Genomic DNA, 144179 nt, shown 5'->3' with positions numbered 1-144179 from the left:
AGTTTCACAACTTATTTTTCTGTGCATCCCTATAGGACCAAAATGTGACACACACACTCAGCCTAGAGCGGCAAATTCAAGCAAATAAGAAATGTGATTTGGTTTTTTGTTGACAGATATAGATTTTGTCATATTAAGAGTTAAAAATATTCATAAATATTAATAAAAATATATACGTTCTGATGGCGCAAGATTAGACTATGATGAATGTGTCCTCTCAGATCAGGTGATTATATAAACAAACCACTACTAGTAGCTGGTGCTGGATCAGGTGCATGTTGAAAGATTGAGAATTGTTACATTTTAGTGTCTTTATAGTTTTAAGTCTAGTTGACTAAGGAATTATTTATGTATCCTAATTCCTCATTATAATCTTCATATGGTAGCTAAAAAAGGTGACTATTTGGTCGGTTGAGCCCTAGCTTGGTAGCTTGGCCATCATCATACGCGTTCATAGTTTATAGGCCCAGATTCAAGGTGAAAATTTGTGAGGACAATCTTGTACAGTGAGTTTTGTGAGGACACATGTTTGAAATTTTTGGACATTATCCCTCTGTCTGTATCCATGTCTGTGTTTACTACAGGGGTCGGCAATCTTTCAGAAGTGGTGTGCCAAGTCTTCACTTATTCACTCTAATTTAAGTTTTCTTGTGCCAGTAATACCTGAACATTTTTAGAAGGTCTCTATCTATAATATGTAACTAAAGTATTGTTGTATGTAAAGTAAATAAGGTTTTTAAAATGGTTAAAGTTTCATTTAAAATTAAATTAAAATGTGTAGTCCCCCGGAATGATAGCCAGGACCCAGGCAGTGTGAGTGCCACTGAAAATCAGCTCACGTGCTGCCTTCGGCACGCATGCCATAGGTTGCCTACCCCTGGTTTACTATATATGTGTCATCTCTTTGTCTTCAGCTCAGCCTATTATATTATACTTCGCGTGCTTGAGTTTTGATTCAGTGATAAGGACTGTCTGACTGTTTCATTTTGTGTTCTTAATTAGTATTCCTTCGTTTTAAGTCTTTTCAGCATTTATGTGCCATTTAGTATTTGTGTACATGTTTACAGTAGAAGATTTCAAGTGTAGATAAGCTACTTATTTACATCAGAATATTTCAAGTGTGGATAGGCTACGTATTTACTTTAGAACATTTCAGGTGTAATGAGATCAGAGAGATCACTCTGAAGTGGAGATTTGAAAGTAATGCAAGCAAGAGATGGCAAAAACAATGGAGTGAAGCAGCAGCTAAGAGCTCAAAGTCAATAACTTCATTTCTCAAACCACTGGAAGACACACCTTACCCAACAAACAATGCTACAGATAATGAAAACTCCGCAACTGCAACAGGTGATATTTCAATGTCAATACCTGAACAGTAGTCAAGAAGGAGATGTGCCAACAGTAACAGATGCTGCAGAAGATCCTGTGTACAGTCGAGAAACTCGACAGCAACAGGAAGATGTAAATCTTACGCAGAAAGAACAATTCATGAGTATTACAGGTTTGACTGTGACTGACATTGGAATTATTGACCAGAGCAATGCTGCCCAAATGCAATCTTTTCTTCAAATTAGTTGTTTTTAAATTCCAAGTAACATTCCATGAGATGCTGATAATCATGCTTTCCCTACTTGTCTGACCTGCACATGAGACTGGTTATTCTGGAGTATGTAAAGATGATCTCCGTACTGTGCGCCATGCTGTACTTTGAACAAAAGTGCTGCAAATGCATCAGTTCTCTCTGATCAATCAGGATGGAGCATCAACAGAGGTTGGAGGAAATTGAAAGACCGAATACCATCACATGAGAGTTCAACATCACACAAAGAAAACTGTTGCATGGAAATCAGCCAGCAGGGCAGCATCAGCTGAAAATTCAGTTGAGAATTTACTCTTGACTGAACTCTCTACAGAAATTAATAACTGGAAGAAACGTCTTGAGCACATCTTGAATGTCATCCTTTTTCTTTCTGAGCGGGGATTAGCTTTCTTTGGTTCCCGTCAACGTATTGGTGATCTTGCAAATGGAAAGTTTCTAGGCATAGTTGAGCTCCTTAGCAAATATGACCCACTTTTATCAGAGCATGTTAAATGCATTTGAGAATCGCAAGAGAGTCAAAAGCGCATGCAAGTCCATTATCTCTCCACACACATACAAAACGAGTTTATTGAGTTATGCGGGTCATTCGTACAAACAATTCTTGATGAGATTCAAAATGCGAAGTATTTTTCAATAATTGTTCATGCCACTCCAGATTGTTCTCACAAGGAACAGACTACAATGGTTATTTGATATGTTAAGATTGTAGACAGCTCAAAATTTTCAATTGAAGAAACGGTTTATTTTGTTGGATAATTTCATGAGAAAAACTAGAAAAGAAATTGCTGCTTGAGTACTAGCAATTCTAGAAGGTTTTAAGTTAGATTTTCAAGTCTGCATTGTTCACGCCTAGGACAGTGAATCTAATATGACTGGGAAATACAAAAGTGTACAAGCAGTTCCGCTTGAGCATAATTCAAACTATTTTTTCCAGCGGTGGAAACCATATACTAAACCTTGTAGGTGTTAACTGTGCTGAATGATGCAAGGAGGCAATTACTTACTTTGGAGCTCTTCGGCAAATGTACAATCTCTTTACTAGCAGTCCAATAAGGTGGGAAATTCTGAAGCAATATCTTCCTGTTTCACTGCATGGGATGTCCAAAATTAGATGGTCTGCATGGATTGATGGTGTTCAACTAGTTGCGCAGTATTTGAATTCAGTGAGACAGGCTTTAAATGATCTTGAATTTCTCAATCTCACTGCACATCTCTAAATTTGAATGCATTCTGATGTCATCTTTGTGGATGAAGCTACCTACTTTGATCCACCAAACTAATCTGGTAATTGAAGCACTCAATGCTACACTTGATGTTGAGAGGGATAACATTGAAAGACTTATCAATGACATTCAGCAGATTCATGAACAATGGGATGCAATCCTGACTGAGTCCAAATTAGTAGCACAGAATATTGGCATTTTATCTAAGTTCTCCACCAATTGCAATTTACCTACTGAATCCGATGCCAAGCAGCACTATAGGATCAATGTCTTCCTTGTCATCATTGCCTCTATTCAATCAGGTCTTACACGTCGATTTGAGTCACTATGACTAATTTGTACCCTTTTGGAGTTTCTTTGGGAATTCAGCAGACTGAGTAATGAAGATCTACTTTCTGCAGCTGAATAATTTCAGCAACAGTACAACGAAGAAATCTCAAAAGACTCAGTGACGAGGTCATCTTCCTCAAACTAATATATTCCACAAACTTTAAATTGGATTGCAAGCCAAACGAATTGCTTCAAGAAATACTCGAACTTGGACTCCCTGGGGTGTTTCCTAATATCACAATTGCAGTGCGTATTTTTGTCAGTTTGCCCACATCAGTGGCTTCAGGTGAAAGCACCTTCAACGTATTGAAGCAGGTAAAGAACTGTCACCGTTCAACTATGGGACAAGAGCATTTGAATGGGCTCGCCATGCTTAATATCAGCTGTGACATTGCATGAAAGCTAGATTTTTCCTCAATAATTAGTACATTTACACAGAAAAAGCATTTGTTAAATAAAAAAAATTCATATTCAAATTATGTCTCACTCTTTTTTTGGTGCCTTATTTTTGTCATCATTTTTTATTTTTATTATGGCCAGGGGCCTCAAAAGTTGGAAGTGGCGCAGGCCTCTATGGACCTCTGAGAGGGCCTGACTGCACCCATTGCTTTAGAATCTTGACACAGAGCCAGCCGCACCAAACAGACAGAGCAGGCCTCTGGCTAGGATGGCAAAAATATAATCCACCAGGTCTTTTCTCCCTTTCTAGGCAGCCCTATTACCATCTCCATCCCTTTCCTCTCGCATCAGGGGGTAATTTCCTTTGTAACTGTAGCAAAATGATTCAGGAGGTTTTTGCCTCCCACTCTCAGATTAAGGTGGGGTACTTCTGGAAGCATGAGTCATGGCTGATGGGGTCTCTAAGTGGCTTAGACCAGTTATTGGGTCCAACAGTATTGGTACCTCATGGTTCCAGCAATAGCCGAGTTGAATAATAGAGACTGGGGAACAAAATCATTCCGATTCAGTATTTCTGCACTGTATTAAGGAATTGAATCCTATGCCATAACTGGAGGTGGGAAAGGTTGATGGTTGGTGGTGGCTAGGGCTAAAGAAAAAGCTGCTAGATTGTGGCCTTTATACACCAGAGGAAGGGAGAATGTCACTCTCTTACCAGACAGAACTCCCACATTGGGGCTGGAGGGGGCGGATAACCAACATGCTATATCTGTTGTATATTTTTAACAGATAAAACTTAGTTTTTCATGTTTTAAATTTTTTAATCTTAAGATATAGAACAATTGTTACTTGAGTAGAAATACACCATTTTTAAATCAGAAATAATTATTGTGTTTAATTACTTTTTTCCTCTGTGCCATTTTATAATCACAGCAGGACAGGACAGTCCATCAAGCTTGGATAGTGGTACTTTTGAGCTGGTTGAGACCTGTAACCTTCAGATTTATGTCCAGCAACCCACCCAATATTTGGCAACATATTTATTCACTGGCTGATTGGATAATAAAGATGGAGCAGAGTAGGGCACACATATTCTAGGTCATCTGTAGTAGCAGAATGCCTATGGGCTGGCCTGGCTGCGTACATCACTTACATTAAAACAAGCCGAACATTGATTTGAACTGTCCAGACATTGAATGGGATTGTCCATATTAGAACAAGCAGCTCCCTCTTTTTATCGATCCAATCCATCATAAGAAACCCCCACCTCCTCAGTCACTACCCATAACCAATAAATGCTTGACGAAAAATACATCCCTTTTACCACAAGTAAATATAGGCTCTGGCAGACTAACAAAGACAGTGAGTTTCCACAGCTAGAGATCCTCCACCAAAAATGCCTTTCAGATTTCTTTTCCATGAACACTCATAAAGCATGATTTTTATGTTGGTGGAAAGAAGTCTGGCACAAATATAAACTCATGCTGAAAATGTTCATGCCATCATCCTGAAATCTCTCTGAGCCTTTCTCAAGTTTCAATCATCCAGTCAGTGAGGGGAACCATCACCATGTGACTTGCGTAGCCAATTACACACCACAAATAGTAAATAGTCAAAGACAATGAAGCAAACAGTTCCTGAGCAACTCACAACTATATTGACGTAAGGTTTTTGAATGACAAATTAATCAATAAAAAGAAATCTGTCTGCAGATAATTCACAAATTGAAATAAAGGCTAAATTCATCAGATAAGTCATTTGCTATTAATAGTTTGTAACCATAACCGTGAGGTAGATGTGAGGCCAATGCAGTTCGGAGCAGAGGAGTGATACGATTCACTAAGTCAGCAGATCACCACAGTCTCTGCCAGTTAGGAAGACACTGTGGCCTAGTGGATAAAGCACTGGAATGGGGCTCGAGATCTTGATTCTGTTCCAGACTTGACCACTGACCTACTAGGTAACCTTAGACAAGTCACTTCACCTATATGCCTCAGTTTTTCCACCTCTAGAATAGAGACAGTGATGCTTACCTCCTTTGTAAAGTGGTTTGAGAGCTCCTGATGAAAAGCACTGTAGATGTTGTTGTTATGAAAGCTTTCAAGCTCTACAGCAGCAAAGAAAGGCCTTAACCTCCTAGCTAACTGCAGGGGTACAAGCTACCACAGTAAGCTGGAAATCCAAACAAGGCTTTTTCTGTTTCCATCTGTTTTTTCACGTTTTTCTTTCTGTTTTCTCCCTTTGCCTTCCTAACTCCCATCTCCCTTCACATCATGTCTCCCCCACTCTGCCTCCTGGCCCAAACATTATATGTTTTCAGTGATTATAAAGTGTTCTTAGTGCATTTACTGCTAGTCCTTGGGTCCCTAACTCAATCCCACACGGCTCTCTAGAGGCTATCTCTCCTTGGAGTGATGGACATGAGGTATTCTGGCCAGGCTAGTGGCTCAGAGGAGGAAACTAACAGAAGGATCAGTAACTGGGGTAGATAAATTTTAAAATAGTGTCACCCTATGAATCTTCCACACAATAGTGGTGGGAAAATATCCAAGCACTGTACTGGAAAATTTGGTAGGGTTCACCTTCTGTCCCCTTACCTGCCTTGCCAGCAGAGCACTGGGAGCAGCTTGCAGCAGCCATCTACCTCCTCCTCTTCATTGTGCCATGCTGGCTTGGATCCAGCTTTGAGACCAAAGAGCAGAAGCTTGCTTCTGCCACCACATCTCCTAGCAGGAGGAGGAGAAACTGGAATACCTGTTGCCCTGTTGGAAGTGTGATAGCCCAGCATGGCCATGAGGAGTCATAGTAGGAATGCTAAATACATGATATCCAAGATACTTGACAGCTGAATATTATTTGCAGTAGAACCTCAGAGTTATGAACACCTTGGGAATGGAGGTTGTTCATAACTCTGAACAAAGCATTATGGTCATTCTTTCAAAAGTTTACAACTGAATATTGACTTAATACAGCTCTGAAACTTTCCTGCAGAAGAAAAATGATGTTTTAATTTACTTTAAATGAAACAAGCACAGAAACAGTTTCCTTGCCTTGCCAAGTCTTTTGTTAAAACCTTCTCTTTATATTTTTAGTAGTTTACATAACACCGTACTGTACAGATTCACTTTTTTGTTTTTGTTTTTTCGTCTCTGCTGCCTGATTGCATACTTCTGGTTTCAAATGAGCTGTGCGATTCACTGGTCAGCTCATGACTGTGATGTTTGTAACTCTGAAGTTCTACTGCAACTAGGAAACGTACATGTCAATAGTGCATTTGAGTTATTGGTGCTTTTTCCTTATAGGTAGCACACAAGACCACCTCCTTCCTCTGTGCACAAGAACAGAGTTCTCAGTATTAGAAAACATCTGTCAACAATTTTTCACAACTCTTCTAAGTTTCTAAATTTTGTTGCCAACAGAGAGCTCATAAAAGTAAGTACCAGGTAATAGGCATGAACATGAAAAGAGACTGACACAACCATCACTGGGATTTGCTGATGAAGGATAATTTATGCACAAGCATCTCTGTTATTTGTTTACATATGCATCTTAGAATGCCTGGTCTCTGACATCTGTTAAGCACTGCTGCACAAGGTATATCAAAGCAAAGCTCAGCAGACCATCCAGTTATAGGTCATGTAGGGTATATGGTTCTCAGTGGTATTGTCTGGTTTCAACTGTAAGTGCTGGCAGTGGCTTGCAGCAGCCATCTACATCCTCCTCTTCATTGCCCCATGCTGGCTTGGATCCAGCTTTGAGACCATATCTTCCTCTGAGTTTGAACAAATACACAAATTTGGTAAGTGTTCTTTCTCCATTCTCAGCACATGTCCCAGCCACTGAGGTCTTCTTTTGTAGATTTGTGAGAGGGTGCCTTGTCCAGTCATTTTTCTTACTTCTTCATTTGTCTTCCTATCTCTATATGTTATTCCCAATATTGTTCTCAGACATTTGTGATGAAATGCATCCAGCTTGTGTGTATCTTTCTTGGTAAGTTGCCATGTCTCACTGCTATATGTTTTGATGGTGATAATTGCTTTGTACACGTTCAGTTTTGTCTTGAGGGAGATGTTTTTGAGTTGCCAGATGTTTTTGAGTCTTCCAAATGCAGTGTTTGCCTTCCCAATTCTTCTTATTTCCTCAGAATAGTACCATCTTGGCTGATGGTATTTCCAAGATACGTCAAATTGTCCACCTTCTCTAGTTTCTCTTCTTCAATTTTGATTTCTGTCTCTGTAGTCCCCGTTAACATGGCTTTACATTTCTTTGCATTGTATCTCAAACCTATCTTCTCCATTACTTCTTTTACTTGGCTTGTGCATTTTTGTAGTCCACTGGCATCTTCACTGATAAGAGCGATGTCATCAGCAAAGTCTAGATGAAATAGCCTTGAATTATTCCATTTTAGGCCATATGTATCACTGTCGCATTGTTTTAATCCATAGTCGATGACTAGCATAAACAAAAAAGGAGACAGGATGCACCCCTGCCTTACACCTATCTTGATGCTCAATGGCTTAATCAATTTTCATGCAGCATTTTGAGTTGGCATAGAATGCCTTCATAATGTTGATTAATTTTGTTGGACTTCCATATTGTTCCACAATTTTCCACTTTGTTTCTCTGTTTACACTATCAAATGCCTTTTGAAAGTCCACAACATTAATGGCAAGGCTGCCTTGGAATTCAATTGTGTTCTCAATAGTCCATCTCAGGGTGAAAATAGCATCTGTGCATGATCTCCCTTGTCTAAATCCAGATTGTTGTTCACGTAGGATGGTATCCATCTTTCCTTTCATTCTGTTCAGAAAGACTGCTTCTAGTACTTTTCCTGTGACAGACAGAAGTGTTACTCCCCTCCAATTTGAACAATTGCTTAGGTCACTTTTCTTTGGTAATTTTGATTATGATACGAAGGGTCCATTCTTCCAGCACTTTCTCCTCTATCCCTATTTTGTTGCACAGTGAACAGACGACTGATTCCATGTCTTTGCCTCCATATTTAAGCATCTCAATATGAATGCCATCCAACGCAGGTGTCTTGTTGTGCCAGAGTAGACAAAGCCTGACATAAAACACTACCAGCTGGTAAATCCTCAGTTGTTGTACTGAGATTTGGCTACACCAGGTCCACTGATGTTAATGGGAGGCTAAAAACCACACTGGATGTCCCTATAGTGTGATAATGCCACCAAAGGGAATACGAGTCACATATGGTTATATATGTGTATAGTCATAAGTAAAAATTTCAGAAATGTTTAAGAAACTTAGGAGCATAAGTCCCATTTTCAAAATGTCTTAGGAACCTATGTGTGTGAGGCTATGTCTACACTATGCAGCTTTAAGTGACACAGCTGTGCCACTACAGCCGTGTGCTAAAAGGCGCACAGTGTGGCTGCTGTTTTGTTGGCTGGCAAGAGCTCGCCTGCCGACAAAAAACTTCCACCTCCAATAAGCACCATTTGTTTTGTTAGCAGGAGAGCATTCCTGCCGAGAAAACACTGTTCGCAACGGTGCTTGTCATTGGCAAAACTTTTGTTTTCCAGGGGTTTGTTTTTTTTAACACCCCTGAAAGACAAAAGTTTTGTCGTTCAGTTGCCAGTGTAGACAAAGGCAGACTTTCCCTGAAGGTTAGGCTCCTGAGTGCTTTTGAAAATGACACTTCAGTGTTTTTGAAAGTTTTACCCATAGTTCTTATAGATCCCTTCAACACACAAACACAATAGAGGCAACATCAAAGTAGCTAAGAAATGAGGTGTATCAAGGCTTCAGTGGCTTTTGTTTTCTTGGCAACAGTTGCCGAGCCTTTAACCTTTTTAAACAATGGTCAGCATGTAAGTTGTTATTAGAGAGTCTCGAAAAGATTTAAACATGGCAATTTGTGAAATCCACAGCAGACAGCATTCTCTACCCTTTCTTCCTGGTTTCTTGCTACCTCTCCTGGTTGGGTTGTCTGGGTCTTCCTCCTCTTGCAGCCGCAGCTTTCAGTAGTGGGTGAAAGATTAAAAACTCCTGTGTTCCAGTTCAAGTTTTTCTGTCTCTTCCTGTCTTTTTGCTGGCAATTTTGGCAGAGTTAGCCTTGACCAGAACACCCAAGATGTACTGTAGCCTTGCAAGTAGTGAGTGTAATTGACCACAAGGAAGCAAGCATATTTTGGGATTTGTGGATAGTTTGGGAGAGTAGATACTTTAACACTGACACAATAAAAATCTGGGTTTAGACATGAGTGCGGGTGCACGTGTGCAAGACTCTCTCTCCCTCCCTCCCTTTAGTGTAATTTCCCTTCTCTTTTCTGAAAACATTAATGTCTCCTTTTGGAAACCTTAGGAGTCAGAGAGAGAGAGAGATCCTGATTCGAGAGTGTGTTTGAGTCTGGTGTGCCTGTAGGAGGATGGGCAGGGGGCAGAAATGTGGCTTTATGCCACCTTTACACTTCCTAGATTCTGACACTTCCATGGGCTAGTTTAGGCTCCCAATGTAAGCTTGAGCAGCCCTGAGACTAGTCTAATTTATGCCCAGGCTGTAACTGTCCCCAAAGGAATATATGGCAGTGAAGAATAGCCCAAGCACAGGGCAGTCTAGCTTCATGCTCTTGTTCTCCAGTATCACTCTGCTCCAGGGTCTGCTTTTTCCCCTAGCACACTCCTGCTCCATGGTCTGCAAGGGCAGAGCATATGATCATTCTGTCAGTCCTACACTACTGAGGGATCCTCCTTATGTCAGGGGTGTTTCTCAGTGGAGAGATCCAGCTGGTTTCCAGTCCTGCTCAGCAGAGCATCATGAAGGTTCTGAGGAGTAGCCCAGAATTGGGTCCAGCATATGAATTACCGTCTGTTTTTTTTCCTACTAAACTATTCAGTGTGATAAGTTTCTTCAGGACATGGTTAGGAGGAGGGGCATCACTATTATTAATAATGCACACCTAAGAGCGAAGTGACTGTTAAATAGCATTCCCATTTAGGTGGACTACTGCTGGGATAGCATTCCTGCTTTCCCTCCCTAAAGATTCGTGTTGCTCATGAGACTTTTCTGCCAATGAGACAAAGCTGTTCAAAATGACATACAGGTATGTATCAAACCTGAAACGTGGGCCAAGGCTGCCAAATTTCTGGCCAGTGTGGGCCAATTTGTGGCCAACTAAGTGGTTTTGACCTGAAATCAGGTAAATCTTGATGATTTGTGCTGATTTTTATAGTGGCAAAAATGTCACCCTTCTCCGGATCTTTTCTATTTTTGTCCATGTGTTCTTCCTTTTTCAGATGCACGTGAACATCTTTATACAGCTTCCATGCCGTCAGCTGAATAATTATTATAAGTTATTTCTTTGTCAGAACATGTTTTTTTGTTCTCAGTGCTACAGTGAAACTTATGAAGCATTCTGAAAGTGTTTGCAGCTAAGCATTTCCCTCTTCCCTATGCTAATTATTCAATAAACAGATATTAACTGATGGTACCAGGTTAGGCAGTTATGGAATTTGTCCTGAAGTGCTATTGATTTTAAACAGTGAGACACTTTGGAACTAGTGAATGGCTTCAACAGAGGACTGGATTTTACATAACATACTGAAACACCAACACAAATTCCTGCTCTCTATGAAATTAACTTACAAGGATTTGGGGACCAGCTGTTTGCACTGCAGAGGGTATGTATGCAACCTTTCCCTGTAGGCAATTATTTTTTCAGAACAGAGCATTCATTCATCACAAAAAGAATTCAGGAAAAGTTGATTTACACTGAACATTCGGTCTCTTACACAACACTACTGTAAGCCATTTAGCTTCAGAAGTTAGGCATTATATAAGGCCAACTAGCAGTGAAGGGTTTTTTTGTTCAGTCCATGTAACCTACAATGACACTTGGATTTTCTGCAATAACACAAGGCTCATACTGTAAATAAAGATGTTAATTCAGAATTGGTATAATGAACAGTAAGTTATCTGCAACCATAGGAGACTTGAGATACTTTTTAAAGCTGCTGTATGAAACCCAGAACACACTTACATGCTGAGTGAGCAATTTTTTTAAATTAACTGAGTAACTCACTAACAGTGATACTCCTGTGTCACTTCCATTAAGTGAGTATTCAGCAGCTGGGGTTATTTTGCCTGACGTTCAAGAGGACGTTTGGCTGGGTGATATGAAGGAGTCCAAAACTTGACAGAGTCATGGAAAGGGGGGAGGAGCCATTCTGAAGGAGGCGTGAACACAAAATGTTTGAACTTAGGTGCACAAATTAAAGCTGCTCAGAATAGCTTAAACTTGCAGTGCCATCAGCTACATGGACGACATAAAGATGACACTGACCATGACAGCTTAATGAAGGTATGGTAACTTTCCCTGTAGGAATGAACTATGATTATTTCTCCAGTATATTAGTTACAAATCCACACTTCTTCAAAACCAGACCAGGATGCCTTCTTGTTTTAATTCCTTTTTTTCCTTGAACAAAATAAAAATGTTCACCTTAATAATTTGTGTTTCAGGCATAAAAAGGGAGCAGCATGACAGTTAATAATAAGCCTGCACTCATCTAGCTCCCATCATCCCACAGAATCCCAATGTGATAAACCATTGGTAACCAAATAAAAATTAAATCTTGTTTGCATCCCTATTCAATGACCAAAACTATGTAATGCCTGCAGGCTTCAGATGGGCAGAGAACACAAGACTTTAGCCAGGTAAATCTGTTTCCCCCAAAAGATTAAGAACATTGTCCAATTTGGCCAACTTCTTGGTTCCATTGTCCGATTAACTCAGAGAATCAACTGAAAACAGCATCCCTCCTCACCCTCCAATCCCAAAGCTGCAGGGTTTTGAAGGAAGTGAATCCTCTCAGTAAAGAATCAAACTGAAATATGTTCCAGCTCAAATGACTACAACCGCAATACAGTGTAATCATCTTCTATAAAAACACACGCATACAGGGACTGTGGCAAATTGCACAGAGTAGAATAAATGTCCATGCAAGCTCTTTAGGGCTGAGACAGTAATTTATGACATGTTTGTACATGGGATACTGGGATTCAGTCTAGTTGCAGCCTTTCAGCACTACCTCAACAGAAATGTTAAATAAATAATAATGGTAGTATCAACCTGAGATAACTATAGTACAGCTGGGCAAGAGAATCTCTTGTACTGCTTGGAGCCCAGGATCAGTTTTAAAAGAGGTATGAGCAGGGCTGCTCAGGAGGCAATTTTGTCATATTTTGACCCAAAGGCTGTTGCCAAATCTGAGTAGTTTTAACCCTTTAGAACAGAGTAGTTCCTAGTGGTTTCTTGGGGATGACAGGAGTCACTCTGCCAAGGAGGAAACAGACTGTAATAACCTGAGCATTAAAATCAGCTGCTGCACCAGACGCATTAAGAAGCATTGTGCCTATCTTTACAAGAGGTGCTAGAAGTGAACCTGGGAATTACAGATTAGTGAACCTTACCTCAGTACTAAGCAAATGAGTTGAAACAGGAATTAAAGACATAGATATAAAATTGCCTACATGAATGCAATATGATAGGGAGAAACCAGCATAGCTCATAGCACTTTATGGCCTAAATGGACCATTTATGATCATCTAGTCTGACTTCTTGCATAACACAGGCCATAGAATTTCATCCAGTAATTCCTGCAACAAGCTCTGTTCAGGCTCAAACATATCTTTTCTAAAGTCACTTATTCTTGATTTCATGACTTCAAGCGATGGAGAATCCACCACATCCTTAGGTAAGTTGTTCCAATGGTTAATTATCCTAATTGTTACAAATTTGGACCATATTTCTAATCTGAATTTGTCAAGATTCACCCTCCAGCCACTGGAACTTTTATTTTTTTTCTGCTAAATTAAAGAGATCTCTGCTATCAGAAATCTCCCCATATAGGTACTTACAGACTGGGATCAAGTTACTTCTTAACCTGCTTATGTATAAAATAGACTGAGTTTCTTTAATCTTTCATGGCAAGGCATGCTTTCCAAACCTCACATAATTCTGAACCCTTTCCAATTTTTTTTGAAGTGAACTGGATACAGTATGATCTAACTAATGCCTTGTAGCGTGATAATGACACTTCCCTAGTTCTACACGATATTCTCCTGCTTATAAAAACACCCATCCCTCTGCTTGTACATTTAAAAGAAAGTTGTGCCTCTCCAGTTTACTGGAGTTCTTTGAATGAGTCAACAGAATAGTGGCGAAAGAATTCTACCTACTGGTTCTTCTATTTGCACTTTCTAAAAGCCTTTGATAAAGTTCTTCACGAGAGACAGTTTAGGGAACAAAGTTACCATAGGGTGAGATAACTATAGATTAGAAAATGGTTAAGAATTAGAAAACAGTGAGTATGGCTATACAGTCATTTACAAAATGGAAGTGTATTAATAAGGGGATGCCCCAAAGATCTGTACTAGGATTGGGGTTATTTAATGTGTTCACCAGTTATCTGGAATGTGCGCCTGTAAGTGTGAGTGTTGGGGGGCGGGAGGTAGTCAAGGGGAAACAGTCAGACAGCAACATTTCTAGACAATCGATAATTGTTTTGGAAAGGCAAACTTAGAAAAGTCTTAAAGGGACGGATTGGGCAACAAGATGGCAGTTGAAATTCAATGTAGGTAGGCATGAGGTAATGCATATTGGGAGAAATGATTTGAACTACTTATATACACTGACGGTTTCTAAATTAACCACTCAAGAAAAAGACTTAGGCGTTACTGTGGACAGCTTAATGGAAACTTCTGCTCAGTGCACAGCAGTGGTCAAAAAAAAGCAAATGAGATGTTAGGCTGTTTTAAAAACTGGATAGAGAAAAATACTGAAAACAGAAGAACACCATAAAATAAATCAATAGTACGTTCTCCTTTTTAAAAAAAAAAAAAAAAAAAAAAGAGTTCAATTCTGGTCATATTATCTATGAAAAGATATAGGAATGGCCTGGAAAAGGGCAATGAAAATTATTAAAGGCATGGACAAACTTCTATAAAGGGCCAGGTTTTAAAAAGATGCCAAAATCTGAGTCACTCAAAATTTAAGTATTTTTGTAAATATGGCTCGTAATCTCTTTATACCTCTAGTTACCAATTTTTAAAATGGGAATAATAGTATTTACTCACCTTTGTGAAGCACTTTCAGATCTATGGATGAAGTGAATTGTCATTATTATTAATTATTATTAATGGTAAGTTAGAAAAACTGAAAGCAGAGACTGTTTTGCCTGGGGAAAAATGAAAAGCTTGGGGCTTCAGTTTGTGTCTATGTATAAGGCCTTATGTTAATATTAGGTGTTAATTTAAGTAGTCAACTTCTAGGTAATGACCACACCATGCCTGGCTGAAAAATTGTCCTGTGGCTTATAGCCAGCAATATCCACTCACCTCCTTGTTGCTACAGTAGATACGTTTGCTATACAGTAAATAGCTGTCAGATTTGTAAATTTAAGATTGTTTAGTCTGAGCATAAGTGAAGAAAATGGGAAATCTGTCCGGCAGTGGGGGAGGTGTGGTTTGAGACAGCATTGTTTTCTGCCGAGGATTTTTATTTTTATTACCAAGCCCTGGAGTGCCTGGAGGATGGTCCTTCAGCCACCCCAGGCTATGAAACTGGGAGGGGAAAATATGAATCAACACAGTTTTATATAACTTACAAATGTGTTTAGCATTTTCTGTGACAGAGGGAAACCAGTCAGAATGTTTAACTGTTTCTTTTGTGAACTTTATTTTGTTGATCCGGAGATTTGCTGTATTCCAGGCTTGTTTCAGATCAGGGACAGGCTGTGTCCTTGCCACATGACTAATACATCCTAAACCCAATAAAATGGAAAAGAAAAAAATTAAAGTTATGCAGTGAAATGGAATTATTGCCCCTCTCTTGAGAAGCATATGGAATAGTGGTTTGAGCATAGGACTGAGCACCAGGAATGACTTAATTCTAGTCCAGATACACTGAATTTGTCTGTGGTCTTAAACAAGTCAATCAAGGCTAGATTTTGACTAGTTTAATGTGACTACATAGGGGAGTAGGGTAGAGAAAAGGGCCTCTCCATGCAGCTGCTTTAGAATTAACTGGATTGAGGCTGGGACACGGGGAGGAAAGGAGGTGGATGGGAAGAGGGCATGTTGTGGGTGGAGCCATAGCTGGCACAAGAGGGTGAAATATCTTGCTGGCCCATCTCCCCAGAGCCAGAAGAGCAGGGCAGGAATTGTGACTCAGTCCTATATACCACTCCTTACTCAGGGCTGAGCATAAAGGCCCTTTGTCTCTCTGTCTTGCTTTCCCCTTGGTAGTTATGATGAGGATTGATTAGTTAATTGTGAAGTGCTCTAAAGATGAAAAGCCCCAAGTATTATCTATTTGGGGGAATAATTATTTTCCCCTCACACAAAAGTGCATCTGAATAAAAACTGACCAACTGTGTAACCATTAAAAGGACAGGAGAATTTGCAGGTGGTGCAAATGTCATTGTTGTCATGATCAGTTCTGCTCTCTTCTCACAAAGAGGAAAGTCTCAGCTCCTTTTGTTTGCTTTCGGCTGATGTCCGCCTCCCCTTGAGCCAAACTCTGCTATCCACTATTCAGACTTTATTTCCCAAAGAACAGCCTCCTGAAGCCCTTTCAGACCTTATGAAAGGAGTTCTCACTCAGGTTAAAAGAGAACTGTGTGTTCTCCCTCTGTCTCTCTTTCTCTGTATGTGTGTTTTGTAAAAAGAGTAATAAATTAGTCATTTCAACGTTGGGCAAGGGGGCTAGGTGTTGTATTTGTACCGTGCACTTAACATAAACACAGCAAGGGTCAGTTAACTAATGAGTGGCTGGAGTGCGAAGCTGAAACTCTAAGATGATCTAAAACATTTTACCACATTTTCCATATAGGAGACCTTGAAGTAGTTGCATTTGCTTTCTTACAACGGAGACAAGTCAGTTAAAGTCCAAAGGAAAGACTGAGGTTTTACATTTCTGTTTGTGGTACAGGAAAAGGGTTACGATCTCAGTGGTTGATTCAGTGAAATAACATCTCCTTTATACACATCTGCCTAGCAAGTAGGGCGGTAGTTGGAAATACCGTCTAAAGCATTAAAGATTTGCTGGCAAATAGCAAAGGCATTTTCTGCTGGGGAAAAATTGTTATATTGAGTAGTCACTTTGCATGCTTAGGACTTACAAATACTCAAACACCCTGGATTTACATTGTATTTTTTATTTTGTAAAGTATTTAACATACTATGAAGTGACTCAGCTGCATATTTCACATCCAAGGTGTTACAATAATGATCCTAAATAAGAAGATATGTTTGATATTTGACAATGGTAAGTGATATATTTATACCAAACTGTCTGGGTCTCAGTAGTGTTTATTCTGCTGTTTGAAGATGCAAATATGTTTCATTTTCAAAGTGTTTTTCTTTGACAGTTTAAATGAGAAGAGTAAATAGATAAAATGTAAAGCCAGAAGCAATTTTTCCTGTATGAATTTGTGCTTTTGCTTTTCTGTTCACTATAATGAATATCTCATTTTAAAGTGATAGGGGGAATTTGGAGTGATATAGCTGCTCATCTTTGCTTGTTGTTTGATTAATAATCTCATGATAAAAAGGAACATTTATATTTAGCCAGTCAGTACCTGCAAAATAGGATATTCTTTGTTGGACAATATTTTCCCAGGTAAGCATATTTAAAAGTAGAGACTTTCCCGCAACAGCAGCTTTCGTTAGCTGTCAAGGCCTCTTCAAGTTTATAATACTATGAGAAATAGAATAGAAACAAAATAAAAAATTATATCATCCACTATGTAAATGGGTTTGTAAATCTATAAATCATCTCTCTCACTGGTAATCAACCCTAGTGAGCAGAATTTAGAGGAAAGGTTAGGGGGTTTTCTGTTAAGCTTTTGTTAAGACCCAGTGCCTTTTTCTGAATCATTTCTGAATCTTATTTCATTTTAACTGTCTAGTCTACATTTTAAAAGATTTTATTTTCCTTTAGAGAAACTATGCTGAAAAATATAAGCATATTTTAGCCTCAGTGAGAACTGGACAAAGCTAATATCTGATCCTGTCTAAAACTGCCACATATTTGCAACCCTTTTAAAATAAAACGTTAATGTAATCACCTATCACACTCTCAGAGAATATTTCCAAGCAAGAAGTCAAAATGTACCATTTATTTGAATCAGAGTGCAATGCTATCTGATGCAGGAAATCGGTAAATTGGTCCAGAATCTCAGCCTCAAATCGGAGACATATTTGTTTAGCCATATGCTATAAATAAAATCCCTAGACTTGGAACCTTGCCAATATTATTAATACAGTGTTCACTTGATAGTTCCATTTATTATGAGTCTTCTTAGTGACTGCTTCATACACTATGAATCTAGAGAAGCAGCATACAGAATAGTATATTAACTATATACTGGCGGAACTGCCAGTGGAGTCTGGCTGCAGAGCTGGTATATCCAGTGCCAGGAGGATCACCCTCGTGTAAAGGAAACCCGCTGGTGGTGCAGAGTCAATGTAGAGGCTTCTCTGGTATCTCTCCCTGCTGCCAGGGAAGAGGTTATGGCTGTTGGAAAAGACAGCTGAGGGCTGCTGCTTTGGACTTGTGAGGCTGTAGCACCCAACACAGGTTTGCACAGCTGCTCTAATTTACACGAGGGCGCTGTCACTGCACACCATGGTCTCTTTACAACAGTTTTGCACCTGCTCCCTCACCTCTAGCCAGGGATCTGAACCAATGTTTTTACTCCTGCTGCATTTTGCATCATTCTACCCCATGCATATATTGCAGTATATACGCTCGCTACTTTTTGGAATGATACTGTGTGTCCATTTATAAGAAGATATTTTTAGAATATGGTTGGTAATCTTGGGCTGTCACTTAGTATCAATTTGTCAAAATGGACCTCTGTTTTGAATGTCCAGCTTGAGATAATGTTACTAGTTCCTGATTTTACAGAGATGCCAAGCACCTATAGCTCCCTTTGACTTCCCCTGAAGTTATGGGTGCTCCCTAACTCAGACCCTAGGTGTCTCTTAGAATCATACAATGTCAGGGTTGGAAGGGACCTCAGGAGGTCATCTAGTCCAACCCCCTGCTCAAAGCAAGACCAAGCCCCAGATCTCTAAATAGCCCCCTCAAGGATTGAACTCGCACTCTTTGGTTTAGCAGGCCAATGTTCAAACCACTGAGTTATGCCTCCCCTCCCCCCCAAATTAATGGAGATATCCTATCTCCTAGAACTGAAAGGGACCTTGAAAGGTCATCAAGTCCAGCCCCCTGCCTTCACTAGCAGGACCAAGTACTGATTTTTGCCCCAGAACGCTAGGTGGCCCTATCAAGGATTGAACTCAAAACCCTGGGTTTAGCAGGCCAATGCTCAAGTGGACACCCAAAAATTAGTCACACAGAATTAGAGGACACGTTGGTAAAGTTTGGCCTTAAATTCTCTGTGCCCTGTCTGTTAAAAGGGATTTATCAGACCTACTTTGTTTTTGATCCTCAGATGAAAGATGCTGTAGAAGTACATGGTATTATTATTTAGTTTTCAATGTTTAAGCTGCTGTCATCACAGCAATACAAAATTACTAAAATATTTACCATGTAGGCTCCTGCAGTAAAGGAAGTATAATGATACCACTTCCCACTCTCCAAGTCTGTGTAAACTGATGATGGGCTTTCTACTGTGCCCCAAAATTTATGCTCAGGATCTGTTCGATCAATGGGAAAAACAATTCCCAAGGTCAAGAACCCTCAACTCAGAACTCCTTGCCAACAGATTTGATATATTTAAATCTCAGTATTGCTAGCACAAATGCATCAGCTGATCTCAAATGTCATGGTGGCGCATGGGAGAGAACCAGTCATTCGAAGGCTAGGACATGAAGTATGTAGGGCTTCAAAGATTAACATCAACATAATCAGCTGCAATCAGGAGCAGACTGAAAGCCAATGGAATCTCAGGAGCACTATTGTAATGTGCTCCCTGTTGCCAGCACTACCACTAAACAATCGCATCATGACATTCTGTACCTTATTATGCAGTTGTTTATTTGATAGCCAATATTGTTAACTTTAATGTAAGTGTGGTATGTATGTGTTATGTATTATGATACTGGTTGGTGTTAGAGGTCACCAGATTGAATAAATTAGCTGGTAAGAAAACCAGCCACTGAAATCTTTGACACCACAAATAAAAATCATACACTTCACATCTCTTTATGGCTATCCTGGTGTTGGAGAGAAAGGAAAGCAATGTAAATGTGAGGGGGTTTCAAGACTCATTTAATGAAGAGAAGGAGCAGCTAAATTAAATAGCTTTACCTTTGCCAAGCACACAGGATGACAGAGACTCAAAAGGTGACTGCTGCTAAGCCCTTGCAGCTGAAATAACAACTGCTCCCACAGATGAAGTAAATTCATTTTACCTAGTCCCAGACACTTAAGGGGCAGGGGATTGCCTAATTCTTCACCAATGGGGAGAAATAACTGACAGTGTTAATTTTTTTTTGTACCCCTCCATTCAAAATACAGTACGTATTACCTGTGCTTGGGTCTGATCCAAGCCTATTGAAGTCAATGGAAATCTTTCCACTGATATCTGTGAGCTCTGGAGCAGAGCAGATTCTGGAGCCTTCTCTCATGTGGAGTAGTCCTTCACTTCTTGAGTACTCCCAGACATTCCAGTGGGGCTGCTTGAGGAGTAAGGGACTAACTCTACATCAGCAAAGGTGCCAGAAGCCAGGCAGAACCTACAATAAAATGTAAAAATAGCTGGCCCTAAATGCAACTTTTATAGTGAAGCCTTAACAAATACTGAGACCATTTTCATGTGATTTTGCAGATAGAGAAAGTTCATTTTTCTTTCACACTATAATTTTTCCTGATAAATCACATTTGTTGGCAACTGCTAATCCCCCTTTCATTCCACCTCAAGGGCCCTTTATTTTGGTATGCCGTTCAGGGGCATATAAATCAAAAAGAAAGCAAGGTCAGATGAAAAAGCAACATTATGTGATTGGAAATGTGGAATAAAGAGGCAAGGTCATAAAAAATGAAATTAAAAAAGTCTGAAAATCCCCAAACAAGAGAGCTCACATAAATTATTACTATTCTGCAATTGCAGTAATTTATATACTCTATGATGCTAGCCAATTACTTGCAAAATAGGTGAACACTACATTCAGCATCCGGAATCCTAACCCTAGCTCCAAGTGCCCTACACATAGGAACCCTAATCCGAGGGCGGGGAGCCATACCCATAGGAATTCTGACCCTAGCTCCAAGTGCCCTACCCATAGGAACCCTAACCCTAGCTCCAAGTGCCCTACACTTAGGAACCCTAACCCTAGGGGGGAAGTCCTACTCATAGGAACCTTAACCCTAGCTCCAAGTGCCCTACCAATAGGAATCCTAACACTAGGGCAGGGTGCCATACCCATAGGAACCCTAACCCTAGCTCCAAGTGACGTTACCTTAGGAACCCTAACCCTAGGACGGGAAACCCTACCCATAGGAACCATAAACCTAGCTCCAAGTGCCTTACCCATAAGAACCGTAACCCTAGGGTGGGAAGCCCAACCAATAGGAACCCTAAACCTAGCTACAAGTGCCCTAACCAAAGGAACCCTAAGCCTAGCTCCAAGTGCCCTACCCATAGGAACCTTAACCCCAGGGTGGGGCACCCTACACATAGGAACCCTAACCCTAGCTCCAAGTACCTTATCCTTACGAACCCTAACCCTAGGGCGGAAAAACCTAACCATAGGAACCCTAACCTTAGCTCCAAGTGCCCTACCCATAGGAACCCTAACCCTAGGGCAGAAAGACCTACCCATAGGAACCCTAACCCTAGCTCCAAGTTCCTTACATTTAAGAACCCTAATCCTAGCTCCATGTGCCATAGATTTAGGAAACCTAACCCTAGGGCGGGAAGCCGTACCCATACAAAAACTAACCCTAGCTCCAAGTGCCCTACCGTTAGGAACCCTAACCCCAGGGCGGGAACCCCTAACCTTAGAAACCCTAAACCTAGCTCCATTTGCTTTACCCTTAGGAACCCTAACCCTACTTCCAAATGCCCCACAGAAAGGAACCCTAAGCCTACAGCAAAGCACCATACCCAAAGGGACCCTAAATCTAGCTCCAAGAACCATAGCCATAGGAACCCTAACCCTAGCTCCATGTGCTCTACCCTTAGGAGCCCTAACCCTAGGAGGCGAAGCCCTACCCATGGGAACCCTAACCCTAGCTCCAAGAGCCCTACCCTTAGGAACCCTAACCCTAGTTTGGGAAGCCCTATCCATGGGATCCCTAACTCTAGCTCCAAGTGCCCTACCCATTGGAACCCTAACCCTAGATTCAAGTGCCCTACATATAGGAACACTAACCCTAGGGCTGGAATAACTACCCATAGCAACCCTAACCCTAGCTCCAAAAGCCCTACCCTTGGGAAACCTCATCATAGGTCGGGAAGCACACCCATAGGAATTAAAATCATAGCTCAAAATACCCTAGCCATAGAAACCCTAACCCTAGGGCAGGAAGCCCTACCCTTAGGAACCCTGACCCTAGCTCCAAGTGCCCTACCAATAGGAACCCAAACCCTAGTTCCAAGTGCCCTACGCTTAGGAACTCTAACCCTAGGAGGCGAAGCCCTACCCATAGGAACCCTAACCCTAGCTCCAAGCGCCCTACCCATAGGAACCATAACCCTAGCTCCATGTGCCCTACCCTTATGAACCCTGACCCTAGGGCAGGAAGCCCTACCCACAGGAACCCTAACCTTAGCTCCATGTGCCCTACCCATAGGAACCCTAACCCTAGGGCGAGAATCCCTTCCCGGAGAAACCCTAACCCCAGATCCAAGTGCCCCATCAGTAGGAACCCTAACCCTAGATCAGAAAGCCCTACCCACAGGAACCCTAACCCTAAGGCAGGAAGTTCTATCCTTAGGAACCCTAACCCTAGCTACAAGAGCTCTAGCCAAAGGATCTCTAAACCTAGGGATGGGTGCCCTACCCATAGGAACCCTAACCCTACCTCCAAGTACCCAACACATAGGAACCCTAAACCAAGGGTGGGGAGCCCTACCCAGAGGAACCCTAAACCTAGCTCCAAGTGATCTACCCATAGGAACCCTAACCCTAGCTCCATGTGCCCTACCCTTAGGAACCCTAACCCTAGGGATGGAAGTCCTACTCACAGGAACCCTAACACTAACTCCAAGTACCTTATTTTTAGGAACCCTAACCCTAGGTGGGAAGCCCTACCCATAGAAACCCTAACCGTAGCTCGAAGTGCCCTAATGTTAGGAATCCTAACGCTAGGGCAGGAAACCCTACCCATACAAATCCTCACCCTAGTTCCAAGTGCCCAAAACTTACTAACCCTAACCCTAGTGCAGGAAGCCCTACCCATAGAAATCCTAACCCTAGCTCCAAGTGCCCTACCCAGAGGTACCCTAAGCCTAGGACAGTGCACCCTACCTGTAGGAACACTAACCCTAACTCCAAGTGCCCCATCCATAGGAATCCTAAACCTAGGCAGAAAGCCCTGCCCGTAGAAACCCTAACCCTAGCTCCAAGTTCCCTACTGATAGGAACCCAAACCATAGCTCCAAGTGCCCTATCCACAGGAACCCCAGCCCTAGATCTAAGTGTCCTACCCATAGGATCTAAGTGTCCTACCCACAGGAACCCTAACCCTAGATCCAAGAGCCTACCCATAGGAACCTTAACCCTAGGGCAGGGCATCTTACCCATAAGAACCCGAACCATAACTTCAAGTGCCCTACCTTTAGGATCTCTAACCCTAGTGATGGAAGCCCTACCCATAGGAACGCTAACGCTAGGCGGGAAGCCCTACTGATAGGAACCCTAACCCTAGCTCCAAGTGCCCTACCCATAGGAAACCTAACCCTAGCTCCATGTGCCCTACCCTTAGCAAACCAAACCCTGGGGTGGGTAGCCCTACCCATAGGAACCCTAACCCTAGATCCAAGGGCCTACCCATAGGAACCTTAACGTGGCGTCCTACTCACTGGAACCCTAACTGTAACTTCAAGTGCCCTACCCTTAGGAACCCTAACTCTAGGGCAGAAAGTCCTAGCCATAGAAACCCTAACCCTAGCTCCAAGAGCCCTATCCATATGAACCCTAACCCTCAGGTGGGAAGCCCTACCTATAGGAACCTTAACCCTAGCTCCAAGTGACCTACCCATGGAAACCGTTATCATAGCTCCAACTGCCCTAACATTATGAATCCTAACCCTAAGGTGGGAAACGCTACCCATAGGAATCCTAACCCTAGCTCCAAGTGCCCTACCCTTAGTAACCCTAACCCTAAGGCAGAAATCCCTATCCATAGGAACCGTAACCTTACCTCCAAGTGCCCTACCCATAGGAAGCCTAACCCTAGGGTGGGAAGCCCTAGTTATTGGAACTCTAACCCTAGCTCCAAGTGCCCAACCCTTAGGAACCCTTACCCTAAGGCAGAAATCCCTATCCATAGGAACCGTAACCTTACCTCCAAGTGCCCTACCCATAGGAAGCCTAACCCTAGGGTGGGAAGCCCTAGTTATTGGAACTCTAACCCCAGCTCCAAGTGCCCAACCCTTAGGAACCCTTACCCTAGTGCGGGAAGCCCTACCCACAGGAACCCTAACCCTAGCTCCAAGTGCCCAACCCCTAGGAACCCTAGGCCTAGGATGGGGCGCCCTACCTGTAGGAACCCTAACCCTAACTCCAAGTGCCCCATGCGTAGGAACCCTAATCCTAGGCGGGAAGCCCTACCATAGAAACTCTAACCCTAGCTCAAAGTGCCCTACCGATAAGAACGCAAACCCTAGCTCCAAATGTCCTAACTATAGGAACCCTAACACTAGGAGATGCGCCCTACTCATAGTAACCCTAACCCTAGCTCCAAGTTCCCTACCCATAGGAACTCTAACCCTTGGGTGAGAAGCCCTACATATAGGAACCCTAACCCTAGCTCCAAGTGCCCAACCCTTAGGAATCCTAACCCTAGGGCAGGAAGCGCTACCCATAGAAACTCTAACCCTATCTCCAAATGTCCTATCCTTAGAAACCCTAACCCTAGGGCGGGAAGCCCTATCCATAGGAACCCTAATCATAGCTTGAAGTGCCCAACCCTTAGGAACTCTATCCCTAGGGGGGAAGCGCTACCCATAGAAACTCTAACCCTATCTCCAAATGCCCTATCCTTAGGAATCCTAACCATAGGGAGGGAAGCCCTACCCATAGGAACCCTAACCTTAGCTCGAAGTGCCCTACCCTTAGGAACCCTGTCCCTAGGGGGGGGATGCCCTACCTATAGGAACGCTAACCCTAAGCCCAAGTGCCCTACTGTTAGGAATCATAACCCTAGGGCGGGATGCCCTACCCATAGGAACCCTAACTCTAGCTCCAAGAGCCCTACCATTAGGAACCCTAACCCTAGCTTCAAGTGCCCCATCCATAGGAACCCTAATCCTAGCTCCAAGTGCCCTACTTATCGAAATCATACCCGTAGCTGCAAGTGCCCTACGCATAGCAACCCTAACGCTAGTGTCAAAGTTAGATTCAGGACTCACAATTTGTCAGACCACTCTGTTTATTAGGGTGGGGCCCCCTATCCGTAGGAACCCTAACCCTTGTCGGGGAACCCTATTCATAGGAACCCTAACCCTAGCTCCAAATGCCCTACCCGTAGGAACCCTAACCCTAGGGTGGGAAGCCCTACCCATAGTAACCCGAACCTTAGCTCCAAGTCCCCCACCCATAGGAACCTTAACCCTAGCTCCAAGTGCCCTACCCTTAGGGACCCTAACCCTAGCTCCAAGTGCCCTATCCTTTGGAACCCGAACCCTGGGCAGAGAAGCCCTATCCATTGGAACCCTAACCCTAGCTCCAAGTGCCCCATCCATAGGAACTGTAACCCTAGGTGTGAAACCGTACCCATAGGAACTCTAACTCTAGCTCCAAGTGCCCTACCCATAGGAACCCTAACCCTAGCTCCAAGTGTCCTACCCTTGGGAACCCTAACCCTAGCTCCAAATGCCCTACCCTTAGGAACGCTAACCCCAGTGAGGGAAGCCCTACCCATAGGAACACCAACCCTAGCTCCAAGTGGGCTACCCATTGGAACCCTAACCCTAGCTCAATGTGCCCTACCCTTGGGAACCCTAATCTTTGGGCGGGAAGCCCTACCCATAGGAAACCTATCCCTAGCTAGAAGTGCCCTACCCTTAGGTACGCTAACCCTAGGGTGGTAAGCCCTACCCATAGAAACCCTAACTCTAGCTCCAAGTGCCATACCCATAGCTGCTAGTGCCCTAGCCATAGCAACCGTAATCCTAGGGTGGGGCCCCCTATCCGTAGGAACCCTAACCCTTGTCGGGGAACCCTATTCATAGGAACCCTAACCCTAGCTCCAAATGCCCTACCCGTAGGAACCCTAACCCTAGGGTGGGAAGCCCTACCCATAGTAACCCGAACCTTAGCTCCAAGTCCCCCACCCATAGGAACCTTAACCCTAGCTCCAAGTGCCCTACCCTTAGGGACCCTAACCCTAGCTCCAAGTGCCCTATCCATCAGAACTCTAACCCTAGCTCCAAGTGCTCTACCCATAGGAACCTGAACCTTAGCTCCAAGTGCCCTATCCATCAGAACTCTAACCCTAGCTCCAAGTGCCCTACCCGTAGGAACCCTAACTCTAGGGCGCAAAGTCCTACCCATTGGAACACTAACCCTAGCTCTAAGTGTCCTACCCGTGGGAACCATATCCCTAGCTCCAAGTGCCCTACCCCCAAACTCTTTACTAGTGACTAGAACTGTGTTATATAAGAGGCCAGACCAGTTGATCACAATGCTCTCTTCTGGCCTGGAAATCAATGAATCTAAATGAAATGAATGACTTCCAGTGATTTCAAGCACTAAGCCATACTATACATGCAAGCATTCTTTTGTCCACCTCCAAACTCTTACACGTGATCTATAAATAAATACAAATAATCCTTTAAACAACACCCCTCACTTTGTTAAAAGGATAACATTCCTGCCATGCCCCACATGCCATAGTTCTCAGCATCCCACCTAGTCGATGGTCTCCAAACAGTCATTGCTGTATTTCTCAGTCACATGCACAGCCAGTGCATCATTTATGTAGTTTATATTCATCATGTGTGTGTTATTTTTTTTAAAACCAGCCCATTTTGCCTACACAATAATTAACCCATTCACCCAGGGCTGCATAATCCGGCCTGGAGGTGGGGCAGATGCATTCTGTGTGGGATGAGCTCTTTTGGTAGCAACTGTCTTCTCCAGTGAAAATGTTATGCTCCATAAAAACATTGTAGATAATACATCTAAAACACAAGTAACAGTGTCCACTACAGAAAGACCTAACAATTAGATACAGTACCGTTAAGTATACATGGTGCATTGCACAAACACACAGAAAGACAAGGTCCATACGCCAAGTATCTTATAACCTAATTCAGACAAAGACAACACGTGGTCAACACTGAGCAACAGTTCAATAACAAGAGGCCTGGATGCAACTGGTAAGGCTCAAGGTAGCATGGTTTCACAAAAGAGGTGGGTTTCAAGGATCTGAAAAAGAGGGAGGGTTCTCCAACCATACAAGATGGTCTGGAAGGAAGGGTGAAGCTCAGGGTAAGAGAAGGAGGGGAAAGGAGAAAGGTAAAGGAGCAAGTGGGGATACAGGGTGAAATGAGTACAAAGATAAGTGGAAGCAAAATTCCACAAAGACTTGGAGGTGAGAACAATACTTTTGACAATACAAGAACTGAATGAGCCCAAAAGGCAGAAAATTTAAAACTACTACAGGGAAATACATTTCTACACAATGCATTATTACCTTGTAGAACTCATTTTCACTGCATCTCATTGATGTCAAGACCTTAGCAGGATTGAAAAAGAAGGGCAAATTATAGTTCTAGCACACAGGATTGATTGTGTGTTTGGAAGAGATAGCTCTCCTCATACTTCACCGCATAAGCAAACCACCAAGTGACAGTGTGATGGGTTGGGTCACAGAAACCCCCTTGGGAACTGCCACCCGATGTGCTGGGACTACCTCTGAGCCCGTTTTCCCTGGCAGCTTGGGACTCCAGTGACTTGCCTAGTTGTGCCAGATATGCTAGCCTGCTACAAACACAGACCCAGGTGTGAACCAAGTCCCCCAAAAGCTGCAGGCTTAACTGAAAACAGCTTAAGAAGTGCTCCTGTTTCCAACACCTAGCTACCCAGTTCCCAATGGGATCCAAACTCCAAATACACCCATTTTACTCTGTATAAAGCTTATACAGGGTAAACTCATAAATTGCCTTCTATAACACTGATTGGAGAGAGATGCACAGCTGTTTGCTCCTCCATGAATTAATTATTTGCTCTGGGTTAATTAATAAGTAAACAGTGATTGTATTAAATATAAAAAGTAGGATTTAAGTGGTTCCAAGTAATAACAGACAGAACAAAGTAAATTACCTAGCAAAATAAAATAAAACATGCAAGTCTAAACCTAATACAGTAAGAAACTAAATGCAGGTAAATCTAGGGTGACCAGATGTCCTGATTTTATAGAGACAGTCACAATTTTAGGGTCTTTTTCTTATATAGGCTCCTATTACCCCCCACCCTATCCCAATTTTTCACATTTGCTGTCTGGTCACCCTAGGTAAATCTCACCCTCAGAGATGTTCCAGTAAGCTTCTGTTACAGACTAGACTTCCTCCTAGTCTGGATCCAGCAATCACTCACCACCCCCCTGCAGTTACTGTTCTTTGTTCCAGTTTCTTTCAGGCAACTCTTTGGTGTGGAGAAGTTCTCTCTTGAGCCGGCTGAAGACAAATGGAGGGATTTACAGGGGCTTATATAGTCTCTTTCATGGGTGGAAACCCCTCTCTCCCCCTGTGTAGAATCACAGGTACAAGACGGAGCTTTGGAGTCACATGGGCAAGTCACATGTCCATGCATGACTCAGTTCTCTACAAGCCAAGCCATTGCCCACATGTTAGCCTAAACGTTCCCAGGAAAGCTCAGCTGTGGATTGGCATCTATCAAGGTCCATTGTTAGCCAAGTACTTCCCTTTACTTGCATAACCCCCCTCACACTATGTTGATCAAATCTGCCTTAGGTGCTTTCTACAGCAAACACTGTAAATACAAGCATAGAGCCAACGCTCATAACTTCAGATATAATAATGATCCATGCATACGAATAGGATGACTACATTCAGTAGAGCATTACCTTTGCAAAGATATGTTACATGGCCTATCTAGCATAAAACATATTCCAGTTATGTCATATTTACACTCAAGCATATTTCTATAAAGCATTATGGAGTGCAACATCACAACAGGTATTAGGAAGGAATTTGCCTGATGGGCAGGCGATACAGTAATTGTTCACCCATGAGGGTTTTGCACTTTTCTCTGATAAAAAGAGTATCCAGTCACAATAATAAATGTTAAAAACAAAGAAGCGCTTTGGAAGGGAGATATGTCCTCATATTTCAGCCAGCCTCTAACTAATGAGGGACTAGGAAACTTCCTGGAGGCATGTGATCCCAGAATTGCTTACTGCAGCTTATTTGTTCTGATGCTAGAGACGGTCAGCAACAGGCTATTGGACTGGTCTGATCCAGGCTGGCAATTTTTATATTGCTACATTTTTGATGGACTGAGGGGCAGCAGTGGGATATGGGAAGGCTAGCGCAGAAGAGACTGCAACAGTCAAGGCAAAAGTGACTAATTTAGGCCTGGACCAATAGCAATGAAAAGGAAATTGCTTTTTGTCATTTAAAAGTTGTTTGGGAGAAAGGCACACGTTCCAGATACTCCACAGAAAGGTGGCTAATCTCCATAACGAGACAATTATAAAATAACATGCCCGGGGGGAAAGTCTTCCCACCTTGGCAGAAAAGGTTTGCTTTTGCTCCAAGGCAAGGGGGTAGTTATTCCTTTTAGCCCTTACATATTTTATACCACTGTAACTGACTAGTTCTGATCATATGAACAGCTAACTAAAAAAAATCTACTAAACTCATAGGGTGTTATCCTGGCCCTATTGAAATCAATTGCAAAACTCCTCACTGACTTCAAAGGGGCTAAATTTTCACCCTTGGTATTGACATATTAACTATGCTTTGTATAAAAAAATCCTGTTTCCTTTTATTGGTTTTAAAATTTGTCACCTTTTCATTCCGTTTCTCTTGTTTTCCAAGAAAGGGTAAATAGGATCCACTGAGCGGTCTTTTTCTATGCTTAATTATTTTATATACCGCTTATCATGTCACTTCTTTACACCTTCTCTGTACAGAAAGATTTCTCATCATTTCCCGTCATACAGAATTCATGACTCTGATCATTTTTCAGTGCCATTCTCCCACTATAATCCTTTCTACGATGGTGTAATGAGACCCAAGCACAGGATTCAGTATCAGGAAATACCCATCAAGATATACAATGGCATTAGAACTCTGGTATTATTTTCTATCCTTATCCTTGTACATTCTAACAGCTCACTTTTCCGATCACCACTGTGCACTGAAAAAATGTTATATTAAAAAAGGATGGAAAGAAATAGCATGAACAACAGACTCTCTCATGATATTTATGTTTCTGCTGCCCAGCAGTAGGCCAAATTCTGCCTTTCTTAACTGAGCAAAATTCCAATTGTCTTAGGGACCCCAGAATTTGGCCTATGGTCAGGAAGCGCACTGGTGTGTGAAAATGAAAAATGAAGGAAAAAAAGATTTCTGGTGTTTTGGAGCCTCAGAAAAGATTCCAGTTTGGTCTGTGTTTGTAGAAAAATGTTGAGACTGTTCAGATTTTGTATGAATGAGTTCTACATTCCTAAATAATAGCATGTGTGCGCCATGCTGTAAAAATGCATGAGAAACTCTGTGTAACTTGTTAGTTTCTTCACTGATTTTTCATATCTATAGTACTGCATGCTGAGCTTGACTACTGACAAAGCTGCTGCTAGCCCTCTATTTAAGCCCACTATGCTCACGCCGCAGCAAGGATTTAGGTATTACAGGGCATCGTGGTTTTTGGTTAAATAATAGGAAAGATAAGTTCCCTAATTCTACTTTTTTACAGGAGAGAAATTTGATGTCCAGTGTCCACTAGTCAGCATGAGTCTTCTCCAAAATGAGACTTTAAAGTAGTGTTGTGGCATTCCATATTTGTTGCCCTTCAGTGACTCCAGATCAAATTTGCTCCGTTTACACGTGAATGGATGTTTTATCTAGCTGGTGCACTGCAACCTTACTCTGGTACATGAAAGCAAAAGCTGGGTTCTTTTCTTCTCATGATGAACACCTCAACTATGAATTAGCACCACCTATAAACAGAGGTGGCTCTAGGCACCAGCATGCCAGGCGCGTGCTTGGGGCAGCAAGCTACAGGAGGTGCTCTGCCAGTCGCAGCGAGGGCGGGAGGCAGGCTGTCTTCGGCGGCACGCCTGCGGAGGGTCTGCTGGTCCGCCGGCTTTGATGAACCTCCCGCAGATGTGCCGCTGAATCCATGGGACCAGGGACCTCCTGCAGGCAAGCCACCGAAGGCAGCCTGCCTGCCGTGCTTGGGGCGGCAAAATACCTAGAGCTGCTTCTGCCTATAAAGTTGGACCTGGGTTATTTGGGCTGTTGCACAGATAGGAGAGACCTCAGCTTGACTTCCACATTCCACTGTGTGAGCCCAGCAGGGTTGAAAGTTGAAGAAACCCTTTTTCCTACCGACATGGAGCAGCTTTGATCTAAAAGTCGTTGACAGACAATAAACATGGTACCATTTCATAGTAGCTTTTTAAACTCAAATCACAACTCAAATCAGAGAAGACATTTAAGTGTTGGACTGATAGCAGTGGAGTCCTTGCCAGTATTTATCCACAGAATAAATCCTGGGCAGTGATAGTGTGAGCTTGAGGGACCACACTGAGGGTGAGAGGGTAATTCAGGCTTCTATTTTTCTGGATCTGATATTATGTACATTTTATAGGGTCTAAAAGAAAAATGAGACCTCTAAATAAGCTTTGCTATTTAAAATCTGTATCAAATAAACAATCACTGACTGAAAATCAGCTCTCTTGGGCATTGGGTATTTTTACTGGTACAGCATGTACAGGGAAAGCTAGCTCAGGTGGGCAAGGACTTGTCTTCTCCCCCAGCACTGGCCAATGCAGCTGAGCCAGCATGAAGGCAAAAGTAACTTTCTAGTCGTATGGACCATTCAGTTTACATCCCCTTTGGAGTAAGAGGAGAATTAAGAGTGGGAACTGGGACTCAGCCTCACAGTGGCTCCTGTTAATCAATATTTGGAGGATCCCATATTGTTTTTGCTTCTGGAAAGGAAGTGACCTCTAAAATTCCTATTGACTTAACATGTAACATAACTGTTGGAAATTACAAGAAGCATGTTGGCTGAGCTGGCCAGCAACAGGAAATCCTGCACTCGATTAGCTTGGTTCCCCTCCTCCTCAAGAGGTGTAACTTGTTCAAAGCCCCAGTACAACCAGGGGCTATTCAAAAGAAAGGGTAGCGGGAATGACAAAATCCTGGAAAGCTGATCTTCATTGAACAGCTGCAAGAGAGTCAGGAACAGTCTTCCTGAATGTGTATCTCATTGGCTTTGTTTATCTATCTCTGCTGACATTTTGGTCAATTAGGAAACAATAGTCTCATTCCAATATACTGAATTGAATTACTAAAACTAAGTCATGTGACAGTGAGGGTGTGTTTTCAATTATTGACTGGTTTTTTGCCAGGCCTATGAAGAAAAACAGCCTTCTGCAGGAGTCAGGTTCTTCTGCCTCTCTGTTGTAAGTTCTCTTTATGATTTTTTTATTTTATAATTACTACAGGCGTTGCCCAGTAAATCCACTACTCCAAAATGCTTTTGCTCTTTACCAAAACAAAAAGGGAGCAGTTCTCCTTCTTGGCTGGAAGCCCTAGACTTTTGTGATCGTTCAATGTTTATGGTAAAGCTCAGTAACAAAACTGATAAAGCTCACAGGATCGAGATTTAAAATAGGATGCAAGAGTTTATGCTGTTAGTACTAAGTAACATAAAGCCTTTGTGTTCTTGCTATTTAAGAATAGATCTAACTTTTCCATTGTTTCATTAACAGCAGAGGATTCCCATTCAGTCCGGGAACGACTCCAAATTATTTACGTTTGTAAATGCTTGGTTTAATATCCAACCAAAAATGTGAACCAAATGAATGCTACTCAAAAATTATGCATATTGTTTACAGATGACAGACAGAGAGCTTTTTAACATAAAGCTGGAAGGAGGGGGGACCCTTGAAAAAAGAAGTAACATTTGGTTTGAGTTACAAACCACAGACAGCTTCCATCAGGAGGGCTGGAGGTACAGGAATGGCCAGAGAATCTGACAAGCAGCAAGCGCACCAGGGGAAAGATAAATGGTTTGAGGAGTTGGCTTTGAAATAATTGGCCTTTCCTACAATATACTGAATTAAATTTGGTGGAAGATGGCGATGATTCATGAAGATCTTCTGGCACTTGTATTGCTGCTTTCTGGACATTTGTATTAGAGAGTGTATAGAGTGTGTTTTTGGTGCCTCCTACCGTTGTTGTATCACTTATGCAGCAGTTTTACAGACAACATTGCCTTGGTAAAAGCTGGGAGTAGGGGTATGATCTCGTGCTTAGAGCAAGGGACTGGAAGTCATCAGGCCTCCTGGGTTTTAGCCTCAGCTCAGCTGCTGACTTGCTGTGTGATCTTGGGTAAGTCTTGTAGGGTTCAGTTTGGTCTCGAGACACAAAGGAGCACTGGGGATGGAGGGGCTTGTGGTTGTACTGTCCATGCAGTGAAGAGGGGAGGCATTATCTCTGCATAAGGCAGAAGCAGGCATAACGCCTTAAGAAGTGTTGGGGGGAGTGGGACTTATGCAACATGTCCTTCCCCTTTCAGTGGGTGTCCTATACACTTCCCCCCAGGCCCAGCTTCGTAGAGAGAGGCCCCTTCCAAGGCATTTAGTATGGCACGTGCTTCCCTTTGTGCTCAGGGGCTGCAGGGGTACGGCTGCTTGCTGTCTTGGTATGCTTGAGCAGGGAAGGGGCTTCTGCTGCTTCTCTCCATCCTCACTCATGGTGGGCTCTCCTCTGGTGCACCAGAGTTTGGCCATTAATCTTGCTATGACTCAGTTTACCCAGTTGTAGAAAGGTTCGGTTTAATTAACTACTTCCTGGGGGGGAAATATTTGTGAAACACTGAAACTGCTCAACAATAGATGCCATCTGCCTCTGAACTGTCCTCTAGCATGGAGCAGTTTAGACCTCACTTTTTGGTTCAGATCTACCTCTAATATTATTGTTGTTACTATACCGTAGGAATTCCTGGAAGCACCGATTCCACGTTGTGAGGGCAACCAATCTTACGTGAAAGGCCTTGAACGTCCAGAGGTAAGTTGTGATGCATATTCCATGGTCTCATTCTAAAAATACAGCAGGTTCAGTGGTACAAGTAGAGAGCATTTCTTGCTGGTATTGCACTCATGGGAGGGACGAAAGGGGGGGACACTGGGACCTCCCACATGACCCTCCATGTGACTCCCCCCTCCCCGCCCCCTGCCTGGGACCCCCATGCTCTCCCTGCCCCCTCCGACACCCTTCTTACCTGTCTAAAATTTTACAACTGCATCTGTTAAACAGATGCAGTTGTAAGATGATGCTTTGGTCCCCTGGTGCCATCTGTATTTCCAGATGTCACTGAGGATCCAGCAGCAACCCAAATTGAAAACCTTCTTAAATGAAGGGTAGGAAGGACAATCACCCCACTTTCCCTTAACACACTATCAGTGCCTCCCTTATATCCAAACTAAGCTTTTTCCAGCTTACCTGCAGTGCTTTAACGTGGTTATGTAGTCAAGAGCTCTTCCAGCACTGTAAAAAACCTACCCCCATGAGGGGAGTAGCTACCAGAGCTGGGAGCATGGCTCCCAGCGCTGGTGCACTGTCTACACTGGCACTTTACAGCACTGAAACTTGCATCGCTCGTGGGGGAGGCATTTCACACCCCTGAGTGAGAAAGTTTCAGTGCTGTAAAGTGCCAGTGTAGCCAAGGCCTAAGTATTGCTCTCTGCCAGGCACTAGGAGAGCAAAGATGCTGATCACCTGGGTTTGATGGAAAAGAGGCATAGAACTGTGTGTGCCATGTGAATCTTGATAGAACTGCAGCCCAAATTGTTTTATTATTTTCCTCAGCATGACATACAGGAGGGGCACTCAAAATCAGCCTGGCAGAACATGCATGAGCACTATCTCTGGACAGAGACGCAATTGATCAAATCACATTCTCTGACCTCTTGCGGCCAGACCTTGTTCCCATTGAAATTAAAAGAAGTTTTGCTATTGAGTTCAGTGGGAACAGGCTTTGACATTTGGAGAGGAAAGAACAAAACCACTCAAGCAAGGGCTGTGTTGCTTATATCACAGGAATCAAAGGCTGCTGACTCATGTGAGAAAGTCAGCAGACATCTGATCTTTGTCCACTGCAAGGGAAAAATCAGCAATCAATGAGGCTAGAACAGTCTTTGTGCCATATCCAACTCAGAAATCCATCTGCAAAGGATCAAGGAAATATGAAGGCTCCAGATTACCTTAAAATTCCCAGTCCCTTGGCCAGAATGCTCCCATCAATATATGTTCCTAGTCCAGAGGCTGGAGCAGGAATCAAAAACAAATGTTTAAACAACTTCCTTCCCCCTTACCACTCACTCCCTGAGGACTCCTGACCAACTTAACAGCACAATACATATGCTAACAACCTTAAACAAAGCCTTTTGTTTAAGGTTGTTAGCATATGTATTGTACTGTTGGACCCATATAAAGAATGAATGCCCTCTGTAACCATGTTCTGCTCCTTTAAGGAGCAGAGTGCAATTTTACCCCCCACGCCGAGGGGGATTCTAGCCCCCACAAGTCTTTCCGGTACCCTGTACCCACTAAAAATCTCTTGCCGGTGCTGCATACTGGAGCGTACCACCCTACTTGCACTCCTGAGCAGGTTAGACACAGTGCTTCCTATGCCGATGTTATAGGGATGCTCTTGGACTAGCTGTATCTCTACTTGAGTAGGATTTGAGATTCCCGTAGCCCTATCAATCATACTGTTCATCTAACCCCACTTTCTGTCTTTCATCTGTGCTAAAAGGTCCCGCCTTCCACACCCTCAAGCATACAGGAAATGTAACCTTTATCATGAACTTTTCCAGATTCATTTCTCAACATATTGAGGTTCTAATGGGGATTTGTTATGTCAAAAAGTAGCAGCTGGACTGATTTCTACACCAGAGGCTGATATAAATTGCAGCAGCAACAAAAAAAAATCTTATTTAACCCAAAAGCAACAAAACTAAAACAACCCCCCAAAGACGTTATGCAATAATATGGGTGGGTGTCATTTAGCGTTAACTAATGCAAATTATTCCATGTAAAAAGTGTAATACAAACTGCAGATGTGATACTTAATTAGATCAATGTGCACATTTGCTTGTTATTTGAATATGCATTAGGCTGTTAAAGTTGTGACTAACAATAGTACATTGCACTTTAAATCCATATATCTCAAAGTGCTTCACAAATAGAGGATTCTGGTGAGTATTATTACCCTCATTTTACTGATGGGGAAACAGGCACAGAGAGGTGAAGTGACTCGCCCAATGTTACCGAACAAGTCAGCGTCACAGCTGAGAACAGAACACAGGTTACTGATTAATTCAACCATGCTGCCTCTCCATGCCTATCTAGCTGTGCCTAAATACCCTCTTCTATTCTGACGTGGGTGGATTAACTGAGTTCCACATGTTTTACTGTTTGTGGGATTTTTAGGCAGGAAAGCATTCCATTAACAAAACAAAACAATTACATATGTACTTAACTTTAAGCATGTGTTTGGGACTTGTGCACATGCTTACGTGCTTTCCTAAATCAAGGCCTTTTTTTTCTTTGTCATAGGTTGTAAGAGTCAGGGCTTGTTCTGGAGCTTTTTTGCTTTAAAAAAAAAAAAATCTATGAATTTTTTCACAGCAAAAAGAAATCCATGTTGGAAGAACAGAAATGGAATTTTTCAAAGATTTCCAGGGCCAGCTCCCATACTCCTTGTAACTCAGAGCCTGGGGAAGTCTTCTCTATGAATAACCCCAGTACCTCTCTCTGCCTGGCTTCTAGTTTTCCCAAGCAGCTGCTAACTGAAATGATCATGATTCTTGTCAGTTTCATTAACTTACACCTCTGAATAGCATCCCTGAAACTGACCAGACCCTTGTTAACTTCACTCAGCTTTTTGATAAAACTATGAGCAATAAGAGGAGATAGGTACTGGGATTTTTCAGAGAGAAGGATTCCATTCAACAAAAATGGGAAACTAGAGGAGGTACAGCATTGTATGATTACAGAGCTGGGAGGTACAGCCCTGCATTAGGATTAGATGTTGAAAGATTCCTTCAAAACTGAAACCAGAGAGCTTGGAAGCCCAAGGAGCCCAGTCTCTGTGCCAGAACACCAGGAGAACTGCCAAGGAGCTGGCAGGAAACCAGGCAGGTTTCCATAAAAATTTTCATTGAAATCGACACGTTCCAATACAACATTCTGATTTCAATGAATCGGCATTTTCTGATGGAAGAACATTCTTTTGGAAAAAATCTCTCACCTAGTGCTAGTATGTAATTTGCGAAGTATTCTGGGATCCAGTTGGATGAAAGACACTATGAAGCAGAAAGATATTATTATTACTATGATAGAAAATAAATTATCCTAAACTCTTATAAAAGAGTATCACCTATCAAAATGCCTGAACCTCTTCAAGGCACCATATGTATTAGCATACTTCTCAATGATGGATAAAGGGATCTCTTTGCTTCTCATGAAAAGGCTATGTGCAATGTTTGTTTTTCTTTTACAAAATTAAACACACTTTGAGGCAGATTGGGTCTTGTACTCCTCTAGCAGCTACATATTTCCCATCATATAGCTCTTTTGCTCAGGTTCTCTATTACACATTACCATATTCATTTTTCCTTCTTTTCCTCAGTGTTTGGTTTGGTTTCTATGGGTATTTGCTGGAGAGGTAGAGGACAGGAATATAATTCTGAGGCTGTCTTGTAGGGTTCTATTATACAGTGGAGCTGGCTTGGTGTAAAATCTACAAGCCTATAATTTTCAGATGGCTGGTCTCCCTTTTGCGGCTGCAATTTGCCTGTGCAAAATTTGCACCCACATTTTTGCATCGCCAACAGAGCTGTGGGTAGAAATCTCAGTTGTAACATGCAACTTATGACTTACACCCACAATTCATTTGCTGACACAAAAGACATAGGTGCAAATTTTGCAACTTTTTTCAAGGGCAATTTGTGCTTGTAAACCGTGAAGCTGAGCCCTCTGAGAAGCGTTCCCACAGTATCATCTCCCTGTGCATATATTTTCTGTGCTTTATTGCACTGTCTGTGATCTTTGTGCTATTAAACATTCATAATAATAAGATTTAATTAATTTCAAAAATATCCAACAAAATCCTCAACTCATCACATCATAATTAGTATTACCTGGCACCTTTGCTAGCACTTTCAGAGATACTAAGGACTGAATGGAACATAGAGATTGAATCATTCTCTCAGCACTTTTCTTCCTGGTCAGGCCCGAAGCAGATATTCCAGCCAGGTTTACAACTTTAACCAGCACTAGAGTCACTAAAAGAGAGAGAAAGAAATCCCAGTTTAAAGCATATTGTGCAAATTGCATGGGCCAAAGCTACAGACTTGAAAAGAATTATTTTAAATATGCTTTTCAATTTAATGTAAACTACATTCCATAACTTTCCCGGACCTGTGAATTTTAATAAACAGATCAAGAGGAAGATAAAAACAGGAGGAATAAACCCTATACAATTGCATAACTTTCTTACTAGAGCTGGCCAGAAAACAGAATTTCTGTTCTGTAGGAAATTCCTACATTTCAAAATTTGTTTTCATTCAGAATTGGAATGAAAAGTCAAAATTTTCTGTGAAATGGGAAATGCCAAAAAATTTAGGCTCAGCAACATTTTATTTCAATAATGTAAAATCGTTTAGTTTCAGTAGGGTAAACACATTTCATTTAGATACTGTCAAAACATAATAATATATAACAATAAATATATACTATTCAAATTAATACTGTGATATACTATAAAAGCATAAATGAAATTACTTGAGATGATAAAAGTTAAAACAAAATGTTTCAATGTTATCAAAAAGAAATGAGAATGTCAGAATGATTCATTTAAACTTTCACCCACCAAAAATCAATACGCTTCTGAAAACCATTTCGATTTCAACTAACTTGCATTTTATGATGGAAAATGGTTATGCTGAAAATTTGACTAGTTTTTCTTAATTTTTCTAATATGCTTATTCCTTTACTTAATATTCATTTTATAAAGTACCAATTTTTTATGTCATATTGCTACTCTGTGGCATTTCTGCTGTTTTATTTTGATTTGGTATGCGGAAACATACAGTGGAAAAAATAATTCCTTTAATGGGTTATTTTTGCATTAATACGGTGGAGTTGTATTCTTTTCTGAGGTTCAATCCTTAATCAGGTATTCACATCTAAATGGCTTCAATGGATCTCCTGCAATTAAACACAGTCTTTTAAGTGAGCTTAGCTGTCCAAAGGTATGTGTTTCCACTCCAGCCTGACATTCCTTCCTTATTCACGGCTAAGATCTACTTTAGCTAAACCACTTACAAGTCAGATGTGCCAGGCAGAGAATTTAACCTTAACAATTTGATTAATCCTATTTGAATTACAATACAATCCTATGTGAGTTTGAAGGATAGAATAGTGCTTTTGTGTATCTTCTTTTTAATTTGGGATTTCATCCTGCAAATTCAGCAGAAACCAGGAAGAAGCAACGCAAGGGAAGCCTCAAAAACATTTGTTAAAAGCACTCCTCTGTGGTTGGAGAGCATGGGAAGAGAATGAAAAGGTGAAGGAGAATTTAGTACAGCACTTCTCAGAAATAAACGCTGCAAGTCATAAGACATCACATGGTTGTTAGCAGACTGAAAGGCTCTGTTGACTCAGTTTGTTCATCCCAACTTTTCAGTAGTGTAGGTTATTGGGAGGGGAAAAAAAGGACGAGGCAAATTATAACTCACTTTTTATATTTCTCTTCCAGGAAGATATTTAGCTGCTGAGGACTAGAGAAAGTTATTGGCACTGTCATGCCACATAAATGGGAACACGAGAGGAAAAAGGGCAGCATCACCAGCTCACTGAAGATGGATGGACAGAGCAGCATTGGGAGTAGAAAATCAAAAAAGTTTCGCTCCATTTCAAGATCACTTATACTCTGTAATGCCAAGAATACTGATGATGGATCGAGTCCAGATGAGAAATGCCCTGACCCCATTGAGATTTCTACCAATTGGGATCAAGAGGAAACTGACAGTTGCCCTGGACTACAAGTGCTGTGCACTTCAGAATCGGATAACAGCACTCCTTATCCTCTTGTGATCACCAATGTGATTGAGTCCAAAGATGATGCAAGTGAGAGCTGCAAGAATATGAGAAGAAAGTTCTTCATCCAGGTAGGCAATTCACTGACTCTTTTTTTTATTTGATGTTATGGTTTCATGAATCTCAGGGCCCAGAAGACACCCCACTGATTCTCAGCGATCATGAGGCAGCAGTTTTCTAACTCTGTATAAATAGCACACAAAATGTATTATACTCCCTCTTGGACTACAAGGTCTCTCCACTGTACTCTGCTGACTGACATGCCATTGAAGTCACTGGAATGTTAAACCCTACTCAGTGCATTCAGCAGCACAGCAGGTGCACTCTATCGGAAATGCAGCAGATCAGCTGTCATTACAGCGAGGTGCAGCTGGGTTAGCACTATAGGAAACTCAGATGATCCAGTAAGCAAATGATCTGTCTGAGTTTGAAGTGTGCTAGAGACTATGTTGCTAGAGATGTCACCTTCTTAATAGATATAAAAGTGAGACCCTAAGTATCTCTGGTCATTAAAAAACTAATGCTGCTTTTATGAAGACGAAATGTAGTAACCCCACCATTCTGGCCATTTTTCAAATTGAGTGATTACGTTCTGGACACCTATAATAAATTCCCTCTACAATTTCAGTTGGATGCTGCATATTTCATCACTTTCTGTCCTGAAGTATTGTATATTGTTGCTGTGTGCTGTTAAGCAGCTACATTGTTTTCATCCCAGAGGTGGCTGCATTACAGACGTAAGTGAAGCATCTCCTAATATACAGTACTTAGTCTGTCACTCATCTAGTAAAGACTAAAGCACTTATGTTCTTATGAGAACCTTCTTGGTGACAGGAACTCAATAGACATATATTGTGACAAAGTTCCTCCTCTACCTTGGTGGGTCTTGCGCTTATTGGTGGATTTGCTCACCTCAGTGACCTTCCCCTGTGATGGAACCCACAGTCTGGGTCAACTCCTCCTGTGTCTGATCAGGAGTTGCGAGGTTTGGGGGGAAACCGGGCCCGCCCTCTACTCTGGGTTCCAGCCCAGGGCCCTGTGGATTGCAGCTGTCTATAGTGCCTCCTGTACAGGGGCGGCTCTAGACATTTCGCCGCCCCAAGCATGGAGGCGTGCTGCAGGGGGTGCTCTGCCGGTTGCCGGTCGTGCGGCTCCGGTGGACCTCCCGCAGGCGTGTCGCTGAAGGCACTCTGCCTGCCGCCCTTCCGGCGACTAGTGCAGCGCTCCCCACGGTATGCCGCCCCAAGCACACGCCTGGCTTGCTGGGGCCTGGAGCCACCTCTGCTACTGTAACAGCTGCATGACAGCTCCAACTCCCTGGGCTATTTCCCCATGGCCTCCTCTTAACACCTTCTTTATCCTCACCACAGGACCTTCCTCCTGGTGTCTGATACTGCTTGTACTCCTTAGTTCCCCAGTCCCAGTCCCTTGCACCTCTTGCTCCCAGCTCTTCACTTGCACACCTCAGTGAGTAACTGGAAGTCTTTTAACTAGTTCCAGCCAGCCCTTGATTGGCTTCAGGTGTCCCAATCAATGTAGCTATCTCCACTGCCTTCTAGAAGGATCTTAATTGGCCCCAGGTGTCTTGATTAACCTGGAGCAACTGCCATTTGGTTACCGTGGTACCAGGGATTTGTTTTGCCTGGGGCTAACATACCTGTTCCTCACTACTTTACTGCAGCCATCACAATACCTAGGTAATTTATAGCTGGTGACCTCCATGGTATCCTAATACCTATTACATCATATTCATATTAGCAATGCAAATATTGTCCTGTATGAGGGAACTGATTCCTTCGTATTAAATATTCCTTCCATTCATTTTTGCATATCTTCTTTAGCAATGGGCTCAAATCAAAACTTCATATCCAAACATCAACTAATATTTATGGTGTTTAAACTCTGAAACCAAATCTACATCATGCTGCTTGAGCTTCTCTCTAATAATCACAGCACATAGCCCAAACTTGACAAAAAGGGAATCAGGAGACTATAGTATGCAACATTTCAGTCTCAAAATGGAGGCCCTCCCCCCTGCATTCTACTGAATTTCAACGGAAAGAAAAAAAAATGACTTAAATTGAGTCAGCCCCAAAAGACACACAATCACAATGGAGCTCTGCAAAACCACACCCTTTCTCCAGCATGGAAACATTCCACATTCTGGCTGGTGATCTCACTCTGCAAATGAAAGGAGGCTGCTGACCTCTGCCAGCCAAACGATTCCTCTCTATCTTCCTTGCACAGTGCATTCTAATAATAATAAGAGACATACCTATCTCCTAGAACTGGAAGGGACCTTGAAAGGTCATTGAGTCCAGCCCCCTGCCTTCACTAGCAGGACCACGTACTGATTTTTGCCCCAGACCCCTAAGTGGCCCCCTTGAGGACTGAACTCACAACCCTGGATTTAGCAGGCCAATGCTCAAACCACTGAGCTATCCCTCCCACCTCATGTACTTGTCAGAGATTGCAACTTGTCCATCCACAAACCCAAAGCACTCCAAGTTCCAATAACTGCTACCAGGTTCACCAGCATATGACTTCTCACCGTTTTACCAAAGATAGTTAAGTCAGAGAATCCAGGTGCCTTGAATTTACAGTAGTCAGGTTAGCTACTGCCGCTGGAGAACAGTTACACATTAATTCATCTTTAACAATGTAAGTGTCCCCTAGTGGCACTTGTTAACCTTCTGTATACAGGGTGGAATCATGGTGATGCCATCAAGTCTTCATTTCTCCTCCTATGAGAGCAGAGATGCCGGCATCATGTACTTTGATCTCCCTTCTCTGTCATTTTGCTGAGGCTCTGCAATATGCAATGAAGTGATTGGTACATCCCCTCTATGCCACACGAGTCTGTCATAACTGGCTCCTTCATGCAGCATGTATTAGAGAGCCCCTGGCCCTCTCTTAAAACCTCTCTCCTCAAACATCCAGAAAAGTTGGTGATTTTCTTCAGGTCCCAGTGTGTCAGGCTCTCTATTCCTCTCTATAACCAGCTGCAGAAATTCACTGGTCAATGCACGGCCCATTCTCATTTCAGGGAATCAGAATCCATTTTTTTGTGACATTACTGGGGCACACAGCTGTGCCAGCCTATTGGGTTAGTCCATCATTTTTTTGCCTGGCAATACCTTCAGCCCTATGCGTAGTGCCCATGACACTGAAGGTGTGAACATCTTCCACAAAGACCTACTGAGGGTGTTTGCTGGAGGGGAGAAGTTGTTAAAATAATATTAAATGATTTACTGTGCATTGCGTACGGATGCGCCAGATGTAGATGGAAATCCAGAGCACTGAACTCTCAAAAAGCAGTTCCTTCCATGCCCAGCAGATGAATTCATGCTCCTGTCTGAGCCTTACCCTGTTAATTGTGTATGATTCACTAGTGTTCATACTGTGATTAAATTACACAGTGTTTCCAGCATCACTTTATTTCAGCCAACCAGTTTCAGGTACTCTTGTTGCAAATACTTGGCAAGTTCTATGTATCGACACAATAGATATCATAGGAAGTGCCATGATCTGACTGTAGCTATCATTTACATATTACATAGAAATAATTTTGATAACCAGTGATTGTAACAAGAATAATAGAAGTACTACAAGGGTCTTTGTCGCTGTCAAAACAGAGCAGCTGTGAATAGATGGAAGTGTGGAAACTAAGGCAACACTTCTGATCTCTGGAAGACGTGGCTTGTTTTGTTTGTTGTGCTCTGGAGGGCCACACTGACAGCTTACAAAGACGCTGAGAATTGTACGTGACTTGCACCATAATCATAGGACTGGAAGGGACCTTGAGAGGTCATCTAGTCCAGTCCCCTGTACTCATGGTAGGACTAAGGGCTTGTCTTCACTACTGGGTAAGTCGACCTAAGTTACACTACGCCAGCTACGTGAATAATTTAGCTGGAGTTGACGTAGCTTAGGTCAACTTACCCCGGTGTCTTCACTGCTTCGATGGGAGGCGCCCTTAGCCTTCTTGAAGAACTGGAGTACCGGGGTTGACCAGAGAGCGCTCTGCGGTCGATTTAGCGGGTCTTCACTTGACCCACTAAATTGATCCCTGCTGCATCGATTGCAGCAGCATCCATCTTCCCGTAGTGAAGACCAGCCCTAAGTATTATCCAAACCATCCTTACAGGTGTTTGTTTAATATGCTCTTTAAAATCTCTAATGATGGAGATTCTACAGCATCCCTAGGCAATTTCGTCCAGTGCTTAACCACCCTGACCGGAAGTTTTGCCTAATGTCCAACCTAAAGTGCCCTTGCTGCAATTTAAGCCCATTGCTTCTCGTCCTATCCTCAGAGTTTAAGGAGAATACTACTACTACTTTGCTCTTATTTAACAAACAGAAATTGAGCACAATGCAACTAAAGACATTTTTTTGTTCCAGTGCGGCTATACTGATGTAGCCACATCAGTGCAACCCCTGGGGCAGACTCTGGTTCTAGTATAACAAGTGACTTGTGCCAACGTAGATTCTCCCAGTTCCACCTTAGTGATTTGTACCATTAAAGCAACAATCGTGTGAGGTTGCATACAGTCTTCACCACACTGACGTGTATTATTATAAAGTAGCAGAGTGTGCTGTGTACTAGGTTTGACTCATAACTGATTTCTAGGCAAAGTCACAACATTTTTGGTCTACTGTGACAATCCTGATAACTGATACTGTGGCTGAGTTTCAAATGAATCCTGGGAACTATAACTTGTGTAACAGTCTCACTATGGGACACTTATTCTGCTTATGAAAATAAACAAATACTTTGATGTGAATTCAAACTGAAAAGATCATGGAAAGGTTCTTCTGACATTCTGATTACATTATTGTTCTAAATCATTTGCCTTTGCTTTCAAGGAGGAACATTCAAAGCATGGTTAGTCCCCAGTATGCATTTTGGGGATTATTTTAACCCAGCAAATAAAGTGTTGCTAATTTCAGAATGCATGCTCAGTGATTAAACTGGGGAGTATGCAATTCTATGTTCCCAATGGGTAGATGGACCTAGGGTGAAACAAAAGGTCCCTTACTGATTACTCCAAGGGTTCTCAAAATGGGGGTCGGGACCCCTCAGGGGGTCACGAGGTTATTACCTGGGGGTTGCGAGCTGTCAGCCTCCACCCCAAACCTCGCTTTGCCACCAGCATTTATAATGGTGTTAAATATATAAAAAAGTGTTTTTAATTTATTGGGGGGTCGCACTCAGAGGCTTGCTATGTGAAAGCAGTCACCAGTACCAAAGTTTGAGAACCACTGGATTACTCTGTAGTTGGCATGAAGCTATATTCTAAGTGAGTTTGATATTGTCTGAGACAAACTTCCCAATATCACTATAAAAATATACAACCATACAAAAAGTTGTCTGGAAAATGAAAATTGGTCCATTTGGAAAAGCCATGGAATGAAAATGCTTTCCAAATCTTCTAGATGCCTACATAATCTTTTTTATTTTTGATCGATTCTCATGGCAAGAATAGTCTGGCAGTATTCAGAGTATTCTTAACAGTATTCACCAAGAAAGGAAGGCATCTCAATCTTCATCTGGATGGGTCCTATGAGAAATCCCATGGCCTGTGTTATGCAGGAAGTCAGACTAGACTATCGCAAGGGGCCCTTCTGGCCTTAAAGTCTAGCATTGGTGAATCTCTGATATCAGACTACAGAATCCTAACAGCATAAAATATTATTGTGCTGGTCGGTATCTGTCTGAAAATGCAGCTTTGGGAGGCTAGTGATAGGGGCTATTTTGACCTCTCTCAATCATTGGAATTCTCTTTCTATGTGTCACAAAAGTTAAGGATTTTGTTAAGTAAGTTCTACTGGGTGTGCTATGATCTTTCAACACATCCAATACTAAGAAGTGCAGATGACTCAAGCTACTGTGACCTTGATTAAAAAAACAACGAAGAAAATAGAATGTCAAGCCAAAGGCTGGTAGCCTATAATAAGTTACCCGAGCAGGATGATCACTGGGAAAGAATGCTCCAATCTGAATGCGTTCGCTTGTCATGTGCTGCTCAAAGTAACTTCCTGGCTTTTCATGTGTGCACCAAACAGTAAGGATGCTGGTGTGTAAATTAGAAGATCTGCTTTATTGCCTCTCTGCTCTTGATGACACTTGGTGCACTGACACTGAGGCAAAAGTTGTGGAAGGAGGGTATATCTGATAGGGCTACTGAGAAATCAGAGACAAAGTCAGTCATGGGGAGGAATGGGTGAGACGAGGGACACCCACTGTAGCAAGCAATTTCAAGCAGTAGTCCCCATCTAGTCTATTCCTGCTTGTGGCTGCACTACATTATATGTGGCTTCTCCTGCACATCTCACTCTCACTCATGTTGGGCAGTGGCATGTAACATCCAATCTCTGTAATAATAGCCATGTCAATAAGGCTACTCAGGGAGAGAGGGTATCTAGTTCAGCGTACAATGTTGAGGGGCAGCTTTTCTGCCCAACCACCAAAAGACTGGAATCAGGATTGTCAGTGGATCATAGAGCTCTGTGTGGTTCCAGAACCATACCCCTGGCCTCTTCCATGTGGCCTTCAATTTCTTATGCCTGAGAGAAAAAATAAGTCACTTTTTCTGCATCATCATCATCATCATCCTGGTATATTTTTTGTTAACTTCCCATTTTCCAGAAGAGGATGATTTGACCCATTCTTTGTGACAGGACGATTTCCATGGCAGAAGACTGTGATGTCTCAGAAACAGGGTTATGGCATGACAGCCGGACAAGGTTGGTTGGGAGGGAGGCTGTATTTATTCCTTCACTTTCTTCATGGGTGCTCTCCCTCTGTCTTTCCATCCTCTCCCTTGTGCCTTTCCCAGAAATGGGACTGTGAGATCAGAGACAGGTTCTCTCTTAAACTTGCTGAGAGAGATGTGACATGTAGGAAGTGGGTGATACAACAGGTGGGGCAGGTTCCCAGAAAAAAAACATGGCTAAGGATAGTTGATGAATAGACTGATTATTTATACTGCATGATCTGTTTACCTGTCTCTCTATCCATCAACTAGCTATAGCCAGGGTTTTGTGGGAACCTGAATCCCATGCCCCACCTGTTGCATCATCCTATTAATTCATGTACCACTGATCTCATAATCTCACTACCGAGAAGGAGGACAATTGGCAAGAAGGTGGTAAAACAGAGAGGGAAGGAGTAGGGCGGCCACCTCCAATGACACAGTTCCACTAGCCCATGGATTTTTCATAGGTACCAGCTGGTACCTTTATTAACTGCAAAGGGAATTTGCAGACGGATGCTAGGACAATAAATGGAATTTTGGGTAAAAGTTTTTAAAGGGCCAGTTCTTCAACTGAACATATCAAAATCAATGGAGCTCTGCTGATTTACACCAGTGAGGCCTCTGGTCCTATTTTTCAAAACTGACACAATACAATTTCTCTGCAAGAAAATTCAGAAAGGCTCTATTCTCCTAATCGGTCATTGACTCAGAAATCACAGCTCTTTAGCATTCAGCAGGATACAGAAGCCTAATAGTTGCACTCTGTGTTATATTGTTATTACTGTTTTTTAAACAGAGTCAATCAGGTTATCATCATATGCCTGGTTAAGTGATTACCAGACCTTCCTTGAACCATCCATGTGCAGCCATGTATTTCATTTCAGACAATCTAACTATTGTGAGTTACATTTGGAGTGCACAAAAGAGTTTCAGTTTTCCAGTGAAGTCGTGGTTACTCTTATTTCAAAACAGCATCTGGAAGGAGATGTTTCAAGACAGGACTCTCAGCTAGAAATGTCTAATGAGAAAATGACAGAAAAGGAAATCTCCGAAATGGCAGAGAGAAAAATATCCTGAGATTTGGCCTTTGACATGACAAGAATGAAGAAAATTGGTTGCAAAATGAAAAGCATGAAAAATCAGCTGAATCTAGACACAAAAGCTTCCAAAAGGTTCTTGCAATATTCCTTTGATTCAGATTTTTCTTCCAGACTGAGATTTTTTGCTTAAATCTAATCTTACTAACAGTGCACTATTGAAAGGCCTTCATTTTATTTGCATGCTTGGGGTCAATAAAATGTGAACAGATGTGAAATACATGTTTCACCAGCTTCATTAAGCTCTGTATGGCAAAGCTGCCTATAAGTGAAAGATTTTTTTTATTCACTGGCAACCAATATGCATTAAACATATGTTCCAGTAACAACTAGGTCTGGTGCCCTAGGAGGAACCCCCTGCCCACCCAGCAAACCTGCCAACTTGATTTTAACAAGTTCTCTACATTTGCCAGGCCTGGAACTATGAGTCACCCAACAAAACCAACAGGACACATTAAAGAAAGAGGCAAAACTAATAACTGCTCTGCTCTTGGAAGCACTAGCAGAGCATTTTTATATATAAAATAATAAATGAGACAGGAAATAAGACATTAAAGTGCAAAGCCCAAACAAATTGGCTGCTGTAACATTGGCCAGTCTAATATTTATTTTTTAAAGGTCAGCTTTTATGTCATGTTGCTATAACTTGGATATTAATATAATGATCTATATCCGGAACTAAAAACTGAAAATGATGACAACACATACAAATTGCTATACATCCCTCCAACAAAAACTAATTTCTAATGTGTTTGACAGATAGAGCTAAACTGAAAATTAACCAAGCCTGATGGGGTTAAAAAAGGGGATTTAAAACAAAAAATATAGCTAGCCGTTCTCTAGTATTTGTGAGACACACAACAGAACTAGCTTCCATTTTTGCATTCTCACTAATTTAATGCATACAAATGATTGTGCTCAGAAAAATATCCAAACCACCTCTTATTATTATTATTTGGCATTTAAATAACAGTAGCGCCTGCCTTGAAATCTGAGTCAGGATAGTGTCCCCACTGCATATGTGGACAACACGTATTGAGATAATTCCTGCCCCCAAAGAATCTACAATCTAAGCTTCTGATCTTGCAAAGAAAACCATGAAGCCGCCTGCATGGAGCTCCACTAACTCAACTGGGAATCAAGCAGTTCTTCTTGTGGGATGGGGATCTAAGACCTGTACACAAGTCGGGGAACCCATATGTGGGTTTCAATGGGAGGAGGTGTCTCTGAATAGAGTGGAGCTTGAGACTGGCTGAAAATTTGCCCCAACATGTCAAAAAATAAGTATAAATAAAGTCAAGTATAAATGTGTCCCAGCGTATTTAACTTATTATTTCTGTCTCTCCCTTTCCTTCCAGTTGGCATGGGCAAAAAACTCACACATCCCTATTGTCAAAAATCTGTCAACTGCTCTCTTGCCTCTTCATGGCAAAACACATCGTACTATAATCTTTTCCTATGGTAATCAGAAGCCATTGCAGTCCCATGGAGAAGAATTGTTTGACATGTTTGTCTCACACAACAGCATCTACTCACAAGTGAGCTGCATTCAGCTTCTACTTTTCTTGTGCTTAGACATAATCTGGATCTAGGACCAAGAAAATTGAATTTTTTTTTTTAAAAAAAATCAAACTGTAAATAATTTAAACATTCTCTACATATTTACTTTGACTTAATAAAGAGTTTTTGTCTTCATCTTCCTGAACCAGGATGGCTGCATCTGGAGGCTTTGTATAGCCACTGGAAATGATGGCCTGGGGATCCGAGTCTCGAGAACCCCCAACTGCACTTCTGTTGGGAAAGGGTTCACAGTCAGCCAGGTGATCAATGGGGGTGCTGCCCACAGGTACTTGGTTTATAATTATTTTTATGGACTAACATGATGGTTTGTGCAGGATCCATCTTCTGACACTAACTGCACTTTAAGATCTTAAATCCAAAGGAATGCAGTGATGCACAGGAAACATCTTATATTGCACTGAGCTGAAGAAATGGTTACACATATTAGAAATAACAAGATGCAGCCATGGTCAGCTCTAACTCTTCTCAATGTTAATCGCAAATAAGGATTATAGAATCATAGAGGTGTAGGTCTGGAAGGGACCTCGAGAGATCATCTAGTCCAATCCCCTGAACTCAAGGCAGGACTATGTAATAGCTAGACAATCCCTGACACACGTTTCTCTACCCTTTCTTAAAACCTCCAATGACAGAGATTCCACAACCTTCCTAGGCAATTTGTTCCAGTGCTTTGTTCCAGTTTTTCCTAATGTCCAATCTAAACCACCCTTGCTGCAATTTAAGCCCATTGTCTCTTGTCCTGTCCACGGAGATTAACAAGAACAATGTCTCTTCCTCCTCCTTGTAACAACCTTTTATGTCCTTGAAAACTGTTATCTTCTGCCCGACCCCTGCCTTCTCTTCTCCAGACTAAACAAACCCAATGTTTTCAATCTTTTCTCATAGGTCATGTTTTCTATACCTTTAAATCATCTTTGTTGTTGTCCTCTGGACTTTTTCCAGTTTGTCCACATTTTTCCTGAAATGTGGCACCTAGAATTGGTCACAGTGCTGAGTAGAGTGGAGAAATTACTTCTTGTGTCTTGCTTACAACATGACAGAATAGTGTTCACTTGTTTTGCAACAGCATTACACTCTTCACTCATATTTAGCTTGCAATCCACTATGGGCCCCAGATCCCTTTCTGCAGTACTTCTTCCTAGGCAGTCATTTCCCATTTTGTATGTGTGCAACTGATTGTTCCTTCCTAAATGGAGTACTTTGCATTTGTCTTTATTGAATTTCATCCAATTTACTTCAGACCATTTTTCCAGTTTGTCCAGATCATTTTGAATTTTAATCCTATCCTCCAAAGCCCTTGCAACCCCTCCCAGCTTGGTATAATCCGCAAACTTTTTAAGTGCACTCTTTATGCACTATCTAAATAATTGATTAGAAAGATGCTATCTTGTGCATTGTACAAGATTTATGGTATCCTCTTTTGAATAGCCCTTGGTAAGGGCCACCATGCTACCAGAAGTACTGGAAGGCATTATGGCCCTGAGTTCTCTTAAGAGAGCGCAGTACACAGTGCTCTGCACAGCTTAGACTGGTGAGGGAAGAGGGAGCTCTTTGGGATGTCTTGTGTACTAAGCGGCAAAAAGTCCTGTGGCACCTTATAGACTAACAGATGTATTAGAGCATGAACTTTTGTGGGTGAATACCCACTTCGTTGGATGCATGGATTTACAGATCCAGACTAACACAGCTACCCCTCTGATACTTGTGCACTAAGGAGTGCTAGCAGGGAGTCATCTGTGATTGTAGCCAGCCCCTGCATCAGCGTGTTCAAAGTGGCAGAGGAAAGGAGAGATTTCATGTGGCTCCTTTGCGGACGAGACACCAAGAACAATCTCAATATATGCTGTATTGTTCTTGGCTCTGTAATACTGTGTGTGTGTGTTTTTTTAAAGGGATGGTCGTCTAAGCCCAGGGGATGAATTGTTAACACTAAATGGACAATCACTTAAAGAGCTCACCAGCAAAGAGGCTGAATCTCTCATTCGGTCAGCAACAGGTCTGGTGAATTTGGTGATTGCTAGCAAGGTAAGTGTGAGGGCTGTGCCCCACCCCACATCTCCATGGCTGTCCAACAGCATTTACCTGAAAGACGAGGAATCCGTGCACTGAACATCTGGAACATCTGTTTTTTCTCTTCTTGACAAACCCCAAAACCTCATGTGGTCTAAGTCTGCTAACCTTCAGTGTAACTCTTCCAGAACAAATAGAGACTATGGGGAGCCATCAGCCCTTGGAAATTCTAACTGGGAGTATACAATCACTCCTTTCATAAGCACATATCCCACCACTGTGTGTTTTCTATGTACAAACTGACCAAAGCTGGAGTGGATGAAGGGAAGATCCATGAACCCAGGACCTGGGCTGGGAAAGGGCCAAGGACCCATCAAGTTTGGATCCAAGGCTCTATAGCTGAGGGACCCACTGCTACAGAGTGCTAGGGTTTGCCGTGGGGATTGGAGAGCACGAGATAGCACTCATAGGACAGTGAGGAAGAAGTATTACAAACAAGCCCTTTTTCAGTGGAAACCCTTTGATTTTTTTTGTGGATGGGCCATTTGGATCCAGATCTCAGGGTTTTAATCTACTCTAAAGCACACATCTGAGTGATGCCGGTTGTATTTCCCTAATTTAGTCCTTACTGCTCACCCAGTAATCTGCCATATAGTGTAAAGGCATTAAAAAATAATAATGAAGCCAGAGCTTTATTACATTTTACATAAATGCATTCATTTAAATTAAAACCCTACTTCCATAATTTGTAGGAGAGACTCAGAATAAATGATTGGACAGGACATTCACTTTTTGATAAAAGCAAATGGCATGTTAGCAAAAATGACATGAAGACAGCGGGTACTGGACACAGTCTAGTGCACATTAAGGTAGTAGTGTTTGAAACGGGACTACATTAATGCAGACTAGGGAGCTTTTACTGTGCGCCACCAGGGTGCACCTGGGCCAATTAGTGTGCAACACACTAGGGCACACTAGAACAGTGGTTCTCAAACTAGGGCCGCCACTTGTTCAGGGAAAGCCCCTGGTGGGCCAGGCCAGTTTGTTTACCTGCCACGTCCGCAGGTCCAGCCGATCATCGCTCCCACTAGCCGCGGTTCACTGTTCCAGGCCAATGGAGGCTGCAGGAAGGGCGGCCAACACGTCCCTCGGCCTACGCCGCTTTCTGCATCCCCCATTGGCCTCAGACAGTAAACTCCAGCCAGCAGGAGCTGTGATATGCCGAACCTGCGGACACAGCAGGTAAACAAACCAGCCCAACCTGCCAAGGGCTTTCGCTGAACAAGCGGTGGCCCTAGTTTGAGAACCACTGCACTAGAATTTATACCCAGCTAGTAGAGACTGAAGCACTGTGTAGACAAGCCCTAAGGCACCATTCCTGCAGTGAGTTCCATGGGGTACTTCCCTGCCTTGCATCTGCATGGAGCCCCTTTGAAGTCAATGGTGTCTGCATAGGTGTTCATTGCAGGACTGGGACCTAAATGTTGATGGGAAAAAAAAAGTTCAGTTATCTAGAGCCCGGGAAACTCACATAGCCAGTACAGGATTAGTTAGAGAAATGAGAACTGAAGCCTGCAGTCCTGCCTAGAGTGTGCCTCTTTTTAGCATCTTCAAACTGTACATTGTCCCTCACCCTGAGGGCTGTTAGACTTTAACCAGGAGTTTATTTATTTTTCCTTTCAAAATCAAAGAGGACTTCTGATTTATAAAGGCAGACTATATTTAACATTTATATTGTGGTAGCACCCAACAGCCTCAGCCAGGGTAGGCCCCACCGTGCACTTTAAAACATACATTACGTTGGCCGAAAAACAAAACTACAAGTGAATAGAAAACATTTTTGAAATGAGATTCTGGAACTGGCTGCTTAGCCAAAAGCTATAAAATCAGTTTCGCAACACACCCTTCAGACTCTTCTTTGGGCTTCTTATTCTAAAGAATTCACTAGGGGAAGCAAGCCAGAAGCAAGACGTATTTCTTTATGATTTGGCAGTGCCGCCACCTGCTGCTGAAGAGGAAAGTTATCATTCATTGGCTCACTGTGATAGGATACCTTCAAACAGCTCTACTAAAACTAGACTTCGGGTAGTAGGTTACATCTTTTTGTTGGCTCTCAACATCTTATGACATATAGGCCCTGCTCCTATACCATTTGTGGCCTTCTCAACCCCTGCAAGATTCCCTTGAGTAAAATTGACTTGGCTTTTTATGCAAGTGATAGTTTGTCACATACACTTGATTATATCATCGCTATTTTCCCAACGATTTAACAGCGAGAGAGAGAGAGAGAGGGGTTTTTCCATGCAATTAATACTGTTTTATAGTATGATTACACTGCCAACAGTTATCATTCTTTTAGAATTGACAGGGCTCAATACAGCCTATTAATTGCAATAAATTGCATTGCCTAGATCCATAGATGGATGGAACTCGTTATTTTTAAAGTATGCTTAGAGTGGGGTTCCTAGTTTGATGGGAAAAGTAAATGATTACACCCAACTCTCTAACCCAAAAGTGATTTTGGGTGCCTGTCTTGGAACTCCTTGAAAGGACCTGATTCTCAGAAAGTGCTAATCATCCACCCTCCAAAAAATCAGGCCCCTTTAAAACCAAACCACTAGTCACATCTGATATTTACACCAGCGTATCTAGAGTTTACCAAGAAATGAAAATATGCTTGTAAATTTGTTGGGAGTGGAGGAAGAAGAGGGAGATGGACTCATTTTTTACCTAGCATCCTGAATGTAACTTCTAAACTGCATGTATTTCCATACTAGTTCTCAGGTAAGTTACAATTACTTCTGATGTTTTGCAAGAAACATTATCAAACAAATCATTTGGAACCACCATCCCTCATCATTCCATTTATGCCAGATAAACTGCTTTTCTCCCCAAGTTCTGGGATAGAAGTTAAAATCCAGGCTGAAGTTTGTGCAAACTAAATTGTGATACTTTTTTTAAAAAATGGAGATTAATTTATATGTTTTTTGTTGCTGCACTTAGTGAAGGGATTAGCACTCTCAGTAAAAACATAACTGGTCAGATCTGTATTTAAAATATTCTGGGTCTCTTTTCAGGAAACCTCAACAGGTGTCTGTAATGAAAGGCCTGTGAAATTGGAAATACAAACTAATTGTTTTCTGCACACTAAAGCCAGCTGCCAAAGGACTCGCAGTAATTCAACCAGTAAGTTTCTAAGAGGAAATATATTCTCTTGGGAAATTTAAATGTATGAAACTTTCTCAGGTTACGATATCATGATGTTGAAAGAAAAAGCTTTTTTTTTTTTTTATTTGCCAAGCCTTACTCTGGAGAGTTTTAGCCAAAGTTTCTTCTGTAAGACTCATGGTGCATGAAAAGCTAGTATTAAAGAATGGATTCAGATATCCATGCATACTTATCAGTCATGATCCCTGTACATAAAAATTGTGTATATACATACACATGCACACCATTTTGCATATTTTAAAGGTACCCTGAACTAGTTCAGACTATTTTTTGCGGGGGGGGAAAGCTTTGGTTGATTTTTACTAAAATTAACATTAACAAAAATAGTTTTGTAATTTAAAAAAATCATTTTAGATTTAAAGATTCCTCTTAAGTGTTATAATTCCCAATGGCAATGTATACCAATACTTGAGAAATGAGTAGTGCAACTGACTATAAACAAGTTTTTAATACGGGTAAAATTTACAAGTGTGCCTCCCTGATCTATAGTCACAAATATGGGCACACCTATTTCATTGTGTAGCTATTTACGCATACACATACATGGTGTGTGTGTCTGACGTTTTGATGTATGCTAGTAAACAACAAATGAAATCCTGGCTCTGCTGAAGACAGGGCCAAAACTCTCAAACTTCTGTAGGACCGGGATTTCACCCACTGTGTTTGTGTGCAAAGATGCATATGAGCTTGATTTGTAGGTTCAATTTTGAAGGTCCCTTCAAGAGATTGAGTGAAAATGCAAAAAGGAAACAAGCAGCATAAATGCTGAGAAATAAATTAGATATTAAAAATTATTTATATTTCCATACTCTTGAGTGTTGTTAGTAATAGGGGCAGTGACATTTTTAAATGTATCAGTTTTATGTTGGGAATGTCACTTTAACTTAATGTTAACTCCTGTGCTGTAGTTTTAGTGTTAGGCTATGTTAAACGTTTGCATTAAATGAGACATCTGGACATAGAATTTATGAACTACGTTATGATGTTCTCTCCCTTTCTTTCTCTGTACACAGACAGACATCACACATGGTTACTTCTTTGACAGTGTAGTCTGAGTTTATCATTTTCCATAAAGTTTTAAAACTGAGCCCTTACTTCCAAAAATGAAAGATTTTCTGCATTTTAATGTCTTTTAGGAGAAGCGAGAGGACTGTGTACTGTACTGCAATAACTGTATACAAGTTCTGGTTGTCATAGGCGGCGGGTTATATACATTTGCGGTGCTCAGGCTCCAGGAATATTCAGCCCCCGCCTGCCACCCCTCCCCCTGCGTGTCCCCCCACCACCACGCTGCGTCCCTGCCCGACAAAAAGCAGCGGGCGCCTCTCCCCTGCCTGCTCGTGCTGTGGGAGTAGAGCAATTCCCAGCAGAACTGCTGTCTGCTACCCCAGGGTCCTAGTGCCTGCCCCCCACTAATGGCAAGGCAGGCTGCCCTTACCCTGCCCTAGCCCTGAGCCTCTCCAATGCCCCAAAATCCTCCTCCCCAGCCAGAGCCCTCATCCCCCCGCACCCTGATCCTCCTCCCCAGCCAGAGCCCTCATCCCCCTGCACCCTAATCCTCAGCCCCAGCCCTGAGTGCCCTTGCATCATGAACCCCTCATCCCCCTGCACCCTAATCCGCATCCTCAGCCAGAGCCCTCATCCCCAGCCAAAGCCCTCATCCTCCCGCAGCCTGATCCTCATCCCCAGCCAGAGCCCTCATCCCCCTGCACCCTAATCCTCAGCCCCAGCCCTGAGTGCCCTCGCATCATGAACCCATGATCCCCCTGCACCCTAATCCTCATCCTCAGCCAGAGCCCTCATCCCCCCGCACCCTAATCCTCATCCCCAGCCAGAGCCCTCATCCCCCCGCACCTTAATCCTCAGATCAAGCCCTGAGCCCCCCCCGCAGCATGAACCCCTCATCCTCAGTCCCACAGCCCTCACCTCACACCTCAACCCTCTGCCCTAGCCCTGAGCCCCCTCCTGCATCACGAACCCCTCATCCCCAGCCAGAACCCTCATCCCCCGCACCCTAATCCTCAGCCCCAGCCCTGAGCCCCCTCCTGCATCATGAACCCCTCATCCCCAGCCAGAACCCTCATCCCCAGCACCCTAATCCTCAACCCCAGCCCTGAGCCCCCTCCTGCATCATGAATCCCTCATCCTCAGTCCCACAGCCCTCACCCCTGCACTCCCTCCTATCCCCAAACTCCCTCTCAGAGGGTGCACCCCCTCCCTCTTCCCACACATCCCTTCCCACCCCCAAACTCCCTCCCAGAGCCTGCACCTCTCACCCCTTCCTATGCCCCCACCCCCAGCCCAAAGCCTGCACCACTCACCCCCTCCTGCACACCCACCCCCTGCCCCAGTCCGGAGCCTGCACCCAGCATCCAAACTCCATCCTAAAGCCTGCACCCTGCACTCCTCCTGCACCCTAATCCCCAGCCCAGATCTGCATCCCAGACCTCCTCCTCCAAGGCCCCTCCCAGAGCCTTAGGCAGGTGGGGGCAGAGTTTGGGGGGCGGGTTCTGGGCACCACCAAAATTTCTACAAACTTGCCATCCATGCTGGTTGTAATTCCTGGAAACAAAATAATTGTGCTCCGGGGTACTCAGATGGGCTGTATCTATTCTCTAATCAAATGCACAGACTAGTGATAACATGTTCCCCATGTGCTTCATTAGTAAAATATTTTGTCATATGGAGATGATTATTCACAATGCTGTTGTCTGTTTTCCATTGAGTGTAATCAGCATGGCCTTTCGAGTGAAATAGTTAAAACTAACAATTTAGCTGAGTCTCAAGGAGACGGTTCACTTCTGCCCAGAGACCGTGGCAATGGGCACACTGGAAATGCAAAGATAGATATAAACAGCCAGAAAAGAAACTTTATGAGGAGGTGCAGTAGCTGAAATAGCTTGTAATAAAATGAAATCCTTATGAGATGTGCCTGTACACAGCATAGGTGAAAGCATAGAAACAATATAGCAAGGGTAGCAGTAGTGAAACAGGACACAGCCAGAAAACCCAATCCTATACGCTGTATGTCAGCATGTTAAAGTTTTAAACAGGTGAATTACCTGCCCAGTCCCCCAGCACTGCCTATTCCTTCTAGTAGACATGGCATAGGCCAGAGGGTGGTCATTGATGCAGCAGTTTATTATAGTCAGAAAGCCTGGATCAGGTTCCGGCCTCCTATGATTGTTTGGCATAGGTGACATGAACAGAAGTATACTCCAGTGATTAAAACTGTGGATGTCTGTAACAGCTAGAAATGCCATCCTTATCCGGGTACAAGCTGCCTGATCTTCCTCCTCATGGCTTATGCCAGCAGAACCCCTTTGTGGACACATAGTCTAGCATTAGGTGATTGGGCCTGATTACCCCCTTCTAAGACAACTGGGGTTGCTGTGTCCTAGAGGGTCTCGCTCCTGGGGAAGTGTAGGTAGTGTCTGCACCACTGTCCTTCTCAGCTGTTTCTCCCAAAGATGGAGCTTGAATTTGGAGTTAGGGTTTCACAGGATCTTACGCTGGCAGAGGCTGCCCTGGGGATATGCTGAGTCAGCACATCCCCTCCTTTCTCTCCCTCCCCCAACAACTTGGTCAGCACCACTGTGGTAGCACAGGCTGGGTGCAAGTCCCTTAGTGGAGCAGAGTGGTGTAGACATGGTGCATCAGTGGGCAGATTTTCCACAACCAGTGGCCTTGCGCTCAGGGTTTTGCTGTGGAAAAAAGTACACATCCAGCCAACTGTCTTTTGAAAACCTGTAACAAGTAAAAAAAAAAATCTACCCAACAGTGAAGTCTGTTAGGTTGTGGAATAATCTTTCAATGAAAGTGGGGAAATATGTGTAATAGTCTCACCTTGCATTGGCAGGAGGAGGAATTGGCTGAGCTAACAGGTCTTTTCATCTGTATCTCCTTTGATTCTGTGATAACTGTCTCTATGTCTTCTTTACTTTGGGGTAATGTGATTTTGCTCTCAGTGCATCATGTGATGCAATTAAGATGCTCCCTTGTAACGAGCCCCTGATATGGAGAGAGAGGGCTATGGATGCAGAAGCTTGTGCATAAAAGTGAATGGAATGTGTGTGCAGCAGGCAGTCTTTGAACAAGGCCCTGTGTGTCCGCCATGCACAACTCTCTCTATTAGCTGCGTGTGCCCAGCAGCTGATTATATGAAGTCATTGGGTGCAACTGAAGCTTGTGAGGTGTGGTTCCTAATGGTTGCTCAGGGAATCCCATCGCTACCTGGAACAGTTACATTTACAACTTGAAAAATCTTTCTAAACAGAATTTATTGAGCGCCTGGTCAAGTGTTTGATGCAGAAGTATTTGAAGCTAATGCTCATGAAAAATAGGGTGTCATGCCTTCTGTCTCCTGTAGGTGTAAATCCTTACTGGATAGGGGAAATTGACTACCCAGCGACAAAGAAATCAGCAGCATATAGAGACAGACAGCCCCATTCTCTTTACAGTAACCGGAAGTCACTCTCTCAGCAGCTAGACTGTTTGGTAGGAAGAGGTCCGGTAAGTGCAACAGGAAATCACACACCACTAGAAAGTTACATTCATCAGGCTCAACAAACAAGAACACTCCAGCCAAGTTGCACTTTTCTTGCCAAAGCTTTCCCACCTTAGGGGCGCTGCCACTGGAGACTGCGCTACAGATACAATGAATCAGTGCATCTCTCAGTCACTCCGCCGTGCTCCCTGCCAACGGGCCATCCCAAGCAAAAGGGTTTGTGCTGCCTCAATCTCCCTATGGTGAATTTTCTGCCTACTCCCCCCGTGCCCCTGTCCCCACACTTGCACAAAGCCACACTGAACTGACCGTGTGATGTGCAGGTCCAGAAAAGGAGGAAAGGTTCTATGACAGCACAGCCCCTCCATTGTCCTTTCTCTAGCAGCTGCCGCCCTGATCATCCCCGATACATGTTTTCCATCTACAATGGATCCACAGGAGAATGGATGCTGTTGCTCCTTTCCTTGTTCACCCCCATAGCCCTCGCGTCTATTTGGAGTTAGCAGAGAGCACTGCCACTATGACAGCAGAAGAGGCCCTGAATGGCTGATCCACTCTGCTGGCGACAGATAGAAATTGCAATGCTTCTGCACCTTGAAGAGCCTTACAAAGGCCCTTCCTTAAGGGCATGGATTTCAACAAACTCTGTATAAACTTGCACATATCTCAGGTCCCCAGGGTTTTGACAGAGATGTACCTTTAACTGAGTATATTTTTGGCACTGCACAGCTATCTCCCAGATATTCACATTTTTAACTCTCTCTGTGGCACTGCACGAATAAGCTTCTTCTCATGTACTAATCAAGCCTCATTTCCTGACATACACAGAAGCTGAACACTTGACGGGTGTTCCATACATTAGAGCCTCATGCAGCTGTTAGTTTCACATCTCTGCATAAACAAATTTGTAGAAAATCAGAACTCTCAGCTTCCCTGCACATGCTTCTGGCCCTGCTGAACTTCATGCATACTTAGCATTAGATAATAACTTGATTCAGTGCTTAAATGAGCTTCGTGCTAATGTTCATCTAGGGAGTCTTCATTATGTATGTAACCTTTCTGCCAGCTGGAGTCGGCAGCAACGAGGTTCAATATCTAGGGGTTCCTCTGAACAATACAAAACAGAAGTGGCTTGAGTCCCCATGCAGTAATCTGGGAAAACTAAACACCACCCCTGGGCACCTCTAAGAGGCAATATCTCCCCAGTTGCAAGCATTGAGTCTGTGTATAACAAAAGACAAACTTGTATTAAAAAGGAAAGTGAACCAAACATTCATTTGAGAAAACACTACAACCACCACTCAAAGCATGTAGCCATAAACAAACACCCACCCCCAGTACTTTGGGCGGTGTCCTTTGCCTCAGTTTCCCACTGCGCGGTGTGAAACTCCGACGAATGAACATCCCTTCAGCATGCCCATCCCCTTTCTCTCCACTGCTCCCCACTCACAGTTGGTTGTCCTTAGCCAGCAAAGACCTGGAATTCAGAGGTGCATTCACATGGGTCCATCCATCACTCTTGGTGAGGGGTGGCGGGGTGGGGCATCAAGCCATGCCCTAGTTGCTGCTATCTCTGCCACTGCTCACCGCTTGCTGCTGTTGTTATCTCTGCCATTGCTGGCCGCTTGCTGCCACCACTCATCTCTGCCACTTATCACTGCCACTGCTGCTTGCCGTGTTCTGGGGTTCCCCAACTTAGTCCAGCTCTTAATGATTTCACTGGGTAGCAGGGAACGTCGGGTGCTGCTCCCTCTCCATGTCTTTCACTGCAACACTGTCCCCACAGCACGTCCAAAGCTTAGCTCCTAGACCTGCTCATCAGTGGTTCCAGCTCTAGTAATCACTGAACAGAAACAAGGCCTCTCAATTGAGACTAATCAGCTCTGTCTTTAAACACTGGAGAGGGGAGGGTCAAACGGTAGCTAGGACTCTTTAGGCAGAGTGCACACCGTCGAGCAGGAACACCAGTCCCCATCTGCTCTCATCGTTAGTGGCATTTGGCATCCTTGCCCCCTGCTTAGCAAGTTAGTACTGTATGCCTTGACTGAACCTAGGTTCTGCTTTCCTTTACTCATACAATAAGGATACTCCTGCATTCAAAGTGGGTTGTAACCAAAACCGGCCAAAACTGATCACTTTGGCAAAGCAGCTCTGTCTGCTGAACACCTAGGCAGAATAGGTGTGTCTGTGCAAATATGGTCTGCCCCGTTGTCTTTCTCCCCAGTTCATCACTGGATGTCAGAGTAGAGCTCATTCAGACCCTGCTTACATGTATATCACTACAGATACAGACTCATATTAAAACTGGTCATGCCTGATGGGCTGGAAACAAATTAAGAAATCTACCATCTATTAAACTGAAGGAAGCAGACTACTTGCAAATTGGTTATCAGCTTCTCACTGAATATATCCAAGCAAAACGGAACTACTTCCTTCACTGTTTGGAAGAATGTTGTACTACTGCTTAATCACAGGACATAGCTGTTTACATCCTTGAAGCACTTATATTGGCATTAACTAATAGTTGTACAACAGCAAGATGCTATAAGAAAGTTTATATTATTTTCACCATTTGATGGCAAAGGAAACAGGCAGAAAAATGGTGACAAAGATACAGAGCTAGTCAATGGCAAAGTCAGGACTGCATAGCGAGGGCCTGGTCTGTGACTAGACTGAACCTTGAGGTGCTACAGTAATAGCAATAAATAATAAGAATAGAAATCCGGAGATGATCTGGATTCACAGTGCTGTACTCAGGCCTTTACACAACAGTGCTTGTCATGACCCAAATGCCCAAACATAGAGTCATAGACTTTGTGGTCAGAAGGGACAATTATGATCGTCTAGTCTGACCTCACGCACAATGCAGGCCACACAATCTCATCCACCCACTCCTGTATCAAACCCCTAACCTACGTCTGAGCTATTGAACTCTTCAAATCGTGGTTTAAAGATTTCTAACACATAATTCTGGCATGGGAATATCAAATGCCAACACAAATAATATGACTCAAATAATAGACACTATTAGAGAGTATTTCTAGGGTCTAGATTCTAAATCTGGTTGGATCACTGTAGCTAGACAAGCATAGAAATGATTTAAGCAAGTTCAAAATCAAGCCCATAGTCTATAAGGACCTCAGGGTTTTAGTGGGATATCCTATGCATCTGAAAAAAGGCTAAAGTACCAGGCAATTCTGTAGACCATTGGTTCCTGGATAAACGAGCTATCTGACTCATGCAAACAAATATTTTAAAACCCAGCACTTTCTGCTTGTGGGATCTCTGTTGTTCCATTAAGACTATACTCTCTCAGAGCAATTGCACACATTCATCTGGTACGTACAACAAATGCCTGGCACTGCATTAAAACTATTTTTCTTTTTGCAGGCAGTTTCAAGACCTTCTAGATCGCTGAGCACTGCTCAGTTAACGCACACGTCTTGTGGTTCACAGGCTTCTGTAATATCAAACATTGTTTTGATGAAAGGCCAAGGGAAGGTGAGATGCTCATAAACAGAATACTAATCATCTTCCCAGGTGTACAAATCAAATGGGGAGCGAATGGTGCAGGGAGACTGGTAACGGGACAGCGAGCCTTTCACCTCTGAGTTGCCGGCTCCAATCTGGGCCTGAGCAGCCAGTGACTAAAAATCACCATCCTCTGCTGACTGTTTGGTGGTCTGTGTCATGTGTTGCTGGTCACAGGCCAGTTCCTAATGGACATATGTCCATATCACACAATCACCACCAACAGCTGATATTCACTGGCATCCTTCTTGGCAATGAGGGGCACTGACTGACTGGGGTGTGGCGACTGAATTAGCCTCTCCCTTCTAGAGATGCTCCCTCCAAGTCAGAGCTGAGCGATAGTGGTGGACTGGCAGTGTGGGGAAGAATGCACTGCCTGTGCCGTATCTGACCTCCAGGTAAATAAAGGACTGCAGCCTCCAGAACCTTTTGATTTGTCACCTTTCACAAACACCAAACATTCACACAGCAAGATTAAAGCTGAACTCTATCCTGTTAGGTGCTGACTGCTCTCAACTCCCAACTGATTTAATAAGAATTGAGGGAATTCAGCACCTTGCAGGATTGTCTCTTTAGTGCAATTTATCTTCAGTTCAATTCGGATTTTGCAGTAATTCATAGCACACCTCCTGTACTCTATGCAAGGGCTCACTCTCCATGCACATACATATCTGCGACTAATGGGAATTGCATGTGTGCACAGTAGCTAGAGCATGTTCTCCATGGCAACATATTACCAGCTTTGTTTATACCATCTAGTTAAACTCTGCCTTGCAGCTTGCATCATCCTGATTTGTTAAGCCAGGAAACTCTACAAGATGCAGTTGGTGATAAAGCATAGTTACATAAGCAAGACCCTCAGTAAAATCATGTACACGTGCACAAAAACAAAACTTAGATTTACAAAGACCATATCTAGCAAGACAGAGAGAAAGCAATTGCTATCACACTTCCAGATAAAAATGCCAAAGGGGTCTTCTTGCTCTCTGTCTGGCCACACATTTGTATTAGCATGTGTGATTATTTTTTGACTGACTTTCATCTGTAGCTTGGGATGCATAAAATATGGAAGCTAGAACTTAAACACAGGCCTTTTAGGCCTGTAAATTCTCTAATAAAGATCTCTTTCTAAATAACGTCTAGTACAGATGTAGCGACAGCTATCAGAAAGTCCTTCTGTGGAGTTCAATAAAATAAATCATCATCTGTATTACGGTAGCACCTAAGGGCCCTAGTCATGTATCAGGGCCCCACTGTGTGTAGCACTTTTCATCCAAGGATTTCCAGTTGATTTACAAATATTAATTAAGTATAGTCTCTACTTGGGGAATTCTGTGCCAAAAAATTAAAAATTCTGCACATTATATTTTAAAATTCTGCATATTTTTTGTCAAAATAACACAATATAATCACACCAATTTCAAAATATCTGTTAGCAAGTATGTCTGTAACAACAGAGACAACAAAAAAGATTCAGGAATTTTTTTTTGACAAATAGTTTCCTTACTAGCATGTTAATACAGAACATTGAGTAATAATTCATTTACAGTACAATACAGAAACATATTTCCCGCCATCCTCAGAAGCAGTGCATAGGGTTTGGGGGAGTCAGGGGTAATGGAGGAGTTGAAGGAGAGGGAAGTAATTGCTGGGAAGAAGCCTGGAGGGTTTTTGGAGGCGAGTGGGAAAAGTAGGGATCAGGGTTTTTTTTTGTTTGTTTGTTTTTTGGGAGGTGGAGGGAGTGAGAGGGAGGAGATTGTTAGGGACTTGAGGATCTTCCCCCATGCAGATCCTGGCTGACCTCTAGCCTCTCCCATTGAGTCAGGCACATCTGAACCTGTCCCCATGTGTCCCTGCACCCCAACTCAGCCACCCCTTCTCTGCATCTCAGTGTGGCCCTCCATCCTCCTTTCCCTGTCTCCACATGTCTCTGCACCCTCACTTAGTCACCCTCTGCTCCTATACAACCCCTGCCCCTCACTATCCCATCTCCATGTGTCCCTGCACCCCCTCCCCATCCCCATGCACACCTCCCCATCTTCATGTGTCCCTACACCCTCACTCAACCAGCCTCAGGCACCTCCCACTTCCATTGGCCCTGCACCCACAGTCAGCTACTCCCATCCTCTTGTGGCCTTGCAGCCCCATTCCCATTCAGCTCCTTTACAGTCTGTCCCCCACAACTAGCCCTTCAGAATCCCAGCAGCCCCATCTGCCCTGCTCTGTCTGTCCCCACCATATCCTGTGCCTCCTCACCTGGCAGGACTCTGTGAGGAAGGCAGCCTCTTGTCGTCCCTATTGGCAGCCTCCCTATGGCTGGTGAACCGACATCCCTCTGTTCTGGTGCCACAGCAACCCCTGGCAGAATGTATTTTCTGTGGAGAAAAAAAATCTGTGGGGGACATGAATTCTGCAGCTGAGGAGTGTTGTAGACTTCCCCCAGAAGTAAGTCTCAGAACATCCCTCTGAGGAGAATATCAGTTCCATTTTATGGGTGGGGAAATTGAGGCAAAAGAAGTTAAATGATTTGCCCAAGGCCACACATTATGTTAGTAGCAGAGTCAAGAGTATGGCACTTAATCCTATGCTCTAATCATTAAACGTTACTAGTGCAGCACATATATAGTCTCAAATTAATTGTTTGTGACTTTTATAAAGAACTTCTTAGAAGGTATTTAACTGAAATTTTAAGTTGGAGATCACTATATCCACCTTTGTTTTAAATCTTGTAATGAATATATTAATGTTCATCATGTAATTTTGCTTATTGTTATTGCCCATGTAGCATTTTAGTACAGATGGGAAAACACTGCAACCTTTATGAGAAATAAACGGTCTCTCTCTCTCATAATTTAGGGGTTGGGCTTCAGTATTGTTGGAGGGAAGGACAGCATTTACGGGCCCATTGGTATCTATGTAAAGACCATCTTTCCAGGTGGAGCTGCTGCTGCTGATGGAAGGTTACAAGAAGGTAGGAAGTTCCTATGAAAAATATTTAGCATGATTGTTTGGGGTGTTACAAAATTTCTAGGACACAAGCAATACAGACATTTAAAATGTAGAATAAAAGAGGATCGGATTGCTTGTGGGATTGGTGACATAAAGGTCAAAGCCAGCTCAGGCTGGCTGTGAATGAAAGTTGTTTTCCCCTGAAGCTTGTTTGGCGACTGCTGTGAAATGAGATGGCAGTTTAATTTCATCGGCTGCATGACAAATATCCACATTCTAAGTGGCATGGCTCCTCTGTTTATAATCTCAGAAGAGAGGCTAGTGACTCAGCTACATTTTTAGCCACTGTAAATAGAGGTAGGCAGAAAACTGGAGTGGGGAAATCAAATATTTTTGCTATTTCCCCCAACCCCCATTTTTCAGTGAAATTTCAAGGTTTTTAGTCATTCACCTGCAGTATTTCCAACCTCAAGAGATCAAAAATCATCAGCAAGACTCCCCAAAATCAGGAAGGTGTTTGTTTTTTTTAATTAGATCATGTTGTTTAGTGCGTCTTTCAACTTTTTAACTCCCCTCTACTCCTCTTCCAGTGTAGATATGTGATCATTTCAAGCTGAAAAAAGCAAGCTTTAATGACCACAGAAATGCATTCCTCTCCCAGGCTGTTCAGATGGAGACACCACTTTCCCAATCCTCACCCCTAAGACAGGGGAACTGCCATCCATTTCCTCTTCCTGCCCTGACCCCAGAGCAACATGTCTGTGCCTGGGACTCAGCGACATCACTTCCTCAGCTCCCCTCCCCTAGGACTGTACGTGAAGGCAGGGCTGGTCTGTGTCCTCAGCTCCAAGGCTCTTGCTTAGAGCTCTGCCCATGTGCTGAAAATTATGAATTTCCCTACCTGCTCTGGCTCCATGCTACTTCCTGAAGTGGCTGACACATCCCTGCAGCCCCTGAGGGAGGAAGGGGGCTGGGGTCTCCGCGCACTGCCCACACCCCAAGCGCTGACTTCACTGTTCCCATTGGACGCAGTTCCTGGCCAATGGGAGCTGCAGGGGTGGTGCCTGTAGGCAGGGGCAGCATGCAGAACCCCCTGCCTCCCCAGGGACATGCTGATCACTTCCAGGAGCAGTACATGGAGGAGGCAGGGCGCGGAGCCCTGCTAGCCCCGCTTATCTCAGGTGGCTCCCATCCCAGTCAGTGGTGCAGCGGGGCTAAGGCAGGATCTGCTCCCACATCGCCCATTGGCCACAGTTCCTCGCCAATGGGATTTGCGGAGTCAGCACTTAGGGAGCATGCAGAGATTTCTGCCCATCCCAGGGGCTGCAGGGACGTGCTGGTCGCTTCCAGGACTGGCATGGGGCCAGGGCAGGTATGGAGCCTGCCTTAGCCCCTCTGTGCCGCCGAGGTAAGCACCACCCAAACCAGAGCCTGCACCCCTCACCCCCTCCCACACCCCAACCCCCTGCCCGAGCCCTGAGCCCCCTCCTGAACCCAAACTCCCTTCCAGAACCCACGTCCTCTCCTGCACCCCAACTTCCTGCCCCAGTCTGGAGCCCCTTCTTGCACCCAAACTCCCTCCAAAAGCCTGCACCCCCACCTCCTCCCATACCCCAGTCCCCTGCCCTAGCCCTGACCCCACACCCTAATCCTCTGCCCCAGCCCGGTGAAGGTGAGTGAGGGTGAGGGAAAGCAAGCGATGGAGGGAGGAGGGATGGAGTGAGTGGGGTGGGGCCTCGGAGAAGGGGTTGGGGCAAGGATTTTTGGGTTTGTGTGATTAGACAGTTGGTAACCTTATCTTTTCATGAAGCAGGGAAAAAAGTCCCAACCCAAAATATTCAGTCAGAATAAAATTGTGACAGTTGGCAATACTGAAAATGTAAAAATTCTAATAATTTCCTGTATTGGGGAGGAATCTAACTAACTTAATTTTTACACATTTGATTTAGAGCACATAATATTTATAGCAGCATTTTAATTTCACTAAAGGGCTCTGTCTGGTCCCACTGAAATCAGTGCTGTAGGTGGTATATCTTCATCTCCATGCATTACGGCAGTGTTTCCCAAACTTGGGATGCCGCGTGTGTAGGGAAAGCCCCTGGTGAGCCGGACTGGTTTGTTTACCTGCCGAGTCCACAGATTCAGCCGATCGTGGCTCCCATTGGTCGTAGTTCGCTGCTCCAGGCCAATGGGAGCTGCAGGAAGTAGCCCAGGCCGAGGGGCGTACTGGCCGCCAGTTCCAGCAGCTTCCATTGGCCTGGAGCAGCGAACCGCAGCCAGTGGGAGCCGCGATCGGCCGGACCTGCAGACGCAGCAGGTAAACAAATCGGCTCGGCCCACCAGGGGTTTTCCCTACATGAACAGCATCCCAAGTTTGGGAAACACTGTATTACTACATTCAAGGCATGCTCATTCTTGGTTATTTGTCTCTCACACAATTCAGTAATAACAATTAGTAACACAATTTAAATTATTCCTTTTTAAAACAGGTGATGAAATTCTGGAACTGAACGGAGAATCAATGTATGGATTAACGCATTATGAAGCTTTACAAAAATTCAAGGTTATGCACTCTCCTCACAACACAATTTCTATCTTTATACAAAAAGGTGCCTGTGAGCTCAGCCCACTCAGTGTTTTTTCTTTCTAGCAGGCCAAAAAGGGTCTCCTCACTCTTACGGTCAGGACAAGCCTTAGCACCCCTTATTCTGCCTCTAGCTACCTATCGTCACACTTATGTCAGTCTCTGAGCTCCAGCACTCGGATAACCAAGGAAAACAGCTCTTTCAGTTCTGATGGTGCTGCCGTTTCATTACGCACCACAAAGCCCAATGACAGGGTCATAATGGAAGTTTCCTTAAACAAAGGTAAGTGCTAAAATAAACTGAACAAGGAATACATGGAACAAGACATTGATTCCCAAACTGATGGCTCATTTACTTTCTGCATGTTTGTCGTCACTCTGTCTTAATTCCTCCCCTGCTTGCACAGATTTGTTTTCCAACTCACCTAATACAGACTCAGTGCCTGCTATGATATCCTGCCAAGCTATCTATCAGTTGTTGTCTTTCACCTACCATATTTCCACCCATTGTTCCACTCAGGCAATAGATTGACACTTTCAGTTCTCCTCACACCCTTACAAGGCAAATCCCTCTGAGACACCACTCACTGAGCGTTCAAACTCAGTTAATGAAGCACATTACACAACTCTCATTCTTAAGTATACAAAGTCTCTATTTCAGTGTGAACATTCACGGCTTTATAAAACAGCCATTTCTTTTGTCTCTTCCCTGTGTTTGTCCAGACACAAAAAACAATCACATACATTGAAAGAATGACTTAGCTTAGAATACAGGATGCACCAAAACAGAGAACAAAAGTAAATAAGTGTGACTCATTTCTTGAATAGGTTGCATCAACACAATGGCTGCTGTCTCTGTAAAGAGGAAGAGGTCTTACAAATCTAAAGGTGTTTTGCACAGAAAACAAAAAGAGAACAATTTCAGGCTACACACAACCACATTTCCTTCTTCATTTTTCTCCCTCTCTCTGTTATTTCTCATTGTAAAATGATTTGGGATACAGTTTGCATGACAGAGCCTTTGCAAAATAAAGCTGCATTGTACTGTATCTGCAACATGCTAACAATGAATGTGTGAACTAAATTTTCAAATGTGGCTAGTAACATTTGTGTGCATCCTCCTTACATGTGCAAAAAACGTGCATTTGCATGTGGAAAATGCATAACCATAAGGATATGTCTCTGTTTTCAACAAGCGTGTTTTGAGGCCACCATTTAGAAACAGTATCAGGGGGTAGCCGTGTTATCCACAAAACAACAAGGAATCTGGTGGCACCTTAAAGCCTAACAGATTTATTTCATAAGCTTTCGTGGGTAAAAACCCACTTCTTCAGATGCAACAGATGTTTCTCGTTTAGAAACAGTGCTCCCAAATTATTTTGGTGTTCACATTTCTTATGCATTTTTCTGATGGATCCTTTCAGAAGCTGGCGTTGGCCTAGGAATTGGTTTGTGCAGTGTCCCTTATGCCCAATGCATTTCCGGGATATTTATCCATACCCTCTCACCAGGCTCCGTGGCTCATATGGATGGGAGGCTCAGGTATGTTGAATGTTTTTTTTTTTTATCAAAGAACCATTCAGAATGAAAGTTTTGCATTCCCCTGTCAGATAAGCTCTGTCTGAGGATCAGACTAAGACTGACCTAAATATTGACAATGTCTGTCATGGGGCCAAACGCTGCCCTCTCTCCCACACAAAGTTCAAGTAAACGGGCTTTGCAGCACATGGGCATTTAGATGGGGTTGATGGAAGGAATCATTTCTGGGGCCAGTTTATTCCCCTGCTACAGGAGAAATGACTAGAGGATCCGAATAGTCACTGATCCACTGGCCCTGCCCCTTTCTTTCCCTCCCCTCCCCAATACTTGTGTGCACCCATAGTATTCCTGGGTGCAGATGACATTGCAGAGGTCTTGCACACGTTCCCCAAATTCTATTCCCTACTGTATGATAGAAATACAGCTTTGCTGCGTCTGGGACCTTCCACACCAACACAAATTTATCCCATTGGATCTGAGAGTTTCATTGCCAGAGGATAACGTTAGGAGGACCTGGTACATTGTGGGTATTTAGAGTTGTGCAGAACTCAAAGGATTTTTGTTTTAACACCGGTTCTGCACCCTGAATGTACCTGGAAACTCAGCTGAAAACGCCACAAATTCTGCAACATTTGGATTGAAACTTTGAAACCCTCAGCACCCGTGTGTGTTTGGGATGGAGGGGAGAGAGGGCACGATAGTACCCAGCTGTGCCATGCTGGAATTTCATTAGGAAAGACTCAGAGTTCAACCGTGAACAGAGCTTCTAATAATTAGTATCTAAAAGCTGATCATTAATAAGTTGTTCTTCGGCATTTAATATAAAGGACAGACACTGTATTATGGAGCAGTGTTGCTGGTCCCAGGATATTAGAGAGACAAAGTAATAGGTAATATCATTCATTGGAAGCAGGTCCAATAAAAGATATTACCTCAGCCAGCTTGTCTCTCAAGCACTGTTACTGTCCTTTCTGCCCTTTCAGTGCAAGTAGTAGACTTTTCACAAACAAGAAGTGAAATGCTACATTATAGGCAGGAAGGAAGTTGTGGGTGTAAACAGCACGCAGCAGGACAGCCTTCTGTGTCATTTTCTGTCTGTCTTGCCATTATAATACAAAACGTGCACTGTGGGAAGTGCAGAGAATTCAGATTTATGGAGAATGCACCATTGAGGAAACATCATACCTCAGTGCTGATTCCCCTCCCATTTTCTGGGAAGGAACCCAGTGAAACACACTAATTTAATCTGTGACCATAACAAAGCTCAACCACATGAATGTATGTTTCTTGCACAGTCACAGTCATGATAGAAAAATAAGCTAGAAATAACAATGTAAAGTCTGCTCTTCTTGCTGGATTATTTTTCTTTTTATCCCTTCGTAGGTGTGGAGATGAAATCATAGAAATTAATGAAGCACCAGTCCAAAATATGACACTTAATGAAGTTTATGCTGTTCTAAGCCACTGCAATCCTGGTGCTGTGCAGATTATTATTAGCAGACACCCTGATCCACAGGTAGCATTCCACATTTTTCTGATTTTGAATAAAGCAAATATTGACAAACTAACACTAATACTGGTAGCAGAATTGGTATAAATCAGTTTGGCAAATAACATGCCGATGTACATGCAGGACCTCTGGTTTTACCTAAAATATAGGGTAAGGTACAAACCCAAGATATTTAAATTCAAAATAGTGTGCTGTCTTATGTATAGAGATATATGTGGTGCAAGGATCAGTGGAGACAGCATCTGACATGAGAGTTCACATGCTTTGAATAAACAAGGTAAAGAAACAGGTTTTCAGGAACAATGATATACAACATATGCTTCTTAGAAAACAAGAGTATCTGAAACTCATTCAAATGAAACTTCTCACTGAGGTGTAAGAACCGGGAAAGATTAAATATACACCAAGAATAGAATGTGAAACTCAACAGTATTGATTTTAAGCCTCTCTCCCAGAATGTAATTAAAAGTCAGCGTTTTGATTTGATTGAATTTTACCCAGCCAATTCTTGTTATTATATTGAGTGATAAGAAAGAAATATTTTGTCCTTATGGGAATTTTTTTTCAGAAATGTTTTTAATAGTCTGTCGGACCTATTAATTGGGTTAACCTGTGCACCAAAAAAATACACCATCCAGATACCTTATAATGGCAACCCCAGAACTGTGCATCTTGTACAACGGATAAGCTACCCTTTATTCTTGAAAAATGTCCCATTTATCTAGATTGTCAATACAGATGCTTCAGCTGTACTGAATATATGTTACTGACTAAAGGCCCCAAAACCCTTCCTCATGCATGTAATCCATGCTCACATGTTTAGGCCTATTAGGTTCATTGAGACCACTTGCCTGAGTAAGGACTATTTTTGTGAGAAAGGGTTTGCAGGAATGGAGAGTTGTGTGGTGAACCAATCTTTTGGTGAACTTTGCAAGAATGACACGATATTTTATAGGTATCCGAACAGCAGCTAAAGGAAGCAGTTTCACAAGCTGTGGAAAACAACAGATTTGGAAGGGAGAGGCAACAATGGAATACTGAAGGTAAGGGAATTCATTCAGCTGGCTGAGACATTATGACTTAGTGTTGACAGAGATATCAGACTAGTTAAGTAACCTGGCTGGAGCAGAAGGGAAAGGTGGAAAGAGCATAGAACTATACTATTGAAGTCCATCCTGAGAGATACTGCCAGAGAATGGTGTAAAAAGCTCAAGACACCTGTTTGACCTCCAACGGTATGTCTACAATGCAGCTCAGGTAGACAGGCTTGTATTGTGGGGGCTTGAGCTAGCACACTAAAACCAGCGGAGTGGATGGTGCAGCTTGGGCAGAGACTGGGCTTGGTATGATGGTGATAAGCATGGGCTGTTAGTCGGAGTCTCTGTCCAAGCCACAATATCTGCACTGCCATTTTTAGCATGCTAGCTTAAGCCCTGCTAACATGAGTTTGTCTGCCCAGACTGGGAGGCTTGTTCCCAGCCGCAGTGTAGACATACCCCAAACATTCTGAGACTCAGCTCCAGTGAAGCTGATGCTTTGTGGCACCCCCGCCCCGCTTTCTGCCCTTGCTGTACTCAGTATTTCACACCCTGTCCTCTGTTCTCTCACAACTAAAACCAGCCTTTAACGCGCTTCACCAGAATGTTCTGTTTTTCTGGTAAGAACAGCCAGAGCAATACGCTGCCATTTGGGAGGACTGAATTTGGGTTTGATCTTCACACTGGGAGTGCCGCAGAGGTAGCAGGCTTGGCTCTAGGGGTGGACAGTGCCCAGCCCTATCATCCTCATGCTGAGTAACACACTCTGTTCGATTGATGGAGCAACATTGGTGGGCTCCTGGTAGAGCTGCATCCTTGACTTAAAGGGATAGACTCAGATGCTGGGCACGAGGTACAGCATGGGTGACAAGGGGTAAAATTTTCAAAAAGGTGGCATGGTTGCAAACTTTAGTGGGATTGCACCACTGAAACTTTTTCATTGTGATTTCACTTTCCATTTCTGACTTACTTCCTGTCAGAAACAGACTTGATAATGTTCCCTTCACACTTTTTTTAACCATTACATTTTCTTGTGCTCACTTCCTCTGGAGCTTGTTCAGACTTTCTACCCGCCCCCTCCCCCGGCTGAAGGTATCTGACCCAACGTCAGCAGATCAATAATGCGGTGTTAGTGTAACATGCAGCCTATCCATGGATGGGATGAGCATCCCATTTCCCTTGTTGCCAAAGGCACACTAGGTTCCCCTTAGGGCTACTTGCCAAGTCCCGGAATGGAGTGCTATTATTGCAATGCTTTATAATACGAGATACATTTCGCCTTCCCTTTCTTTACAAACAGGGTTAATAGATTGAACCAACAGCAAACTATACAGGAGAACAGTATATCTGGGCAGTACTGTTTGTGTCCAATAATTAAATGATTCCTTGATCTAAAATGCCTCCACAAATGCTTCCCCTCCTTTTCGCTGTGGTACACTGATCAGATTGCTATACTCAGCTGGTTTAGTTTTACAGTGGATTTGATTAACAATCCTAGAAGAAAATGCTTTGAATGTATCTGAGTGTTTTCATCAATGTATAGGCTGCATTTTATATATTTTAATCATGTTGCTGATACAGGTGTTAAAAGACTGGAAACTAGCTGGCATGGCAGATACCAGCATGAAAAACACATTGAGAAGAACACTGCTTATTGCAGCCGCAGATCTCAGAAGCTAATGACCCGTTCCAGCAGTGACAGTAGTTATAACCCCAGGTCATCTTGCAGTAATGGCACCCCATACCAACGTGCTGACTTGAAGGCAAAAGTACACAGCCTTGATGTACCAATTACCAGACAGCCTGGCTTGCTGGATTCATTGTCCAGAACCAGTTTGGAGAACCATTCCCCTCCCACTGGCAATGAAGCAGGCCATCTCTCTCAGAACATAAAAAAATCTACGGAGATTCTTGTTCGAAAACCTAAATCGTCAAAGCCCAAACCTCCACCAAGGAAGTATTTTAAACAAGACTGCACAGACACTGACCAGTGTAACACAGATGTGAAAGGGAAACCTATGCTACAAGACGATGGGAGCCCATCTTCTGCCAATGTTCAGGTGAGGTAAATCCTGCATAGTTCTCAGGGTTTTTAGGAGAAACAGCAGGATTTTTTTCTTTTAGAATTGTCTTATATTTGGAAGGTAAAGTGATATGTTATCTGTTTAGTGAAATTTGAACCTTAGTTCTAAATAAGACCCCCCCAAATGAGGCATGCTAGGCAGAGGAATGCTGTAATGCATTTGTACTTCACTTCTGGAAAACTGTATTCAAGTCCAAACGCAGACAGGAGTGAGAATAAATGTGAAGTTCTCCCAGGAGTCCCCTAGTGAACATCCTTCATCGGTACAAAACCATCTTGAGCATTTGGCAGTCTCTGGTCAAACTGGACTGGAAGACCAGTGGGCTGCAGACTAGAATTGGGAGAGTTTGCACCACTTCTACTGTCAAGTCAGTGTAGTTACTCCTTAACTCCACAACATCAAATTCAGAGCCAACCCATTCAATAAACAGTGAGATCAGTAAACTACAAGAACAATTATGTGAAACAGTTACCACACTAGCATGCTCACTGGAGGAAATAAACTGGTATTAGTAACAGTGGGAACAGTTTGCCCAAAATCCCTAAAGTAGACAAGGCCTAGATGCTTTAGCTATATAGTTAAACTAACCATGGGCTCTCTCCTCTATTTGTTGATTAATTTAGCTCTTTTGAAATCTTTTAAAATTAGATGAATTACCCTACACAATCAGATGTACATCTCTCCTACCCCCAAAAGAATTAACAGAAACAGAGAAACAAATTTGCATAAATGAGTACAGTTCAGTGATGTGTGTGTGGAAACTGAGTTGTGGTTTGTTAAAAAAAGGAACTCATTTACACAAAGTTTAGTAATAGGCTAGTAGAAATTAATAGAATTTAGTGCCAAGTGAAACAAGCAAAACTGAGCAACCATGGAAATAAACCCACACAACAGCAAAGGCCTTGGTTAAAGTATAGCATAAAGCTAACTAATAAGGACATTGCCGCTTAGAATCTAAAATAAGGAGATTTCTTTCCTATCATCTAAGATGGAGTGCAGTAAAAATATATGCATGCACACCAACAGCTACTATACAATCAGCTTTGTTGGAGAAAACAGCTCAGACAAGGAGAAACAGCTTCTCGAGGTCCCATTTAAAGCAAGTAATTATTTGAGCTGAGAAACAATGCAATTCTTGGTTATTAAGCTGCAAGTGTGATTCTGCAGTGATAAGGGGAACAAAAGAAATCCTGAGATCAATATACACTAAGCAAAATTTAGTGCAGTCAAAGAAAGATTCCCTGGAAAGACTTTTGATGTCTCTTAAGTAGGTGGCTGCATAGAAAACAAGGTTCCTACTTTTCAAAATGTATTTCAGATAATTAAGTGAAAGATTTATTAGTGCCCTTCTCTATTTTCCTTTATTCTCAAACGTGTCGTATTACTCAATTTGAGAAGTACTGGCCCTGATTGTGTGTGCGGTGTCTGCAGATTGTGAGCTTACTTTTTTCAAGCCAAAATTATTTGATTTAAAATGTTGTGCTTTAAACTGTAATATTTTACGGATCACAACTATTATTTACAAAGCACTGGTGGTGTTCTTAGCACTGTGTCAATATGCAAGTAGATACAGTCCCTACCAGCCAGGAGCACACAGTCAGTTGGATCCAGTCATCTGTTCCAGAATCCCCATTTCGTTACAATTGAAGATCTGGGTGCGCAGTGTTACACAAGATCAGGCTCCTAATTGGAAGAAAGATGCAAAGCTGGTTGCATTAGAATGCTTAAAATGAATTTGAATCAGGATAATTTACTTTCTGTCCCTATGAAAATCATTCATTATTACTCTAACCATTTGCACTATTATCATGTGGTCTGAGGCGAGGGATAAGCACACACTAAGATGCGAGTTTAGGTAACGCCATATTAAAAAGACAGAAGTTGCTCTTGGTGACTGAACAGGAAGTGCTGCCCTCCAGAAGGTGATTAGAAAGTGAACCCAGACTGAGACTACCAAAGCCAGTGATGATCAGGGTCTTGACAGAGGTAAACTCTTCACTGGACTAGTGAGGAGTAAGTGCTAACCCATCACTGTCAGAATGCTCAGGAGTTGCCAGGTAGTCTGATGGTTACAGGATAATCTCACTTTTGTTTCAGAATTTCTCCTTCTTGTTCATGGTTCTGTGAGTCACACTGGAGCTCTGGCAGATGGTAACTTTGTGACGTTAGTTACATAGTAATCTGGTAATTGTAGAGCATCTGCAAATGGCTGCCTCCAGTGGCATCTACTAAAACCTCAAACAAAACCTCTCATTCTGCATTTCCAACCAAGAACAAAAGGGGAACACTCTTGACGTTCCAGCCATGAATTGGGCTCATTACAATTTTGTGTTTGGGGGTAAAGGCCCCACACAGAAAAGCACTGTGTAAAATAAAGACAGACGCTAGATAGTTCATTTTCTGTCTTTGCTTAACTGATTTGCAAGAGATTACTGGGTGGCTGGTTTTAGAAGTCTAAAGTTGTAGCAGCCAATATCTTGCTTCATTGTGGTACACAACACAACATCTCAAATTTTGATGGATTGTTTAACAAAAAAAAAATTCCAACGTGTTTACATGCACACATAAAATATTTTGCTCCCTTTCCTGGAGCACAGAACAAATCAGTTTTTCTGCTGTTTAATATTTGTTCTCAGATTAAACACAAGAACATGAAGAACATTTTTCTACATCTCATATATAATGTGGTTTGTGTGATTACGTTTTGACATAGTTCTATTTCCTGTTTATTCCACAGGAAGCAGGAGACCTGCTGCTACAGGGAAATAAAACAGTTATAACACACAGTCTCTCTGCAACTTCTGTAACACCAAGAGGTACTGAACACTCAGCTGCAGTGTCAGCAGACGGAGACCAAGAGAGGAAAGCAAACCTAGGTAGGTGTTTCATTCCATTTGCTTCAAAAGCAACCTCTGTGAGAGCATAAAATATTTAGCAGGGTTAATGAGTTTTGCATTCATTTGAATTCCATCTTTAAAAAACAGACTAAATTACTGGGTGAACAGACACATTTCTACACAATTGTGCATTAACTACCTCTGACTCAAAGTGTGAATGACACCAAAAGATGAATAGATTGTCTGTTATTAAAGAGAATAAGTGGTAATAGGCGTACAAGAATCACTAGTTGTTTTCAGACGATACTTTATTTGTTTATATTAAAAACTGAGTGCTACTGAATTTTATTTTTAGCATGTACCACAAGACATTTTTGATTTATAGTTTCAAAACTGAACTGCATGTATTCTAGATAATTGACATGAAGTTGATGCTCTGTTGATTCTGTTAGTGAAATGGTAGCTAGTAGTATTTAAAATGGCAACCGTTCCTGAGCAGTTATTCTTTTCATTGTACTGAAATAAATTTTCATAAAAAACCCCAAAACCTTCACCACTGTCCTGTCTGCACCAATAGTCAGTAAGAGGTTTAATAACTCCATGATATATAAAACATCCTACATCAAAGAGAAAATAGTATACACTAGGAAAGTGCATGGATCCATTTGGAGAGACATGTAGACACATCAATCAAAGATAGGTCTCAGAGACAATGTTTAAAGAACCTGCTTTAAATGCAGAAAGGGAAGAATAACTTTTTTTATCTGCTGCAATACCAGCTAGTTCAATCTGCTGTAGTTGAGATGAAATAAATTTAGTCTTATATTTTAACATGACAGTGCTGTAGCATGTACAATGATTTCAGTGTCCCAGGATGTCAGGAGAGAGGCTTACCTGCAGAGGTTACATGTCCCTTGAGAGAAGTGACCAGCACTGAAGAGCCTGGGTTTGCAGCTAAATCCAGTATCAGCACAAGACGGCTTCTGCCACAAAGAAACAGAACTTTAGATTAAGAGTTGTAACCTTAAATAACCTGTTGGAGGCTTGAGTGTACAGTAGCCCACAGGCAGTGAAGTAGCAGCAATACATGCAAAGGGATATATGGAGGGAATGAAAAGAAAGCTTATGTATAATAATTATTTCTACAACACAGGGAATCCTATCTCATCAATACAAAGGCCTGTACTTAGAAGACAACCACGGGTAGATTACAGTCTTCATACTACAGGAGAAGACCCTTGGGTTAGAATTTCTGATTGCATCAAAAGCTTGTTTAATCCTACTATGAGTGAAGAAAACAGTCACTTAGATTTAGACCCCAACACCACCACAAATGAAGAAAATCGAAGTCCCAGCTGTCCAGAGGCAGTGCTGCTGAAATCAGAAGCAGAAGGAGATGGTTCAAAAGGACACAACTCAGATGAAAGTGACACTGGGAAAAAGGGCCCTCCAGTAGCACCTAAACCAGCCTGGTTTCGCCAAAGTCTAAAAGGTTTGAAGAAAGGAAATTCACATATCAACACACGGGCAGATCAAAGTTCCATTGACCTCCAGGGTGTTTCTGGCAAAGAATGGGGCTCCAGTATATCCCGGGCCTCACCCAGAGGATCATCAGTAAAGCAGAGAATAAACTCCTTTGAAACTTTCAGTGCTCCTCAGTCACCTGAAAAAGGAAACAGAAAACCCAGCCCAAAGCCATCAGTCCGGAAAGAAAATTCTCCCAGCCCAAAGCCATCAGTCCGGAAAGAAAATTCTCCCAGCCCAAAGCCAGCAGTCTGGAAAGAAAACTCTCCCAGTCCAAAGCCAGCAGTCTGGAAAGAAAACTCTCCCAGTCCAAAAGAGCCAGAATCACCTGCAGTTCATTTAAACCAAGGCCCTTACAATGAAGGTTCTGATAACAGCCAACTACAATCAACTCCATCTGTGGTTACAGTCGAGACTCTGAGCCTAAATAGGTCCTGCTCTCCCAAAGAGGCACTCGCTCCTAGTCCAAAGAGAAGCAACAGCACAAGTACTGAAATTTCCTTGGATTTACTACCTTCACAAGCCACTGAACTTCACTGTTCAGTAGCAAAAGCACAGACCCAAAGAACACGAAGCTTCCCCCTTACTGCTAACCAGTCTTGTGAGATGATGAAGACAAATGATGAAAAATTCAGCAAAATCTATTCCATCAGCAATCAAGTGTCATCTGCTTTAATGAAATCTTTGCTTTGCCTTCCTCAGTCTCCGCTCTTTTCTGGGAACAATCCATGGAGCACTTTGGAAACCTCATCTCAGCACGCCATGGAAGAGAATGGGACCCCTCCCTCATCTACGAGCGAGAGTCATCATTCAGACACTGGATTTTCCCTGAAGTAAGATACCATATTAAAGTTCCCCACACACTGCACAAAGCAATTTGCATCTCAGGCAATTTGGATAGGAGTATAGGTTGCTTAGAGTGTAGACAGAGTTGTTAAATCCTCAGAGGAATGTAAAGGATCAGCTGAATGCATGCTGCCATCAATAAGATTTTTAAGCTTTTATGCTGCCAGCTTCTTTGAGCGATAGAACAATATCCCTAGGTTCTCCGTAGTTTGGAGCCAGAAGAATGGACCCAAAACTGCTAATCCCAATATTGGGACAGTTTCAAGAGTAAGTCCATATAGCTGCTCCTACCCCTTTATTTCAATGCTACCAATTTGCTAACATTTGAGGCCAAGTTCTGCTGTTATATTAGCGCACTGATGGTCTTTTGGGATCAGTAAAGGAGAAGGTCTGACTCCTGCTGCACCAGAAAAAGTAGCCAGCATGGGTTCCATAACTTCCCCAAAACAATGCATTGCACGTCCCCAGAGAGGTCTTGCCTCTTATAAGGATTTGCCCTACTCAGGTTGTTAACATTAGATTTTTTTTAATAACCATTTTTTCATATCTTATAAATATCTAACCAGGTGAGGAATCTAGAAAAGAATAGCTAAATAAACTAGAATTAAAACGTTGGGGAAGTTATTTTAAAAGCAGGATGTGAACCTCTCAAACCTTGCCTCATGTTCTTCAAGGGTGTCCCAGTATGTAATTCAAATATATTGTACCGAAAATTTTTTAGTCTAGACATGCCCTCTGTGCTGCTAGTTTGATATGACAGTGTCATTAAATAAAGAGGGGGAAGCTATGTGCTTAACAGCTTTTGCAAAGGTTACAGTTTGTGATGCATTAATATCATGGGCCTTGGGGTTATGGTTTGGATAAGCATCTGCACTCTCAGGTATGCATCTGAATCTTTTGTAACTGTAAAAGTGGGATGGGTATTTCCAAACTCAGATTTGAAACACAGTCAAAACAACCTCTCTCACAAGAGTCTGAAATATTTATATTTATATTTGCTACCCCTGTTTCCAATAGAAGATATAACTAGGAAGTCTGGAGTCATGTTAAAAAAGAAAAAAAAGTTATCTGGACTTTTTTTCAATGCCCAGGAAAGGTTCAATTTGAGTTGGGGCAAAGTTGCAAGAGGACATTTATTCCTTCATGTAAACGCTCACACAAGTTTGTCACCACTGAAGCACAGGGTGACCAGACTGCAAGTGTGAAAAATCGGGACAGGCAGTGGGGGGTAAAAGATGCCTATATAAGACAAAGTCCCGAATATCAGGACTGGCTCTATAAAATCAGGACATCTGGTCACCCTACTGAGGCAGCAACCCTGCCATCTCTTGGTATGTTACATAGTAGGCATTACTGGGAACAAATAAATAGAGATCTGAACCGCTTGGCCCATTACCAGTTAAACTCTAGTATGATCAAAAGATGAAGATTCCAGAATTGCCTCTTCTGTGCCACAGTGTAGAAGCTGCAATCACAAATTAATGTTGCTTTTTTCCCTTTTCAAAATGGGAAAGCCTCTCTGAACTGAGAGACTATACTGTGAGTTTAACAGACACAGGGAAAGAGGAAGAGAAACAGGAACACTGTTCATCTCAAGCATCTAGTGTGTCCGGGCAGTCAGTCATCTCTCTGCTTTCCCCTGAAGAATTAAAGAAGCTTATAGAAGAAGTAAAATCACTAGATGAGGCTACCTTAAAGGTAAGTCCACTTTTCTGTGCACTCTATTCTGAAAGAATAGTGTTTAATTTTTGCTATGTGAAATTCTTACAAACACAACATCAATATCAATATGTAACAGTAACGCTCAGTTTTCAGCCATGAATCTCAAATCATTTCACAAAGATGGCTAAGAATTATCAGCCCGATTTTACAGACGGGATAACTGAGATGCAGAGAGGGCAAAGCCAATGTTTTCAAAAGTTTGCATCAATTTTAGGTACCCAACTAGGAGTACCTTAAAGAGGCCTGATTTTCAGAGGCAGCGAACAGCCAGTTGACTCAACAGGAGTTGCGGGAGCTCAGAAAAGCTGCAAAAAATCAGGCCTTAATTGTCTCTCGTTTGGGCAATCAATAGCAATGGACATTTCTGAAGACTTTGGTCTAAATGGCTTGGTCAAGATTATATAATCAGAGGAAGCACAAGGAATAAAATCCAGGCATTCTCACGCTTAGTTCAGTGGCCTGTCCACCAACCTATGCATCCAGCTACAGAAAAGCACATTGTTATGAGACAAGTGAAGATAAATCAATCAGTTTCTCTTAAGAAAAAGTGTTATACTTGAATCCTTAAAAACACTGTAGTATGTGCTACTAAAAAAAAAAAAAGAAAAAAAAAGCAATTTTCCCTCATATTAACTGTAATCTAAAAGGGTAACAGACTGAAACAGCTCATTCCAGGCTATTGTTACAATTAAAACTTTAACAAAATGCACATTAAAATAGCAACCCGGCTTAGAAGTAAATTTTGAGCCCCAGACCATTATTCATGGAGTAGGATGAGTTGTAGATAACAAAAGTGTTTTCCTCTCACAGTTAGAAGACCACGTACCTAGTCTCACCATTGAGCCAATACTATTTTCTATATCTATTTCAGTAGTGATCAGTGATCGTTAATATATTGTAATTTACAGCACATTCACTGAAGCAGCAAAACTTTTAGACACAAACTCATTCACAAGATATGATACCCAGGCGAAGTTAACCCATTAAATAAAAACAAATACAGAGTTTGTCTTAGCCATCTAAGTGCCACTGCAGAATACACAGTGGATACAGGAGAAAATATACAGATCTTCTGGTAATCTTGAATTATAGTAAGATGCATCTGAAATTATTTTTTTCCTGTGTTTAGCAATTTGATGATATTCAGGTTACAATTTTGCATAAAGAAGAAGATGCTGGTCTTGGATTCAGCCTGGCAGGAGGAATCGATCTAGAAAACAAAGTTGTTACTGTAAGTAGTATCACTCTCATAAAATACTCCCAAAATAAACATTCAGTCTAAAAAGAGGTGGCAGAAAAAATGGAATGGGTTGAAAAGAGAACGTCAAAAATGGAAAAGGTTTGGAAGCTAAAACCTATGAGGACAGATTAAAGAAACTGGGCAAGATCAAGGCTAGAGAAAAGAAGAATATGATGGGAATGACAACAGGCTATACATAAGGAAATATTAAAAAATTAGAGCTGGCCAATGCAGTTTCAACTGGAAAATGTTTTCTCTCTCTCTCTCTCTCAAAAAAAGGGGGGTTCATCAAAAATGAAAACTTTCTGCAGAAAAATATTTCAAATGGAAAATTTTGAAAGAAAATTTCAATTTTGAATTGAGGTTAATGTCATTTCATTTCGGTTTTCCATTTTTTTTTCAGATTTTTGAGTTTTCCCCTTTTTGTCACCTTACGCAAACAAACAAACAAACAAACAAACATCTAGGTTTCCCCACATCTTTTCCTTTTCCTACTCTGTAACTTTTCGAACTTTGAAAAAGTTTGAGTGACAAAGAAAAATGGAATTAATTTTGCCATTCCATTTTTTCAGAACGACATTTTAAAAAAAATGTAGCTCCTTAACAGTACCCAGCAACCCTATGTAAGCAGCATAGGGCATGAAATGGAAAAGAATTTATGGTGCCAGAAGATAATTAGCAAATTGGAACGAAATGTTGCCAGAAAACTGGGATTACCATGCCTATTTTAAGTGCAATGGGATATTTAATCATCAGTAGTGATGAAGGCCTTCTGGAGCACAATACCTACTGCAGCATAGATTCAGCATGGACTCAGTGGAAGATGGTCATCTACTAAATAACCAATGCATCTTTTCAGACTCCTGACTCTCTCTCTCTCTCTTTTTAAGTCACTGGTGCAGGTTCAGGACAAGATGACTGACCTGGTTAAACTCTGTGAAATCTGATGGCTGATAGCATAAGGTGGTACCAGCCACAAGCCACCCAGTATCCCCTGTATCTTAATAAGCTTCTACCACAACAATTACAATCCATGAGCCTTAAAAATCAGCTCTCTTTCTTGCTAAGAAATGAAAATGTGTCACATTTCAACTTTACTAACTGTGAGACTTAGTCACGTCTTCTCTTTTTTTGTGACGGCTGGGGTCTCTAATAGGTTCACAGAGTATTTCCTAATGGACTAGCATCTCAGGAAGGAACTATCCAGAAAGGAGATGAAGTCTTATCCATTAATGGGAAGTCTCTTAAAGGTGCCACTCACAACGATGCCTTGGCGATCATGCGCCAGGCTCGACTGCCAAGGCAAGCCGTCGTAGTGACTAAAAAAGCTAAAGAGGAAGAAAGAAGTCTTAATGTTTCAGTTGACTCTACTACGTATTCTACAGAAAGTGAAACCTCAACAGAAGCTAGTGAGTACTTTATACCTGCATAAACCACATTTATATACCTCTCTGTATATACCACCACAGAATCCTTGCCCTTTACAAAGGGTTGTATGGGATTTAGCTAGACAAATCTTGGAGCTGTGATTAAAAGTTGGACAACTGTTTAAAAATCCAGGAAGTAGGCTTTAAACAACCTGTTACTCAGTTGATACTACTCTCTGCTGTCCAAAGTCCCAGTCCTGCAAAATCTATCAGCTGAATCAAGATTCTAGGTGTATATATAAATAATCATTATGAAATTACAGATTGAAATCTATGCAGTCTTCATTATAAATCAGAGTTGCCATTTTGTAACAAAATATTGACAATTTCATGCAAAACAACATATGCTATTTTATTCTGTATAATTATGTGGTAAATGCTGATTTGGGGCTCAGCTGTGTACGAACAAAAAAATCAATTAACATTGGTGGGGGAAGGTATGCTGGGAAAATGCAATAAATAAAGTTATATATACACACATTACATAAATCACTAAACTGTACCAAAAAGCAAGATTCCTCAAAATGGAGCTCTAAAAAGATTCAGATAATGTCAAGCATAGTTAACAGGATTAACTGCATGTATAATGGCTACTCATGTGAGTAGTAGTAATGAACTTTCATTTTAAGCCCCTAAAAGTTCCTGTGTTGTGAAAATATTTTATTTGAAAGGATACTTTCTCCAGATTATCTAAATCATACTCTGGACTCCAATACAGCAGCTGGCTATATTCAAAACATATGGAGGACATACAGTTTTGTAGAATCATCTTCATTCTTAAGATTTTTGTTCAGAAGTCAGAGCTTTGTAATCATATTTACATACCCCAAATAAACATTATTGGCTGTTTAGATAATATTACTTTTAATATTACCATCAGGTCACTTGTACTGAACACTTAATTTTGGAATATATACAGTGAATGGAAATGTTAATGTGTCTCTAGCATGTTTATGTAATTCAAGCAAATGCCATTTACATTAAATCCAACCTATTCATTTGGCTCAGATTTCAATACACTAAAAATACATCCCCCCCGACCATAACCTTCTCTAGGAGCAATTAACAACTTTACAATGAGCAAAAAGATGAAGAAAATTGTCATTTTCTGCCTTGTTTTGCTCTATCATTTACTTGCCTACAAAAAATTAAACAAACAAAAACTCATTTCTTTGTTCAGATCTTTTCACTTTTCAGAATATTTTGTACCCCTCCTGATACCATTCTATTCCTTTCCAGCAACTGAAGACACAATCTGCACTGTAACTCTGGAAAAGACACCTGCTGGCTTAGGATTCAGTCTGGAAGGAGGGAAAGGCTCCATCCATGGAGATAAACCCATCATCATCAACAGGATTTTTAAAGGTAGAGGTGTTTAAACACTCTGTCTCTATTTATTATTATTATTATATACACACACACACACGGTCAAATCCTCAGCTGTGGTAAACTGGAGTAATTCCATTGAGTTACACCAGATGAGGATCCCGTCCATGATAATTTTTATTTAAACTGCAGCATTACATTTCATTGTGCGGGATGAACTCCTTGCTTTGTGATTAGACCACACGCATTTTATACCATTTATACAGAAACACACTTCTTTTGCATGGAAATGGCAACATTTACAAGTTAGCAGAAAGGTTTGAAATCCATTTGAGGGCTTGAGAAGATGCAGCGTGCACTTTTGCTATACCTCCTGAAAATGAAAAGGGGCGGGGGCAATTGTTCACAATGTGTTCAGTGATTTGGAGGTCTCTGCATTTGCACTGTGGCAAATACTTGATTCTTTATTTGTGCATCAGATGTGCACATCTTCCATGTAACATCCTACTACAGCGATCCATAATTACAACAAAAAAGATTTCCCCACACAAAAGAACTGAAGTAAATTCATTCTCTCCCCCACAGGAGTTGCATCAGAACAAAGCAGCACTGTTCAGCCTGGTGATGAGCTACTGCAAGTGCACACAACTGTTATGCAAGGACTCACCCGTTTTGAAGCCTGGAGTATTATCAAGGCATTACCTGATGGGCCCATCACTGCTATCATCAAGAGGAAAAATCCAAGTTCTGTTACCACCAAATCATCTGAAACTTTGCAAGGAGAAGAATGAAACTGCTGCCAGTATTCAAACAAAACAAACAAACAAACCCATAACATTTCATTACTTAAAGCTATTTACCAACACAGCAGAGATATTGTGGAAGTGCAGATGATCATATTGCAAGTTTTACAGATATCTTTGCAACCTCCAAGCAAGTTGTCCGGAATAAGAGACTGATATAAAATGCTCACAATTCTGTTTACAATATTCATAAGAAGCTGTTGAAAATTGTAGAAGGCTAAAAAAAAGTCTTAATATAATGAGTGTAATAAAATGTGTGAAAATTGCAGTACTCTTTATCCCATGTAAATCAATTTGATGGCATCACAGACTAGCATGCAAAGTTAATTTAACCACCAAATCTAACGAAAATTAGAAACAGGCCAGAAGCCTAAGGCAGATTCTCAGTCCTGCTCCAGAGACTGACCAAACCCTAGTTGGGGACTCTGTAACATAGGGTAGCTCTCAGTGGGTGTAGAATAGAAATGGCTGGCTCCTAAATCTCCCTCCCCACAGCTTCCAGCACATGCGGAAGGGAGGAAGAGAGGGCAAGCAGCCAAAGAAGGATGGGCTCTATCCAGCACAAAGGAGCCAGGGCCGTCCCGTGGAGAAGGGGAATTCTTTGCTAGCATAAAGCTGGCTCTGCTGCCTTCTACGCCAGTTGCCCTACACCCCCATTGTAAGGGGAAAAAGAGGATGTTTGGGGTACTCTGGGGTCAGGAGAGGGAGAGAAGATGGGACAGGACATAGCAGAGCTCCATCTTATCTTCCCCTGGTGTAACAGTCGGATAGTAAGTTAGAGCTGCACTGGACAGCAATCATTTGCTCAGTGGCCAAGCAGCCCTGAATCAAGGAGTGACTAGTTCCCTGCAGCGCCCCCACCCCTAAATCGGACAAAGTAGAGAATCAAGCTAATATAGATGAAAATCTCGTTTGTCTGAGTGAGAATTAAGCACATGCATCTGAAGAACATTGTACCGCAGCACATTATTTACTGTGAAACAAGAATTTGAAAAGCCTTGCAATACCCAGGCATTGCATTGTGAATTAAAAATATCCTAAGTACAGGGTTGAGAATTTTGAAAGGCATTCAGGGATTGCTCTGCTCAGCGCTGCAATGCCTAAATGATTCAGGAGCCTAAGTCATCAAAAGTCACTTAGCAGCCTACATTTCATTGAAAGTCAATGGGTTCCTAAGTGTCAAAGTCACTTTTGAAAATGAGACATAGGCCTTGCAACACTGAGCAAAGCAATACCTAAATACTTTAAAAAATCTGGGCCAGAGTAACAAGGACATTTAGAACTGAACCTGGTTATCTGAATACATAGTTTGTGTAATTTTTAACATCACTGCAGCAGTATTTAAAATGAAAATATCAGTGATTGATTATGGGATTTAAGGCTCGGTGAGCCAGTTGATGACTGGAAATACTAAATACCTTGGGGACAGATCTGGCATTGATGGTTACACAAGGCATGCCATTGCTTCAAATGGAGAGTTCTCTGTAAACGCTGATAGTGTATTACAGCATCTTTGTCAAGGTTTGTAAGTACCCCCAAGATTTGACCAGTCTTCAGGACCTACTAGTACAGTACCCTGGATGATATTACTGCCTTGATCGCCATGTATTTCTATCACTTAAAACAGAATTTAAATTAACAGAAAGTTAATGCAACTGTAACTTATTTGCTTAATTTATTATTGTGCTAAAACTAAAAGACAAGGGGGAACAAATTCTATGATTCATGCTAGTTCAGATACAGTAAATGAATGTATCATCAATATGAATGACAAAAAAAATAGCCCTAAGAGCACCGGAATCCATAGTTCAAAAGTCTAATTATTTCCCTCCCCCTCACTTTATTTAAAGAGATGTTGTTGAAGGCAGCACCAATCATGGATTGTTCCACTGTTATCACTATTAGAATTTAAAGGTTTTGTTATTTTTAAAATATACAGTGGTCTTAAACACTGAGACAAGTTTTTGCACATTTTTATTAGCCCCACATTTTCAAAATAAGTATCTTATTGTGTACATGCACCTAGCATTGCATTATCATTATGATTTGTATTATCAGATTCACCCAGGAGCCCCAGTCATGGACCAGAGTCTTATCATACAAGATGCTATACAAACAGAACAAAAAGACAGTCCCTGCTCCAAAGAGCTACCTTATGACAGATGAAAGTTGCTGCTTAGTTTGGTCAAGACAATACCTCTTTGCCCTGTGGTCCTTTTGGTCTCCTCAGACCTGCTTTGTTAATATAGGGGCATGACATATTAAGATAACTGATTATTCCATACCACAGTGTTAATCCTAGAGAGCAGATTCCTGCAAAGCACAAAAGCAATTGTTATTCTTTAATCAACAATCAAAAGAAATATTGTAGCAATAGGCAATGTGAAGACAAGCAATACAAGAGTCTAGTCAAACCATGACTACCCTTTTTTGCACAGTATATATTTTACAATTTCCTGTTTAGCACCCTCTCTCTCTCTCCATATGAAATCTCATCTGGTTAGCCACTTCTAAGTAAATATCATTTCAGCAGTGTGTATACAGGAAGATCAACATTTTTAAAGCAGCTATCCATACAGATCAGTGGTTCTCAACGAGTATGTGTATTCCTAGGGATATGCAGGTCTTCTCCGGGGGACATCAGCTTATCTAGATATTTGCCTAATTTTACACCAGGCTACATAAAAAGCACTAGCAAAATCAGCACAGACTAAAATTTCATACGACTTGTTTATACTGCTCTATATACTATACACTGAAATGTAGGTACAATATTTATATTCTAATTATTTTACAATTCTGTGGTAAAAATGAAAAAGTAAGCAGTTTTTCAGTAATAGTGAGCTGTGACACTTTTGTATTTTTATGTTTGTTTTGTAAACAAGTAATTTTTAAGTGAGGTGAAATGCGGTATGCAAGAGAAACCAGACTACTATACAGGAGTCTGGAAAGGTTGAGAGCCACTGATACAGATAACATGAAAAATCTGAATCAATGGTCACTTTAGCAGCTGTACAGTGAAGCAGGCCCTGAGTTCTTTAGTTCTGTTGTGGCTCAAGTCTGCAAAAGCCAGGTCAAACTCTTTTTGTGGGTTTTCACAGCCTTGCTGAGAAAGGCTGAGAGATTGTATTAGATAACAGTCCTTGTACAGGGTGGCCTGCACTAGCATCAGCTTTAGTCATTAACAAAAAAAATCATCCAAAAATTTGAACCAAGCTTTTCAAAGGTTGTAATAATTTCAGATCACCTGTCTGCTCTTCCCTCTCCTGGCTACCAGTCTTTTAGGTTTCTGAACCTCTGCATTTTCTGGTTCTGGCTGAGACCAAAAGCAGAAATGTCAATGTACCATGTAAAACAGAAGTCTCCCCCAGTATTCCAGTCTCCCCCAAAGCAGGAAGTTCCAGAAATCTTACAAGACAGCTTGTACTTACAAATTTCCAGCCTACTTTGGCAGAGTAGAGGGCTCATAGAGCAGTCCTGTGATGGGCTGAACACCCTCTGATCCTGTTGAACTGAGCACCTCACAGGACTGATCCTTTATTCAGATTCTGGCTCTGCACCTCTGACCCTCCTGAATAATATTTACTCATGAGTAATGCCATTGACCTCAAAAGGACTACAGGCATGAGTGAAGGTGGTTGGATCAGGCCTAAGGTTTAGATAAACCCTTGATCTTTTGAGCGCTTAAACAACATAAGGCCCTCATCAGGCAAAGACTTTACACACGTGCTTAACTTTATACACCTTGAGTTGTCCTACTGACCACTCACTGTGCATAAAGTTAAGCATGAACCTAAGCCTTTGCAAGACAGGCGCCCAAACCACTCTCTTACAAAATTACTTGCCATTCTTCATAGTTGCAGTATGCAGCAGTCTAAGTCAAAAACAAAAAAATCCAAAAAACTAGGACTAGACAAAAGCTGAAGGGTTCAATCCTGCAAGATGCTGAGTACCCTGCCCCCTCACTAAAATATCTACCTAAGTACTCATCCTGCAGCCACCTCCATAGTGTCTGAGCAGCTAAGGGCACTCCCAACCTCACAGGATTGGCCTTAAGCCCCAAGAGAGTGCGGAACAATCGTGAAAGGTGCAGAGCTCCTTTAAGTCTCATTGGCAATGGGAGTTGAGGGGACACTATGAAAGAGTTAAAGGATAATTCAGAAGAACAAAAACGCGAAACAGAAAATATTTTATTTAATTTGCGACACACACTGGCAAGTATTAAAAACCCCAGTCACAAAAAAGAATAAATTTAACCCCTCTTCCCTTAAATTCTTTCATATACATTAAAAACTACAGTGGAAATAGTCGTACATAAATGTCCCACAAATCACACCACATATGCAACAAATACAAGAACAGAAATTTCAATGTATTAACACAAATAAATACTTAATAAAGTAAAAGCATGAAAATTACAACCTGATTTACATGTTTGCAACTCAACAATCATAAATTATCATTTTTTTCTTTTGTAAAAGGATAAATGAATAGTATGCTGTTTATAACAACTTCTCACATTACCTAAGTAACCAGCTACATAAATATTTTCGATGGCTGCATACATCACTGCATATTACATCAATAACTGATTTCCTAAGATATGCCATGAGGTGTGTCAGTCTTGGAGACATAAACAAGAACATCCTACTTTTATGAACAAGCAAGTCAAGATTAGTCCACAACATTTTACAGAAAGGACTATTCACAAGTTCACAACACTTTCAACAACATATTAGAAAATTGTTCAAATGCATGATCATTTCAAATGTCATTTTTCTAACTGCAAGTAAAGTGCTTCAATACATCTGTTTATTTATTGCCATTATGTCAGTGCAGTTCGGTTTATGACAATTTGTAAATCAGAATTTTTTGGTAGACAGGGGATGATGGGAGAGGACAAGGCCCAGGGATCTGTGAATTGGTTGAGGATATTAGGCTCTGATTCAGCAAAACACTTAAGTATATGCTTAACATTAGCACTGAAGTCAGTTCGACGTCAGCACATGCTGAATCAGGCCCTTATAGTCTAGAATGAGTGGGACCATATGTTCTCACCTACCCAGTTCATTGTGGTCTACCCCATTTTTGGGGTTGGTCCCAATGTAATATCTCAAATTATACTGATGTCAGCAGCAAAAGAGCTCCCCCTTCAAGAAAGAAACATTGTTTCATATAGGTCATTAGGTAGAATCTGAGATATAACAGGGCTCCCTTGAATCTGACTTATACTGGTGGAACTACATTGACTTCAGCAGAGCTGCTCCTGGTTTTACTCCTGGGGGAATTCTGTGCCATTGCACACATGCATAATTCATGGTTTCCGCAAATGTCTTTGCTTCCCAGCAGAAAATGATTTTCTGATAGCGAAGCAAAGGGAAGCTGCAAGAGCAGTCACGCACTCTTCCCTAGCAGCGCAGGCACATTGTTTCAGGCATCCGGAGCAGTCGTGGAGAGGTAAAGAACCATGGTGGCTCCTACCCTGCACCAAAATCAGCTGCTAGACCCACCCCAGACACCTCCTCTGGCTGTAGAAAGCTCAACTTCCTCCCCGGTTTCCTGCCCCCATTGCTCCTCAGCCGTGGGGGAGGGGTTGCTGTATGGGGAACTGCTCCCCCGTTCGCCCAGCCCCCTGCATCGGACCCCGCATACTCAGACCCCCCCCGCCAACCCTCACCCCATACACCCAGACGCCCCCCCAGCCCTCCATACCTGAACCTCACCCTGCTGAACCTAAACCCCTGAATCTAGAGCCTCCCTGTATCCAGACCTGCAACTGAATCACCCTGACAAGCCCCCAACCCCACTGAACCCAAGCTAGCTGTACCTGGATCCCCACTACCCCAGCACCTAGACCCCCCACTAAGTCCCAACCACCTTCATCTGGAACCCCCTGCAGAGTCCCATTGCCCCTGCACCTGGAATCCTCCCCCCCCCCCCACCCAAGGTCCTCTGTGCATCCAGATTCCATCCCTCAGACCTCCCACTGATCAGTCTGCACCCAGACTGCTCAAGACAGAACCCTCTCACCCCACACCAAGCCTGTCCACACTTGGATCCTGCCTGGTTGAGCCTGCCTGCCCCACACCTGGTGCATCTGACACAGAGGATCAGAGCCCTGTGGTGTTTCTGAGGCAGGCCCAGCCCTGGTGCTGTGTCAGGGTTGGGTGCAACCTCATCACCGAGTCAGTGTCCTGAGAGGGGGGAGGGAGGCTGTGCAGCCAGTGGTCTGTGCTCCCCACTGCCATGCTGGAGCCTCCACATTTATTTAACAAATAAAACTTGAAGAATTTTGCAGAATTTTAAAATATTGTGTGCAGAAATGTTTAGAATTTTTAATTTTGGGGTGCAGAATTCTCTCAGGAGTAACCTAGTTTACACTGATATAGTATGATCATAAACGGGCCTGAAGTGTGGCTTCTCCTTCAGGAGAGGGCAGCAGAACTTCCTCTAGAATCCTACTAGTTGCTGAAATAATGTCACATTTTAATAGTTACAAAAATACAGTATCACCAGGTAGTGCATTTTTAAACAGAAATGCAAGTACAAAAATAATAAATCCTATATTAAAAATGGACTTTGAGACTTTGTTCCCACTCCAACTTTCCTACATATCTAGATTGTTAGAAAGGCATTGGAGGTCAGTTGCTGATCCCATCATTTATTCCATTTTTATCTTCATCTGATCTGTTATGCCACAAATAATAGCTTTTTTCACCCTCCCTTTTAAGTCTCAGCAATGAGACTCTGATTTCCTTTTAGTAAATGCCTCTCAAGTTTTCACTGTCTTTACCGCTTTGGTCAGATTGCTGTAAAATCCAGCCATGCTGCTTGGAAAGAATGAGTCCACTACAGTCTGGGGAAGATAGCCACCAAGATCAGTCTGAAAGAAAGTGAGGACTTGGGTCTTGCCTGGTTCCCTGAGAAAACAACACATCAGTGCAAGTTATCTTACAACCAGAATTGTAAAATATTAAGGACTTTATAAGATTTTTTATATTTGAGATGTGTTATCTATGGATAAATATTTCTATGCCTTTTCCATAGAATGGGCACAAAGCAAACTTCCCAATTACTCTCCCATCAATGTGCCTTTATCTACCCCTACAAGGAAAGGATAGTAAATTTCCCAATTAATTTAGGCCCTGATTCAGCAGAGCACCTAAGCATGTGCTGAACTGTAAGTATGTGAATTGCCTCTAAAGTCAGTGGGACTACTCATATACTTAAAGTTAAGCACATGTTTATGTGCTCTACTGAATCAGATTCTTAATCCTTGGCTTTTCAGCTAAGAAGCCAACGAGGAGACCCACTGTGATGATAGTTTCTGTAATGTTAACACATGTCCGCTAGGAAATGGAAAAAAAGAGACTAACTCATTTCACCTAGGGCACTGAACATCACTCAGTTTTAATGACAATGTCTACTAGCCACAACCAGATATAAAGCAGTAACCGCCAGAGGGTTCTCTGTTGAATGGTGCACATTAATACATACACACGATCGCTATGGATAGGACTTTCAAGTACAGCATATGTAATATTCAAATAGACTTCTTACCCTGGAATAGGTATACAGAAACAGCCACAAGGATAATTAAACCCTCTTACATATGTGGGTTGGGGAGGACAGAGTGCATGTTCCACATTGGTTGCTACAAGAAAAAAATCACTTTAAAAGAAAACATTTTCTACCACAGTAAACACCACCAGCTGAGAAGAATGAAAGCTAGTCAAAGATTCTTGAGGTTGATGTTCTTTGGCATGTGTTATGCATGGTGATCATAATATTCCCTTCTGGCCATCAAATCTATGAATCAAAGTACTGCATGCATTATAGGAATGATTTCTGCTGGTATGGACTGTATACCAAGGCACTTCAAAAGACATGTATTGGGCTTGTACAGTATTATGGCACCACACTGTTTTAATAGTAACTTAAGTTGCTTGCACTCTAATCTAAAAGTAAGATAAATGCATTTCACAAAGATGTTTCTCTCTTGGTCTTTTGAGAAGGCACAGGCTCACTGCACATATCTATATAGAGAGAGTGATTCCTGCCTGGTGATCCAAAGAGGGCATTGTGGGGCACTGAAACTCTTGACTTAAGACTTAGTGAAAGATGTAAATGAACGTGAAGAAAGAAAGATGAATATATGCATATTGAAATAGTTGCTCTCTGCAGGAAAACTAATCACTGTTGGGGTGCTGTGTGGGCACATCTCTTCACTGTCTTTAGTTAAGCAAAATTTAACAGCCTTCAGTACATCCTATGAAGTGTTCAGAGGCAATGCTTCCGAAGGGACTTTCTTAAGACACTTCTACAAGTTCTAAAAAATATGTACCCAGCTGAATATTAACTGAAATATCTATTCCTTCTCAGAAGAACAATATGAAAAGGAATAATAGGCAAATAGTATAATCTTTCACTGAAGAGTGTAAATATTGATGATATCCTATATGATGATAATGATGTAATGAAGCACTAATACTTGCTAATAACTATTGATTAAGCATCTTCTGACCAAGATTTTTACTGTATATCCAACGTATATATATTTTGAAAAACAAAAAGAATATATCCTGAAAGATTTTCAGTTATATTCACTAACTTACTGTTAATGTAAAATATAATACAATACAATATAACACAAATGGATTGGAAATTTAAATATTTTACCAGCAGATGCTATAGTCCCGTCTTCATACTGCTTAATTAGCACCACATCTACAAAATCTCTTGGAGAAATAATCTTCATGAAGGCTGATGGGGTAATGGTTCTGCATATAGAGATAGTCTACAAAATACAAAACAGCATTAAATCACTGTATATGTACATATAGATGCAGTGATGTGCTTCTAACATAGTGAGAGATTGTGATATCTTTTATCAAGCTTACTTGGCAAGCAGTGCCATTTATTTCAGTTACACAAATTTGTGGAATAACTTGCTATTCAGGGTGAGTAAATATACCAGCTGGAGTCTTGACTCAAGAGCATTTTTGATGGGGAAAATACAGTGATGAGAAGTGGATCCAATGCCATAAGAACAAGCAACACAATGCTCTTTAAGAAGAAAGTCACCCACAGATGTCGTTATCTACAAGCTCCAATTTCAGGTAATAACTTTGTTACATGAAACTTGGTGCATAACTTGTTATCCCACAGGAAATTTAACACAGTTCTCTTGTATCTAAACATCTGCTCCACCACATTGGTGAACGTTATATAAGCGGGACAAATCTCTAAATACAGAATGGAAGACTATCGTATGTGATTTACAAATGTATCTTTTCGTATTTAATTCTAAATAACTTGCAGATTCTTACAAGCTGATAAAAATAAAGAGCTCTGAAATTAAATTGAATGTTCCCTGCACTCATGCTGGTGTGCTTTAGGTACTGAAGAAAGTCGGGATGAGTTCAATGTAGTATGTGCTGTGATGGCAAAATTCCTGAACTAAAGGCTGAGAGTTAAATATATAAATGGCTTTACATTTGTTGGGTCATGATAAACCTCTTTGTTAGTTAAACACAGATTTGTGTACTATTTTTTTTTTAAGATTACCTTCTTTTACCAATAAGAATTGTTAAAATATTATGAACGCTTATCAGAGTTAGCATGATAAAACAATATAACTTTGGAGTCAGTTCTGAAATTAGAATGGTTATAAAATGTGTATTGTTTAGCCAACAGGCTATAGCTACTCATTCAAAGGGGTTATAGTGTATTGTGTAAATACATGCAAACATTTTAGAACATGAGATTTACATTGTCAAAATAAAACAGTTTTGTACAGCTTGTTCAGAACAAAAGAATTCCTGGTGACCAATTTCTAACAATGATTTAAGACTGTGGGTGAGATACACATATCAGGCTGCAATACCTTCTTTAGGATCTTGTAAATATCTGTTTATGTATACACGGTAAGATACAGTATAAGGCACTAAAAATGTAACTGAAAATATAAAGGTCCGTTTCCGCTCTCACTGAAACTTCACCTGATATATTTTTGCATGGGTTTAATTATTCCTGGTGCCCCAAGTACATATTTTATTTTTTCAATACATTTTATAGTAATGAGCAATAATGCAGAAATAATTTTCTCTTCAGATTTTTGTAACAGACCTGTAATGTGACGAGAATTTAACCACAATGCTCCTTATCATTTTCATGGAACTTACATCACTAATAGTTTCAATCAGCTCAAAGTCCTTCACATTCTGGTCCCACTTTGTTCTAAGTCCACCAGCTTCTGGTTTTAAGCACTTCCAGACAGCCTCAGGACTCGCAGAGACTATTCCATCTCCTTTGTATCTGTAGGAAAACAAACATGAAACTAAAATTACCTTTGAATTTTTCTCCTGAACAACAGACAAGTGTTATTCACTCACACACAGACATCCCCTCTCCCCCTTGTAATTTTGGAATACCTTACTTACATGTTGCCAGAAAACTCAGTTGATGGTCTCCAATAAATTGAAACTTCATTCTATCAAAAGTGAAATAAGTGAAGACAGCCTTCAGATCTGATGTAGCAATTAATAGGCTAATCTCTTTGCCACAGCTAGCTAGCAGACATTCCAAACCCACGAAAAAACTGCAGAAATTGGGCTTGTTTTTGGCTTAATTGGCTTGTGAGTTGTTTGTTGGCTAGTTTTTGGCTTATAGCTTGTTTGGCTTGTAGCTTATTCCTTCTCTTTATTGATCGGTTCCTGGCAAGCAGGGGCAAGGGGGGGATGGGAAGCAGTGGTGCACAGTGGACCCCCACCACTATCCCAGACTGCACGCCAGGGGAATCTAGTCACCTAGAGTGTTGGGGTTCTTAGGGATTGGCTTAGAATCATAGAATATTAGGGTATGGCTACACTTGCAACTTTAAAGCGCTGCCGTGCGAGTGTGGTCACAGCGCCAGTGCTGGGAGAGAGGTCTCCCAGCGCTGCACGTACTCCACATCCTCTACGGGTGTAGCTTGCAGTGCTGGGAGCCGTGCTCCTAGTGCTGCGGCACTGTTTACACTGAGGCTTTACAGCGCTGTATCTTGCAGTGCTCAGGGGGGTGTTTTTTTCACACCCCTGAGCGCGAAAGTTGCAGCGCTGTCAAGCGCCAGTGTAGCCATGGCCTCAGGGTTGGAAGGGACCTCAGGAAATCTTCTAGTCCAACCCCCTGCTCAAAGCAGGACCAATTCCCAACTAAATCATCCCAGCCAGGGCTTTGTCAAGCCTGACCTTAAAAACCTCTAAGGAAGGGATTTCACAATGCCTACCCTAAGGTAACCATTTACAGTGCCTCACACTGCTTTTGCCTGGTCTACATATGTGTTAACCGAATTTAGTAGCGTTAACCGATCTTAACCCCTGCACCCGTCCACACGGGCCCTCCTTAGTATCTGATATCAGAAGGGCTTCTTTAAACCGGTTTCTGTTACCTCTACCGACAGTGCGTGGATATCATCGGCTTTGCCATGTCGGCATTAGGGTTAGTGTGGCTGCAAATCGACAGGATTGGCCTCAGGTGGTATCCACAGTGCACGCATTTTTTCGTGCACCGCCTCTGGAAGCATACTGAGACTTTGGATGTCATGCCAGGTAGATAGAAAACCACCGCAAACTTTTGAATTTTCCATTCCCGTTGTTGTTTCCGCAGATGGAGATTGATACAAGCACGGTGGCGATGCAGTCCAATCCTAGAGCTCCACACAGGACCGTACGGGAGATATGTATCTGATCGCTGTATGGGAGACAAAGTTTCTATCAGAGCTCTGTTACAGAAGACTAGAATGACAAAGGATTTGAGAAAAATTCATGCTTATGAAGACAAAATGTCCAAGCACAGTGCTGTGTAGACAGCGAACGAGAAACCAAACGAATCAAATGGACGCTCATGGAAGGAGGAAGGGTACTAGAGGAACCCACAGCTATCACCAACAGTCCCAAAAGGCATATTGCAATAGTCTTGAGACTGAAGCTCCAGTGCACTAGAGGGTCACAAACATTGTTCCCGGAGTGTGTCAAGGTAATATGTCGTCAATTTACCCCTTCCCTCCACGCCCCCAAAAGGGAAAGGAGAAAAAAAGATTTCTCGCATATTTTTTCAGATCACTCTAATATCTACTGGCATGACATGGCGGGTAGACCGGGTGCAGGCACAGCTGAACAACCAACATGCCCTTCCGGTAGGATAGGCAGTCTATTGTACCACTCTGCGCAGTGTAACACTCAGCCGTGAGTGTGCTCCTGGCTGGCCCGGTGAGGCTCGGACCGGGGGCACTGGGGAAAATTGGAATGACTCGGCTTTCTGGCAGATGGTACAGAATGGTGGTAAACGTTTCTCTCATCGTAGCGATATGGAGCGTGGGAGGCTCGTCAGCCGCCTTTCATGTGTGTAAGAAAAGATTCTGTACTGTCAGCAATCACAGCAGCTGGAAGGCTGTCCTCCTCCATCATTTTAGTCTACTAAAAGTCGTGGTTCTTATTCGTGCATTCTTATATTATTCAATACACAAATGGGGGGACACTGGCACGACGGTAGCCCAGGAGGGATTGGGGAGGAGGAAGTTGCCACAAGGGGGTTGTGCAGGAGGTCCTCTAGAATGGCATGCACTTCATCATTTGCTGGGATCTCTGGGGCCCTGACACGAAGCAGCTGTGCTCCTCTGCTCTCTAGTCACTTGCCCATATTCTAGTGCAGGATGACTCCTTTAGACAAAACATAAGAAGGGAATGACCGGGGATCATTCCCTTTTGTCTACTGCGTTCTGGCCCCTCGTGAGGCCAGCCAGGAGGCAACCCATGACAGCAGCAGCTGTACAGAACGACTGGTACCGTCATCTCATGTCCAATTTTTAATGGGCACGGTGCAGAGCGGTGCCATAAGTATGATGGTAACGCGTTCTGTGCTTACCTTGCAAAGGCAGAATTCGCTCTGGCTGGTACAACGCGTACCTCCGTCTGTCAGCAGGCATCCAGTACCCATTCAGTGACACACAGCTGCAAAACGGGTTCCATGCTGCCGCCCTATGGCGTTTGACAGGGGCAATCCAGGGGAAAAGGGGTGTGAAATGTTGTCTGCAATTCGTGCACGAAGGATTGAGAGTGACGACATTTACCCAGAGTCACAATCATGTATATTAAGGCGGTTTTGCACCATCTGCACTGGGGATCAATCAAACCAGAATTCCAATGGGGGAGACACTGGGAACTATGGATAGCTACGTAGCTACCAGGCAAATGCTCCGGAAATCGACGACTAGCTCGGTACAGATGGCACACGCCGGAATAATGTGCTTAGTGTGGCGCGTGCACTCGACTTATTACAATCGTTTTTACAAAACGGCTGTATGTAAAATCGAAATAATCCCGTAGCGCAGACACTACGGGCCCTGAGTGTGAAAGTATTTCTAAGTATCCAACCTAAACCTCCCCCACTGCAACTTGAGACCATTACTTCTTGTTCTGTCATCGGGTACCACTGAGAACTTGTTTTGGCCTTGTTTTGAAATGGGACTAGCTTGATTTTTGGCTTATTGTGAAAATTGGGTGCTTATTTACCACGTGAAAGTTGGCAACTGTGCTAGCTAGTTTTCTTTGTCAGTGGTTACTGAGTCAGCCAAAGGACTGACAAATACAATAACTTCCAAAGATTTTAATTACAAATCCTACCTCAGTGTCTCTAACCAGAGAGCTAACAGTTAACAGCAGAACTGTATAAAGGCCTGAACTGTCATGACAAAGCTGTGATCATTGTTAGCTGCTAATATTTTGCCAGTAGAGTCAGAAATCTGGAAACATAACTCCGGGCCTTACTCTGCAGGGGGCTGAGCGCCTCCTCCTAATTCCCCATCGACCCTTGTTTATCACTGGCGCCTAGACACGAGGGTGATGGGCACTCCAGGAAGACCGCAGACAGAGCACCCCGCAGGACCGGCCCTGGTTTGAACGGGCACCCAGGGCTGGCAAGGGCCCAGATGCACCAGTGACCGGGTTTGCCCTCCCCCGGGGGAGGAACAGGAACCGGGGCAGCCTAGCTGCCATGTCCCCCCTGCGGAGCCCGGGCCCAGCCTGCTCACCGTGCGCTTGCAGCTCCGCCAGCCGCTCGCGTCCTGCCGGTAGAGCTGCACGGTGTCCGCCAGCGAGCGCACCCGCTCCTCGTAAGCCATGGCTGGCAACGGGCCCTGGACCGGCTGGAAGAGGAGCCGCCGCCCACAGGGGGCCGGGCTGGCGCCGATAGGAGCTCCCAGGCTAGGCCGAGCCCGGCGCCTCCCACTCACCTGACGGAGCTGCCCAGGCCTTGGGCGGGACACAGGGCTCCCGGGCGGGCCAGGCCTCGCCAGCGCACTGGCTGTGCTGCCTGCTGAGCCCGCTGCGCTTCCCAGGCCGCCAGCGCCAGCCTCCGCTCCCGGCGGCTGGGGGTTAGCAGCGCCTCAGCTGGGCGGTGCCTGCGGGCTGCTCCATCCGCCCACCGCGCGGCCCCGGCTGCTCTGCCTGCCCCCAGCACAGCGTCCTACCCTCTCTTCCCGAGCTCGCCCGTGGGGGAGGAAGAGAGGGTGTGTGGGAGACAGACAGAGAGGGGGGTGTGAGAGGAAAGGAGGGATAAGTGTGTGTGTGAGAGAGAGGGAGGGGTAAGTGTGTGGGGAGGGGTGTGTGTGTGTGTGTGTGTGAGAGAGAGGTGTGTGAGACAGGGAGAAGTGTGGGTGTGTGAGAGTGAGCATAAAACAGGCCATGGAACCTCACCCAGGTTCTGAATCAAGCTCCTAACTTCTGTTCCAGCTACAGTGTAGCTTTCTTCTGCTAGACTGCACACAACTATAAAATGTACAGAAGCAAGAACCCTTTATTTTCAGGGAGATGGACGGGATAGCCTTTTTCTAGGATAACATAGACTTCTTCAAACTATGGCATCTTCAGTTGGGACGGGAAGATTATGCACATATTTAAAAGCTAGAGGAAGGTAAAATAAACCTCCCTGCTGTACTTTTGCCTGCGTTTAATTATTCCTGGTGCTCCGTACACATATTTTATTTTTACAATATATTTTTACTGTATAGTAATGAGCAATAATGCAAAAATACTTCTTCAGATTTTTGTAATGCATCTGTGATGTGATACTAGGGTACAATTAAAATTAAACACAAAGCTAAAGTATGCTTTATCCACTTCAAAAACAGTTGTATGTACTGTAGTTCAGAAGACTATATTTCAATGGTCCTCTGTGGTTCAAATGGCAGCTGAAAGGTCTCTACAAATACATATGTTCATAACACAAAACAGATGGAGCATTTTCCTAGACATTTGAACATATCAGTTCATTAGATTCAGACATGTTTTGGTCAACAGTAGTCTTTGGTTTCTTTCTGGTAAACTTCGCCCCAGATTTCAGATATTTTTCCTTGCTATGAATGACTTGGATGTATTGATCATTGCTGCTGGTTTGCTGATCGCTGCTAGATCCAATGGAAATGGAATCAGACTCTGTTAGAGATTGTTCGAGGTTATGCTTGGATTTAGGTTTCACATGATGCTCTGGAAAGGGCTGATCAAGAGCCACATGTTTCATGTGTGACTTTTTGTGGGAATGTGGAGGTCTATCTCGTTCTAGCTCAAAGCCATCATCCCAGGATTTGTAGTGCATTTTGACTAGATCCTTGCCCCTAAGGATTTGACTGTCCACACGTTCACCAATGTAAAATCGGGGACCTGGGCGAAGATCTGAGAGTGAGTGTGGTCGGTAGGATCTGTTTATCAAGTCTCTCCTTAATTCCTCCTCCTCTTCCTCTTCACTGAAGTGAGGGGAGTATGTCCTGTGTGGTGTTCGAACAACATATCTTCTGACGTTCCTTGGATATAATTCAACTATGTCTCCTGACTCCTCCATTCTGAAATGCCTTGGGAGCCGGGAAGTGGAACGGAGAAGCTTTTTGCGGGATTCATGTTCGTTAACAATAAAATACCTTGTGGTGGGCACTTTGCGTCCCACAAAAGCTGGAGCTCCTGCCCCAAAAGTGTCTGGATTTACTTGTTGGATACCTTTCCTAAGGAGAGGTTCAGAATGAACATCTTCAACATGCTTTTTGAAAGTCAGAGGAGTGTAGGGCTTTGTTTTACAGAGCTCACTTGTACTTCCATGTACAATACTTGAGTACCTTTAAAAAAAAAAAAGGAAATAACATATATCCCCAAAATAATCCTGCAATGAAGGTAAATGGTCAACCTATTTTTGAAAACAGCGGGGCAAACTGAGGCATAGAGGTTTAGGGACAGATTGTGAATCCCTTACTTACACAAAGAAGTCCTTCTGGAATCAAAGAGGCTATTCATGTTAGCAAGTGATCTACATTGTGAGTTTCATTCATAATCTGGCCCTAACTGACTTGTCCAAGATCCAAGATCACAGAAGAAGTTTGTGGCAGAGCAAGAAATCCAGCTCAGATATCCTAAGCAACAAGCGAGTGCCTTAACCATAAAGCCATCCAAAATATATAACTCACTGAATGTTCGTTAAGGCTTCGAAAATCCTCTGACATGTTGCTTCACCTTTACTATATTTGTCAATTTTGTGAAAAGACGATCCTATTTGAATTGCTTTTTAATGTAGTGTAATTTGGAGGGTTTTATCTTTACTTTAAACAAGTGTAGGAACTTTATAAACTATATCTGCACAAAAATACTATAATCCACTCTAGCAATCAAAGGTGATTGCTACCATTCCACAGTAGCCAAGTGCCTGTGAGCAAAGCTGCTTTTAAAAACTATTCTGCCAATGTTCTGTTCATGACAGAGTTAATGTGGATACACAAATTTTGTAAATAAAAACAAGTATTTCATGGAAATATTGAAATCTAGTTCTGAAATGAAATGTGAGACAGCCTCACCTGTGTGCAACCTGCTCAGTTCTATGCTTCTGTATGCTAGGAACAGACGGAGTTGGTGTTAAAGGGGTTGGAGTCATTGGAGTTATATTTGCTGGCCTAGCAACATCAGCTTGGGGTACAGATTGTGAGATTGTTTGTATTCTGCTGCCTTTAGTCACTGGAGATTCAAAATTCAAGACGCTGCCATTCTTTCGGGGTGTCGATGACCGAGCTGAGGATTCCTGATTGGTGAGGTCATTCTCCTGCTCTGGTCTTTTGTCATTTCCCTCTAGATTCTGGATACTGGCTAGAAAAAGCAGAGAGTGATTGTAACTTGAGCTGCCAGACCTTTTAAGAAGGAAAAGACATTGACTCAACTTCAGCCTGCAGTAAATGGATGGCACTCCCACGGAATCCTCTGGGCCAATTCAGTGGAGATAAGCACTGAGCACTGAGATGGTGTGGTGATCAGAGTCAGTATAAGAACCTGGGTGGATAGATGGTACCTAATGCATGTCAGGTGCATGTTGATCGTTGCAAATGTATTGTAAATTGCACTGATTTGTCATTTAGTAGATATGTAAAATTAGTGTAATGTACACACCAAATTCATGAAATGAGGATTACAGGAAAAGAAACCAACTGGAGGATGTAAGATAAGGCAGTCTCTTCCCAAGAGCATCAGTTGCGCTTATATTGCACCATTACTAACAGCAGCTGGGCCAAATTCAGCTCTAATGTAAGTGGCCAAAGCTTCCATGGACTTCAGCGGCAGTTGCACCCATCAGTGCCAGGAGCTGAATTTGTCTCCTCACCATATTGGTGTAATTTACTGTATACTACCAATTGTAAACTATTACTGTAGAGTATACATTCTCTATTACAAATAGTATACTATTGCTGCATATTACATTCCTTTACTTCTGACCCAACGAATAGCATATACCACCATTTATGTTGCTGTTGGATTTGGCCCAGTAAAAATTATTATTTTTAATGAGGAATTTCATGAATGTATAGGTTTGAACACTATCAGCACTGTTACACAGTAATTAGTAGATAAAGGGGAAACTGAACATTCCATCTAGATCCAGATTCTGCTCTCATTACATCAATATCAATTCACAGAAATCCCATTTAAATCAATGAGTTACTACAGATTGACACTATTGTAAATGAGAGCAGAATCTGGCCCCATGATTTTAATTTGATTAGGCAACCTAAAGCCTTTAGAAGGTCTTTAGAGAGATCCATATTTCAATTATTATCAGTTGTAAAATGTATAATAATTTCCTCATAGCATAATCACCTTATAGGATAAAAACAATTACAGTGAATGCTAGGCTAATGCTAAAACTGACAAGAAAAGTAGTAGGTTTATACAGCACACAATATCTTTTTTTATTTGTACCTACTATGTATATGAGAGATCAAAATGGCCAAATGCTTTATTTATAGATGTATTTACAAAAGCTCCCAGCTTACCTACTGCTATGTGAACCACCTTTTTCTTGTCTTCGGTTCTTTCCTAAAATATATATAGATATAGGGATGATTAACTAGTAGTTTGTATGTTAGAAAGCAAATAAGAGGTATAAATACAGGATTAGTTTTATTTTGCAAAACACTTAAATCAACTTTAGAATTTTAATCAAGGTTAATGCTTTGTGAAAAGCCACCAAGGAGTGTGCAATAAATGCTTTCAATCAGTACTTACTGTTTGGATCTGCATTCTCAGTTGCCTGTTGGTGAATTTTAATGACCTTGCAATACTCTGCAGGTAATAAATTAGCATGCTAGAAGAGAGGAACACAGGGCTATCTGTGAATCACATCTGAAACGTTCCTAGCAATTTTTTTTCAGAAAGGTTCACATGTCACAGAAATGGAATATGATTTCAGTTCCTCTCCTACCTTTTCCTTTGCATTGGGACAGGGATGCAACAGACAAACAAACTTTTTGAAGGCCGAATGGTTAATTCTTTGGGAGATAAGTGACATTAAAAACTAAATTTTCAACAGACATTCCCAATTCTGCATGCGTTATTTGCACGTGCAAAAATCCACTCTCTTGTTTAACATTTTTAGGACCAGATGGATCTGCTCTTATTCACACCAGCTGAGAATCTGAACCTTCGTTCTGAGTACTGCACACAGAAACAAAATAATACACACATTGTGGCATTCACTCCCTCCCCCCTTCTCTTTTAACTTTCAAAACTAAGTTCTTTTTGGGGAGATGGGCAGACTATAGCAGCAGCTTTGAGGACAACATACAAAACATAGGAGGTTTGCATATTCGATCCACAATGCAACTAAGTATAATATAATGATTCTGCACCTTGTGAAGTGTTTGCTATGCAATGGCCATTTCTCTTCTCAACATCTATCTCACCCTCTGTGGAGAATGTGTGTATGAGGGTTTTTTTTATGAATATCATATACACCTCAGTTTACCTACTTGTTGTTATCCTGCCTGACTGCATAGAGTTAAATCAAACAAGGATGTTAGGTGGAAACTAATAAAAAACAAAACGTAACAGAGATAAGGTACAAAGGATCATTAAGGGAACAGTGGAGGAGTTAATTAGGAAATGCCCATCTGCCTGGCTCAAATGAAGTGAACAGGTTAATTTTTTCCAGGCCTGATCATAGGAAATGAACATATCCAATGAATATAAAGGAGAAAATATGGACTGAATGATATTTTGTGAAAGTGATATCTTTCAAACAGCTCAAAATAAATATCAACTCCCAGATGTGATTATTTAAGGAGTGGGGTGGAAAGGACTGGAGAGACTGCAGAAAGCTATATTAAATTAACATTTGAGAGCAGGCCTTGATAATTAATTTATCCTGTCATTAATCAGGATGATTGAGTAGCTTCTATAGATGACAGATTGAGCCCTGTGTGCAGTCATATACTGAACTACTGACCAATAATAAACAGAAGATTGGTTTCTGAGACACTCCTGAAAGAGAAACAGGTCTGGAAAGCTCATAGAACTACTATTAGGCCAAGACTTGACAGCAAGCAATAACCTTACTGAACACTGGGAGAGCAAACCCAATATTTCGGGTGGCTGGCAAGGGTTGTCAGCTGCATTTCAACACTTAATTATCCCTAGTGGCCTTTGCTGGACCCATAAAGGGCTGTTGTGCCAGGTCTTGTTGCTTAAATTAAAGACTACCATAGATTGGCTCATATAAATCTGAAAAACAAATGGCCATATCATGCCATCAGATATTTAACAGGACTCACTCCAGTGAAACTAATGAAGGAGGAAGTGTTTATCTTAAACATTTGATCCCTAATCCATAAATTCTAATCTGATCCCTAATCCATAAATTCAACAAGGCTTCTCCAATTGGCTTTATAAAATTACTGTCACTCAATATTTTTCTCCCACTATTAAGATTTAATTATTTACAGATAGATATCGTACTGATACAGAGTAATATCACTATGAAATGTAAAATACTTACAATAGAAGTAATAATGCAGGGAGGACAACTACAGGGCTGCTGATATAATTAATCACCGTGTTGAACCATACAGGAAAATCTGCTTTAATTGTTTCAGACACGATATCATATATTTTCTCTTGTCCACTAAGGGGGAAAAAGTTAAATTGAACTCTACTTTCAAATGATAAATGCTGACAATCTTCTTAATATTTGATTGAATAAAGCATATTTTTGTGCAAGACCATTATGACTAATCCAGCTCCCATTGAAATCAATGGAAAAATTGAACAGGATCAATCTATTTTTAAAATATGGCCAGAATTTTCATGTGTTCACCAATTTTGAATGCTTCAGTTTGAGTGTGTCTGACTTGAGATACCTTGTTCTTGATGTTCAGAAATGCTGTGACTTGTAGTATATTGCATTATATCATGCAAACATGACAACTGAACAATGCAGAGAATGACAAAATGTCTGCAGTTGATAAAACAGATGAAAAGACTTGGGTCAGATACTACTGTATATATTCAGGTAGTTTAATACCATTTTAATCTGAACTAGACATTTTTAGCATAAGTAGGAGACAATATATACCCTAGTCCCAAATTAACTTTTATTTATCAGTAATCCAGCAATATTTCCATTGAAAACTGTTTAATTTATTGAGACAAGGGAACTAACAACTCTCCACCGTTATTATTTCAGTACAACTTACCTAAATGGACCACAGCTTAAAGATGGTTTATATCGGGCAATAGCAAAAATTGTTGGTAACATGCACAAGAACAACATAAACAGCAACATAGCCAAGTAGAAGTTATTAGATCTGCAAGAAAGCAACGTTTTTCATGTTGTATTAATACAAACAACCAGAGCCAATGTGCAAGATACAAATCCACATCAACCTGACAAGTGCAAGAGCTACACTTCTGAATCATCAATATTGTTTTCTGTTATGATCAGGAAATAAATCTGGGCAGTCCGTATACACTGGCCTTGTGCAGATTGTTAATGATCAAAATTCTATTTGCTCCGCTCTCCAGATAACTATTTATAGTAGCCACACTGCAAAAACAGGTTGCTTCAAAGTTTTGTTTAAAAAAGAATTATGAAGGTTTGAGTATTCATTTATTTTTCAATCTTAAGAACGTGTTATTTTTGACATGTTTTAAAGATTTGAAAAAATCCTTATTTACCTTTTGGCAAGAAATTGAGGTATTCTTGAGAAAAAATGTAACAGTGTAACACTGTTGTATAACAAATTACAGTAGTTGATACTTCATAGTATATAAATAGGGCCCTAACAAATTCATAGCCATGAAAAATGGTGCCACGGACCATGAAATCTGTATAGTATAGAGTAAAAGCACACAAAAGACCAGATTTCACAGGGGAGACCAGCATTTCTCACATTGTGGGTCCTGACCCAAAAGGGAGTTGGAATGGTGTCGCTGTATTTCCACCCTTACTTCTGCACTGCCTTCAGAGCTGGGTGGCGGGAGAGCGGCGGCTGTTGGCCGGATGCCCAGCTCTAAAGGCAGTGCCTTGCCTGCAGCAGCACAGAAGTAAGAGTGGCAGTACCTTACCATGCCATCCTTACTTCTGCGCTGCTGCTAGTGGCAGCTCTGATTTCAGTCGCTCTCCAGCTGCCCAGCTCTGAAGGCAGGGCTGCTGCCAGCAGCAGCACAGAAGTAAGGGTAGAAGTACCACAACTCCCCCGACAATAACCTTGTGATCTCCCCCCATCCAAACTCCCTTTTGGGTCAAGACCCCTACAATTACAACACTGTGAAATTTCAGATTTAAATAGCTGAAATCATGAAATTTACTATTTTTAAAATCCTATGACCATGAAATTGACCAAAATGAACCCTGAATTTGGTAGGGCCCTGTACATAAAGAAACACCAAGGCACCAATCTTGCAAACACTTACTTGGATGATTGAATTCAATGACAGTTTGGAGTGTGATTTTTTTTTTTTTTTTGCAATGTTTCTATTCCCTGTGGCAAATTGCTGGCACTAATATGATGGATCTCTTGCTTTCTCTCTTTTTTTGGGTGGGGGGGTGTTCAGGGTGCCGTTTCTTGTCCCTGAACTGGGATATTAACTGCCCCTCTAGTATCCTAGAGGAGGGGAGTGGAGAGGGAGAGACCCGGGCCTGCCCTCTACTCCGGGTCCCAGCCCAGGGGCCCTAGGGATAGCGGCACACCACTTGAACTAGCAGTTCCTTCCCTTGGGCTACTTCCCTCTCCTGCTCTTCAGCTTCTGGGGTTTCCTGCCCTCCCTCTGCACAAGCCAGGTGTCCCTTTACCTAGGGTCTTGGTCTTCTTAGCCCACCACAACACTTCTCCAAACTTTCCTCTGCTTCCCTCCAAACTGCTCTCTGCTCCAACACCAATCCTCTCTGCTTTACCTCCTCCAATCTGCTCCAACACCAATCTACTCTGCTTCAACTCCTTCCCCTGTCTGATTGAAGCAGGGGGGGTTTATCAGGTGACTGGCTTCAGGTGCTTTAATTAATCTATAGCATTCTTTCTTCCCTCTACAGGGAATGAGGCTCCCTTCTAACCCTCTCCTGCTGCCCTCTGGCCAGGCTGTATCATAACTCATAAAAACTCTAGTGTGTAGACCGAGTTATATTGGTGTAAAAATGCTTTTGTTTGTATAGCTTATTTTACTCTGGAAACCAGTATAGGCTATTCAGCAAAAGCATTATTGCTGATAGTATAAGCTGAATCTACTCTATTCTATAAACTGGATACTTCATATGATTTACTCTTACAGGGCCTGATTCAAACCCCAACAGGCATCCAGTAATAACTTATGGTCACTACTGACTTTGACCCTGTGACGCAGAAGTGAAAGGTTCTGTGTGGAATCCCAAATCCGAAGCCACACAGCTCCCTTTATGCCCTTGTGATGCACTTTCATATGCTAATTCTCTCCAGTACAACGCTGCTTTCTACCTCCCTCTCTTCACTAACTATATTTTCCTTTACAGATTTTTGCTGAAGGCCTCAAAGTTAATATAGTAAATCTAGTTTTATTTTTTATTTCCAGCATTCAAGGCTACTCATTTCATTTACAGTCGGATAATACATTTCTTCTCCTTACATTGAGTATCGTCTTTATTTTAACTAACCTTGAAGCTCTGAAAACCTGCTGATGTGGTACGTTACATGTTAACACAGCCCAGCTCCTCAGGTACATAAGCCCAATCAACTTCAGAACATTGAATGCTGGGAGGCAGGGTGAAAAGAAGGCTCCCATCCTAGAAAGAAATATGTAACTTCAAAGTAGTCAACATGCCTCCGATTAATTTTAGTTATGTTACAATAAGGTATATGAGTATTCTAAATAACCTGTCATGTTGTATCAGTGTAATAATGTTAATAATCATGCAATGCTCCTTTACTAAACTCCTATTTGGATATATGGTGAGTTTGAGGTTTAGGTGATAAATTAACTTGGTAACCAACCAAGGACAAGAAAAATGCTTATATTTATTACATACCAAATCATTCCTTGGTTGTAGACCAAATGTAGCACATTCTCTGCAATTTTGAATTCTCCATATTCTGGCTACAAGAAATACAATGAATGGTGAACAACTTGTTTCAATATTTTTAATATCTACTATCTAAAATATGAGCCTGTATAAATTCATGGAATAAATGGCACTCTGAAATCTCCAGGGCAAGTATCGCTCTTCAACATGCAGTAAGAACATAGTCAAACCTGCACCTGCAGGTGGGGACACTCAAGCTAATTGCACTCCGCTCTTTAAATTAGCTGCTAAAGACGAGACTGTATATCAGGATTTCATAGCAACAGCTGCTCCCTAGCCAAGCATTACTTACTGTGATCTTTATTTTTCAGGATTGTGTGCTTATAATTATTGTGTCCTACATCACTTGATATCTCATGGGGCATGGTCAGAGCTGGAGAGGAAGTTAGAAGCCACCCACTCTCTCCATTTTCAAAAGGTCCATTGATTAGTCATCTTTGACTATGGGACTGATCCATGATATCATTATGAGAAAGATGTGGGAGTCTGTGTCTTGGCCACAGCTGGCAGTGAGCTTGAAGTAATCTCACTGTTTGCTCTGTGCCCTCCAATTTAAATTCAGCCTCCCTTACGCCCTTAGAGTAGGTCTACACTTTGAGCTCAGGGTGTGATTCCCAGCTCAAGAGACATACTCGAACTAGCTCAGGGTGTAGCCATGGCAGCGTAAGTGGCTAGCCTCCCTGAGTACCTAACCTAGCATCTCTGATAGGCACACAGCCAGAGTGGCTAGCTCCTCCCACTGCTCGTGCTGCCACAGCAATGTTCTATTTTTAGTGCACTAGCTTGAGCAGTGCTAGTGCAAGTATCACACCCCCAGCTTGATGTGTAAATATATCCATAGGCTTGCTGTGCCCATATGGATAACCTAATTGTTGCCAAAGAAGCTACTGATCAACACAAGGGCTTAAGTCTGTCCAATTTTCATTAGAATGATTTTACTAAAATAAAAGTTTATACTTACAAACTTGCTTTCCAGATCCCAGCACCAGCAATCACTTAAGTATCGGACAAATAGTCCACGGAAAAAGTCTATTAGCAGAATGCTTGCCACTGTGAAAATCATGTCGATAATTGACAGCTTCAACATCTCCTGAAACACAGTTTGTACCAAGCTATTGACTCATGTTCAAAGCAAAGGATTTGCAGAAAGTTCTAGACGTATTTGCACTTGACTCATGCTTACAATCCTGATGTACCATACCCTGAATGTATAATGTACCCTTCAATTAGTTTTTCCTACTTTAATGTTTCTTTGCATGTTTCTGTTCCAGGAAGGGTAATCATCTGGTGCCAGTGTTCATTATGATGCTTATTGCTTGCATCAGATAAAGTACCAGTCATAGTGAATTAATGTTCTTTTTAACGACTCAATCTGTTTGTTTTGAAAAGTTATCTTTATTAACTAACAAAGTTTTTCACTTCTGCTATGGCAATCATGCTTCTGGATTTACTGTACATGGTTGTTTTTAATGCATTTTTGATGAGTGCTGAGAAATACTGCCTCTTAACACCAAGAGCATAACCACTTAAGGATAAGATCACAGTGCTCTGAAAGAGACACACTGGATCTATTTATTATTATAACTTGTATTTGCGAGTGGCTATCCAAGGTTCATGGGACTTTAACAGAGTCTTAAAAAATACACAATTCAAACAGATAATTAAACAAGAAAATTCCAGCCCCAAACAATTCTAGCCTATACATATATATATATTTTTAAAAGTCAACCAGTTATAAATAATTACCTCATTCCTCTAGGAACTCCAATCATCCAAATCTTTCAGCTGCCCCCAAAAACAAGATAATAAATAGAACCTATAGGATATAGTTACACTAAACTGGCTGGGTGATGCACTATGACATGAATATTCTCCTCACCTTACAAGAGTGCAGGTCCTAATGATTTCAGTGGGAGCTGCATACATATAGGGCAAGGAGAATATCAGAACAGAGATCTGCAGACAAATCCAGAGGGAGAATTTTATCCCAGAGGATTAAACCAGGCTAAAGAGCCCAATAATTTTTGTTGTTGTTTTTTAAATAAAGTGTTCTTGCTTGATGAACATGATTTGTTGGAGAAAAATCAACATGGCTTTTGTGAAGGGAAATCATGCCTCACTGATATATTAGAATCCTTTGAGGGGGTCAACAAACACATGGACAAGGGTGATCCAGTGAATATAGTGTACTTGGACTTTCAGAAAGCCTTTGACAAGGTCCCTCGCCAAAAGGCCCTTATCCCATGACTGCTTTGTTTGCATAAGAGGGAAGGTCCTCAGATGGATCAGTAACTGGTTAAAGAATAGGAAACAAAGGGTAGGAATAAATAGTCAGTTTTCAGAATGGAGAGAGGTAAATAGCCACATCCCCCAGGGGAACTGTACTGGGACCACTGCTATTCAACATATTCATAAATGATCTGGAAAAAGGGTTGAACAGTGAGGTGGCAAAGATTGCAAATTTACTCAAGTTAATTAAGTTCAAGCAGACTGTGAAGAGTAACAAAGGGATCTCACAAAACTGGGTGACTGGACAAGAAAATGGCAGATGAAATTCAGTATTGTTAAATGCATATTAATACACACTGGAAAACATAATCCCAACTATAAATACAAAATGATGGGGTCTAATTAGCTGTTACCACTCAAGAAAGAGATCTTGGAGTCATTGTGGATAATTCTCTGAAAACGACTGCTCAATGTGCAGCAGCAGTCAAAAAACTAACAGAATGTTAAGAACCATTAGGAAAGTGAGAGATAATAAGACAGAAAATATCATAATGTCACTATATAAATTCATAGTATGCTCAAATCCTGAATACTCTGTGCAGTTCTGGTCACCCCATCTCAAAAAAAGATACATTAGAATAGGAAAAAGTACAGAGAAGGACAACAAAAATGATTAAGGGTATGGAACAGCTTTCATATGCAGAGAAATTAAGAAGACTGGGATTGGTCAGTTTAGAAAAGAGATGACTAAGGGAGATATGATAGAGGTCTATAAAATCATGACTGGTGTGGAGAAAGTGAATAGGGAGGTGTTATTTACCCCCTCAGATAACACAAGAACCAGGGGTCACCCAATGAAATTAATAGCAGCAGGTTTAAAACAACAAACATAAGGTAATACTTCTTCACACAACACACAGTCAACCTGTGGAACTCATTACCAGGGGATGTTGTGAAGGACAAAACTGTACCTGGGTTCAAAAAATAATTTGATAAGTTCATAGAGGATAGGTCCATCAATGGCTATTAGCCAAGATGGTCAGGGATGCAACCTGGTGCTCTGGGTGTTCCTAAGCCTCTAACTGCCAGAAGCTGGGACTGGATGACAGGGAATGGATCACCTGATAATTGCCCTGTTCTGTTCATTCCCTTTGAAGCATCTGGCACTGGCCACTGCCAGAAGACAGGATACTGGGCTAGATGAACCATTGCTCTGATCCAGTATGGCCTTTCTTATGTTGTTTTTGAACAAGGGGCTAAACAACGCAGAGGCCCATTAACCCAGTGAGGTTCAGGCCACTAGACTGGAAGTGTGGCACTGATAAATGAAGCCCTTTAAGACCAAAACACATTGAGACATAATGGAGTTAAATTACCTGTCTTGGACTTGATTGGTGGGTGCAGTGTAGTTCCAATTTCCCCTTAGTATTTTTGTTCCATCATCAACAATCCAAAATAAAGGCTACAAACAATGCTCAAATCCCAACTCTCATAGGGGCAATCTACCTACAACCATTATCCCAGGAGAGATCCCCTAACCAACCAGGGACGGACTTTCACAGCACTGCCACTGATATGTGGAACTCCACCCCTCCCCAAATTTGAAAATATGCAAATTTTTCCCATAGGGCAATTTATTGCAAAATTTTCACACAGTTCTAGTTGCAATATGCTCTCAGTATCCTGAGTATGTGCTGGTTGGTTGCTCAGTCTAAGGCATTGTCTACACTACAGGGGAAATTCGATCTAAGCTACACAATTTGAGTTACGTTAATAGCGTAACTTGAATTGAGGTAGCTTAGATCTAATTACCACAGGGTCCGCACTATGCGATGTCAACAGGAGATGCTGTCCCTCACCTCCCCCTACTCTTCCCGATCTGGTGGAGTACAGGAGTCGACGGGATAGCGATCTGCGGTAGATTTAGTGGGTCTTCACTAAACCCTCTAAATCGACTGCCAATGCATCAATCACCTCTCGTCGATCCCCTGGTAAGTGTAGACAAGCACTAAGAGACAAGATGTGAACAGTAGTATACCCCTATGAGCTTGATGCACTAGGTCTAGCCGAGTTGGGTTCAATGCAGGATCTGGGACTGGAGCAGGAAGAAGGGCTCCAAGCCATCTTTCCATTGATTTGACCCTCAGTCTGACTAGAGACCAACCCCTGTCAAATTTAGAGTCTCCTAATGTCTGAAACAGCTGCAGAGGTTCCCTAGGGACTGTTCCTCTGGCTGGCCATCACCAGATCAGTGTGCTGTGCTGTGCTGTGCCTCTTCCCAGTCCTGGACTGTCCAAAAATGCCCTCTATGCCACCCAAGGATTCCTTTTGCCCCAGGGGAATGCCAGTTGCCCAAGTAGGGTAGGCACTTATGAACTATGAGGCCTGAATAAGGATTGGTGGAGTCTGACATTCGTTTTACTTTCAAGATTTTAAATAAAAAAAGTAAGTGGCAATGGTTACCCGGGGTTTTCTACGAGATTTTCTTACTCATTCCAGCTCCCACTAATGTCTCTCTGTCAGGCACCCAGCAAGGCTGCAAGTACCAGAGGGGAATTCCCTGCAGGGACTCCATCACTCCTGGCACTGCTGTGGTGGTGACTCTGAGTACAGCGGGATTCATGCTCCTCTGCATTTTCAGAGATGCCCTGCTTGGATGAGAGAGCCCTCATTCTGTGCCTCCACACTTGTGCACACTAACTGATTGACAGCAAGTCAAGTCTGATTCAACAGCTGGATTTGCTGTCTTTGAATCTGGCATATAAATAGTAAATCAGGTGGGCCGTCACTGTATAAGGGCAGAAGTTCTACCAGGTGAACTGAATGGAAGGGTTGGTCAGAGAGAAAGAGGTACTACTTATTTTAGATCCATGTCACTCTGTGTATTCTTAGTTCTGGCCTTGATAAGGTCTCTGGAAAGGAATATAACATTACCATGTGATTTTTAATTTGTTAGTAAAGCAAAGCAGCGTATTTGGTCTATTTTTCTTAACAGGAAAAAAGGAACTTACCTGACCAACGTATGTTTCCCAGCACTGATTCTTCTGACTTTGCATGTTGTAGGGATAGGAAGTTGTCTTGTTAACCAGCACAACAGGTATTGTATAGTTCTGAGTATGACTCTTTTCCAGAGTCAATGTGCTGTTTCCCTTAATTCTTATATCAGGGACAGTTGTAGATAAGTTGTCTTCTTCGGGAAGGGTTCTGGTGGCTAAGAAAGTGGTGGAATCTATCCAGTTACTTGCACTGCTGTTAGCTTCAGCTTCCTGAAAGAATGGAATAGAAGTTTAATCTAATCTAAATATCTAAGTGTTACATTTTCAGCTGTGGTCTCCATCGGCCTGCAAAACTGTGCAGATGTCCATGCATCCAAAATTGCAAAGGCACCCACTTATGTGCTCAGCCATATAACTTCATGGATGAGTTAGGTGGCTAGGCACCCAATTTTCTGATTTATATGTGCAAATGATCTACTAGTTTTGTAGGGAAAAAACAGGAAGTTGATTTTAGACCAGGTTGAAATATTTGGCCTAAAATGGTGACCTATTTTACTGAAGTAGTTAAATGATGCACAGAATGGCAATCTGTTTGTGTTATTTATCAGCATCCCTATGGATCTGAATTTCTAGCTGACCGAAAAGATTTATAAATGAATACCACAACTGATCTTCTAATCAGAGTTCCACTATATTTTAACAGGTATATTTTGGTTTCAAAACAAATTTATTTTGGACTTTAAATATGCTACAATAAGAGTTCCACACGTAAAAGTAGCTATTTTAAGACTCATAATAATACCAGCAATACTTACAGCGATACTCATGCTGTCCACTTTATCCAACAGAGCAATAATTAAACTGTAGAGGTTTCCCAGATATAAAACCAGAACCCTGAAAACAACAAGCATAGTCTATGGGACACAGTCATCCAGCAGGGTTATTCTGAAGACTTCTATTCATGTTCTACATTGGCTGAAGTAAAATGTGTCATCAATACGTTTCTTTCCTCCCACCAAACAAACAAACCAAAAACTGCTTTGATACTGAATATGCCCTGTACCTGGCAAGCTGAAAGCGAAGAGTGGTTCTAGGGTGATACATCTCTAGTGCTGCCACAAGTTCAAATGCAGAGGGTGCAATCATAGTAATTAGTGAAACAACAACACTCACCTACAGAATAGAAACACAATCTTTATGATGCTTTTTCGTAGCCTTTTTTGGGACTTGAAGAATTCCTTGCTTGCTGATTGAACTCTTGACGATGCACTAGAAATACTTAGTGGTGATTGTGATAACTCAGCAAATTCTACTTTTAAATGCATCATTGACAAGAGTAAGGATATTTGTGACCCAGAATTCTTGATCTGGAATATTGCTAAGAATCCTCCCACCTTAGTAACTACGTTATAGTTTATGTTATTATAGAAGTATTACTTTTATATTAACAACAAGAAATCTGAAGATAGTGTTCTTCTCTGATCTCACTTGTCAGTTGCTATCCTCAAGCTAATGCTTTTTGAATAGTTGTTATTGCCCATGGACCAGTGTTTGCTTGGCTCTTATGTGGGTGCACAGAAAGTTGCCTCCGTCTACAGCCCATGTAAGGCCCAAGGAGAACTGCAGGCCCTGTGCCCTGAGGAACTGCTGCACTCCCACTAAGTAGCCACTAAGAACCCCTCGCTATGCAGTGGAAGTGGTAATTGTGTATGGCATCCATGTAGCTGAAGCTCCATCCCCATGTTTCCCTTATTTATTCCCGCAGCCCTAAAACTCCAGTGCAATTGAAGCTTGCAGAATTGAGCTCAGTGACGCATAGAAAGCACACTCTTCCTGCGTGGGTCTCCTCTACGGCCCTGACTTCGAAAACAATTATGCATGTGTTTAACTTTACTACCAGGAGTAATCCCATGGCTTATCTAAACCCATTGAGGGGCTGCTGGGCAGAGTTTGGCCCCATACTATGGACAGATATCAGCAAAATCAACAGTAATTTATAACCAGCCAAGAGGCTTGACTTTGCAGAACGCAGAACTTTAACCAGAATGCACAATTACAGACTAACGAAGAGGTCAAATACAGCTAACATACTGTACCTCATTTTTCTCCCAAAGCGTCAGTTCCTTTTTGGTATGCTCTAATTTTTGGGATCGATCCACAACAAAGTAAATGATGTAAATACTTCCAGCAAGTGAGAGAAGCACAAGGATGTTTGCAATAATCCTTAAGCATATTGTCACAGCCCTGGAAAAGAGTCACACAGCAAATGCTATAGATGGGCCATCTTGGACAAGTAGATGTTTCCTGTATTTTTTTTTAGGTCATAAAACAAACAAGTCAACATTGTGTTATCTGCATTTAAACAGTAGTTTTGAAAACAGCCTCAGCCATGTATACCTACAGGTTTTTGCTTTTCTTCTTTTCCTGCTCTTCCAAAATAGCTTCCTTGAAAGAAACACAGAATTACCATGTTAGTAGCATTCAGTAAAACCAATAAACATTTCCTCTACCTGTTACAAACCATAAAAGTTAAAATGATCAGATCCTGCACTGCACTGGGGAGCAGATGAGATACGGCTTTGTGCTTCTTTACTTAATAAGCAAACTGCGTGCTGTGGGTTTAAGCAGTGAAAGGGGTTTGGGGGGAGCAAAGACATTAAGAACTTTATCACCCTCTCTTTCCCGGTGTATGCTATATTCACTCCTTTCTAACACGTTCATTGTTTAGATCCCAGTCCTGTTCTAGGATTCATTAATGTGGACCTGTGGGTTGTGTTGTCTCATTTGCTTGAATAGGACTGCACCTGAGGTCCCCACTAGCAGATATTAATGCAGGATAGGACCTTTAGATTATGAGTTGTTCAGAGAAAGGACACATCACCTGTGTGAGACAAGGTGGCTGAGGTAATATCTTTTATTGGGCCAACTTTTGTTGGTGAGAGTGACAAGCTTTTGAGGTTGCATTTCAGAACAGCTCAGTGTAATTCAAAAGCTTGTCTCTCACACCAACAGAAATTGGTCCATTAAAAGATACTACCTTACCCACCCTGGTCTCTAATATTCTGGGACCAACACAGCTACAACAACATTGCATATATCACATGCCTGTTTCCCCTGAGGCACGTAACACCCACATGTAGATGTTACAAAATACTATCAGCATAAGTCATCCCAGCGTTTGAGATACAAATCAAACTGTTTATTGGTTTGTCCTAGACAATTTGGAGTCATTTGGACAAAGGGCTTTTAGTGATGATGTGCCAAGGTTATGGAATCAATTACTTCTGGATATTAGGAAAGCTGTGTCTATTTTTAAAAATCTAAATGGAAAAGATTCATGTTTAATACAGGTTTTAATGTTGATCTAGTTATAAAATGCCCCTGAACTATTTTGGTGAAAGTACAATCTAAATGCATATTATCAGGTTATTAAAAGGATCCTGATTCAAAGATTCGATAGAGTTGCACCAAGGATGCATTTGTCTCAAGGTTTTAAACTCCAAACAACACATGTAATAATGGGGATTAAGATGCTGTTGTTGGAACATCGCACAATAAATGAAATAGAATGACATTGCTGAAAAAAGTGTCATGTGACAAAGTGATGAGAACCCTCTGATTTATATATCATGCCTGTTAACCATAACTCATGTCATCAGTGAAAGGTGGGTGCGAGGATCAAGTGCATGAAGCAGCAGTAAGATATTTGATACTAGCCCTCTGCTAGGTAATCAGAGTCAGAAACAAACACAATGCACAACAGGAAAGAAACAGTATGGAATGGAATGGATGAAAAATCACTCTATTTATAAAGTAACAGACCTAAACCAGAGGTGGGCAAACGTTTTGGCCTGAGGGCCACATCAAGGTTCCAAAACTGTATGGAGGGCTGGGTAGGGAAGGCTGTGTCTCCCCAAACAGCCTTGCCCCTGCCCCCATCCAGCCCCGACCCATCCAACCCGCCCTGCTCCATGTCCCCTGACCCCCCCATCCCGAGACGCCCCCCGGGACCTCACCCCCTATCCAACTGCTACCTGTCCCCTGACTGCCCCAACCCCCGCCCCAACAGGGCCCCCGAGACTCCCACACCTATTCAAATGCCCCCTGCTCCCTGTTCCCTGACTGCCCCCCAGGATCTCCTGCCCCTTACCCAACCCCCCTGTTCCCCACCCCCTTACCATGCTGCTCAGAGCACCAGGACTGGCCGCCACACTGCCCTGCAGCCCAGAGCACTGGTGGTACAGCGAGCTGAGGCTGCGGGGGAGGGGGAACAGCAGGGGAGGGGCTGGGGATTAGCCTCCCTGGCTGGGAGCTCAAGGGCTGGGCAGGATGGTCCTGTGGGTCATATGTGGCCTGTGGGCTGTAGTTTGCCCTCCTCTGACCTAAACCACGCTTTTGCTCAGAGTTTCGTTGCTTACCCTGATACTATTAACTATTGCAGCAGCTTTGCTTTCTGCAGCCTCTAGATTTCCTATTAAATAGTCCCAAGCACAGAACACTCTCCAGCAGAAAGTATAATTTTCATCAGAGGCACTTGCTAGACTCATTCTTGAGTTCTTTGCCATTCTGGAAAAGAATAATAATAATAAATGTTAATTGTTGTAAATGTGTGATGGTTTATGTGATGTGAATTGGCTCAGAGGTGTCTATACCACAAAGAATAATCAACATTGGAATTAACTGGTATCTTTGTTGGCAATCTCCATAGAGAACCCAAGAACAGAGAAAGATACAGAGACTGAACTACTCCTTGTCCCTAGGAACGCATACTCCAATTCAGAGTTGAAGCACATTGGTTGGATAGTATGGGAAAATGTCCACTGCTGCCTATTTCTGATAGAAGACTTCAGTCTCAAGGGCTGTCCATCGTATACCTTTTACCAGACTAAATTCACTTTTAAAACCTCTGTGTAGGATCTGATTGGAGAAAAGGTGTCATGGCAAGGTAAGAACATTGTCACTATGATCAAGAGATAGCTTGGCAAAAATGTGATGATCTTACACAGGCTTGATGGCTATCCTTTATTATGAATGCAGATAACAATAACGATGGCACAGTAAAAAGACAACTGATAGTCACATGAAAAATCTAATGATACTTTACTCAGCTATTGTTTTAAAAAATAGCCCTCCCGTCTCTGGTGAGTAGACCTTCGTAAGGATGTAATAAATCAATTTCAGGTCTTTAAAGGAGCTAGGTGATCATTACAAAAAAAACTACCTTGACAATATGAAAATAAATTATCTTGTTTTAATCAAAGATATTTGTGCTGTTTTTTTCAGAATATTAAATATGAGTTTGTGCTCTACAATACATTAAATGAGACCATGTTTCTTTCTGAGTATCTTAGAAAATAATTAAATAGGTAGAATTGTACTGTACAGCAAATAGTTGGTTCAATTATCTTCATTGGATCAGCGTCACAGTCAGAAATTCAGCCACCTCCTCCTTTTCTCTGGACATTTGGCCCATCTGTGTATGTAGTAGCCATATGGGCCTACCAGCGTATGCCATTGCCATATGACTATATATTATTCCACAAATGCTTCACATAACACAATACAATGTGCATCTGGTGTGGCTTAACAGAGGCTAATAAGAACTGTTTCACCTCAGATAGGAAATGGTAGAAGGGTCACAATAGATGGGCAAACAGAGAGTCAATGACCTAAGGCGGCATCCTTTGTAGATAGAGAAAAGCAGACCTCATCCAGAACCTGAATGTGTAATCAGTGTGTGAACCAGTGTCCAAAACAATGACCACCTTGACCTAAAATAACAGATCTAATGAAAAAGGAGTGATAGTTTTTGTGGCTGACACAGCTATTACAGCTCATATTAAAAATCCTCCTGGACCGCAACTTATCAGACAATTAGTTACCCTGAGAGGAAGGGAAACTGTAGGGAGAGACGATAAAGTGACCTTGCCCCATTAAGTACTGCACGTTTCTAGATTTATGATCAGCACTGGCAGGCTCTCTTGCCTATGTTACTTCCAGTCCTTCTACCTAAATAGCAAAGGAAACAAATAGGCCTACATTTGAGTACTTGTGCACTGTACCAGTTCAAGCAATACAATAGTTTTATGGCAGCATTCTTATATTAGTATTTAACTGGATAGGAATCGTAGTACGGCGAATGTACAGGTAGCAATTTAAGTTTCTTGTCATAATACTTGTTCTGGAAGAATGGAGGCCTGATAAAGTCCTCAGTGAAAATCAGGCCCTATATCTTCAGTGCACTATACAGATGCTCACAACACCCCTAGAGGCTGCTAAACATTACCCTCATCTTATAGACAGGGAAGCTGAAGGAGAGAGGGTAAGTGACAGTAAAAGAACAAGCTATGATTAGAGCTCAGCAGTTCCTGGATTCTGGTCCTGTCCTTAACCTACCAGTAAAGGTGCCTCTCTGATATTAGCAGGCTTGAATATGATACAGAAATTACAGAATTAAATCCAGGAGGAGCTCTTTGAGGGAAGGGGAAAGAATATATCACTCAGACAGCCTGACTCTATATCTCTGGGCAAACACCAATAGAAGGGAAACATTACTTCTTTAAGAGGATGAAGAAGCTATAAGCAAACACTGCCATTCCAACAAGGAAGTAAGCCAGAGGCAGCCGATACCCAGCTTTCCCAATCTTCCGATCTCGGCCATAGTAGCCATAGAACAAAACAGAGTACTGGAGATAACCCTGCAAAGACAACATACAGTCAACATCAGCACCCACACCTGACTAAATTAACACCTGAAGAATTCATGCAACAAAGCAATGAAGTGTGTTTTTAAGCCTTGCCCCCAGTGACCAGATGGTGTCCAGGTCCTGTGCTGATGCAAACTGCTCCTTTGGGATGGTCTTGCTGATGGTGCTTCCAAATGGCGCTCCTGCCAGGAGCTGATAAGAGAGAAAATGTCTTAAAAACTGTGTAAGGCAGACAGTGCTACCACATGGTCTGTTGAGCACAGCCCGAAACAAGCCGCAACAAACTGCTTACCTGAGGGGAAGTATCAGAAGTACTATTATTGTCATTCATTCTCCTAAAGTAAAAGCGTAGTGATAAATTCTGCACTCAACTCCTGCTGAGGTCAATGGGTGTTGGCCATGTATATCTGATAGCAGAATTTAGCCCCTGAAGTCTAATTTTTAGATAAGATATTACTGTATAGACATAAGAGCTATTAAAGCACAGTATAATGTATGGGGAAGATAAATTTTTAGATCATGTATCACATCAATGTACATTAAAACCTGCTTCCTACTATATTAGATTGGTGTGGCTAGACTTTTTCTTTTTATACATAAGACAAGACGTAAGGGCCAAAAATTGAGAGACGCTGAGCACCGATTTCTCCAGATAAAGGGAAGAGAAGCTTCAACACATGCTCTGCACCTTGCAGGATTGGGTCCCTAATATCAGCAATCAGAAACATCTACATTACATTGGTATGTTGGTAAAAAGTCACCTGAGACATTAATGGCAAGTTTCTCTCCTCCTTTGGCAGAAATAATGCTCAACAGAGGAAAGTATTCTAAATCATTTAAATTGTAACTTGAAAAAAATCATGTATGCCTTTGAGCAGAACATTTATTTAATTCAGGAAGGGAAATGCTACAGTCAATGTTTTTCCATAGATATTGGAGATATGTCCTAACCTCTGGTAAGACCACAAACGCTCCTGTCATTATGGTAAGCACAATATTGATTCCAAATAGCCATCTCAAAAAGATGAAATAAGAGGCAACTCCGGATCCAAAATGACCTGAAACCACAGGAAATACTTATATCAGCTGTGAAGCCTGTCAGAAGCTGTATCACTTATTAATGAAGTATTATTTGATCATTAAAAAAAAAACCCAACAAAACCTTTCCTTCTCTGCAATGCACAGATCAAGACAGAGAAAATGCTATAACATCAATAATACAGAATTGTAATATAAACTGCTATTCATAGGTTTAAAAATCACAATATTTACAAGTGAAGTAGTTATGATCACAGGAATCTTCTTGGGTCAGGTTATATATAGCTTCTTATTTGCTGTTTATGGAGAAACTTACATCAAAATGCATCTGCAGCTATTAGTAGTAGTTAATCTCACCTGTTTAATTCAGCATCTAAGAACCAGGCTGGAAATTTAATAAGATCAGTCCTTTTTTAAATGTGATATTTCCAGTATCTCCTGATCTCGTCTGGACTGAAAATAGTTCCAATTCTGATTTTCACAGTGCATCTTCATTGGCTACAGCAGAACTACTCATAATTCATAACACCATTAAGGAGTAGAGAATCAGGCCCTCCTTGTTTACAATTTTATTACTCAAAAATTCTGATTTGCATCACTGTCCACATGATCACAGTTGGTCCTAAGTATTGCAAACTTTGTGCAAAGCAAGTCACGTGGGGCCTCAGACTGACATCCACAATCTCCGTTACATAAGTGGGAGTATGGACCCTGGCACACGACTGGTTGGGTCAGAAATGTTGGTCATTAAGGTGATGCAGAAGCGGATAAATGGGCAGTCTGGGTGCTTGTAATTTCAAGAAGGTCAGAAGGGTTTTAACAACTAGGTGTTTGGGGTGCAGGCAGATTGTATTAGGCCCTCATTGCATGTTGGGAAGGAATACTACACCGTGTAGACAGGGAGAACGTTTGCCTGTCATCTGGGAGGAGCAGGAAGAGCCCACTGGTACAAACACTGCTGGCTCCCTTAGTTGATACAAACAAGGAGCAGTGTAAAAAGTCTGAATGGTCTGGTCTGAACATTCATTTTACAGCTAAATAAATACAGTAGTTGCCAATAAATTGCCAAAATTATGAAGCAGTTTTATCCACGTGAAAATATCTGCAATACAGAAAAATCCCTTCCACTTAGAACAAGATTAGAGCTAGATGTGAATATTGTAAGGAAAATATATTTTCCAGTTTTGACCACTTTTAATATAGCTATTAAAAGTGGTCAATCACTATACTTAGCTCTTAATGGTGCTTTTCATCCACAGATCTCAAAGCACTTTACACTGGAGGGAAAGTTTAGTTTTTAAATATAGACTATATGTGAGGTCTTGGCTCTCGGCTCCATTCCCTTTGCTTCTAACAGGGTAAGTGGAGATTCTCTGCTTTAGGAGAATTTCCCTTACATAGCTGGCTCTGTGATATCTGCTCCCAGCTTGCTGATGTAAGAGGCAGGTCAGGGATGGACAAGAGTCAAAAGGAAATATGGCCTGAACTGCCACTGTCTAAATTATATCAGGTTTCAGAGTATTATATCAGAGGCCAAATGGCTGGATAGATAGCCTTGATCCAGCTTTCCCACTCCATGTCCTGTGCAGAGCAAATCTTGGGCCAGACCCAATACAGACAGCTGGGCCTATGTCTGTATTGCAAAAATACTTCAGCAGTTTATAGCGCTTCAGGGCCTTTTAAACTACAGCTGCCACACTGTAGTAACATTATACTAGTATCACTAAAGACTATCGTTGACAAACAAATGTGATATTTAACACACCAAAAGTAATAAATGTGTTGACTTTTGAATGACAACCACACTACTTTGATGAAACTTTGAATGTTTTTATATTATTATTATATATTTCACTAATTCAGTGAGTTCAAATATAACCCTTAAGCCTAGTATTTTAGCATGGTTTGCATTGCACAATCCCACTATATCTTCATACTTACTTTCTATTTTCTTTATTCTCATTTCCCAAGGAATGAAGATTACCATAAAGTTATATGCAAGCCGAACAAACTTCTTCCAGAGCTAAGAAAAGGGCACAGAAATAAGAGATTTGTAACTTTTATACATAAAGCAATAATTGTCAAAGTATTTTGTCCATGTAAAGCGTCTTTCCTCTAGTATCAGAAAGCATGTTATAAAAAACAACTAAGAAGTTTCACAGCACTCCTGCGAGGTACGCAAGATGCATAAACTGAGTCAAGGTAGGGGCACAAGACAGTTGTGAAACTTTCCAGAAGTCAGAGAGCCAGGTATAGAACCCAGGAATCCCAATGCCCAAGTGAACACTCTAACCACTAAACCACATATGCATATATAAGAGAGAAGTTTTAAAGATCTTAAGAGAATACATACAAAGAAGAGCATTTTCTTCCTCTCTTTTTATATCTGGAACAACCACTGAGGGTACCCACACAAAAATACAATATATTTTAAATTTAGACCCATTTGAAATATATCTGAGATATATTTTAATATATCAGCACATTATTTGTCTGAAGCTGTATATATTAACAGCAGCACAGAACCTTCAATGCTTTGCATAAGAGTTACATTCTTAGTTGAAAGGAATTCCTCATGTAGCATACCTCTAAAGTCTTTGCCCACACTGAGGATAACCCCCTACCTCTGTTTTCAGCTAATGTAGTTAATCCTTTAGTGCAAATGGTAGAGGTTTGGGCTTCAGTGCTCAAGATTCCAAGTTCACTTCTGGTAAGAATTGTTACACTTACATCTCCTATACCATAAGAGCTTTGCTGTGGAACATGTATGTCAACAGAACAAGAAACAAGGCTGGCTCCAGGCACCAGCAAAGGAAGCAGGTGCTTGGGGTGGCCAATGGAAAAAGAGGTGGCATGTCCAGGTCTTTGGTGGCAATTCACTGGTGGGCCTCTCACTCCCTCTCAGAGGGATGGACCTGCCACTAAATTGCCGCCGAAGAATGAAGCAGCTCAGTACAGCTGCCACTGAAGTGCCGCCGATCACGGCTTTATCTTTTTTTTTTTTTTTTTGGCTTCACCGCTTGGGGCAGCAAAAAAGCTGGAGCTGGCCTTGACAAGAAAGATTTATTTTGCTTTGATGTAGGGGATCATGCCTTATTTTCCCCCTCTGCCTGCTCTATGGAGACCCTCCTTTTGGGGAGATGCAAACATTGCTCTCTCTCTCAAGCTCAAGTTCCATCTACAGAACAACCTCAGGGATAAACTCAAGGACAGTTGCACAAAAGTGATTGAGGGCACCCTATGACTCTTAGACAAGAAAAAAGATAAGAATAAACTAAACCTGTGACATGGAAAATGAATATTTAAGCGAAGTAAAGAATGCATCAGAGAGAGAATATATGAGAAGATGAATTTATGAGCACAAAGAATTTTAAACAGATTCAGAAATTGTTACAAGACTAAGCCAGCATTTATCACAGTGTTTATGTATTTTATTAAGGAATCCTACTGAATAAGAAACCAGATTTCTTATTGAATTAATACATAACACCTAATTTCAAATGTATAAGAGCAAGTAACTCAGAGCCAAGTCCTAATTCTTCTTAGAGACAGTGATCATTAATATTTAACTGCAGCATAATCATGTGGTCTCAACTCTATGCTTGAGGATTTACTTTGAGCGCTTTGGACACATTTTCAAAGGGACCTCAGCTTAGCCTCTAATTTGTGTGTGCCTAATTATTTTTATAGACAGATTTTTCACACACAGTGGTATTTGCATGTGCAAATGAGAATGCACAAGTGACTGTGCACAACCGAGGACAAATTTTGAAAGTCCTTGAAATAAAAATATTACCTTAAATATGCACTCAGATTATTTCATGCCAGTAACCTCTACTCACAAAACATTATAGTAACTTTTCTTATTTAATTCATAAATAGTAACTTTACTAACTATTGTAAATTGACTATATGCAAGTACAGTATTTTATCAGGTAATTCTAGATAATTTCATAGACATTTTCTTATGCTATCTGCTTCTGTTTCATCAAAAGTAGAGAAATATTGTATATTCTGTTCATTACTGAATTTCAGGATGGCAACAACATTTATGTACATTAGTCATTTTTAAACACAAATTTACAGTAGATCTAGTTATTTTGAATATATATATGTTAGCAAATGGCAATATCAACATATTACAAATAGTCTAATCTGCTAAAGCCAAAGCAGAAGCAGACTTACATTTTAATTAATAAATGCATCAATCTACATGGTCAAAGTTAATTAATTTTTATGATGCCATTAAGGTGTTATTGCAAGAATTAACAGATGCTATGAACTGGACCTAAGTCGCTACTTTCATTGGAAGGCAGCATTCATAAGACTGAAAAGGGATCAAGCAACTTGGACAGGTTGCACTGCAGGTATATAAATTATATATATCTGGATGTCAATCTGAAAAAGCTTCGAGTAGCATTGATAAAAAAAATAACTTCTAGTCCTGCATACTGATCACCTGAAGAAAAAGGAATAATAATTTTCATCTTCATAGTCAAGACTCTGAATAATTTTTATATGAACAAACATTGATCTATTAATTTTAATCATAATGAACAATACTTCAGAAGTGATTTAATGTAATTGCTAGAAAAGAATATTACATACCATTTGCCAGCTTTTTTTTTTTAAAAAATATGGCTACGGTGATGGGTGCAAAACCATATGATTAGTAAACCCTTACAAGTTGCTAATTAAGTATCCTGCTCTCAGGATATTCAACCAGTGAATGCTTATTCTGGTGGTGCAATGCTCCTATTGTGTATTTCATGATTTGCCAAATGGGTCATCAGTCAATATTCTTCTGGAAAAAACTGTCTAAACCTGTCTCCCTAGTTTAAAGAACAATTCATCTCTCACACTTGTGCTGTTGAATTTAACCCTTTACCAAAAAAAAGGACTTCCTAGTTTCCCTAATTCATAGTCAGCAAGCTAATGCTATTATGCCAAACACAATAATTACTGGTAACGAACTTCTGAAATATACAGATGTATTCAGAACAGAGACAAGTAAAAACACACAACATGGATAATTAAATGAGATACCCAGAGACTTTGAGGGCATTGTGAAGTATAAAATGAAGGCCAAAATTTTGTTACAATATAGCAAGTATTAACTAAAAAACAAGTCCAAACTGTGCATTTTAGCAGGTGTTTGTGTGCTCAAAGTCCTTAGGCACTCAAATCTTTCAAACCGGGTGAAATCTTGGCCCCATTGAAGTCAATGGCAAAACCTCACTCCTAATGCCTAATGTATGTGTGTGCATGGGCTCGCCCTCACAGACAGACCAATAAAACACAACTTTCCACTATCCAGGAAGGTTGTATTTTTTATCAACTCTTTCTGATGACATAAGAACAAAGCAAAAGTACTGTTGTTTATGTGTCAATAGAACAACAGATAAATATTTAGCCTTACATTTTTTAGTTTGGTTATCCTGAATTTTATATTCTATTACACACACACACACGCACACACACACCCGTCACAGTACAGTACAAGCACATTATTAAGTATGTAAATGCAAGCCCTCAAAAGTTAGGAAATATCAGAATTGAGGTTGCTTGTGCAACCTTAATTCAGTCCCCTTCTGTGTATGCATTATGATACAGTCTTTAATTACATGATCACATTAGGGTTGCCTGGCACCTGTCTGGTTTTCAGCCGGACAGTCTGGGTTTCTGCTTGTGTCCCTGGATGTCATCTGACAAGCCCTGATGTCTGTATTTTTTTAATCTGTGGAAACGGTGGCAACCCTAAGTGGAAGAAAGGAGGCAATGCAGCAGCAGCAGCTGCTGCCGCCAGCTCCAGAGCCAGCCTGTAGCCCACAGGTGGCAAGCAAGGTGGGCTTGGCCATGCTGGTGAAGACCCTGTGAGTGATAGGGGTGGGACCTTGGGGAAAGAGGCGGAGCAGGGGTGGGGACCGGGGAAAGAGGCAGGGCAAAGGCTGGGCCCCGGGGGTCTGGTTACCAGCCATTAGAAAAATGGCAACCTTTGATCACATACTATTTTCCCACAGGCTTTCTACCATAAGTGTTCATAACATTACCTGGAAAACAAAAAGGCAGAAACCCTTCTCATGCTAAATAACTGTACTTGGGCCCCTACTTCAGCAAAACCACTCTTTATAGAATACACATTGTTTGGCTCCTGTTCCCATCACCAGCCTTCTGGCAGACACTCATTATTTGCTGGTGTATTTGAAAAGAAAAAATACTCATGTTACCGGAACAATGCGCATCCCTCATACATCAAATTAGTTTACAAAAATGTAATTACTAAATTCTTAATAGAAAAAAGAAGCTTATAACTGGATTTTTCTTCCACATAATTCTTGAACTGGGGAGCAGTGTTTCACAGAAAAAAGGTACTTCTGAAAATGAGAATTCCAGATAATTGTTATAGGAGAGAGCTGTAGTTTTAATGAAAAGCAGACGTACCTCTGCACCAGCTGCTTGGTAACCTCTTGTTCTAGTGAGCCTGCCTTCATATTTCAACACAATCTCCTTAGCTTGTCTGCAGAGGAAGACAAAATCTTTATTTCATGTAACCAAAAATCTTACTACTCTTTGAACTTGGGCCATACCACACATAGATGAAAGTTGCCAAATAATGGGAAATATTGTCACAACAGACTACCTGCCCAATCCTGAAGTCCTTACTCAGGCAAAACTTCATTTATTTAAAATAAGAGTATTGCTAACAATTTAAATTAATGGGAGTTTTGTCTGAGAAAGATCCACAGGATCAGTTCCCAACAGTTTGCAAAACGAATGTAAGATTTTCACTTTAGGGAAAGCTTCAGTAACATTTTTTCCTGTGGCCTGCTCTCTGGTTTCTAGAATTTTTTTTGGAATAATGTAACCTAAATTGTCTCAAAGTAAAAACAACATAATACCTCATTTAGTTCAGTTTATGTCCATACCAACACTTCTTTTGAAAGTATAGTCTGAAGCATGGGGTTGATCAATATAGCAATTGATTCATGTTAAATTACTGGTTCCATTTTAATCAGAGATATTGGACAAGATATGCATCCAGGCCTAATCCTACTCCAGACCACACCTGGAGTATTGTGCTCAGTTTTGGTCCCCACACTACAGAAAGGATGTGGACAAATTGGAGAGAGTCCAGCAGTAGGCAGTGAAAATGATTAGGGGCAGGGCCAGCTCCAGTGCTTTTGCCACCCCAAGCAGCAAAAAAAAAAAAAAAAAAAGTCGTGATCGGCGGCAACTTTACTGCCGCCGCTTCATTCTTCAGCGGCAATTCAGCAGCAGGGACTGAGGGACCTGCCACCAAATTGCCGCCGAAGAGCCGGACGTGATGCCCCTTTCTGTTGGCCACCCCAAGCACCTGCTTGCTGCGCTGGTGCTTGGAGCTGGGCCTGATTAGGGGGCTGGGGCACATGACTTATGAGGAGAGGCTGAGGGAACTTGGCTTATTTAGTCTGCAGAAGAGAAGAATGAAGCGGGATTTGATAGCTGCCTTCAACTACCTGAAGTGGGGTTCCAAAGAGGATGGAGCTAGGCTGTTCTCAGTGACAGCAGATGACAGAACAAGGAGCAATGGTCTCAAGTTGCAGTGGGGGAGGTTTAGGATATTAGGAAACACTATTTCACTAGGAGGATGGTGAAGCACTGAAATGGGTTACCTAGGGAGGTGGTGGAATCTCCATCCTTAGAGGTTTTTAAGGCCCAGCTTGACAAAACCCTGTCTGGGATGATATAATTGGTGTTGGTCCTGCTTTGTGCATGGGATTGGACTAGATGACCTCCTGAGGTCTCTTCCAATCCTAATATTTTATGATTTTATACCTACACTAAAGTTATGGGATTTTTTTACTTTTGTGGGAGCTGAATAGGGGCCATAGGCAGTCAAACAGGACAGGAACAGGGCATTTGCACATCCACAAAGGCAGCTTGGGTTTAGCTGCAAATTGTGGGTTCCCACTCCAGAGATATGAGAAAAGTCTCCCTTTGCTTCCCAAGACAAGGCAAAGGTGGCCTGAGCGATGAACCTTCCTTGTTAGTAAAGTGCCATTCCAGCACACAGTGAGGTGACAAGGGAGAGATTTCATAGAAAGGAAAAAAAAAGTAAAATCGAATGCACAATGAAAAGACTGATGCAGTTTAGATATTGGAGAAAGTTATGAACTTTTCGACCGTGTTTCAAATTTGGAACCATTAATGCTTATGGCTTTAGACTCTATGGTCATGATGATACTACATTGCATGCTGTCAACAGTCTACATGTACCTCATTAATCTGCAAACATGGGTACTAGTCTTTGGTATTTGAAATATAATTTAAAAGCTGAAGTGCCAAATTCTGTCTCCTTATCCAATAAAGCCTCATTACTTTCAAACACAGCCTTCCTGAATTGTGCAAAGTTGTGCTGTTTTTGACAGTGTTTCACAGAGCACAAGGACAGAATTTAGCTGATCACATATTTCTGAGTATCTTTGACAGAATGTACAATACATATGGTGTCATCACAGTGGTCTTTCCTGAGCATTCTAATGCAGAATCATTTAATATTTTTAATATTCCAAATGGCTCAGGAAAAGCTCTGATCACCACTAACCAACAATACAAAGCTTCTGAATTTGGAGCCCAAAACAAGGCTGAAGTGTAAAGAATGAAGAGCTGTGTGATACCTACAGCACCCCTTAGATGCTGGCCAAAGAGAAAGACAAAGCTATTCTGGCCTGATCCCAAGTTCAATGAACACGTACAAAAATGCGCTGTAATCAACTTTTAGAAGCTTTTTAATTTTCAAAATCTTATGGTTTCCAACCTTGTACTACTCTATGATGGAGTAGTAGGAAGATAGCTGCTGCATGGTTTTCTAGCAATTGTAAACCATTCCTATGCTCACACCTAATTTAGGTTAACAAATCTGTGAGACTTGGAAAAGCAGTAATAAATGGGGGGATTGAAAGTGTCCATGAAAACTCTTATTACCTGAGTGCCCTCAGCTTCTGTCTCATGGGCCATGGTCTGCAACGGATGTTTGCCATGATCTCTTTTTGAAATTGTATATTCTGGAAAATCTGTTCTGGGTCATTGCTGTCTGCATTTAAATCACCATTATCATCACCTGAGTTACTGAAGAGACCCACACCCATGGGGGACAAACATAAAACAAGTTATTCCCATTCAGAACTATAGCAAAGAATAGACACACATGGAATCTGGTCTATAACAACAGCATAACAAGAGGAGCCCAGTAAACTGGAGGGAGGATTGGGCTGATTTCTCTGCTGTAGGTGGAGTCACTGCTTTCCTTGGCTACTCCTAGATTATCACTGCCAGAGATGACATTTATCTCTGTAGCTCAGAAAAATACTTCTGAAGAGCAATTTTTTTTGCCTTTGGAATGCACCAGCTTGCACTCTGTGTCAAGCATTTTGGGGTACCTCTGTATCCCTCAGCAGGAATTCAAACCCTCCAGCTCCCCACATTTCAAATCATACAGCTCAAACACTATGCTGTCCCGTCCATACACTCAGTATATTTTTCAGGAACTAAGTGCTATGTAAACATTTCCAGCAAGTGCACTTAATACAAATGTATTTGCCATATGCAGCACTACCTTCTATTTTGATTGTGATTAAGATGCAGTGTCTCTTTGTTAAAATGGGGACAATAAATGCCTAGAATGCTCTAGCCCTTCAATCCTCCACTCTGCGAGTACTGGTGATTAACTGTGGGACCCTGTTACAGGGGCATTAAGAATAGCAAATCCCTGAAAATGAGACATGTACCCAGATACTGGTTTCTGCAATTATCTTTTTCTGATGTTGTTAGTGTATTTGTTGAGCTAAGAGGTGCTTAATTTGTGCTAGGGCTTGCCAGGACTAAGCCCCGGCACCTCTAGGCTTGACAGTTCATAGCCCTGGCACCTCTGGGCTTGCTGCATCCGTTGAGAATGTAAAAAAATTACTTGAGCCCCGACACCTCTTTCATTACAAATTAAGCATTAGAGCTAAGGATCTGAGTCCCCGTCTGTAACGCATACTGTGTACCGTAAGTGAAGAACAAGCAGTGCTTATGCTTACAGGGGAGCATGTCTAAAAGCTCCAGCCATTAAGATTTTCCTTTAGACACAATATAAACAGAATTGCAATGCTACATGAAACAAAACCAACAATTTAATATCAGCTTCCCACATTTGCTGGGAATGCCACCCACTATAACTTCCCTGCAGCTTTGCTGAAAAATGGGACACCTTTGGAATTACTCAAATAAATCCTCTCTGGAGATGATTTTGGTCCTGTAAGGAACATTAAAAAAAAAAAAAAAAAAAAAGGTTTAAAAAAAAAAAAAAAAAAAAAGGATTTAAGGAAAAATATAACGGAAAGTTTCCTCTACCTCTTCATGTTCTTATTCATCATTTGGATAGACTGTAACAGAAAATGTAGAGGGGTGATGCCTCTTTTCACCCAGATCAATAATAGTTTTATCTAATTTGCATTACAAGTGGAACAGAAGAAAATCTCTCACCTGCGGGATGGCTCCTTATATGCATACATGCTGGCATGCTGCCTCACACTTTTGTGCCTTTTGCAGGACTTTGTAGTTTTCACTGCAGCAGATCCACTTACTGTTGTCATTCTGACAATACCTGAAGCTGTGTTAGACCCAGCTGCAGCAAATGGCATTCTCGAAGGCTAGAAGGAAGACTTAGGCTCTCAGGTGAAGTACCTTAAACAGAAAACATTATTATCTGGAACTAGAGAGCACAGAATGACTCCCGAGCCCTGCTGAAGCAGAACACTACTCGCCTGCAGCTGGTGCTCCTAAGAGTGGGAAAAACCTGAAACCTGGCAACACACAGATAGTCTTAAAGTGGCAGTACACAAGATGCTCAGTCTGGTATCCTTGGGGCCTTCTACCTAGCTTCCCAGAGTGTGTCTGGGCATCCTGCAGTCCAAAATCCAGACCACAGATGCCATTGCCAAGTATGATAGTGACTAATCTCTAGGGTATGCCTGCATTGCAATAAGCCCAGGGTTCAAACTTAGGCTCAAGTCTAACCACTTCCACCCCATTTGTTGACACAGAAAATTGTGCTAACCTTCAGCTCAGACCCCAGGGTCCCAGGAGCACCCCCAGTGGTGAGAGGTCCAAGCTTGAGTTAAGCCGGGACCTAGGGTTCAAGCCCTGTTGCTTTGCAGTGTAGATGCAGCTCCACTGGATTCATGCTCTGGGGGTCCAGAGATTGTATTGTATTCTACAATCCCCTGGACTGACTTTCTGTATCCTCTGGACAGTCAAGTTTGGAGGGCAGTCAAGTTTTTCCACTTCGCTTCATGAACAAAGGGCTAAAGGAGCCACATTTTGGGAGGCCACCAGGAAGTCTGGGATACAGGTAATTGCACTCGGGCCTGCATAATGCAGTGCAGATGCTGAAGCCTCAGGTTGGGCCCCCAGGATTCAACAATTCCTAACTTGGGGTTACAAATGAGTGTAGATGAGCAAGTCCTAGGTTAACAAATCCAGGATCTGCTAACTTGAGGGTACTCCCATGGCTCAACTGGCTACCCCTAGTACTTACAGAGCAGTGCTGAGTAGAGACATGCTGAAGTTGTGACTTCAAGCCTCGCCTGAAGCCCTGGTTTTCATTAACCAAATGACTTCTACTAACCCTGGGCTTATATGGCAGTGTAGGCATACCCTTAAAGGGCCAGAACCCACATCACTGCATTGAGATGAAAGCACAAGTTCGTATTAACATCTGAGTAATACAATAACATGCACTGGCCAGGCTGTCAGAATCTCTGCCTCACCATCTTGCAAGAAGACCTGGGGCAAAGTAGAGCTGTCAACATTTTTTCTTTGTTTTTACTAACAGCTGAAAATACAATCTCGTTTTCCCACATAACTTATGGATCTTGAATTTTCCCCATTGGAGAAGACTTGGGCAAAATGGAAATAGACTCTGGTCTACTGACAAATCCTCCCTCTCTTCTGGGCTCCAACCTGCAAAAATCCATCATGCTAACACAGCCATTGGGTGTGGGAGTTGCGGAGCAGAGCTGCCAAAGCACAAAAGACTGTAAGGCATTTGTTAGAAACAGCTGAGAGAGCATTACCTGGTTCACCAGCCTGACAAGCCTTAGGCAAAGACTAAACTGACTTCTAAAGCAGTGATCCCAGCCGATCAAGGCCCCTGTAAACAGCAGGTACTCTTCCCACCCCTTTACGGTTTCAGAAAAGGTTTGGGAGAAAACTACCAAACATGGCCTATGATTAATGACATCACAGTAGTGGTGGTTATGGGATAGACCTAGACAGGTGTGTGGATCCATTGGCCAAAACATGGTCCACATGGGTCGGTGGATGTACAGTGGGCATGGTGATTACAATGGCCTGTGTGCTATAGCAATGGCTGCACAAGGATGCCCTGAAATTCCCAACTAGGGAAGGAGGGAGGATTCTGTCTCACCCTCCCCTTACAGAGTCATGACTCAGGAATCTAGGATCACTCCTTTTATTTAGCCCATTTGTTCAAAGTAAGCTCTGATATTTAACCTCTGGAATCACATATCACATCAGTCATGGACCCAATGGATTCAATTTCATATCAGCGCAGGCCTAGGATACAGTAGCAAGCCTAACAAAATCCATACATTAATACAAGTACCTTGTGCAATACATATATGTAAATATAGCATACAAACATGACACAGCATTTGTGATGCTTCCTGGTGGTAGCCACAGTTACAGGGCACCTCGCTACTACCTGCGCTTGCTGCGTGTCAGAACACCACCAGTCTGTGGCAACACAACCCCTGCCTCTGAGGCCTCCACCAGTGGCCCTGCTTTTGCTTTACAGGTTAACAATCGGAACACACCAACCCCAGGTCCTCCAGCCATCCCTCTAGAGTGCCCAGTCCCAACCCACTGGACACACACGGAATTCCTAGATCTTCTGTTCCCAAAGAGGACCAGCTCACCACAGAACACAACTCCGCTTAAGACACAGTATTTAGATTTGTTGGTAAAGGAAGCAAGTATATGTTTTTTTTAAAACAAAGAACAGAAATTCAAATGGTAGCAAGCAGAAATATTGGCAACAAAAAGTGACAAACAAAACAAAATCATAGCATTCATTTTAGACTCTAAACGTAACTAATAAGATGTTGTCATGTCATAGAGAACAAAAGTTCACCCTAAATTCTGCCAGTTTATTACAATGAGGTTTGGCTGTGGTCTTCCGTTCATGAAGACCTTGCCTCCCTGGTGGAAAGATCCAGAGTTCTGCTCTGTCAGTCCTGTTATAGTCCAAAGATCCACTGTCTGCATCTGCAACCAGGATCCCCACCCTCGCTTGTGTTTTTCTGTCTAGAATCAACCCTGGAGACTGTGCAATTACTTGATTAGCATTTTGCTCAGACTGTAAATGGGTGGCCATTGTGAACCATACAATACTCAATTTATATGTTGATAGACAGATACATAAACGTTTCTTGCCTGAAAGAAACTCATTTCTCACCTTTTGATGACTAGCCTCAAGTCGCAGACCTTAAGAACATAATTTTCAGTATACACACATAACTTCTTATATATTATACATACATATATTTTACCCTGAGCAGGAAGACCAGTGTGACACAGGCTTTCATTAGACATCTTTCATGATACTCTTTGGTGAACTATTATGTGGATATCAGACACAGGGGAATCCCTGATGCACTCTGGTGCCCTCTGCCATGTGGCAACAAGAGATCCCTGGGTTACAGCATTAATAGCCACAGGACACAGGTCTCTAGAAAAGTGCCTGAGATTATAGGGGTATAGTCTTCAAGTACCATCCGTGAAAGATGTCTACACATATCTGGGAAGAATTCAGTGCTTGAAGATTGTACTGAAGATAAATCTCAGCCCCTCCTTACCTTAATTCCATTGCGTCAAGGCACCATGAAGAACAAATATAGAGGGACTGTCTACAGTGTCTTTGCTTTGCAGACTTAGAAATCATTTTTTCTCTCAGCACAAATCAAGAGTGTGAAGAGGAGCACTTAAAGAGATGGAAGGCATTGTAAGTGATGCGTTGCAACAAATATAGCACATTTAGACTGATTTCTTATAACTGTGATACTCTGAGAATATGGGGGTTAGATTTTCAGCCTCAGATCCAACTGCTTTGCAGTGCCACACCGTAGCACTTCTCCAGATCTTCAGCTGACCTAGATGTCCGTATGACCTCCAAGTCTTTTTCAGAGTCACTGTTGAACAATATACAGCCCCCCTCCCCCATTCCTGTAAATGTGACCTACATTCTTTGCTCCTAGATGTATGACTTTGCATCTGGATGCATTAAAGCACACGTTATTTGAATGAGCACAATCTACCAAGTAATTCAACTTGTTCTGTGTAACTGAGCTGTCACTATTTACAGCTCCACCAATCTTATAGAATCATAGGACTGGAAGGGACCTCGAGAGGTCATCTAGTCTAGTCCCCTGTACTCATGGCGGGACTATATTATCTACACCATTCCTGACAGGTGTTTGTCTAACCTGCTCCTACAAATCTCCAAGGATGGAGATTCTACAACTTCCCTAGGCAATTTATTCCAGTGCTTAACCACTCTGACAGTTAGGAAGTTTTTCCTAATGTCCAACTTAAAGCTCCCTTGCTGCAATTTAAGCCCATTGCTTCTTGTCCTATCCTCAGAGTTTAAAAATAATGATTTTTCTTCCTCCTTCTTGTAACAACCTTTTATGTATCTGAAAACTGTTATGTCCCCTGTCAGCTTTCTCTTTTCTAGACTAAATAAACTCAATTTGTTCAATCTTTCCTCATAGGTCATGTTTTCCAGACCTTTAATAATTTTTGTTGCTCTTCTCTGGACTTTCTCCAGTTTGTCCACATCTTTCCTGAAATGTGGCACCCAGAACTGGACACAATACTCCAGCTGAGGCCTAATCAGTGCAAAGTAGAGAGGAAGAATTACTTCTTGTGCCTTACTTAAAACACTCCTGCTAATACATCCCAGAATGATGTTCGGTTTTTTGCAACAGTGTCACATTGTTGATTCATATTTAGCTTATGGTCCACTATGACCCCCCGATCCCTTTCTGCAATATTCCTTCCTAGGCAGTCATTTCCCATTTTGTATGTGTGCAATAGATTGTTCCTTCCTAAGTGGAGTACTTTGCCTTTGTCCTTATTGAATTTCATCCTATTTCAGACCATTTCTCCAGGTTGTCCAGATTATTTTGAACTTTAATCCTGTCCTCCAAAGCACTTGCAACACATCCCAGCTTGGTATCATCTGCAAACTTTATAAGTGCACTCTCTATACCAGGGGTAGGCAACCTATGGCATGGGTGCCAAAGGCAGCACACAACCTGGTTTTCAGTGGCACTCTCACTGCCCTGGTCCTGGCCACCAGTCGGGGGGGTTGGGGGGCTCTGCATTTTAATTTAATTTTAAATGAAGTTTCTTAAACATTTTAAAAGCCTTATTTACTTTACATACAACAATAGTTTAGTTATATATTATAGACTTATAGAAAGAGACCTTCTGAAAAAGTTAAAATGTATTACTGGTATGTGAAACCTTAAATTAGAGTTAATAAATGAAGACTCAGCACACCACTTCTGAAAGGTTACTGACCCCTGCTCTATACCATTATCTAAATCATTGATGAAGATATTGAACAGAAGCAGATCCAAAAATGATCGCTGTGGGACCCCACTTGTTATGCCCTTCCAGTGTGACTGTGAACCACTGATAACTACTCTCTGGGAATGGTTTTACAACCAGTTTTGCACCCACATTACAGTAGCTCTATCTAGGTTGCATTTCCCTAGTTTGTTTACGAGGTCATGTGAGACAGTATCAAAAACCTCACTAAAGTCAAGATATATCAATCTTCAGACTTTACAAGCAACATCTTCCAAATCATTACTAAAGATATTGATTATCACAGGGCTGAGAAAGTCCCAAACCAGAAAACACTGCCATTTGATGAAGATTCTCCATTCACAATTACTTGTTGAGACCTATCAGTGAGCCAGTTTTTAAATACATTTAATAGGCATGATACTGATTTTGTCTATGTGATATGTAAAGCATGTGTGTCTGCTTTAAAAAAAACAATCTTATGGTTCAGGCACTAGCCTAGGACTTGTGAGACCTGGGTTCAAGTCCCTGCTCCTCCACAGACTTCATGTATGACTTTGGGCAAGTCTGTCTGTGCTTCGTACATATCTGTAAAATGAGGAAAACAGCACTGCCTGGCCTCCAAGAATGTTGCAAGGATAAATCCATTAAAGAGTGCGAAGTGCTTGAATACTACCAGAATGTAAGAACTACCATTACATAAGAACAACAAAGAATTTACATTTAGACAGAAATCAGTACAATTGTTTAAAGAATTAAATGATTTCCCCTTCTCCCCACTGTGTCATTTCTGAATGTTTTTCCAGTGGTGGCAGAATACCACAGACAGGCTTGAGTTACAAAGTTTAACTCTGGGGCTGCATTTTCTCCAATGTTCAGGGGCATTCACATGTGTGATTTTGTTTTGGATTTCCCTTTGTGCTACAATGTTTTATGTAGTATATTGTTGCATGATAAACTGAATCTAAAATAGCCTTGAAAACCTACCCCTGTTTTAAAATATATTCATATTCCCAGAGCATAAGTAATTGGAGATGGGGGGTAGGTAAATGGGGATGTTGCTGTTGCCTTAAGAACATCAAGACCTTATAAACCCCAGGCTTTAGCAAAGGCAGATCTGAAAACCAAACAGCCATGGCCACAGCCTTTACCCATTTTACATGGTATTTAAAAAGCAGCTCATCTATATAGCACTCAGCTCTTACAGTGCACTTTTCATGTACAAAGATGTGCGTTACCTGATTTACAATTTTTTTGTATTGGCATAGTTTTCATAACAGTGATGATTAGTTCATTAATTGTCACAGACAAGCATACACTTGGAAGAGCAGTACTATTCATTATACTGACAGAGTTACAATTTTTACAAAATTATTTAAAATGATTTAAAAGTGACTTTAACACAAACAGGACAGGGCCCATTATTTATAGCCTGATACAATTTAGCCTAATATTGGTGGGAACTGAGGACCAAATGCTTGCATTTTGCGCCAGTCCCGTTATGCAGTTTCAGCAGTGCAATAGGAGCAGAAGCATTTCCCCTGATGGGAACTCCCCTGACACAGAAGAGTCACCAGCTTGAGCAGAGCTTTCATAGCTGTCGCCTTTGTGGCCTTTCCTTTAGCATCTTTAGAAATTGCTACCAGTGGTAGAACGTAGAACAGGCCCCCAGGCCAAAATCTGCTGGGACCAGGACTGGGGAAAAAACGAGCCACAGGATCTGAGAGCTGTAAATAGCTCCTTGATGGTCTTTCCCTTGAATTGCACTCAGCTGAGACTTGGCAGAGAATCTGGGTCAAATTATAAAAAGAGAACAAAACTATAACCTACAGGCCCTGACATCAATAGATTTTACTGACACAATTTGGCCCTTCCAGTTAAAAAAAACAAACAAAAAACCAAAAAAAACGCAGGAAAAGATACGTCTGGCTCCTAACTCGATATTTTCTCTCTATAAAAGCTCTGTACGAGATGGGGTGTAAGGCTTCAAGTTCCATAAATCAACATTCCATGGTACTTAAGTTTTATTTGCATCTTCTGAACGATAGAACATTAAGTTCTCTCCACTAGATTTGCTGCAGAGTACAGCATGGAGCCTGCTTTCGTTCCTGCCCTCGACTAATCTACAGTGTTGAGGCTTGCTGAGAAATGTCACTTTTTGATGGTCATTGTTATAAACGTAACACAGCACACAGCTAAGTAAGCAAAATGCTAAATTGTCACAGGCTTCATAATGTATTGTCCATAACTGGGTTACTCAGCAGGTTTTGCGGTTTAATTTAAATGAATTTGGTTTAATTCACTGTACACTCTTTAGCAGACAGGGAAGGATCAGGTGCTCTAAAAACTTCCAAAATGAGACCCAATTCTACAGTTGCTTCTTGTGCAGATCTCCCATGAAAATCAGTGACAAACACACTCACACACACACACCCTGGATCCCCACCATGGGGTAACTAAATGTCCACATTCAGGCCCAAGTCTTGTAAAATCACTCCACAACATGCTAGTCCATCCCCTTTAATCTGCCTTTTATGATGCATGTTAGGTGTCCACAACACCTGGGTGCACCAAAGTGCAGTAAAAACCAGTAGTGCAGAAGCCACTTTGAGTAAGCTATAAAGGAGAGTAGCAGTTTTCTACTTTTTGTATAGGTGAATTTATTGGGGCCAGCTCTGCCCTGAGTGTCTTTGATACACACCTCCTCTAAGCCCTCTGGATGACTAGGATTTTGCTTGCTAGTTTCCCATAATTTTCCCTCCCACCACACCCCCAAAAAGAGGTCTATATTGACTTTCTTTATGCTACATTTTAATATTCTCGATAATGAAATCTATAAAACAGAGACTGCTAGAATTCTGACACTTCAAGCCATGTATACTGCACATAAATCCACCAGCATGGGGACAGCATGCTTGTTTGGCTACTAATTCACAACACAACAAAATCTCCTGACTACATAGCTATGTATCAGAACATAAATCAGGTTAAAGCAAGCAGCCAAGAGTCACGGGTTTATCAGGACAGAAACACACACTTCCTTTTTCTGCCATTAGAAGGGTTATCACCTCCTCCCAGCTGGAATGAACAAACAAGAGGACTGTTTTGAATGCCAGAAAAGCCCATGAAATCCTTTATGCTCATAAACATTATTGCAAATGAGCCTGAGCCACTACTTGTTTGTAGTGCTGCTAGATAAGCCTCTAATTTTCTGATTTAAGGGCAATAAGAAGTCAGTTCAAGTATATTTCCTATGTTATGTTTAGTCATTTGCCTGCACATCTTGGTCAGTGACTAGTTATTAGGAGCCAGATTCTACCATTTTCATTCATGCTGAATAGCCCCCTTCCTCCACAAGCTGAGCCTTTGAAAACCATTAGTGTTATTTATTCCAGCTATATTCTGATATTTATCTATTGCTCTCATTTTGAAAATTAAAATATTTAAATTTATATTTCTCTCAAAGCATATTACCAACATAATTTAATTAAACCTCCACAAAACTCCATGCAGGATATTATAGATTTCAAGCTGATCACCTTAGATAACGACATCAAAAAGAAATTAAAATGCTTGATTTCATGACACGTGATTCAGTTCTCTGTGAAGTATGCTGTTATAGCCAACTGCTGCTGCACTACTACTGATTAGGGTTTTGAAATTCATGACCTAAATGCTCTGTTTGTTTCACATTTACTTAAAGTAGAGGTGCTTTCAAAAAGGTATGCAAAAGACAGAGCGCAATTTGAATAATACAATAAAACCTACCTTCTGAAATGAGAGAAGTTTCAAATATATGTCCACATACAGTTACATTAATGACTAAAATGTCAAAAACATCCATCAGGGTTAATATCAAACCACACAAGCAAAGATTTCAAACAAATAAACGCTGTTAAACATTTGTAGGAACTTTACTTCATACAACTATCAAGAAATACTGACATTAGGTTTATTTAGTATTTGCATTGGTTGCCATTTGTACACTGCTTTAGCCAATCAGCTCCTTTCAGGTGCAATCTGAAGACCATCCACTTTACGGGAGTCCTTCCATTTACTTGGCACTTGATCCAGAACCCACAGAAAAACATATCCTCAGATGATTTTGCTGATTGATACAGTTAAGATGGTTTTTTAACTTTGAAGTCAGTGTGACAGAACAGGCCTCACAAGGTGAGTGGAAGCCCAGACTGCTGGTTTGTGTAAAGGTAAATTCATGGTTTTTACATTTTAAATCTTCAGTATGGCCCAAACAGGAACAGGAAAATAGAAACCAACTACAGGATTTGTGCTGCAGGGTGAGTATCTCCTTTCCTCTGTCCGGTTGCCCTTATTCAGAAATAATAGCAATTTAGACACCTTTACAGTGGAGTAGTGTGCTAGCGGCATTTTCTTGGAGTTGGGTAAAACTGTTGACTTTTGCTGCTAACAGCTTGGGAGACTCCTTTTTGGGTTAGGTGGAAGGAGTTGACGGGTCAGAACCCATTAGTGGGTAGGACTAAGATTAGAAAAGATTGTTTCAGCCTAGAGAAACTCATTGCCATTTGGAACCATGGTTTAACGGTATTTCCAACCTCAAGAGATCAAAGAGACACGAGTCCCCCCACCAAATCATGTGATTGGCCCCCCTTAAATCATCATATATTATTTAAATAATATTGTATTTTTGATCTGTCTTTTGATTTTTGAACTTCTCCTGCCCAGGTGTGTGAGTGTATGTGTGTGAGAGAGAAAACTAGTGTAATCCACTAGTGTAATCTCTAACATCTACTGGGTAATGTGATTTTGGTCCTTGCTGCAGGAACTCTCACCCTCACATCTGCTTGTCCCCTGCTCAACAATTAATCATGTCCCTGAGTCCTCCCATCAGTTTTGTCCCCACACAGCACCTGTCCCAGTTTCACTTCTGGTCCTTCTGGGATTCTTCAACTCCTCCCCCAACTTCCCAGACCTGGGCGGCTGCAGCAGGCTCCCCTCTCTTCCTTCCCAGGATAGGGGGACAGCTCCAGGGGCTCTTCACCCACCCCTTCCCAGGCCAGGTGCTGCAAGGGGGAGGAGCAGAGATGCCATCCCATCTCCATTGCTCACAGGATAGGAGGAGCTGCCCTAAGCCAGCCCCCTCCCTCCTCCATCGTGAGAATGCCAAGTGGTGAAGAGATACTCTGTTGGCTTCTGGCAGGGCTGAACTTCATAACAGGGCTGGAGCTTCTCACATCATCACGAGACAGGTGCGAGCCCAGTCTGAAATCCTATCACTTGTGAAAAATTGTGAGAGTTGGTAACATTGGTTTAACTAGGAACCTGCTCCCGCCCTGATAGTGTCAAGACTGTTTAGCAGCTCAGACTAGCCAGGGTCTTGCTCTAGCTTTGAGGAGCTGACTCAAATCTGGGAGTTTAGTACAGCCAGAGAGTTTACTTCAGCAGGATGTGTGGTATAGCTACGACTGTTTTGCCAGTCATT

The 144179-nt window shown here is 41.9% G+C and overlaps 4 protein-coding genes across 7 annotated transcripts in view; 2 read left to right on the top strand and 2 right to left on the bottom strand.

The window, feature by feature from the left end:
- CFAP161 (cilia and flagella associated protein 161) overlaps positions 1-2515 on the top strand; it is a 14644-nt gene extending 12129 nt beyond the window's left edge. The window contains exon 8 of one of the 2 annotated variants that reach the window (XM_032771899.2): positions 1157-2515. The gene's annotated coding sequence lies outside the window, so the exon portion shown is untranslated. Of the gene's footprint in view, positions 963-1156 lie in introns of those variants that run through there. The other variant, XM_075069674.1, reaches the window with a different exon arrangement.
- Positions 2516-39788: 37273 nt separating this feature from the next.
- Positions 39789-86494, top strand: IL16 (interleukin 16). Of its 2 annotated transcripts, XM_032771893.2 has the most exons (21): positions 39789-40154; positions 49648-49784; positions 51412-51544; positions 53468-53617; positions 54607-54715; positions 59127-59269; positions 62655-62765; positions 65652-65766; positions 68234-68307; positions 68395-68611; positions 69753-69870; positions 71251-71383; positions 72333-72420; positions 73996-74474; positions 77236-77374; positions 78489-79692; positions 81220-81403; positions 82557-82658; positions 83824-84076; positions 85334-85459; positions 86006-86494. In XM_032771893.2, the coding sequence occupies exons 1-21, from the start codon at positions 39789-39791 to the stop codon at positions 86209-86211; spliced, it is 4587 nt and encodes a 1528-aa protein (XP_032627784.1). In that variant the 3' UTR covers positions 86212-86494. The 2 variants fall into 2 exon arrangements, with proteins under 2 accessions (XP_032627784.1, XP_032627785.1); XM_032771894.2 differs by lacking the exons at positions 39789-40154; positions 49648-49784; positions 51412-51544; ... (9 more) ...; positions 72333-72420; positions 73996-74474 and adding an exon at positions 76449-76484.
- A 3902-nt stretch (positions 86495-90396) lies between these two features.
- STARD5 (StAR related lipid transfer domain containing 5) lies at positions 90397-100603 on the bottom strand. Of its 2 annotated transcripts, XR_012656565.1 has the most exons (7): positions 100292-100603; positions 96666-96715; positions 96408-96540; positions 94903-95020; positions 93784-93877; positions 92319-93143; positions 90397-91006 (listed from the first exon to the last, which is right to left on the bottom strand). XR_012656565.1 is itself a non-coding variant. In XM_032771897.2 (6 exons), the coding sequence occupies exons 1-6, from the start codon at positions 100379-100381 to the stop codon at positions 92996-92998; spliced, it is 633 nt and encodes a 210-aa protein (XP_032627788.1). In that variant the 5' UTR covers positions 100382-100603; the 3' UTR covers positions 92073-92995. The 2 variants fall into 2 exon arrangements, 1 of the variants encoding a protein (XP_032627788.1); XM_032771897.2 differs by lacking the exon at positions 90397-91006 and having other exon boundaries at positions 92073-93143.
- Positions 100604-101216: 613 nt separating this feature from the next.
- On the bottom strand, positions 101217-133715 carry TMC3 (transmembrane channel like 3). Its single transcript, XM_032771885.2, has 22 exons — positions 133586-133715; positions 132044-132187; positions 129521-129596; positions 125021-125102; positions 122993-123099; positions 122135-122233; positions 121890-122032; positions 119753-119900; positions 117736-117779; positions 117431-117578; positions 116398-116507; positions 116150-116228; positions 115350-115604; positions 111071-111199; positions 110056-110123; positions 109684-109812; positions 107255-107365; positions 106558-106683; positions 104790-104868; positions 104558-104600; positions 103094-103379; positions 101217-102364 (listed from the first exon to the last, which is right to left on the bottom strand). The coding sequence occupies exons 1-22, from the start codon at positions 133693-133695 to the stop codon at positions 101506-101508; spliced, it is 3375 nt and encodes a 1124-aa protein (XP_032627776.2). The 5' UTR covers positions 133696-133715; the 3' UTR covers positions 101217-101505.
- Positions 133716-144179: the final 10464 nt, after the last annotated feature.

This window comes from Chelonoidis abingdonii, chromosome 9 (genome assembly GCF_003597395.2).
Source record: "Chelonoidis abingdonii isolate Lonesome George chromosome 9, CheloAbing_2.0, whole genome shotgun sequence".
Classification (NCBI taxonomy): Eukaryota; Metazoa; Chordata; order Testudines; family Testudinidae; genus Chelonoidis; species Chelonoidis abingdonii.
The sequence above is the reverse complement of the archived record's forward strand: the minus strand, read 5'-3'. Positions and strand labels throughout refer to the sequence as shown.

Excerpts from the sequence above, each read along its gene's own strand:
- IL16 (XM_032771893.2), top strand. The coding sequence starts at position 39,789 with ATGCCACATAAATGGGAACACGAGAGGAAAAAGGGCAGCATCACCAGC. Across the intron at positions 59,270-62,654 it reads GTTTGGTAGGAAGAGGTCCG|GCAGTTTCAAGACCTTCTAG; the intron begins GTAAGTGCAACA and ends TTCTTTTTGCAG. Across the intron at positions 71,384-72,332 it reads GCAGACACCCTGATCCACAG|GTATCCGAACAGCAGCTAAA; the intron begins GTAGCATTCCAC and ends GATATTTTATAG.
- STARD5 (XM_032771897.2), bottom strand. The coding sequence starts at position 100,381 with ATGGCTTACGAGGAGCGGGTGCGCTCGCTGGCGGACACCGTGCAGCTC. Across the intron at positions 95,021-96,407 it reads TGATTGAAACTATTAGTGAT|ACTATCTCTATATGCAGAAC; the intron begins GTAAGTTCCATG and ends TGTATTTTGTAG. Across the intron at positions 93,144-93,783 it reads TTCTGTATACCTATTCCAGG|GGAACCAGGCAAGACCCAAG; the intron begins GTAAGAAGTCTA and ends TTGTTTTCTCAG.
- TMC3 (XM_032771885.2), bottom strand. The coding sequence starts at position 133,695 with ATGACAACAGTAAGTGGATCTGCTGCAGTGAAAACTACAAAGTCCTGC. Across the intron at positions 119,901-121,889 it reads TTCTTCATCCTCTTAAAGAA|AATGGCAAAGAACTCAAGAA; the intron begins GTAATGTTTCCC and ends ATTCTTTTCCAG. Across the intron at positions 117,579-117,735 it reads AAGAAGAAAAGCAAAAACCT|GGCTGTGACAATATGCTTAA; the intron begins GTAGGTATACAT and ends ACTCTTTTCCAG.